This window comes from Macrosteles quadrilineatus, unplaced genomic scaffold (genome assembly GCF_028750875.1).
Source record: "Macrosteles quadrilineatus isolate MER2022 unplaced genomic scaffold, UCM_ALF_1.0 Scaffold_3__2_contigs__length_128488019, whole genome shotgun sequence".
NCBI lineage: Eukaryota > Metazoa > Arthropoda > Insecta > Hemiptera > Cicadellidae > Macrosteles > Macrosteles quadrilineatus.
This window is the reverse complement of record NW_026542596.1, coordinates 101,562,271-101,706,449: the sequence shown is the minus strand read 5'-3', so window position 1 is coordinate 101,706,449 and position 144,179 is coordinate 101,562,271. Positions and strand designations below refer to the sequence as shown.

The 144,179-nt window shown below is 33.8% G+C and overlaps 5 protein-coding genes across 5 annotated transcripts in view; 3 read left to right on the top strand and 2 right to left on the bottom strand.

Moving 5' to 3' along the window:
* Positions 1 to 33,527: 33,527 nt before the first annotated feature.
* On the top strand, positions 33,528 to 88,384 carry LOC128989830 (uncharacterized). The gene is made up of 5 exons (XM_054411899.1): positions 33,528 to 33,640; positions 59,564 to 59,719; positions 64,481 to 64,557; positions 76,088 to 76,184; positions 88,203 to 88,384. Exons 1-5 carry the CDS (start codon positions 33,630 to 33,632, stop codon positions 88,303 to 88,305), a joined length of 444 nt encoding a protein of 147 aa, XP_054267874.1. The 5' UTR covers positions 33,528 to 33,629; the 3' UTR covers positions 88,306 to 88,384.
* Positions 88,277 to 103,704, top strand: LOC128989829 (chorion peroxidase-like). Its single transcript, XM_054411898.1, has 14 exons — positions 88,277 to 88,524; positions 89,262 to 89,458; positions 91,436 to 91,609; positions 92,366 to 92,444; positions 93,539 to 93,684; positions 95,248 to 95,375; positions 95,815 to 95,928; positions 97,698 to 97,830; positions 98,257 to 98,384; positions 99,496 to 99,605; positions 100,487 to 100,579; positions 101,302 to 101,471; positions 102,047 to 102,155; positions 103,512 to 103,704. Exons 1-14 carry the CDS (start codon positions 88,316 to 88,318, stop codon positions 103,639 to 103,641), a joined length of 1,920 nt encoding a protein of 639 aa, XP_054267873.1. The 5' UTR covers positions 88,277 to 88,315; the 3' UTR covers positions 103,642 to 103,704.
* A 14,775-nt stretch (positions 103,705 to 118,479) lies between these two features.
* On the top strand, positions 118,480 to 121,416 carry LOC128991139 (eclosion hormone-like). The gene is made up of 2 exons (XM_054413901.1): positions 118,480 to 118,615; positions 120,892 to 121,416. Exons 1-2 carry the CDS (start codon positions 118,521 to 118,523, stop codon positions 121,034 to 121,036), a joined length of 240 nt encoding a protein of 79 aa, XP_054269876.1. The 5' UTR covers positions 118,480 to 118,520; the 3' UTR covers positions 121,037 to 121,416.
* Positions 121,417 to 123,662: 2,246 nt separating this feature from the next.
* LOC128989798 (eclosion hormone-like) lies at positions 123,663 to 132,810 on the bottom strand. The gene is made up of 2 exons (XM_054411850.1): positions 132,767 to 132,810; positions 123,663 to 125,377 (listed from the first exon to the last, which is right to left on the bottom strand). Exon 2 carries the CDS (start codon positions 125,364 to 125,366, stop codon positions 125,130 to 125,132), a length of 237 nt encoding a protein of 78 aa, XP_054267825.1. The 5' UTR covers positions 125,367 to 125,377; positions 132,767 to 132,810; the 3' UTR covers positions 123,663 to 125,129.
* Positions 132,811 to 142,466: 9,656 nt separating this feature from the next.
* LOC128989418 (WW domain-containing oxidoreductase) overlaps positions 142,467 to 144,179 on the bottom strand; it is a 17,684-nt gene continuing 15,971 nt past the window's right edge. Inside the window, exon 7 of the mRNA XM_054411308.1 lies at positions 142,467 to 144,179. This exon is cut by the window's right edge and continues 284 nt beyond it. The gene's annotated coding sequence lies outside the window, so the exon portion shown is untranslated.

The following is a 144,179-nucleotide window of genomic DNA, read 5'->3' as shown; positions in this document are numbered from 1 at the left end:
TGGCGCGCCTTTGCCTCCTCCTGCGGTTTTGGCGGGATTTTCGAGGTTTAATAACCTCTTATTAACCTCAACAACTGGGGTCACGAAATGAGCCCATAACTTCCTGAGGGTCAAGAAATTTTACGACTTGTTTTGGTAAAAACTGTTATTTCAGCCAGCGATTGATTTGAAATTGCTAAAACTAGCGTCAAGGATAAAGTAGTTGGTAAGTGAAATAAATATTAGTGATTTTTGATGAAGCACAAGGTGAGCTGAAAGTACTAATATGCTGTATTGCTTTTCAAATTCAGCATTTGTTTTTAACTTCAAATGTTTAAATAGTTTACGGCTCTGTTAAGACATTGATGCATAAATAGATATTCTAACACGTTTGCTAGTTGCGTGTAAATTGAAGTAAGTTGCATCGGTATCTTTGTTACCAAGTACGATGTGGAAGATTATTTCAACAGGGCTAGAAGTTAAAATCATTGTAAATACTGACAGTTGTACTAATGTACTGTATTGTTTACTGAAAAACTCTTTAGAAATTCTGTACTTCTAGTATCGTTAGTATTGTATAAAGATGATTCTCTTGAAAAACTAGCGGTATAGTCAGTGTTTTCATATCTGATAGCGCTTGAAAACGTGAGTGTCAATATCAAGTCAATATCTCGAATAAAATTTGAATAAAAAAATGCATGTGGTATCTCTTTTTAAAATTTGTTCAATGTTGGGAATTCCGCAATTTTTAATCGTTATTTTAGGTGGTTTCCTGTGGACCGATTTTTGAAAATTTTTAATATGTCATTCTGCATACCTAACACTACGAAATAAAACCATAAAACATTTTCTTGCAATTTTTTTGACGTTCCTTGTGTCCGTTTTTTAGCGAATTTCCCTATAGGGAATAAGCTATTACCGTAGGTCTCATGGTAAGACTTAGTCCCGGGATCGATTTACTTTTTCATTTTGATGTCTCTAGAAGCCAAAAACACCGTCCGTTCAAATTCATAAATTTACATATATGTATGTGTCCGTCAGCACGATAACTTTAGCAAAAATAATCTGATTTCGATGAAATTCGGTACAAAAGTGTAAACCTACGTTTGTTTGAACGAGTTCGCGAACCAGCATGATCGGACCATGGGAACGGGGTTTTATGGGGGGATTTATGGGGTAAAAATCGGGTTTTCTCATTTTTGACCCTCAAAACATACAATTTCCCAAATTTCCTCTAGACCATTTTGAAGAGCTTAAAAAAACAAATAATTCAGGATATTGAAGTGTTTTTGTATGGTTATTGGTTGCGGAGAAAACTGTAAATTAAAAATTTCCATGTTATGGAGAATACGTAAACTGTTGTAGTTTGATTGTTTATGCATATATTTGGATCAAACTTGGCCAATCTATTTATTTTATACTAAGCTATTAAGATTTTACAAAAAAAAAAACACTTTATTACCCTGTAGGCAGCAAACCTAGGTACTAGAAAAACCTAATGTTAATCGAATGGATTTAATTGAAAATCAAATCAGGCAAATGGAAATTCGCTTAGTCTGCAGGTTTGCTGCGGCGGGGTTTTTTTAGTTTGCTTAGACTATCATACCCAACAAGTACGAAAGAGCCAACCTCTTCCAACTGCATGTTCTGTATCCCAAACGTTTTCTGGCCCATTACACGCAGCAGAGACAGATCGGCTAGATCACAGATACGCCGTGTCATGTTCAGTGACAGTAACAGATAAATGATAACTATATCTAGTGGCTACTGTACGATGGCTATCAGTATTAATACCGATCAGCTGTGCAATGTGTCAGCTGTGACAGCGGAATGCATACACCCGTGTCTGGTAATTGGAACACAAGGTGATGTGGAGTCGCAGACAGTGTCATGGGTGTGGTACGAGCGGGGCTTGTCAAGAGTGTCCGTTTGAAGCTTTTTTGTTATTTTTCACTTCATTTACATGCGGTAAAATGTGAATCAGTAGCTCAGTCGGTCGGAATAATTCAAGTCGTGGATTTTCGTCCTGATGCTCGCCACTACACTTTAACTTTAGACTGTATTTATGCTGTTATAGTCTGAATACGTTATTAATGATCCTAAAGATAACATTTCTTTGACTCTAGTATCTAGCATACATCATGCTGTTTAACTTATCTAGATTGATTCACGTTATAGGCTTTCATTCACCGAAGAAACTGATTGTTTTCTTAGACAAAATTGAAAATAAGATGTAAGACACCTGTTCTGTTCCAATGTAGTGAATTTAATTTTAATCGTTCATCTAACTGTGTACTACATCTAACTTCAATAAGATATATAATACAATTAACATATTGATCGTGTATGGGCCCCTTAAATATAACGTTTGAATTAAAACTAATACTATTGCAGAAACACAAGTACATAAAACAACTGTAAAAATCTGAATCGGATCTCGAAAAATATTTGTATTTTCGTACACATCGTTCAAGGTAATTTTTGAACTTTTATTGTGTTTTTTTTTTATCCTAGTATGTACAAAACTTTGAATAATTACTGTTACGTAAGTGTTCTGTTAAATTGTGGTAGGCCTACTGCATTTTGTACAATGTTAGTCAACGGGGTTATTATGATTCAATGCGAAGTAGTAATAATTTACTTGTTATCTTTTGACACTGTAGGTACTTAATGATTATATATATTTTCTTAACTCTCGGTTCTTCCTTTCTTCCTTCCTTCATTATCTTGATTCATTTGTTTTTCTCGGCAGTCTAAATTATCATGCATAATAAGCTAGGGGTCTTTTATGACATATTATTGTGTACAAGAGAAAACAATATTTTTGATTATATTTGATATGGAGTGTGCAATAATTACGTCGCATATTAACAAACCATGATACACCAAGGAAAGAAATCACTGCTACACGCTCTAAATGCCGATTAAACAAAAACTGAATCTTGAAGTTATCGGATATGCGAATAATGGTGCGAACGTGCTTCAGCGGTCTCCTATCGGTTACTTCTTGTAACACATTATCCTGGGACCAGCCTCAGTGGGCTTTCACATAGATTGGTAAACCTGAGTTGTTCTATCTAAAAAACCTCAGTGTTTCCGAGAATATACAAAACTATGTTTTAGAAGACGAGACACTTATGATTGAACATTGAAGATCCACTCATCACCATTCATACTTGCCTAAAATACCTACTTTCAATGGTCGCCTACTTGCAGTATGGTTGCCATTTCAAGTAAAGTATTAAAGTATATTAAGTATTAAAGTATTAACTTTCTGATTTTCAAGAACAATGCCAACCGTTCACGTGAATTCCCTTCCAACTCCAACTAGGACAAAAAAGTAAGTAAATCATAAACTAGAATCACAAATCGAAAAAAAATCAAGTTAACAAGTAACTTAGGTACAGTTATTTTATTTTTATTTTAAGGGAGAGGAGGTAAAAATGCTTTTACGCACACAGGTAGTGTGAGACTCCTGAGCTTGTCAGACTACTCACTAAAAAACCCCCTCTACTCTGTTGGACACAGACCTGGGATTGTTTGTCACATTACTTCAAGTCAGGTCAACATGTGACCTAAGTCCTCAACAACAATTACAGTTATTGCGTTAATCTAATTAATTATCTATTAAAATTCCACATTTGAATCATGATCTGCAGGAGATAACTGTATCACTGCATTTGCGAAAATACTGGATAAGGTTGCGGATACTACAGCAAATACATACACTTCAAGATCAACATTCATCGACATCTACCATATCTAATACGATCTTGGAATCCTAATTATTTTCAAAACATACTGCCATTCCTCATTTAGGAGCACTTTTGAAAAGTGAAGCATGCCAGTTTATGAGTAGGCTAACTTTATTTTATACTTGACACATTAGAAACCCCCATATTGTAAGAACGTTGTATCTAGAAACGGGGAACGTTAAATATGATTCCGGAAGTGTTTTCGACTGATCACGCAAACATTCCCCAGGCTGTGGCGCACTTCTGTAGGCAGTCAACCATGACCAACCTGTAGGGCGCAGGCTATAGTGTTGATAAGTTGGCAACGTTGCCAATATCTGCTTTTATCACTTCCTAATACATTCATCGTTACAAAGGTACATATACTTTCATATACCGTTGGTGATCTTTGGAAATTAATGTTATCTTTTTTACATGAGGTCTGTCTCAGGTGAGATGAGAAGCACTCAAGATAATTTTACAGTTTGTTGGTTGCTTGATCTTTACTAGAGGCCTTTAGAATACATAGTGGTTTATGGATGGTTTTTACAGGCAAAAATATCTAACTATAGTAAAAACGCGGTTGACGCTAGAAACCACTATGTATTCTCAAACCTTTCAAAAATTATCTTATCGCTTGGATCATAATTACACAGCAAATTGCCATCAGTCATTACTGGGATTCAATACCGCACCCTCAATCCATAGGTGCTGACGACTAAGAATAGAATACTACAATAGATAGAACAACCGGGTCTAATATTTATGTCTTCAGCTTACAGCAGTGGTTATAGCTATTGCCTTACAATCAGAAGGTCAGTAGTTCGATCCTGAGAAGTCCTTCATTTTGGATGGTTCTCAAATGAGCCTAGATTTTCTTTATTAATAAATTTAATAAATGACCTTTAAATGAAACAGCTGATCATTGACAGAAACAACGCAACAAGGCATCACTTTTCATTCATCTTTGGGTGAAATATACCTCAGTTGTAACACATCTCAACAAAATGATTGTGATAGGGATTGCTATAAGCACTTTGCATTTCCATCGATTGAAATTCTTTCGCGTCCTCAAACCTTCAATCACAGGTTTCTCCACAGGTCATTGTTGGTTATCCAGTGCAACAAGACGTTTACAAGCTGTTGACCGCTGTATCCCCTAATCTGACAAGAATTTGCGGGCGTAGCCCACTGACCACTGACATTGAACTACTTGGCAGTCGGTCCATGAGCCAATTCACGCTGCAACACCACTATCTGCCGATGTCATCTCCAACTTAACTCTATTTCCACCTCACAAATCAAACGGAATAAGGCAATAGGTTTCCTAGGGTGATTTTAAATCATGGCTTCGGTGTACGAATTGTATGAACGACATGGGAGATGTACAGAGGGTTCACAAATTAATGATGGGGCACTTAGTTTTGCATGGTTATAAGACATCGTCAAGCTTCAATGTATCACAATTGACAAAAACTACGTACACAGCTTTCATTTTCAAACAAAACTTTTTAAGCTGTTTTCGCTCATGAATGTACCTACTCTTATGTAGTAGCCTAGCTCGAAACCTTCACACGGTATACAATTTCTAGATCACGCAAGAAAATGAAAATTGCTTTGCAGAGTGCCCATCACCAAACAATTTTCTTAGAATAGCAAGTATTCTTGAAGTTTTTTTACAAAATTTTGAAACTATTTTATAATCCATCTATTTTTAATGTAAAGTATAAAAAAAATAGTAGTTTTGTTTGTAAGTACTTAACAAATTCCGAAACGTTATTCTCTTTCAAAAAAATATTGAAAAACTTTACATTTTTGCATCTCATAGTGTGTTCAATCCAAACATCTCAACAAAAAACGTAACTTATCGAAACTTAAATTGCATCGTACATTATTAAGAGAGTTCTGAATGTGCTACAAACCGCATGGCAATCACCTCTGAGGCGGGTCCCAATAAATGACAGTAATTTGACTCTTACACACCTCTTCAAATTTGATAGGTTGGTCTTGTTTGAGATTAATGTATGCATTGGGTGTTCCCAACCTGATTTAATAATAAGTGTGTGTTTCGATAATGTCTAGCATTTTTCATTAGTTGTCAATTTGAATGAATTAGGTGTACGTGATGGTTTTATTTAGTTGCGTGGATACATTGCAATGCTACTGTCTGTAACCTGTTACCTAGTATATGTGGTTAACTAATGTTCTGTTAATTAAGTTGACTATAATTACTTACCATAAAACATAACTGTAGATAACGCAATTACGTAGATTTTTTTGTCCTAGGCCGCTAGGCACGAGCCGGGATTATTTTCACATTAGTTCAGACTTGAACTAGGGGTTGCGGCATTATCACTTGGATAAAATCCATTGGTGACTTGGCGGGATTTGAACCCGGGACCTCAGGGACTGAAGTCCCGCGCTCTAACGACTACACCAGCTCGCCACCCCAACATAACGTAGAATAGCTTTGCATACTAATAAAAATTAGCCCTACAGGCAAAAAAATATTTACTATTTCTCTGTGTTAATGCTGTAAAGCTACAGCACAGCTGGTATACAGGTTAAAGCTTAGACCTTCTGCCCTGATGTCCCAAGTTTAAACACCGCCAACCACCAAAAGCTTTTAGCTACATGATTAAGCCGGGACCTAGCGGTTCGCAGTCTACATAATCATTGACATAATGATGTCAGTCATAATGATGTTTGTTGGTGTGAAATGACATAATGCTGTGCACCATCGCACCACTTATATAAACAAAGGATATATCTCTCAGGGAAGAAGTATTTTCACTGTATTAGAAAACTACCAACACTAAAAGTTTTGTATGGCGTAGTATTAGCGATGGATTGTATTTTTTAATTCAGTAAACTATAATGGTATTCTCTAAAGAAAGGTCTTGGTCTGTAGATGAGCCATCAAAAGAGGGAACGAGGTCAATTCCCTTGGGGCTCTGCCCCAGAAGCCTTTAAAGTTGCCTCCAGATTTGTTTACATTACGACCATATGCATAATTCTACACTACTTTTTAATGAAACAGCTGTTATAATTAAATCGTGATTTATTGAATTTGTCAAAATGAAGTACAGTATTTTCAATGGGTTTTTTCTGATTTTAAAATGATTTTCATCTGCATCGTGTCATGTTTTGCAATATAATATTCCATTACCAAATCAGTGGAAAATCCTATTATCACAGCAACTCTTTTCTTTTGGAGTTAACTTATATCTATTGTATGGGTTGGTTTCTGCCTTTTTTGACACTTCTTGGAGATTGTACGTAGGTGATATTCGTTGGCATATTGCATCTGTAGACGAAACTTGGGTTGGTGTATAGAATGGAAAAGAGTGGGAAATCCTGGACAATTTGACATAGGCTAAAAATTAAACTGAATTAACACTGTTCTACATTTCTTGAGCAATCATTGAAATAACTGATTGCAAACAATGGAAACATAGAAAAAGTCATAGAACACAACCAAGTAGAAGAAATAGAAATAATGTTTTTTTTTTTCATTTATAATCGTTATCATAGACAACCTAATGCGACTATGAGAGGGAAAAATTTGTAGAAAACACTAAAAAAACAAGATCAACTTTTTGAAAAAAAAGATAAGATATTTACAAAAGATTTTGATTATATCTAACTGTTGATTGTGAGTATTGCCATAATCTTTGAGTCGCCTGTAATGCAATTGCTCGAATTCGAGCAACAGGTACACTAGTTATAATTACTACGAATTGTTAAGACCATAACTGATTCGTCAAATCGGTATCCTAGGAAGGAGCAGATCCAACTTCTACCACATGTAAAAACCATCATAACCATCTTGTGTGCTGGGCATGACATATATTTTTCATATCTTGACTTCTAATTAACGTACTAATCAATAATTTTGGGTAAAAAGTAAAAGACTTCTAAACTAAAAAGAAAAACTCCTAGCCTATTAAACATAAAAGAATGCAAATTAAATTAAAGGAAAACAACAAATTTAATGAAATTTCAAATTAAATCTAGAATGAAAAAATTAAAGTTATAGAATACTACAGCTACCCTACAAACTGTCTACAGCTGTGAGTTTTTGTCTACAGCTAGAATGCTATAGGTAATAGTTGGCGGCTATAATAGGGCATGCGAACAAATTAGACGTTAAAGATAAAAAACTAAAAAAATTCAATTTTCTGTCATACACAATAATCAATTCCAATCAATAGTTACTGGATTGTGGAATTAATTTATCAACAGTGGCGACGATTGCATCATTTACGCCGAGTACAAGTATTAATTATTGCAGTTACGTAGATACATTTACTCATTGTTGACATAGTTTACTAATGAACCTGTACTATTAATTAAGCTACCCTGTTGAGTAAGGTCAGGTACATATTATAGGTGTAGGTGGTAGAGTAGGTCTAGGTGATTCAGGTTGCTAGTTGTTACTGCAGGACTAGGCTGTCTGTATAGCAACTTTAGGTGTACGATGGCGTTTTTAAATGTCTCTATACGTACCTAACATCAATTCTCAGCCTAGGTTAGGTTAGGTTAGGTTAGGTTTAGTTAGGCTAGGTTAGGTTAGGTTAGGTTAAGTTAGGTTAGGTTAAGTTAGGTTAAGTTAGGCTAGGTTGGGATAAGTTAGGTTAGGTTAGGTTTAGTTAGGTTAGGTTAGGTTAAGTTAGGCTAGGTTAAGTTAGGTTAGGTTGGGTTAAGTTAAGTTAGGTTAGGTTTAGTTAGGTTAGGTTAGGTTAAGTTAGGTTAGGTTAAGTTAGGCTAAGTTAAGTTAAGTTAGGTTAGTTAGATTAGGTTAGGTTAGGCTTGGACTAGACCATCCTGCACAACATTGTATACTGGTCGTAGGTGGCTACTATCACTCATACATTAATATCACACCTGTGCCTCACAAAGGCGAGTTAGAAACGCTGAATAAGAATAGTATTAGCTGTTGTAATTTAAATACAGTACCAGAGTAACATTGTTGACTTTTTTTATCATCTGAGTAAAATAACCTACACTCTGCTGGAGGTGATTTTAAACAACAAACTTACACAATAAGCCGATATAAATACAGTACTGCTACCAAAATTCAAATAAGAGTTTGTAAATTATTAACGAAAAGTATTAAAACCAATAACATTTTCATACTAATACTAAATTCTTGAAAGCTTTACATAATTTTAATCTATATGAGCTGTTGGCCCGTCCAACGTACGGGAATCGAGTAGTCCATTAAAACGGTATATAGTGTGACTATTACTAATTCAAGCATAGTTTAAGCAGTTCAAAATTTATAGTAAAGAAAAGGCTGCCAAGATGAATTAACAGACGAATAATTTGTATTAATTACAGCTGTTCATAGTAAACACACATGATACTCACAAGATCATTCGTTTTCAGAGTGAGTTTTTAGTTTCGATAACTGAAGTGGAGTGAGCGTTCGTTTTCAGAGTGAGTTCGTTTACAGTTTCGATAACTGGATGGGAGTGATTGATTACATTATCTTTAAGTTGACTCTTTTAAGTTATCTGTTGAGTTTAAGTTATTAAGTTGACTGTTATTTGTTTTGAAATAAAACGCCTGTAATACTTTGCAATTGCTCGAATTCGAGCAACAGGTGCACTAGTATATATATATTTCTCGTGAGAGTGTAATTTTGAAACTACTCTGGCGTATGGATTGTACTACTCTGCTTCAAAAGGCGAGACACGATTACAGATAATAGCTTCCCTCTATCAGTGTCCAGTAGGTGAATTACCTCGCTATATGTTCACAACAATGGACCAACGCCGGCGGCGCGTGGGTGTTGCAAGCCACTATAGACTTTATGGAGGCTATGACCCATTAATTGACAGCCTAAATTCGTACGTCGAGGTTACAGTGGTGTCGGCCTCATTGTATGAGCTTATGAAGTAAGTGTGAAGAGGTTTAAAATCCCCAAGAGCATAGTTATTTTTAAATAAAAAATGAATAAAAAGATATATAATAGCTCAAAACTTATTAACCTCAAACTAAAATGAATTTTAAATCTACCTAAATTTCTTGTCATTATATCTGCAACAGAGAAGCTCTTTTTAGCTAATTTCCCTATAGGGAAGTGTCTATTAAGAAATTTAATTAGTCGTGCCTGTTGTTTTGTCCGAGGCTACTGACAAAAAATAATTTTAACACTTTTTAAATTTAGAATTGGATGTCGAGACATTGAACGGAGGATAGAATGTTTTATTTATATTTGCTGTAACAAAATGGTTGCTCACCAGTTTTTTGGTAGTTTACTTTCATCTCCGTTGTTTCTTCTGGTTATTGGAATCCCTTCAGTTCCCAGAGTGGAGCGAGAACCGCTAGAACGCTCAAGCCTCATGGATCGTTGTCATATTTTCATGGACCATTAGACTAGTTTATGCTTGCTCCAGTTGAGTTGTCTCTGTATTTCCGCATGTCTCAATACTGCCAATGCTAATGTGATACTCTACAGTCTACAGTCTAACTCTAGTTCACAACACCCACGCCTCATTCCTTCGGGCTGTAGCTACAAACATTAAACTGTGTACCCTGGTTTTTGTTAGCATATTTAACATTGGGTGTGTCATGGGAAAATTAATACGGTACAGCACCAGGGCAATAGTCTTGGTACCCCAGAACCAGCGACCACAGAATTAAAATTTAAATTCTGTGGTCGCTGTCCAGAACGGTTACATCAACCTACTACACATCAACCTACTATTTACTTTATCCTATCCTAAACTCATACTTCAAACTATGTCTGTCTGTCTATCTGTATGTAATGTATATCTAGAAATCCAGCGGGAGGATTTAGACAAAATTTTTGGAATTAGGGACTTACAGCCCTCAAAACGTGATTGATGACACTACCTCAGGAAAATGTGTGCCTATTTCACTACAATACTCATTTGAAAATTAAAAAAATGTACATTGGCCTTATGGGTTGCCAAGTAACTCTGTCGGTTGAAAAAAATATTCCTATACTCAACATTACTTGCTAGCTTGAACTGGTACCATATTGTGTTGATTAACGTCCGCACTAGTGAGTACTGTGACTATCCGCAGTACTATCTTGAAAATTACACCAATTCGTATATACCCAGGCAAAAATGTGGTTCGAATTCCACTATAAACTGTAGGTCCCTTAGTTGCTATTAGCTATATGGGCTATTAATTAACAACTGTGTCTAAGGAATAAGTCGGCCTTAGTCACCAACAAGACTACGAGATCGCGCCACTCATCCTACACTCATCTCCATTCATACTTTGCTTAAAATACCTACTTTGTATGGTTGCCATTTCATTGTAAAGTATTGAAGTATGTTCTGGTGTGATAAAAGTAAATTAACTACTGAAAAATGATGTTTACTTTGTGTTAACCCGTTTAATACAGTCGATTAACTTAAAGTTCGGTTCCTAGTCTTAAGTTTTAGCTATTGAAGTCACTATAACAATATATTGTCCATCTCATAATAATACTAAAAATAAGTATTCACCAAACCGAATGGAATTAAATAAACTAATAAACAAACACATAATAATATAGCAACTTGTTATATCAGCACTACAATTTTGAAATACACTTTAAAGTGTTCCGCACAGTATACATATTGCCTTCCATGATGAACTTAATAAGAACACATCAATTAACTTAAAACTCATACTTAAGGGCCACTTTTCACTATCCTCCTATTGACCTAGAAACTCAGTTTTGTACTAGATTGTAGTAGATTGCCTTGGATAATGATAATTTTCAAGTATTTCACCAATAGTCGAGTACAGCGCATGAATCACAGAAGGTGTACGCCCTGTCGTGCTCGTGCAGTGCGCAAGGTCACTTGATTGTTATCAGCTGCCCACTACTGATAATGGGGTCTTGGCGCCATACTGGATGTGGAGCGCATAGTGTCCATCTACTAACATTTGACGTTGTAGGGTACGGGTGGCGTCGTCCTGTAATCCAGCTACTAGGAGGTCACGAATTGTGGATATTTATAGGCATGCACTGTGGATGCGGTACTCCCTGGTGTGGATTAACGTCCGCAGGGTGAATACTACGACTATCCGCAGTACTATCCTGATAATTAGACCAATTCGTATATACCAAAGGCAAAAATGTGGTTCGGATTCCACTATAAACTGTGGGTCCCTTGTGAAATGAAATGAAATGAAATGAAAAAGTGCTTTATTGTACAAATTACATAATAGTCTACCTCCATATTATGTACAACATATACAACACTAACTTGCACATAAAATAAAATACATAGGTACTGCTAAAATAAAAACCTAACACTTACTAAACAATGGTCAATGTTGACCGTCTGTTTGGTTGGCAACATACATACCTACTCCTTAACTAAAAAAAAAAAAAAAAAAACTGTGGGTCCCTTAGTCGCCATGGGCTATTGATTGATTAACAGCTGTGTCTAAGGAATATGTCAGCCTTAGTAACAAGACTACAAGATCACGCCACTCATCATACACTCATCTCCATGTATACTTGGCTTAAAATACCTACTTTGTATGGTCGCCATTTCAAAGAGAAGTATTAAAGTAAAGTATTGTTCTAGTTGGGTACCGATGCAGCCAAACGAGCATGAAACGAAAAGAGCTGATATTGTAAAAATTTTAGGAGGGGTTTGACGATCATGGCCAGTGCACGCACATGAATGCTGTGCAAGTAAAATTGTGGGATTTGTAATAATAATAAATTTGATCTAAAAGCCAAAAATTGACCAACGCACAGGTCTAACTAAATTTTCAACATATTTAGGAAATGGATACTTTCCACAAGGCAAGGATTTAACTCCTTTGAGGGCTGTAGCCTCATAAAATATGCAATGCCACCCATATAATACTAATCAAATTGATTGCATCATCACCCTAACACTTAGGAGTGATTCTATAGTTAACATCCTCACGTCTATATTACTTCCCTCCCCAATAAGGTCTATGTATATCTAGAAATTGTAAATCGAATTCAAGCAAAGTTGGGTTTATAAGTTCATAATAGAGATTAAAGTGGTGTGCGTACCTCAATCGCTTTCTAACAAGAATGCGATCATCAACTCAAGCGGATGCCATCTTTGTATTGATATGTCAGCACATATTTTACTTCTTGAATTAAACACGAGGTAGGTAAATATATACCACTTATGATTAATGACAAAACAACAAAGTGGAATTACAATATGAGTTAATTATAAACTATTTGACGTAATTTAATCTGTTTCACTATGTAACTCCAAAACTAGGAATGGGTTTAATGTATTGAGGTCAAAGGCTTGTTCACGATCTGTGGAAATCGGACATTTCATTAAAATAGCTCCCTGACTAATGAATAAACATTCATTGTCCGTTTAAGCACTTCTCAAGGTCTCCTACGTTAACAGTAAACTGATTAAACAGACTCGTCGTGACCAAGGCAAAGAGGTGAACATTGCTCCACAGACGAAATGAGAACCAATAAGGTTAAAACGAGAGCTCGCCCCGTGGTCGAAAACTCGACCAAAAGTATGTATTGTGCAAACTTCTCTATTTTCACCCCCCCCCCCCCCCCCCAATGTAAATAAGTAATGTGATTGGAATTTCTTCAAATTGTTTTAATTTTGTGTATATATTTTGTTGTTATTTCGTCACCAACTATGATGGGCTATGTAAGTTTTTTAATATTTTAAATTCGTTTTTCGTGCTTATTTTTGAACCTATTTTAATTTATAAAGGGATTTTGCACATCTACAGGCAAATATCTTTCTTACAGTATGTGTAGATTTTTCCCTGCGAAGCACAAGAGCTGAGAAAAAGGTTTTTAATGAACATGCTTGTCTATTATAGAATTAGCCCCATGTTATATCTACATAAGAAATGTTGAATTTCCATTTTCGGATCAATTAACATAAATATTTTCAAAATACAAATAAAAACCTGCAAATACAGGACTAATAACCTTTCTTTTGGTACAACCCGGGTGAAAATCGGTTCAGTAGTCAGTGTGGCTGTCGTAAGTTTAAAAATTTCGCAACATCTTTAATCTTCACAAGAAAAGATTAATTTCCATTTTTGATCCAATAACATAAATATTCTCAAACCACAAATAAAACCTGCACATACTAGGACCGATAACCTTTCTTTTGGTACGACCCGCGTGTAATTCAGTCCAGTAGTATGGTCAGGCTGTCATGCTGTCTAGCTATCATAAGTTTTGTAAAAGTGTTTGTATAAGAAAAACTTAGGGAATGACTTATGATGGGTTATAGCAAATGTTATGACCCATCAACCTGAGACAAAAAAATAGGTATTGCTATAACCATAGATGAAGTAATATTTCTGTTCCCATCAAATAGTATGGGAATCAAAATACAACTATATCATAAAGAGTACTTGAGATGAACAAGTACAACGTAAATTTAATTTTCAAAATTCAGTTTAAATGAATGATCTGTAACAAAGTGCTTAAGCTAAATTTAAGATCTTACCAAATACCTAATGTGGTTATCAAACACACATGATCTCATCTAAGCCCCGATTACCAGGACAGACGGTTCATCGACCGAATATACACAGCCTTCTGTTATTTGTTGATTCAATCCAACTTCTTTTATCAGTGTGATTATCAATTAATCTAATTTAATTACCGCTGCCTCCAGCTTCCTTTGTTCAGTGAAAGTCTTTTATACGCTAAGCTTGTCGCTAAAGGCGAGTTCTGCAACTTTTCTGTTCCGGAAATCTCATCAGATGCCTAATGTTAATGGTTGCTCCCGCTGTGAAAGTCTTAAGTCACGAAGTAGGTTCGACTCAACACACTGCCAAAATTATGGTTGTATAATGCAAGATATTTGCTTTCAGAAAATACATTATACGTCAAACGTTTCGGAGTTGGATTGGTAAAGATTTTAAAATATTTTCCTGTAGATGTGCAGAATCCCTGTATAAATTAAAATAGTCTATAAAATAAGCACAAACATTGAATTTACAATGTATATAAAATTACCATGGGCCTTATGGGTTGCCATGCTGGTGACGAAATAACAATAAAATATAAACAGAAAATCAAAACAAATGGATGAAATTCCTATCACATGTTTTATTTCCAGCGTGGGGTCAAAATAGAGAGGTCTATACCACGAATACTAGAAAAATACACATTACATATTTTTGCTCGAGTTTTCGACCACTGGAGGACCTCTAGTTAACCTAACCTAACTAACCAAACGATATATCGAATGAAACAATCGAATAATCAATATTTTCATTCGGTTGTTTGTGCCAACAGATACGGAAGTCTACCCCCTTATATTCAAACAAAACCATTACTGCCTTACTACCCTACCTCTCTAATGCAAGTGTGTGTCCTTTCCTAGGTCACGTGACTCCAGTGAAGTAACACGTTCCACGCTTGTCCCTGTCACTGTTACTTCCCGTTCCATTGTTACAACGGTGACCAGACTAGTCAATAGTTTGTTTAACAGAGCAACGTCATGTCTCCAGCGTTAGGAAATAACTGTTAATGTACCGTGTTGTAAGGGAATGTTTTGCGTTCATTAGGAATGAAGCAATAGATAATAGATTGTCATCAGTTTGAGTAACCTTCTTTAGTAAATGTTAAGTTATTAATTATAAGCCGATATTTTTTGTATTATATAGGTTGATAGGGCTTTGTGTGTGCATTACTTGCAATCAAGAAACAGTATTTTATTTAAAAGCCCTTTCAAATATGGTAATTATTTTCAGACAGAAATCTTCAGACAGTATCATAAAATCTGCTACTATCCAGAATAGTTTATCGATCGATTTTATTGACTAATAAAAAAAACAATGGAACTTTTTGACTATTTTTTTAAAATATATTGATGTTAATTGTATTTCAGAGCTATTCAGGGTTCAGTTGATCTATTGAGGAATGCTTTGGGTTCTATGGATATTTAAAATCAATGATCACCATTCCCAACTTAACTTTAGCCATGATATAATTATTTAACCAAGTGGTTCTGAGACCACTATAATTTATTGGTTTTCTACATTCAAAACCAAAATGGATTGTATTTTAGTTTGGTAAATCGATGTATTTCAAACTCCACTTACAAATATACTATACTCTTTGTAAATTACATTTGAATTAACTCTTAAATAAATATCTTAAATAAACCCTCTTAAATTATATTTGGGATTGTAACAATGATCATGACTGAAGAATCAGCTGATCTTGTTCAGAAGCTGTCACCTGATCATTCATCACTCATCTTCACCTTCAAAACGCACTCTGGTATTTACTTGATGTATACTTTTTATAAAACCTTGAAAGTTTTAAAGGATTAAATTAAAAAAAAACTCCTTCTTATATTGTATTTTTCTATAATCTGTCTCCAATAGTAATTGACAATCAAGTTATTTTAATAACTTAAGTTATTTTAATATTTTCATAACAGTTGAAAAACAACCAAGAGTATCTTCTCATTACATATTCTCGATTGACTCGAAAAGGTAAGATAGTAATTATTCCATTAAACTTAATTACACGATCATAGCTACACGATATAATAAGCATGGTGTACTTCGACCTTGTATTGACGTGAGGTAGGGCAGGGGCGGGTTCAACTAAACAATAACCCATTACCCCAGTTATCGAACTTAACCAGAAGGATACGCACGACCAAACACCGGACTACAGGTGTAGTAAGAGGAAAGGGGATTCAATAAGTTTATAAAGCTGTTATAAGAATAATAATTACTTTCAGGGTTTATTTTGTTTATCTTTTTCCAAGTTTAAGTTTCTCTTGAGAACAGCATACTTTGAACATAGAGCATTGAATTTCGTATACTAAATGTCATAACAATGGCTGGTGTTTGTTAAATTACCCAAAAGATGAAAACAGTGGGTGTTATATTTTGAATATTTAGTGTGTTAAGTTGAGAGTCTAGAGTGGATGAAAGGTTACGAGTGTGGAATTTTAAAATAAAGCAGGAATCAGTTATTTTGTGTTATTGCAAAAGTAGTGTGATTGTTAGGTAAATGTAGACCGGGGTTTTAGTATATTTGACCTCAGCTCCCTTTAGCTTCTTAGCCTCTACATATTTGATATTATATCAATATTTGTTATTTATTCGTACTTCCTTTTCATTATAGGTATTAACTTTTTTTACTGTGCCACCATTAGGATCTTGTAAACGATCCGTCTTACAGTAAACTTTAAATGTGGAACATTCATTTGTTTTAAGAGGTTTAAAAATAAGTAAATAACATTTTTTTCTAATGGAATACCCTGTATTTTGTGGTGTTTTCAGATTGTAAATGGAAATTTATGACTTCTTTATTATAGAGTTAATTTTTATATACTCAACCATTTACGAACTACAGAGAGATAATGTTTTAATTCGGTCTCTTTTAACAGCTGTTATTAAATCTATTGACAATTTCAATTGCCAGCTGTTTAGTAGCATTGTTGTAATTTATTCATACCGTGCGATTTATTTATAATTTCTTGTGGTTTTTAAGTTGTCCTGTTTAATTGTTTTCTTTTAATAATAACAACTGGAAAAAACCCTGTAAATGAAGTACATGGTTTATTTTGAGCTAGAAGGCAGATAGAGATAGTATGCACTTCAGCTTAGATAAAAGAATTAAACCCAGTACAGTCTGGATGTGAGCTGGAATGCTTCGCACGGCACGATCACAACGCAGTTGTGCAACCATGGCAAATGTAGTTATCAAGTTGAAAGTCTTTTCAATATGATTGTTCAACTCTTTACCATGCCTGTTCTGTATTTCTTGTGTATACGGGGTTTCCCACAAGGGGGCTTTGACGTTCTATTTTATATTAACCTGTTTAGGTGCCAAACGTTTTGAATCTTTACACAATTTATAAAGCAAGCTCTGGAAATATCACCATTTTGCTTCTTCCTAACAATTACTTTCATAAATTATTTCGTGATTTGTTTACAGCGTCTAGCTTTGACACTTATTGTTGAACAGCTGTTTGATAAACAAATTAGCCATAATAACATAGCCTAACCCACTCAAGTGCAGGGTTACTAAAACTTAAGTTTGAGATATGACTTGTAAAGTTAAACAAACAAGTCAACAAGTGTAGTGTTACGTTGGGAATGTTGCTTTTAGTAATGTTACAAAATCAGTTAGAACATTTCAGCCTGTTTAGAAGATGAACTACCTAAAAATCCAATTAATAACTATGTTGACAAATATTTTGTTAGAAGCTGGTGGTGTTTTGTAAGGAAAAAGTAATTTTTCTAGGAAGTGAATTAATAACATTTTCAATATGTCGCCATTTAGTTTCTACAAATATTTGGAAGCTGAATTTTAGTAAAATATTTCCAAACACTACTTTATAAATTGTGTATAATTCAACTTTTTTTATGCATGAATAGGCTAGTCATATAAAGTGGATCATCTAAACCCTTTGTGGGCCACCTTAAGTTGCCAAGCCATGTATGTATATGGCACCCTATATGCATTTGCTAAGATGCAAATTGTGTAATTTTATGTTAACTAATTGATTGTTGTTCAGGTTTTACTGGTGGTAGACATGTTCTGTGTTATGATCAGGCCTCGATATGGCCCGTTGGTGGACTAGCTAAATCGATCGACATAATTAACATTCTTTATGAATATATAGTCTTTAAATGGTTCCAGTATAAGACAGGTAGACAGGAATCATCGAACAATGTCAGTGGACGTATTTTCTTACATCCGTGTAAAATGCTGAACAAGAACTGTATTATTCATATTGTAACGTTTTCTAGATAAGTAACCCCGTAACCCACAGCTTAAGGTGAGCTCCTAACCACTACCAAAATTACCGCGTAGCTGAAAGCCATCATTGGTTTACGTTGAGGATTGAACATGAAACTCCTGTACAGAAGCATCGAGCTCTCACACCAGCCTGCCTGATTATAATGGGCATTAACGTCGCGTCGTCCACTCGCCTCACACAATCTACTATTTATGACCTTTCTCTCCGCGACCTTTGACCCGTTATCACGGTCGGCGAGGTGTGGCTGAGATCTCTGATAACTGCACAAAACGCACGTAACATGTAAATGAATGGTTGCCGAGTAACAAAACAGATATGAGTTAAGTAACATCACGTGTCATCGAACACGTTTCGTCATGTCTAAAATGGTAGGGTTAGTTTCCAATGAAGTGGACATGTTGGTAGGATTATTGTGAGATATTACTCCGTTGGATTCATAGAAATTCATGAAACTGGAAATGTAATATTGGTTGGAAATTCCAATATTGTGTTTCACTTCATTTACAAGTAAATAGTCTTGTAAGCCACTCTTCATGAATTGAATTACACAGTTATCTAAGGGGATAGTCTTCAGAATTCATCATTAAGTAAAAAAAAAAGTGCATGGTTTATTGGATTAAAACTTAATAAAGACAGGGCAGCGTATTACTTCGTGAGCGCACTTAATGATACTAAATGAAGGATGAGTGTAGAATGGTGTGAGAAAAGCTGTGTAGCTTTTTCAATGAATAAGCTGTCTCTGTGAGACCCTGTATACATGAGATGGAGCGTTGCAACGCGCGTCGTAGACACAGCAATCAAATGGTTGCGTACACATGCAGCGCCAGTGCTTCGGTCACAGCGCGTTGCAACGCGCGCTTCGAGTTACGAAGGTTCTAATGGGACCGTACACATGTGAGCGTTGGAACGCGCGTTTTGGAGTAGAGGGTAACCAGTATCAAAGCATAAAAACTTCTAACTTTTCTCAGGATCGGACTGGCGTCCTTAATACCTCTGATTCCTCTTCCCTGAGGTGCCACTATAGCCACTCAGGTACTCAGTACCCTTCTCATCCGAGCGAGAAGTAATGTAACAGAATAAGAGTAGCCACTCACTGTTCTGTAATAATCATAAGTAAACAAAGCACTCAACAGCAGGATTCATTGAACACTCCCGCAGTTCCATTACAAAGGCAATATCGCAGTGCACGCATGAGCGTGGTCATTCAGAAATGTAAACCTCGTTTAGGCGACCATCGTGATGGGTCCCTCGGTAGCGAATGTTCCAAGGTCTGCACGAATAGTTGAGTTGTGACTTCTACACACACGAACACTGTATATCATAACACCCATACTGGTGGTGAAAGCAAAATCCACAGTGTGTTTTGTATCATTGGAGTATGAGTTTAATATTGATAGAAGTTAACAACAAATTACTTTGATGGGCAACAATCCCATTCTGAATGATTCCGTATGAATGATAGGCTTTTATGATCATAGTATAAAAGTTACTTTATACTTTAGTATAAAGCTACTTTGTCGGCCCCTAGTTTAGTTCATTCAAAGATGCGGCCATCACCCGAATACCTAGGGATGACAATCATATTGGAGCCTTAATCAGTCTGTGAATGAAATTAATTATCATACTTGAATAGAGCCAACGACCTGATGTCCATTTCTGATTTTGTTGGAATGCACATCAGCGAGCGCATAATACAATTTTGTTATGCGTTCGCTGATGCACACATGTTTTTTAACCCACTCAAACTGAAGGGACAACTTTTTGTAAACAATGTTACAAAAAGGTATCATTAGTGTCAAATCAACTATCAAAACTAGTAGAAAATAGCGGAGAAAAAGTAATGTCCACAGTATAACAGTTTGTGAGAGGCTTATTCAACGATCCATTTTCCAAATTAGCTACAGCTTCCCATTTACTGAAGATGGGGTGTCAATTTAAGTACCACAAAGTCAATGGTTTTACTTGTTTTCTAAACTGAAACTACAAACTAGTTGATGGAATCGTTTTGATTTACTAAGCCCTTGGACAAAGGATGGATGGTTGAAGAGGGATACAATAGTAATATTCTTGATCGCAGCACAATCACTTAAAACAGGTTGGCGATAGCTCTTCTCACAACACATTTAAAGATTTAAGTTTTGATGAAATAAATATTTGAAGAAAAACAATTATATGGGTTAAGTTACCCTCCTAGTAACCAAATTGTCGCCAGTTTAGGAATCAGATTGGTTCTTGGAACAAGCTTCATGTGATTATTGGGGTTTTAAACTTTCCAAGCCAAAGTAAGAGTAACAGCTGGTTTATCTAACTCCAGTATAAACTAACTCTGCATTTAAATAGTACAAAAAGTACTTCTACCATTGACTATAACAGAAAATTCTGTGTATAGTCAATGCTTCTACTAATAAAGTGATTAGGTTAGATTCGTTTGTTTACCAATAAACTTTCCAACTCCACCACGGCTATTGTAAACATTACATTTCACGGACACTTGTACTAATGCCAGGGTCTTGTAGACATCTCATCATCGTTGTGGGTTGTGGTCTAGCCTGCAGCTCTGACCTTAGCATTGAGTAAAGGCTGACTCTACAATCCTTCAGACGTAGCATTGCGAGAAACCCCAACTAGTGAACATTTTAGAGACGAGGATGACGGAAAAATACTCATTAACACTTTTAAGATTACCCTCCAGTTACTAGAATACGGAGACATTTCCCTCTCAAGGTTTGGGAATGTACCTTAATGTCGAAAAAGTTTCGCTTTACCTGGCCCATAATCCTATGGAATTAAATGAAAGCTATATCAGTTTGCAGGAAATATACTCCTTAATACTTTTAAGTTTACCCTCCAGTTACTAGGATACGGAGACTGTATTTCCCTCTCAAGGTTTGGCCTTTATCCGGAATGTCCTTTTAAATGTCGAAAAGGTTTCGCTTTGCCTGGTCCATAATCCTATGGGATTAGATGGAACTGATCTCAGCACTAATGGAACTAATTGCAGCAGACATGTATGCTAGCAGTAGACACCGATCAATTAGTTTCGCACATAAGTAAATAAAATACTTAAATAATTTGAAATTGGAAATGACAGACGTTTCATTAGGTGGCTGTGGTGTGGAATTTCGAACTAAGGCAGTCTTAATGGTCTTAATAGCACAAGTTAAACTGAAATTCAATACTTTAGCAGCTAAAGGAGGTATTTCCCTTTATTCTTGTGCTTGATTTTATTTCAGACTGAATAAATATATACAACTTCAGTTATCTTTATTGGTTGGTTAAAATATATTTACGAAATACGTAGCCTCAAGTTTAGGTATTGTACACTTGAGGTGGTCCATTCCAAAACTCACATTGTCCTTATCTTTAAAATTTCAGGAAATGAAAAAAAACTTTTCATTAATTATCCTGACAGTGAATTATTATGTTTTGTTTCATCCAAAGTGAAAGATATGTGTCTTTGTGTATTATTGCATGCCTTTTCGTCCATATGTGTAGTTTTTGAGAAAAATAAGTTTTAAGTTTGGATAAATTAAGTTTTGTCCTGACACAAATGGACAAAGTAGGCTTTGTCCTGACACAAATGGATAAAGTTAGGTTTGTCCTGACACAAATGGATAAAGTTAGTTTTGCTCTGACGGAAAGACAGTATAAACTAGGAGTGCGTAACACTAATCAGTTTGGTTATTGGTTTTAAACAATAAAACAAAATATTAAGATAATAGACCTAATAATATGGCTTGTATTAACCTTAATATGTTCTTTTGTATTTTTTTAAGTTTGGTGGTACTTTATGGAAAAGTTATATAATTATAAAAAACAGTTGCATGATTTGTTTATATTTTACAGTAAAAGAATTACCATACAGAAGTACAGGTCATTAGACGTTCTCTGGACTAATGTTAAAATGAAAAGTGAGAAAATTACTTATGTTAACATCTTTCAAATTAATTGATTGGTACTTTAAGAGCATGAATACCCTTCTAAACTACAAAACTGTCTTCTTGAGCATTATTGCACTGAAAGAATGAAGATCTCAGCCACTAGTCAGACGACAGAGGCAAAATGACAACAAAGTCACATGACCGAATTCAGGCCACCGATTGGGTAAGAGGATAAAGATGGTTTTGGAAAAACCAAAAATACAGGCTATGGTGGAATATGTGAGTTTTCGAATGATACAACCGAAAAAAGTGAGTTTTTGAAATGACACACACCTTTTAACATTAAATATTAGTAGGATTACACAAGTTTTGACACGGTATTTTATAACGATTAAATGCGCCTCTTTCTTCTGAATGCAATGATACCAATAACTCAATTTCGAACAAAAATTGATAAAGTGAGTTTTGGAATGGACCGCCTCATTTGTACTGGTTTATTTTACCTTGAAAACATGCGAAAGTAATTAATATTAAAGTAGTAACATTCAATATTATTGCAATATAAACTAGTTTTGCTAAACTCTGACTTTTTTCAAACCAGTCACTATGAAGTATAGTACCAATTATAGTAAATGTATCAATTGTTATCACAGTAGTAATAGTTATTCGAAGCAGCATAGCAGCATTATGCATGGCGTAGTATGTGTACGCAATATAAAAACCTACTCACCACCATAATAAAGGTAATATTATTATATTTACCCTAAGGTAAATGTATACGGAAATAATGTCTCCAGCTTTCCAATGTATCCAGTTAGGCAATGCTCCGCCTCCAAAGCTAGTCTAATCAGGGGCATTTCACCACCTGTTTATTATACATCATTATACAGTTCAATAGGGCTTGATTGACTCTACAATCTACACGCAGAAATAATACGCTTGTCGTATTGGAGTGGGTGGATATTGAATTGAGTCTTACTATCCCTATAATAATTGTATAACATGAATAGTAAATATGCCCGAAGTAACAAGTCTATAACTAACAAATAACTAACAAAGTCATTTGGACCTGGCACTGTTTGATGGTAATATTATATTAGGTTACAGTGTGGGTAGTATTTGCTACGTGATGACGTAGAGAGAAAGGTATATTAATGAATGGTAAGTAGTAGCTTGATGTGGCGTAAAGATTTATTAGAGAAAAAAAATTACCTCAAATGAACTATACAAACTGATAAGATTCTTTCATGTATAGAGTTTATTTTTGCCTCTTTGTAAAAAATTATAGCTGTGTATGGACTATCAAAGATTTTTCAAAGTAATTTGTAGGATTATGTTTTGAGTGCATTAAAATGCATTCTTGTTCTTTAAAGTTAGCTCCCACACCCCTTTAACCATATAAACACAATCATAATTTAATTTAAATCCTAATGTAAATTATATTCTTATTATTTTACCAATTTTATAATAAACGATGAATATGTTTCATTGAGTCATCAAAATAGTGTGTTGCTATAAAACTTTGCTTTCATGTGCACCACCCTTCCATCCAGACTAAAAAGTTAACTTATTGTGCAAGAAAACAATTGTAATGTTTACAAGGATGGTGGCGACGTCCTGTAATCCAGCTCCAGCTACTAGGATGTCACGAATTGTGGGTATTTTTAGACATGCACTGAGGATGCAATACTCCCTGGTGTGGATTAACGTCCGCACTAGTGAGTACTACGATTATCCGCAGTACTATCCTGATAATTAGACCAATTCGTAATTACCAAGGCAAAAATGTGGTTCGGATTCCACTATAAACTGTGGGTTCCTTAGTTGCCATTAGCTGTATGGGCTATTAATTAACAGCTGTGTCTAAGGAATATGTCGGCCTTAGTCACTAACAAGACTACAAGATCGCGCTACTCATCCTACACTCATCTCCATTCATACTTGGCTTAAAATACCTACTTTGTATGGTCACCATTTCATTGAAAAGTATTAATTAATAAGACAACCTAAAACAGAAAACAAAACATAAATATTAGCCAATTTATAAGAGACTCGTTCAATTTTGTTCTCTTCGAGTAAAACCTTTACTACAGCAAATTCTCATCTAATTAACAGAATGATTACTTCAGTACTCATTGTTAACTTAAGTGAACACTAGTACTAAATATTAAGGAAGACAATGTTTTGCTACTCGAGCGTGGTCACCATCGTCTCCACCTGTGCTTCTGACCATGAACTTGAGGCGTGTCGAGAGTGATCTTTCACCACGCACAATAGTCAGTCATGCACGCCGAAATATTCAGGCTAATAGGTTATTGTCCAAAGTCACTCCAAATTCTCGTTCCCCGCCAAGGCTACGTCATGATGACAAAATTAGGCTAATGAGCAGATGCCAATACCTTGTGGATCCTTCAGTTAAAGTGCCGTCGTGAGCTTCGTGTCTGGGTGCCTCAGATATTCCAGAAGAACTGGCTAAACTGTTGCACTGTGGAGGGAACTGTCGGCTAAGAGGTAGGGTTTTATGATTTTATGTGAAGAAGTTATTGTATGATTGTGCATATTTTGTATTGAAAGACACCCCTTGCTTCTTTTTTAAGTAAGAAACAACAGATATGTGACAGCATCAAACCCCACAAAATAAGATGTACCTCTTTTAGTATTAATCGATATAAGTATAGGATCAAACTTGTACGACCAATTAGTATAAACAGTCCATTCAAAATATATAAATTATTGACCCAACCTCTGAAAAAAATCAGAAAGTTTTAAAACTTTGCACACATGTTTCTAGGTACATAAAGAGAAATACTAAAAGTCCCCATAAGTATGAGGCGAGGTCTAGTGGCAATTAGCGAAAGAAAATACTGATTTGGTTTTTGTGCTAAAATATTCAGAACCGTCGGTCGGAGTTAATAGTGACTTTATACCAAATAGAAGATCATTAAATTTTCAACAAAAATGATCGTTACACTTTTATTTTATTCCTAATGGTTACCGAGTTATATGGCGCTAAAATATGGCAAGTTTTCTCAACGAAATACCTACTTTAGTTTGCACCGTTGTTCGCACCCCGACAGTTTGAGAAATGCATTTAATATTTTAGCGCCCAATAACTCGGTAATTTTTGTAAGAGTGATGGGGGTGGGGGGTTATTTTAACCTTTGTCACCAGGACAGATGTCTCTAGTTCTAACCATTCATTCACTGCTCCCCTATGGTATTAATATAACATTTTATATTTTTATATTTACTCCATACGACATAAAATTCCCTACAATATTTTGGGCAGCTGGTTATAGATAGAGCATGCCTTCATTTCATGCTTTATCAAAAATACACTGCTTGAATTGTACTTTATTGGTGTACAATTGTTGATTATTCTTGAATCTTGCTGGTACAACCACAAACGGGTAAGATCCAAGTTATCATTCGGCCACTAAAAATATCAACATTAGATAGTACCAGAACTGGGATTTAGAATAGATCCCTTGCAAAAAATACTTAGGTAATTTTACTAACGCATAAACAAATGTTTAAAAGAAAATAAGCTATATCAATTCTGGTTTGAACTAAACTTTTTGTTATGACAAGTTTACAAAATCTAACAAATTATCACGGATACGGATATTTTCCATCAATATTAGTGAAAGACAAGATGGTCACGACGTCTGGAGTCCCGTTTCCAGGTGAGGAGGTATCAAAACATTACAAAAATAATACACAAACCAGCAGAAAAGTTAAGTCTAAGAAAGGGCCATGTGGCCCTAACTTTGCCTGAAAAAATGATCGATTTTTCATTTCATTTTCAACAACAATTAAAACCACTTACAGAACTTTAGTGAATTATGATGAAGCTATATCGGTTTGCAAAGGAAGGTCAGCAAACCATCCTTCAAAGAATTGCCTTTCACAGGTACTAGGAGTTTAAGGGTTGACCAGCAGCAAGGATTTATCGTGGGAGTCTGTGGCCCTCATGACGTCACTATCAGCTGGTGTACAATGTCCGCCCCTGGTGTCATAGGTCCTTGACCATATCGTGCTGAAGTACCTAGCATGCCTTAGGGTGGGCTGTAATAATATGCATTATAATGAGGTAACTGTTGTGATGGCATATATGTTATGTTATTACCTGCATATTTTGTATGCAAGTGAACGCTGAGAGATGTTTTAGAATTGTGTAAAATCTGTAATATTTTTTCTTGTAACAGGACCAAATTTTCAGATCTTGTAGTAGTTAATACTACTTAATGCCATAGTAAATATACTATAACCCATAGCAATACATAATCCGAACAATTAATCGTTGCTTTAATTAACTCAAAATTTGATACTTAAAATAAAAAAAAAAAATACTAGTTGAAAAAGTCAACGGTATACAGAAATGGGGTTGCATAATGTATTTCATGTCTAAATTAGTTAGTCTTAGTCTAATAATGATAGCTACAGGTCGTCCAGTGGTCGAAAACTCGACCAAAAATATCTAATATACAGACTTGTCTATTTTCACCCCACGCTGTAAATAAAACATGTAATTGGAATTTCTTCCAATTTTTTTGATTTTCCGTATATATTTCGTTGTTATTTCGTCACCAGCATGAAAACCCCATAAGGCCCATGTTATTTTTTTTAATTTTGAACTCATTTGTTGTGCTTCTTTTTGAGCCAATTCTTTAACAGTATGCATAGATTTTCCCTACGATGCACACGAGCTGAGGAACAGGTTTTAAAGAAACATGCTTGCCTATTAATATATCCTAGAGGTCGTCCAATGGTCAAAAACGAAAACTCGACCAAAGGAATGTAATGTACATACTTATCTTTTTTCACCCTATGCTGTAAATAAAACATGTGATTGGAATTTCTTTATTTGTTTTTATTTTCTGTTTATATTTCGTTTTTATTTCGTTACCAGCGTGGCAAACCATAAGCCCGTGTTAATTTTTTGCAAATTTAAAATGAATTTTTTTGCTTATTCTTGAGCCTATTTTAATTTATAAAGGGATTCTGCACATCTACAGGCAAATATATTTCTAACAGTTTGCGTAGATTTTCCCTGCGAGGTGAGAAAAAAGGTTTTAAAGAAACATGCTTGCCAATTATTCCTATTAATATTCAGATAGATATAGATATTAGGAATTTTGTTTAAACTCCAAACATCTTACACTTTTGACTATTGAACGTCCCGATAACAACTCCAAACAATTAATCTATTATGTTAAATATAATAGATTAAAATTATTATTATATAATTATTATTCATACATATGTGGTTTCGTATCTCATAAGTTTTAATAAGTGTCAAATTTGTACACCTCGCTTGACAAATAATATATTTCTTCGAAAGTACAAACATTAATAGACAGCATTTATTTTCAAATGTATTGCTTCTTCTGATCGACGCGTGCTTTCAAACGTTTAAGTGTATACGCTCTACTGCATCACAAGAAAACAGCTGTTTATATTGTTGATGTTTCGTCAAATAACAAGTGTTGGTTATATTTAAACTTACATGAACGCCTTACTAAATAATTTACTTTGAAAAACAATATTACTTTTCTCTATCATTAAAATCTATAATTTATACTTACTCTTTCACTCCTCCTCAATATTGCAAGCTACAATATTAACCTGTGTAAACTAGATCAACTACAACGAGTTATTTGGAGTAGGTTGCTGCACTTAGCCTACTTATAGTAACATATGTTATATATTGCTTGAGGCACTGTATGGCATTTGTGCTATGGATTAAACATATTTAAATATTAACATAGACTTTATACTATTAGTTCGACAGGAAACAAATATCAAGTATTTCTGTCCAGTTTATGAAACAGTAAATTTTATTACAAGAGTCGAAAGTGAGTCATTACATATTTCAGAGCATGTTTTGTAGTGTGAGATTTATCGAGCTCTTTAAATGGTCGAGAATATGTATAGACCCACTTTCACTCGAGTTTTGAACGTTACTTTTTGCCACACTCCGAAGAATATTATTATTTGTTTAACTAATAACGGCTGAACGCATTTCAGCCAAACTTAACAAAATTACTTAGACTAATAGTGAGATGGTTTAAAAAAAAAAAAATTTCAATTAGATAATGCTAATGCAATTTAAAACGAACTTAAAATTTCAAATTTTTAACATTAGGCTTATGAGACTAAAGTAACCATGATAGTTTTTTGAATTAACTAGAAAAATGTAAACAAGAGAACCATAAGGTATTTCTGAACTTTCTAGACTTTTCTTTTAAACGTTTTTAAGCCATTCCTATGATTTTAATAAACAAGGAAATGCCGTTAAAACATTTTTAAGGCGCGGAATTCACTAAAAATTGAGGAAATATACGAAACTACTTTCTCAATGCGCGGATCATAAACAAGGAGCGGATTGATACTTTCTTGGGAACCTATTTGTGTTGCCAGCTGATTAGAAACAGCCAATGTTAGAAATCAGGATTTAATAAGTGATATATCGAACAGCATCGAAATCGATATTTAATCCGATAATACCTCACAGGTTATATTATGTTGAATTACATCGACGGCACGTTACACTTATTAATAAAACGCAGATAGAACACTGATCTAATTTAGGCATGTGGGGAAGGTAGGTCGGGATTTATGAGTATTCGTGACTACATTAAGTGTTGAAGTAAGGTTAGATTAGGAAGGCAAAGTGTAGGTTATAGGTAGATGATCGAGTCGTTTATTTGTGTTGCACCATATAATAGTTTGTATTGTGTAGTAGTTTGCATTGGAATAGTTTGTTAAACGGTGAAACGATTTCAAAAATGCTTGCATGTGGTCTTAACAAACCATCTACAGTATTCTAGCATTGACTTTATATAAAGTCAATGATTCTAGCAAATTACTACACAAAACCCAGAACATTTGGATTTGGACTTTTGACCATAGCAAAACTAACATAATTTATGAAATGTTAAAAGTTGTAAATCATTAAATACTATTCTGTAATATTAATAATTGTTCGGCAAATCCTCATTTTAATGGCTCGGCTGGAATGGAATCTGCATTTTGTGAAACAGTAATTTGGTAACAATTCAGTAATTTCAAATGTTGATAACAGTAGCCTATCTATTCTATATATAATTCAGTTTTAAAAATCTTTGTACAACTAAATCTAGAGTTCTACTGGACCAATTTTAATAATTAATAGGTCTTTGTAAAGCTTAATTTATGAAGATTTGCAAATAATCACGATAGTTTGTATTCGTTATGATTCATCTATTCTATATATAATTCAGTTTTAAAAATCTTTGTACAACTAAATCTAGAGTTCTACTGGACCAATTTTAATAATTAATAGGTCTTTGGAAAGCTTAATTTATGAAGATTTGCAAATAATCATGAAAGTTTGTTTTCGTTATGATTTATGGTGAAAATTAAAAAAAAATTTATTCTATATATAATTCAGTTTTAAAAATCTTTGTACAACTAAATCTAGAGTTCTACTGGACCGATTTTAATAATTAATAGGTCTTTGGAAAGCTTAATTTATGTAGATTTGCAAATAATTATGAAAGTTGGTTTTTGTTATGATTTATGGTGAAAAATTAAAAAAATATATGTTTTCCATAAGAAATACATTGAAAACGGTGTTTTTCACACTTTTTATTTGGGTGAGCCTTTCGGCTGCCTTTTTTGAGTGTTTCCAAGAAGTGTATGGTATCAATTTGTAGGAAATTTTATCCTCTTTCAGAATATCACCTTCCACTTTAGTCGATTTCCTCACCATTTAAAAGCTGTTTGTAAAAATAACTAAGCAACCTCCGAATTTATAGTAATGAGAAAATACTGAGTTAGGGATATTTTTGTTAAACTTTGTACAACTAAATCTAGACTTCTACTGGACCGATTTTGTTAATTAATGGGTCATTGTAAAGCCCAACTAATGTAGATTTGCAAATAATTATAAAAGTGTGATTTTGTTAAATATTTGTGAAAAAAGTAAAAATGACAAAAATACATTAAAAACGGGTGTTTTTAGGTTTCTGTTTTCAAGTTTCTATTTGTAGCCAGCTTTTGGATGCCTTTATTAATAATTTTCTAGAAATGCATAGTACTATAGTTATTTGTAGTAAATTTTATTCTCTTTCAGAATATCCTCCGTTAAAAAGTTATTGGCAATAATCTAAGTGATCTCCAAATTTATAGTGGTGAGAAAATACTGAATTAGATATATTTTTGTTAAACTTTGTACAACTAAATCTCAGACTTCTAACGGACCAATTTTGTTACTAAATGGGTCGTTGGAAAGCCTAATTTGTGCAGATTTGCAAATAATTATGAAAGTTTGATTTTATTACATATTTTAGGTAAAACAATAACAGTAAACAATATTACATTTAAAACGCCTTTTTTCCATGTTTACATTTCCACGTTTATATTTGTAGCCAACTTTTAGCTGCCTTTATTGAGTATTTTTCCAGAATTACATAATAGTAATTTGTAGGAAATTTAATCCTCCATCAGAATATCGCCTTCCACTTTAGTTGATTTCCTCACCATTTCAAAGTTATTTGCAAGAACGTTAAGCAACCTCCAAATTTATAATGGTGAGAAAATACTGAACTAAATATTTTGTTGTTAAACTTTGTACAACTAAATCCACAGTTCTACTGAACCGATTTTATTAATTAATAGGTCATTGGAAAGCCTAATTAGAGTAGATTTGCAAATAATTATGAAAGTTAGATATCCAACACACATCCAACACTACAAAATAAAACCATACAACGTTCTCTTGCAATTTTCTTGCAACGATCCCTGTGTCAAATTTTTAGTTTGCCTGGACTATTACAGCATTTTTTGTTAATGATTTTGAGACATGAGTGGTGGTGTAGACCTGAAGTATTACAACTCAACGTGTAAATCTAGCCAAACCTGTTACAAATGATAACTTAAACTGCATCCTAATAATCGAGGCTGTATACAAATGTAACCTGTGCAATGCATTGTTGAATATGTATACAGTGGATTGTTCTATGAAAACTAGTCCAGTCGCAGTATGTAATTTCAAGTAGTTGTCGCAGCCAACCTACTTACAGACACTTCATATATTACGAGTATCTACTCGCTAATAACCGGTTTTTGCTTCACCTTGGATCCCCAGATGAACTGATGGCTTTAATGAAAACTATATTTCATCATGTAAGCAGAATGGATACAAAAGTATCCAAAATGGTTTAAATGTTTCGTACAAGGAATATATTATAGTTTACAAAGTACTTAATTGAAATGTAAATTTCTACCATCGGAAATTTTACAATATAACTGAAGCATTGCATCCTATACAACACTTGACATGTTCTTAATAATAGTTTAATAGCCAGAGTGGAGTGATATGAATTAGATATTTTTAAATAACTACCCGCTTCGAACAATTACCATTTACAATAAAGTTATGTGATTCAATAAAAACTATTAACAGTTTATCTACATACCGTAATAATATACATAATCTACCTGAATACGTAGAATTAAAAGTTATGACATTCGTATAATAATCATTATGTATCATCTTCGAATTATTATTGGTGGCACTCTTTTTTTCCCCTAGGACGCTCGGCACGAGCCCGGGAATGTTTTCCCATTACTTCAGGGTATACCTAGGGGTTGCGGCATTACCAATTAGATAAAATCCATTGGTGATTTGGTGGGATTTGAATCTAGGACTTCAGGGACCGAAGTCCCGCGCTATAACCACCACCAGCTCGCTCCCCCGCAGTTGTGCACACTAGTGACATTGTTAATCAAAGAATCACATGTTTTGCCGTCCAACTCCCGTCACAATTGTCTGAATGTTGTCGGGGATCAAACTTGTTACACTCAAGTCCGAGATGTTGGTTACTAGGACACCAACAAAAACCCCATAAAATTATGATCATATGCGCATAAGAAATCTTCAGAGGAGTAATCGACATAATTACAATGATTTAGTTCATTAACTAATTGGTTCTGTTCAGATTAAATTAAATGGGCTTCAAAAAACTCAAATACTTATACAGTTCATATAGTATGATTGCGATTTTTAAAACTAACTTGTTACATTCGAATAATAATATCTATTGACTCAGAGACTTGAGTGGTAGGTTAGCACAGAAGTATCGAAAAATAGGTTTTATGTACTTCAAAGTGCAACATATCCAACGTTAAAAAAAGGTAAATTACTTTACAGATGGTTAAATGTAGTTATGGTACTTTTTTACACTATGTAAAAAAAACATTTATTGTATGGGAATCAATTTCCTCTCCGTGTAATTTTAAAAACTAGTAAGTCAATGGAAATAGGTATATAGTTTGACGTATCATTTTGTATCACTTTCATAAATTTTATGTTAATCGCTATATATGCTGGAAAATTGATATACTAGTATTCTTTAAATTATCCAAAGTAGTTTAAAATAGTTTTTAAGATGTATTTTATTTTTCTCAAATATTTTTTATGTACCCCTATGTATGAATATAAATTAAGAACCCTGTAGATTAATTATCTATACAAACCAAGTAGGCAGCAATAGTATTATGGGTTGTGGTCGTATTACGAATTTATGACATTGCAAGTTTTATCCTATCCTTTTAACACTCACGTTTCGATATGTTCATAGGAAAGTTTTTAGAGAATACTATTTATATTTTCGTTTCTATTTTGTTTATATCCTCTAAACATGACTGTTGTATTAATTTATAAACTATTGAACAGCTTTCAGATTAATAAGTTTTTCAGAGTTACTTACTCGAGGAGTACCATAGTTTTATTTCTAACTAACTTAATCTATTCTAACTAATCTAATGTTAAGTTAGGCTGGTAACCACTCGTCTAAATATATCTGCAAGACGTAGGTAATTGCAGACAGCGTATTGGACCCGAAGCTTATAAGCCCCACTTTATAATTACAAAACCAACTAAATCGCATCAGTGCTATTTCATTTACTAAAACTTTCGAACAATACAAATCAATAGTTTTTACTAGGGAGCAACTGTTAATATTTGCATTCTGATCTCTCTGCCACACTCACCCTTAGTCATTCAAGTCCAATTGTTTTGTAAGCTACGGGAGACATAGGATGTTAGATCATCTCCAACCAGGGACTCTGCTAGGGATGCTGTGGCGGTGGCGGGGGCGAGGTCCTGGCCAGAGGGGCAGAGCCCCGGCCCGCCAGTGTCAGTAACGCTGCGATAGTCCGCGAGTGAGTAAGTGAGTGGGAGATACTTTCACTGCATGTGCGAGAACTACTCACGATAAACTAATGATTTCAAGGTATAGTAGAAACTGGGAATATTGTCTTGTGAATCAATGTTTTTATTAGAATAACAGTTTTAATCACTAGAAAACGTTTTATAGTTTTCCCTATTTATTTATTTAATTTTATTTCGAAATCAACAATTAAGTTGCATTACAAATAATAAAATTAATTTGAGCCTAACATCATACATTGTTACATTTATTTGTGAGTGTGTTGTAGCATTGTGTAAATGTTTTTTTGTTGTTAAATATATAATAAACTTTATTATTTACTTTGAATAAGTTTATGCAAAAAATCTGTATCTCAACCTGTGATTTTCAGTAAGGTTGTATTTATAACTAAAGCACGATTTTTTTCTATGTTTCGGCTTGAAATGTATTACAAAATTAAAAATGTTTAGATTTTGTAACTTTGTTGGGTGTAAAGCATTTTTTTAATCACGAATAAGTCCAAAAACTTTGGGAAAATACCAAAGCCTTCCAAAACCAGCTACTAAAATTATTTAGACTTTGTACCTCCTTTTAAAATAACAGTAAAGTTCGTTAAGACTTTAAATTGTCAATGTAAAACACATGAAATTAAATTGTAAAATTTAATGTCCATTGCAGTAGCAGATACAAATACTAGTCAACATAATAGTACTTTAAATAAACAAAGCGTACTTAACCAACCAATTGCGATACAGTAAACATTACCAATAGCATTAAAAACTGTAGTAACACAACGGGAAAATCTGACTTTTAAGAGTACGCCACTTCTTTCAACTCCTGATTTACAATTTAAGGATGGTAATGATCAGGTGATGATTATGTGATCATTCTTCTACTCAGAGACCGGTTTTGCATTGGACCGTCGTTGCTGATTGTTATTGATGATAAATTTTACTCTTTTAGTCGGTCGCACTTCCATAAACGTCAAAACGAATACGTCATTGTGACGCATTGCTAACTTCGTATCCACTATGTGTTCGCCGCTCAAATGGAATGTTGGTTTCATAATTTAAGGTTCATAATTATTTAATAAACCTAATAGATGAATTAAAATAATCGACTTTATCCTTAGATGTCAGAATTTTAGTTTTAAACGTATAGATTTATAGCATAACATTTCTAAATTGATCTCGAAATTACTGTATTAGTTTATAAATGTAATAACTTAATTTTAAAATAATAGAGAACAATTTGACATTGTTCAGACAGTATAAACATGAATTTTTAATTTTGCTTCTTACTCATAGATAAAGGGACCCTAGATAATTTTAACTACAACAGGCTGTCGTTGCATTTGGGGTAGGTTCTGGGACCAATGTACATTACTGTACAAATATTTAAATCTACGCTTGCTCTTTTAGCAAATTTCCCTATAGGGAAGATGCTATTACCGTAGGTGGCGCGGGAAGACCTAGGCCCGGGACCGATTTGCTTTTTCATTTTGATGTCCCCAGAAGCCAAAAACACCATTCAAGGAGCTTAAAAAACAAATAATTTAGTATGTCAAAGTGTTTTGTACGGTTATTATTAACGAAGAAAATTCCAAAAATTGTAAATTTAAAATTCCCATGCTATTCTTGGAGATAATATTGTAAAATGATGTAGTTTGCTTGTTGATGGACATATTTTGATCAAACTTGGCAAATTGATTGATTTTATTCCAAGCTATTAATATTTTACTAAAAAATACACTTTATTAGTTTCTTTGTAACAGCAAACCTGGGTACTCATTAAACCTAATGTTATTTAAATAGGTTTAATTGAAAATCAATTCTGATAAATGGAAATTTGTAGTCGACAGGTTTGCTGCGGCGGGGTATTTTATTTCACGGTAGGTCGACCGTTACTCAGGTTTCTGTATTTCATAACTGCAAATCTTAGTGCTCTCCCAGGTGGGTCACGGTGACTTAGAACCTATTAAAAAAAAAACACTAACAACAGACAAGAGAACAAGTTTATTTGTTCTTTAATTCATACTAGACAAAACAGTTACTCCGTAAACTAAAAATATATTTCCAACAAACTAAACTACCTACCGATGTTGTTTCAAAATTTATGAATGCATGCCGCACTTATTCACAAAACAATCTAAAACTCCAACATTTGACGCAAACGGAACCGTAATATTGTTGCTGCAATCAAACAAAAGAAATCTTATATACTCAAAAACTTTTGCAAATCTTATGACTGATAGCCTGACCATACTACTGGACTGAATAACACGCGGCTAGTACCAAGTGAAAGATATTTTCCTGTATATGTGCAGAATCCCTTTATAAATTAAAATAGGCTAAAAAATTAGCACAAAAAATGAGTTTAAAATTTAAAAAAAAATTAACTTGGGTCTTATGGGTGTCTAGCGCTGGTAACAAAATGACAACAAAATCTAAACAGAAAATCAAAACAAATGGAAGAAATTCCAATCACATGTTCTATTCACAGCGTGGGATGAAAATAGAGAAGTTTGCACAAAACATACTTTTGGTCGAGTTTTTCACCACGGGGCGAGCTTTTGTCATACCTAACAATCTTTCAATAGGAATAGTACTCTCTTAGTTTCGTTTAAGAATTTTACCCTTGAAGACCCTCATACGTGCAAGTACTACTGTATAAGGACCAACTATCCTCTAAGAGACAGCTCCATATCCTTCAGGATTCTCCATTTTGGATACAAATCAGATAGACCTCGATGGATCCTGGTTCGCAGACGGTAGTTTGGAATTGAGATTCATATCCGAGGATGTCTGGGAGGAATATGGATGAGAATTTGAGTCACGACAAGCGGGGACAGAATATATAAGACTTCTGTGAGAATGTCCTTGGGTCGTAGCATGGACTTTGCGACTATCTAAGTTAACAATTTGTTAATGGTCTTGTAATAGAATTTTTATATCTATCCATCTACTTATTTCTATCTATCTATATCTATCAATCTATCTATCTATATTATTAATACGCTACACGAAACTTAGTGAACAATAAGGATTTTTTGTTTTAAGATTTAACCCCACATATTATATACCAAAATGTCTGTCTAAATCATTATTATGGACAACTAAATGTGGCTATGAGTGGGAAACATTTGTAGAAAATGCGAAAAAAACAAGATCAGCTTTTGAAAAATGATAAGATATTACAAGGAACGTTGATTATATCGAACTGTAATGTACATCGTGAGTATATCCATAATCTTAAATATTAAAATGGTATTAATGAAAACCATATTAAAACGTTTTTAAAAAACGTTTGCCGTTTTTTAAAAACGTTTGCCCGTGCCGCGTCGTGTGTGGAACTAGTTCCCGAATTTATGTTAATCGTCTTCGTCTGTCAATGTCTCGTGTTTATTTATTTAAATGTTAGTGTTTTTGTGTGTTTGTAAAACTCGACGATCTCGCAAGAGTGACAACAAGAGCCTGAAGATGAGGTTATAACCTTGAAACCGGTTGCTCTATACAACAAATATATGATCACAGACGGAAACAGGTAATATACACCATTTTAATATTCAAGAAGTGATCCTGGACCAAATAACATCAATATAATCTTTAAGTCGATTGTTTTAAAGTCATCGGAAATTATGACTGCTATTCGTTTTAAAATAACACCTGTAATACTTCGCAAATTGCTCGAATTCGAGCAACAGGTACACTAGTTGTTATTAAATCAGGAAAACTTCATTAAACTTTCAAAATTAAACACTTTGTTGGTTTCTTCTATCAGCAAACCTTAGTAGTGCAATACTAGAGATCGTTATTTAGGAATTTAAGACTAAATGTGATTCCGTTGAGTCCTGATTTAAAACTATTATAAAACCTAAAAAGTGCGTAAACGATTATTTATAACTGGTTTCGGCTTAAAAACTTTAATTTTTGGTGTCGTGTTTTTGTAACATTAGCCTACGCTTTTAGTAAGCTGGGGGATTTAATATTAAACGATAGAATATACTGTAAGAAGTTCAAATGTGCAATAACAATAACCATTACTTAATATGTTTTACCTTTTACCTTTTTCATTACGAGAATTCTACTCTTGAAAAAAGAGTATGCCTTTCTTAATAATATAATGGGTGTCCACTAACATGATTAAATAAATTTAAATAAGAAATTGTTAACATTTTTATGTTAATCTATATAAATAAAATTAGAGTTTTGTCTGTACATTGCTTAGAATAATGAACTTTTTGGTTATTTTTACATTTCATAGGTCAGAGAAACCGAATCAAACCTTATCTCAATTTCTGTCTGTCTGTCTGTCTGTCTGTCTGTCTGTCTATCTGTCATTCTCTTGGTAACGCTAAAATACGCACTTTATTACAACTACTCCTCAATAACTATAGCACTGTCCCGCCTGAAACTTATTTTCCAAATACTATACATATATGAGATGGTTTTAGACGTATTTCATAAAATATGAGACAGTTAGATATTTAACAGTAAACCCTTGAAAATCAAGTTTTTGTCGATTTTTGACGTGGAATTTCTGGAAGCCCATGTTAACCTTATGAGAAATGAAATTATTGAATCTTAACAGCTGTTTCAATTAAACAAGTTGGTTCTGTTCTGTGATGTTCAATAGCATTAAAGTTACAAGGATTACCAACAGGGTGCAGCACTAGCACTATTATTTCTTTTACATTTATGACAACAGCTAATTTGCAACCTGGAGGCGAGTGAGCGTAGCGAACGAGCTAACCTGAAGGCAAGTGAGCGTAGCGAACGAGCTAACCTGAAGGAAAGTGAGCGCAGCGAACGAGCTCCAACATACAGGTGAGTGAGCGTAGCGAACGAACTTCAACCAGGACGTGATTGAGCCATGCAAACGAGATCAGATAGTAAAAATAAAAGTAAGCCTACCGTTATAGGATCGACCGGCAGACACAGAGGTAATTTAACCTTTTATTGATTGTCATACCGATCCGGAACAACAAAAAACAACATAAAATGAAGCTATGTATAATAGTTTGGCCAGCATATCTTAAAATATGCAAACCAACTGCTGTTCGTTATATAAGAAGGTTTCAACTGAATATTATAAGATCCCCGTGCGTAGAACGGGTACACAGCTAGTCTTGAATAAAAACATTACATTTGACTTAAATAAGAATACTTTATGTTGAAATATATTCATGTGAAGATTTACACTCATACAAATTATTTAAAATCATTATTTTAAAATTATTTTAAAATGATTGGAGTGTCCAATCGAAATCGATCACCACTTACCATATTTTGTGTATATTTACCGTCTTGTGAGTAACAGTATAAGCGTAAACATATTTTTTAAGTGTTGTAAGACGTTTCTTTTATTTACTTTCTGTAAAAATAATACAAATAATTTTAAACTTTGCTTTCCTTTATTCAACGAGGTTCCAAAAATATTATTCACAAGGTATGGTTTAACGATTATAACTCGTTAAGCTTTTCAATGTAGGCTACATCAGCAATTGCCAAACCCTGCCCCAGATGGATCGGGTGGTTTTAAAATACTTGTCAAACTGTCAATTTTTGAAGGTATTGGATTGAAATAAAGTGCAAAACGTGTAGTTACAATGGAAGTTTATTGACAAAAAATTAGTTAAGTTAGTTTTTAAAAATTACATTCATCAAATACCTTCCTTCTCGAGCGACGCATTCTTGGAGTCGGTCCTTGAGGTTCCGCATTGCTCGCTCAAGCACATCACCAGAAATTGATGTGATTTCGTTGTGAATTGCAGCCTTCAACTCCTGAATGGTCCGAGGTTTGTTCATGTAGACCCTTGCTTCAGGAGTTGAAGGTTGCAATTCACAACGAAATCACATCAATTCCTGGTGATGTGCTTGAGCGAGCAATGCAGAACCTCAAGGACCGACTCCAAGAATGCGTCGCTCGAGAAGGAAGGTATTTGATGAATGTAATTTTTAAAAACTAACTTAACTAATTTTTTGTCAATAAACTTCCATTGTAACTACACGTTTTGCACTTTATTTCAATCCAATACCTTTAAAATTGACAGTTTGACAAGTATTTTAAAACCACCCGATCCATCTGCGCCACCCTGTATATTAAGAAAATTGTAATTGTAATTATTTTCTAGAAATAAATTGAACTGAATCACCATTCACACGGTTGTGGTTGGCAGCAATGCGTGTTGTACGTCTCACGCTTCACACCCACTCTCTCATGTTGTGTTAACAAGTTCGCTTCGGGCGTAACATTTCGCACGATGTAGCTGCTAAATCTCCCAACAGTGTTGCCATCATAATCATTATGATGATAACTGATCATTATGACGCCGTATACCGCACGTTCTTATAACGGACGAACTGTTTAACACGCTAATATACCACTGAGTAATCGAACAAATCGGGCACTTAATTGTTAATATAGTTGAGGTTGCACGGTAGACCTCTTGTTAAGTAAGCATTACCGTAAACGTTAGTTTACTTATTGTATCATGTGAGTAGTAACGCGTGTGTAGTGGTTGAATAACCATTGGTTCCTAGTGATATGGGTTTTAGGGAATTAACTTTATTTGATTCTGAATAATAAATCAACGAGAAACATACCAACGTACATTTAAAGTATTATTAAGGTAATGTATTATTTACATGTAGGTACATTTATAGTGATTATAACTTTTTACGCCACCAAAAGCTGGACATTTTGTAAAATTATTAATCAAAAAGTAAATATCAAATTTATCAATTGATAAATCCCAACAAGTAACAGCAATTTCCCCGTGTATTTCAGTAAAATATTTTGATCTATCAGGACATATTGAATTTAATTATATTTGCTTCCAGGTTCGACGCATTGATTAAAATAAAATAGTTCCAACCTCTAATCAATGGTTTGATAATAAGATTTTAATTAATAATCAATAAGCCATTATTTATTTATTTATTTATTCATTACATGTCATTACATCATTTGACAGGACATAAAGTCGTATACGGGATAATACTAAAACTAAGAAATAACAAAAATGTCTTAATAAAAATGTCCATCAGATAAAAGTGAATTTATCATGACAAGTAATCTATTTTATGGTATCCCGTGGTCGAAAAATCTACCAAAAGTATGTATTGTGCAAACTTCTCTATTTTTACCCCACGCTGTAAATAAAACATGTTATTGGAACTACTTCCATTTTTTTCTGTTTATATTTTGTCGTTGTTTCGTCACTAACATAGCATAAGGCCCATGATAATTTTTTTTTTATTTTAAAATCATTTTTGTGCTTATTTTTGAGCCTATTTTAATTTATAAAGGGGTTCTGCACATCTACAGGCAAATATTATTCCACAGTATGCTTAAATGTTTCCTGCGATGCACAGGAGCTGAAAAAAGCGTTCAATAAACAAGCTAGTCTATTAATATATAGAATTAGTCCCATGTTAAATCTCCAGAAGAAAAGTTGAATTTCCATTTTTGACCCAATTAACACATATTCAAAATACAAATGAAACCTCCACATATAGAACCGATAACCTTTCTTTTGGTACAACCTGCGTGTAAATCGGTCCAGTAGTATGGTCAGGTTGGCTGTCGTAAGCTAAAAAATTTGGCCTCATGAAAAAACTCTATAAGAAAAGTATTTCCATTTTTGACCCAATTAACATATTTTTTTTTATAAAATAAAACCTGCACATATAGGACCAATAACCTTTCTTTTGGTACAACCCGCGTGTAATTCGGTCCAATAGTATGGTCAGGGTAGCTGTCATAAGTTTTTTTTTTTTTATATATATTGTAGACAAGATGTGCTTCATTCGATCACACATCGCAAGTCCCAGCTTGTAACGCATTTGTGTTTTCCATTCTTACATAATGAGAGTGTAGTCGTGAGTCCAATAAACAGAAAGTTGCCTCCTGGATTTAGTTTTTGGAGGAACAACGCTTATCTCCTTCGTCTGACGCTGGTAGCCGGAAGTCAATGGCTCGATCACGATACGGAAGTGTTCTCAAATTATCTAAGCACCACTTGAACCAAACAACCACCCAACTACTTAAAAGTATGAACTCTAGCAGGTTGCGTAAGGTACGTTAGCATGCAAATATGATAGACTGATATGTAAAGCGATATAGTAACTCGTAAGACTTAAGAAAAATTGTTTATTTTGTCAAACACTTACAATTCAAGGTAATAACAAATTTAAAGTAATTTATAGAAGGTTATTCGCAACAAGAGGCTCTTATTGTATTGAGGATTTTGGTTTTCAGTTGTGGTATTAACGTTCTTGTAATTTTGTAGAACAAACTAATTAACTAGCCCTAATAAACCTATAAGAATACTAAAATGGTTTGGACGAGCCTGTACATACACTGCATCTTCAAAAACACTTTCAATTAATTTAAAAATATTTTACTTATTAACACCAATGCTAAACCTTGAGCAAGACCACTGAAAAATCCTCTAAACTTATGTTAAGACGAAAGCCGTTTACTTTACAAGGATGACGCGATTGTTATGTTGTTGGAATTGCAATACGAATACATTGAATCGAAGGTCTATCTCTCAACACTAAGTGACGGGCAAATACGTGAATGCCAATACAGAAATTCAGCATTAAACAAATCCCTCGTGTCCTTCGTCTGAATACTCTATGCGTGTTGATCGTGAGATGACACTGACTTTAGACCCTTCTAATACGCGGACCACGGGCTGTGTCCAACCTTGTTTTTTGGGGGAGCGAGCTGGTCTAGTGGTTAGAGCGTGGTACTCCGGATCCTAGGGGCCCGGGTTCAAATCCCGCCAAATCATCAATGGATTTTATCGAAGTGATAATTCCGTAATCCCTAGGTCTAGCCTGTAGTAATGTGAAAAACAATTCCGGCCTAGCGTACTAGGACGAAATAACCTTTTTTTATGATGGGATATTAGTGATAAGTTACGCAGTTTTACTCGTATATTACTTCAAGATTCTCTGAAAGCCCACAATTAATAAACTGTTCAGCTCAAGCGGATTTTTATTATATTTACACAGTTTTAGTGTACATTTTATTGTACGCACGACATATACTTTACTGGAATATATTTAGTATTCAGATTATTTAATTCTTCACAAAATCAAACCTCAGTTATGTGTTTAACTTTTGAAGTTTAAATGTCACCTTGTGTTATGGTTGCTCCTGTTAAGTGTTAACTTTGTGTGAATATGTTTTAATATATAAAAATCTGCTGTAAATTTAACTAATTTACCAACGGCCGATTTTTAAAGTAGCATAGTTTTACTCATAACAACACGGGTAACGGACCAATGAGGTTCATGGATTGAGAGAGGAGAAGTAAAATTGTAATGTTTCGAACTTCAACTAATCAGGTGTTCAGACCAATTTAATTGTTGAATGGTGCAATTAGTGTTTGGTACAATGTTTCGTTGCATCTCTGTCAGTGGCAATGAGAGGTTATAAACGAAAACATAATCTCTCTTAGAAGATATGAGTAGTGGTTTTTAGTAATTAAAACACTGTAATAGGTAAAGTAGTGTATGATCAAAACAATGAAGGCAATAAAAGATTAATTAGAATATTGTAATCTAATTATTACAATAATAATTAATAGAATCTGCATTTTAACAAATGGTTTGATTTTAGAACATAAGCAGTAGTATACAAAATTTGTGTATATTCTAAAAAGATGTAAGTTGATTTTGTTAACAAAAACTGGTCACAACTTTAACATAGAAATAGAATAGAATGTTAGGTCCATAGTCCAAAGGAATCTATGTTTGAGTTCGTAATAGTTTTTTCTTAATTCGTTTTCAGTAATTTACCATTACAATTACCAATTGAGATAGGGACGCCATCTAAAGAGCGTATTTTAACAAATATGAGTGTAGGATGAGTATAGAATGGTGTGAGACACCGTGTTTAGCTTTCTTACTCAAGACCAGCTGTTTCATTAACCAGTATAATTAAATATTAAATGTACACTTTTTAGGTTATTGAATCATATTCTTCAAGCCTTAATTTTAACAAGATTCGCGCAATTTATGTTTGTCAAGCAGTATACGTATTGTATCTCCCTCTCGTCCAGTAGCCGTAGCCAGACTACGTTGTAGGCGTGTTGCGTAGTCTGGTAGACGATCTGAATCACGACTTCTTAATAACTGCTATTGACCAACGGAGCCCTTCTATATCAGATGTTTATTTAATCCCGTTATATAACGTGTAGCCCGTTTCCGCATTGAGAAATCGCATTCGCAAATCCGAATAAGCTGAGTGAAAATCTCAAATCAACATTGTCTGACCCCAATAGACTTTGTAAATACGGAAAATCGATGTCGGATTAACAAAACGATTATGTTCAGTTACCCGACAACAATTGATATCAACAATCTGTTTGTGATCTTTGTTGCTCAAGCTGTGACTAGCGAGATGGAAATTGGCGATTAACTGTTCCCGTTTTATGTTTGAAAGTGCATGGAAGCGTTTATAATGTACCGTAGGTAGAAAGTGCAGTTTTGTAACCACATTGCCTTGCATAAACCCTTCTAAAACCCCTATAAAGTTTACTGAAGCTATAAAATGCTCTATCTGACGTAAGAGATGTTGGAACACTTAATTAGATTTTGCAGTAGATTTTATATGTGATATATCATTAGGCCTAATAGGTTGTTTATATTTTGCTATAAATTTAGCTTTGTAGTACAAACAAGTAATGTTACCTGACATTGAGCATAGTACCTTAGCTTAATTATAATCAAATTATCATGTTTTTGGTTATAGAATTGTTTAGACAAATTTTCGTACATATATTTAAAACACTAATTCTGAATTAGATTATTCAGTCCTATTGTGCCTTTTAACTAGTAAAAAATACAAAAGGTATGAGGCTGAAATTTTTGTAGTGCAGATTTTTCAAACGATGAATATGACAAAAGAAATTAACGAACCTTAGTTAGGCAGATGTGTTAAATTGTTGTTTAGTAAAGTATTGTTGAGTAAGGAAAAAGTAGCTCGACAGTTCCGAAGTCCTCAAAATGCATAATCCCACATATTGCAGAATGACCATTGCAGCTGCCTTTTTACATTTTCACGGCAAGCGAGGCGAATTTTGAATAGCCGCTTTCAGCCGCTGTATGTAATATCGTAGCTGCATGGGCCACTTCTAGTTGTACATCCAATCGGAGGAAAGAGAAAGAAGGGAATATAAGTAAGTGAAGAGAAAAATAAATTATGTTGGTGAATATTTGGAAACAGTATACTGAATTCGAATGGAACCAGAAATAGATGTTAAATGTTAGAAAACGAAACATCGAGGAAGAAGCAAAGACAAGATGTTCTTTACAACCAGAACAGCAAGCGAGATAATATAAATGATTGATTCTAACTGTAAAGTTCTTATGCTTTTCAATTAAAGCGCAATGGTTTGGTGTACAAATAAATTCTAATTCTTCATAGTTACACCATTAAACGGCTATTTCACTAAAGTAACCCGACTAAATAACTCAACTGTCGAGAGATTGTCGCTGCTTCAAGTGGAAAAACAAGAACAAACAACTTAGTACAATCGCAGCTCCGACAAAAAGAAGATTGCGGCGTTTTGTCTGGCGACTGGAATGTTCCGGTGAGATTTGTCTTCTCGCACAATTAGACATGAAACTGGGACAAGCAGACAGCAGACAGTAGCCAGCAAACAGTAAACAGTGAGAAATTGCGTTCATGAGAGCCGTTGATGCGAAAGTCAGCCATTTGATTGTCTAATGTGACATTTGCGTGCCTTGTGAACTTTTTGTCCTGACAATGTTTCTTTGTACAAACGTACAGGTTTATAGACACGTCTACCAGATAAATTGTCGGTTGAGGTATCTTATTGCCCATATAATGTTATAATTTGAACTAAGTGCATTCCTTTGGAAAGGAAGCAACGTTGCAGAGTTTTATTGTTGACAATGTAAAGAAGAACATACAAATTATGACGTAGAACTACCTTATGAATTTGTGCAAATAAAAACTAAACGGAAAATTAATAAAACGTAGCTTCAACCTTGTTGAAAACAGACTACCAATTTATTAGTTCCAATGATATCCTTAAACCAGTATATAAATCTCAAATTATGTTTTAAGTTACATATCATCATCGTTTAATTCAAAGTTTTGCAGATTTCATACACTTGTATTATGAAAGGTCCTTATTTAAGTATATGGTAATCTTGCAAATACACTCCATATGTACTTGTAGATAGGTCTATCAATTTATCAGTGATCTATTTATAGACCAGTAGGTATCTTGATCAGATGATCAGTGAACTATGATCAGCTGATCAGACTTGGTACACATTGGGGACGTGGCCCTGAGAGACACCGAGACGTTTGGGAAACAGCTACACTTGCGACACAGAGCAAGGATCAGCTTACACAGAGTAATGCTCGAGAAGACTGCCAAGTCTGGCTATAGAATGTCTTTGCTTCCGCTCTTGGTACAAAGACTTGCAGACTGTGGCTATGACCAAGTAAATTGAGTTGTCACAGACAGACTTTCTGGTGGGACGGATACATGAATGATTTTAGAGTTTAGTAAATTATGATTTATATGTAGGCCTACCAATAATTTACGGTGCTTTGAGAAACCTCCTAAGGTTCGATTGTAGGGAGGTAATAATTAAAGAAAATAAGAATCCTTAAATTGGGGATTCGGCATTCGGGGACTGTGAACAGCTTCCTTAACAAATTATTTATTACCTAGTTAAATTTGAAATTCTTTCTGAAAAATTCCAGTTTGTTTAACTTTGTCTACAAAAATTAACTTTTTGATTTAATGTGATCAGCTGTCCTAATATGCACAATTTTGAAGTATTTCTTCAATTAAGACGTTTTGCCCTGAAGACTATTAATTTTAGGCGTCTCACAAGGCAGTCCTTAAAGTATAATACAGTTTTATATTTTGTTAATAATAGCACAACTATTTTAAACTAATCATTCACATTGGTCAAATACAGTAAGGATATTGCTGATCTATTAGTCAGGGCGTACTGGACTTTAGTTATGTGATCATGTTGTGTCTGATGGTCTAGACCCCACAAGCTACAGGTCGCCATCTATGAAAGTTGTATACGCCTCTCGAGAGGAAAACCTTCTGTTGGATATTTCCCGCCTTTAACTGCCATAAAACTTTTTAGCGTTAGTACGTAACATTCCGAATAATCAGATAAACAAGTACGAAGATAAACCACTACTCGTATTATTGAAATAGTTTTTTCAGCAGAGTTTAAATGATAACAGTCAACCTGTGAGTATTACGTAGTATACCAGACGACCTTGACCCGACGTCTGATAACCTTGACAGTGGGAACGTAGAATGTAGACTAGCCACAGGTTATGTCACTCCACACTTCAGTCCTCACCTCAGGCATGGGAACAGCTGACCAGTATTTCCGGTTTTAGCCTCTCATTAGGTTAAACTTGATCCAATTCTGACCAGAATGAAATTAGACTATTTGTAAAACTCGCTATCGTTTATTGGGATTTTAGAATGTGATTCGACAAAAATCGATTGGACCCCTTTCCCCAAAAAGCGTTTTTGTACCTTTGATTCTCCATTCTTTAAAAATGCCATTGGAGTAGTAGTAAGAAAAAAAACAATGAAGTTTCCAATAAAATACCCATGAGGCAATTTAGATATTAAATCTTCCTTATATTTTTTGCAAACCCATTTTCTGTAAATAATAGCTAAATGAAAAACATTTATACAGTATCTAAAAATAAATATCAAAAATGCTTACAAAGTTTCTAAGAGCTGATAGCTTTTTGTAGCGAGGGATAACTAGTTAAACTAAATTTCATTTCCCAAGAAAGATAACCTTTATGAATATTATGCCTCAATATTATGCGCTTTGGCATAATGTTAATACTATTAAACAATAAAGAATTTTTAGATCCAAACGTTCACGTGAAATGATGGGTTTCCTTTCATGCAGGATGAGTTCATATTAATATTTAGCTCCAATTTAATTCCATACTAATTTAATTGCACAGGCCATATTTAAAACCGGGAGTTGTGTGAATTAACAATAATTAAAAGGGGAAAACAGAATTGAATAGCTTTAAGAACGCTGGATTAGTTGGAATGCTTCTTTTGTTTGTCTAGACTAGATATACAAGAATTCATCAAATACTATTTATTTGTGCCGTGACTGTTCACTTCCTGCAATTCACCATTTTATAACATTGTATCTTCTCCAGTCGGAACATTTTCGTGCCTCCTCTTCCCCATGATGTAGACGTTACGCAGAACTGCCAATCAATATTCCTGAAGATATCCATCTTCATCTCCGTCGTTCCCCATCCCAGCCTTGAGTAGCTCGTGTCGTGACGTCACAGTTCAGTTCCGTCATTTCTCGTCCAGATGCTCCAACCTTGGATATATGGGTTATACTGTACCTTACGTCACTCATTGTCTTATGGGACGGGTGTGTCTGGGCCAAAGGAACTGGTTGGGTCTCGTAGGAGCATGCAAGACATACATAACTTTACTGAGTATCTAGATCTACATTTGAGATACCGAGTAGATGCATCACATGTGGGGGCCGCCACCATATTATAGTGCGCTGAGTTAGGCTGGGACATGTTAATTTAGTTTCATAATGACAAACAAGATAACATCGACAAAACCTTCCTTTTATACCTAAAATGTAAAAGAAGATTGCATAAACACATATTTTGTATCTATGCAAAATTTTATATTTCACAAACTACACAAGATCACAACTTTTGTTTTTGTAAATTTTACTAGATTTTTCAAATAAGCAAGACTTAAGCAAACCCTAATCTAACTTATACTAATCTAAGCGCCGCAGCACACACTATATAAGTGGTGTTCCTCTTCTTAAATAGGCCCCATTTGGCGCACTTTTTAATAGACAGGTTGCTGTTGTTAGAATTGCCATCTAATAAATGACACCATCAGCAAAGAAATACGCATCACTGTTTATTAAGGAAGTAAAGTAATTATTGTTTTATAACTAGTACTCAATGGCATTTTCAAAAGCTGTGTTTTGATGTGCTATTTATATGTATATGGTAAATAGTATTGAATTTGTAATATGTATAAATGGAGGCACTTTCATTGCCTCACCCTGTACTAGTTCTTGCTATAGGATAATCAACCAGTCACTAAGCGGAGATCTATATTATACAATTCTAGACTCAGCTTGTCCACACTCCACATGCAGTTAGTGTAATTATTAACTTGGCCCCGATCAAGTTTTCAAGTTGACACGGTCATTTGCTTTTTTCTTATCCTTGAAACATGTTATGTCGCATTTGTTAACATTGACCTGTTTAGAACGTTGAACCGATGTCCTTATTTGTTCCAGAGAGGTAAAGTAGTCCGAGTGGAGAAATTGTTGTGGTAGGTTTACCGGGAAACAGGTACAAAATGTGTATTAAATTGTAAAAAGTTTGTTGTAAAAAGGATTGTATTGTTTTTTACAAATGGAATTGTTTGCGGGTTTCCATTGATAACGTCAAGAATGATTTGATTATTTATTTGGTTAACGGTGGTAATTAAATTAGAGATATCTTGAATACGATTAAGACTCAACGATTAATTCTTGAAATGTCTACTGAATCACTCATCTGCTTTGGTTTATTCCTAAGTAATGTTTTGCCCTGTTAAAACGTGGTCAACATTCTAGTCTGCCTATATAATAAAAAAGGAAATGCTGCTACACATTAGTATCAATTGAAAGTACTGTATAGAGTAAAAACTCACATGATATAGATACAGTTTTTTATTATACACCTAAAAAAATATCAGGGCTGAAGCCAAGAGCCAGTACCATAAGTACTTGACGTGATCTTGACGTTCCAGAGAGCTGAAACCTTACCGTGTCTGTTTAGGACTATGTCCTCAGCCAAGTATCAAGTAAAAATCTGCGACATTAACAGGCTAATCACCGTAATCTTAGTTTTTTTCGGATTATCATAGAAAGTATAACATGCAATAGCAACATTAACATCGATAAAAAATAAAGGTTCAAAAGTAGCATTGACTGCAGAGGCTTATAACAGCTTTGAGAGCAGCTACTAATTTAAAAGCAAAATTAATCCTAAGAGACAGCAGAATCAAAAGAGACTAAGTTACATTGACACCAACCAGAAAATAAAAAAGTGACTACAATCGCTACAGCAGAATAAAATAATCACCAAATTAAAAACAGCATCCGGACCAATGATCTCATAAGACCAAGCACAGAAGACCAGCATCACACTGGTCTTATGTGATCGTTGGTCCAGACCTACGGCATTACCACAACAGCCACATTAAAAGGTAGACAACATCATCATCGTCCGACAACAGCTGTCTGACACGCGCTTATAATTATTTAATCAAAGTCTAGAAGCTTTACCAAGTTCACCTTTGCGCTGACATTTCAACCCAGTGGCCTGGGGAAGAGGTGACGATATTGTTGACTTGCAGATTTGAGATTGCTCCAATGGATCGGCCTCTTTCAACCTGTTTATTTCAGATTTCAAAGTCCTTGTGGTGTCTGATGAAGTTGTCAGATAAGACTACGTCATGTAACAAACATTACGTCCCATGGAATGAAGTTAGAATCAGATTTTACCAGAGGCCTACCAACATAGTCTCGTAATGGTTAGTTTTTAATTTTGGAAAGTTGGTTGTTGACAGATGATGCATTGTAATAACGTAAATGGTGTAACCATATAACTGAATTCCGTGAAAATTAATGCTTACAAGACAATTGAGAGCAAAAGTGTATAATAACGAAGGTGTATAATGAATCTAAGGAATAATTAGAGATAGTTTGTAAGTAATACAAAATAAGACATTGTACTTCGATAACAAATAAGTAAGAATTTTAATTGTAACAAATAGAATACTCCCTTAAAATAGAATGTACAGTGAATTTACTCCAGAGGGATTGTCGTTGCTAACAAACGTAGTCCTCAGAATAGGTTACGATATCTATCAGTTCGGTAAGGATATGTAAAGTGAAAATTGATGTTGAATTGTATATTTGCGGACTGACATAGAATGCAGTAAAAATGGCTGTGAATTTAATTTATTTTTTCTTTATGAAAAAATCCAGCACAAATTTGTTTAATAGTAATTTATGTATAATTTTACTTTTACGGCACTTTATTTTCACATTTAGTAAAATAACTGCCGAAAATATGAAAAAAACAGTGGCACTCTGGTATCTTAAATAAATAAAAACATAATTGCAAAAAAACTATAAATCAAGATCATTGAAAAAAATAAATACCCCCACCACAGCAAACCTGCTGACTAAGCTGATTAACATGTCAGATTTACTTCCTCATAAAATAACATTAGATTTAATGACTATCTAGGTTTGCTGCAACAGGGAAGGAAAAAAGTATATTTTATGAAATGTTAATATAGTATAGGATGAAGTTAATACATTTGCCAAATTTTATCAAAATGTATCCATAAACAAGCTAGTAGGAACATTTAGTTTTTACTCAATAAGAAGTTTAAACAATTGTATAAACATTAACAAATAACTTCACTGGCACGAATGCCTATCTGTAACTGTAGCTGGTTTAACGTTTCCATTTTACTTGAATATTTAAAAATCGTGTTTAATTTTGGATCAGTATTCTGTTTTAATATTTGACGCTTCTGTATATTGGTAGCTGTAGGAGATGGCTGCACGGAAATAAGGCCTTATCACATACATAGTGATGGAAATATAACTACAGCGGAAACGCACTCTACAAGAAATATAGCAAACAAACTTAGTGAAAGTTTGATAACCTTTAGTGTCACATGATGGGTGCCTCATGAAGCTAATAGAGGCACCAGGACGACCTCGCGAGGCAGGGGCCTCTGGCGAGGGCGTGGTTCTTCAAAGTCAGCAGAATTTATACTTCAATTTGTGTCCAAGAGAGAAGCATTACACAATCACGTACCACTTTTAGGCGTTTAAAGGTCAATTTTAAATGACAACAGTAAATTCTAGGACTGGATCATTTGCTATTACTACGTTCTAGGTGGTTGAGAATGATATTGCAAAACATGTTTGTATTCCAAAGAAGGTATAAATCTTATTGTTTGCTGTATATAACAAATTAAGCTACGTTTTTAGATTTATTTAAGTTGATTCGAATGTAAGTCCATACAAAACTAATGAAGCTGTTTGTCAAGAATTAGGTTTGGATATTTCTCGGTATCTTAATTATTTTATGTGCTAAACTCAAGCTGTGCGAAAAAGACTCGTAAATTGTATTCAGATAGGAGCTTTGTAAAATGGGAACCTCACTAGTTTCTCTGTTAACAGAAATTTTAAACCTTTGAGTCGGTGGATGGTAGTAACCATAGAGTTTTCTAATAAAGGTGAAAACAGGAACTGTAATCAAATATACAAAAAAATATAAAATTTAAATTAAAATAGTAATGTGTTTTGTAAAACCGCTAAAAAAGTCAACATTGACATCAGCTCAACAATAGAAACATGATTTATTTTTATTCAAATCAAATCTTTATTCATCATTAAATAACATGAGTTACAATAGATTTCGTCAAAAATGTATAATGTAAAAAAGACACCTCAAAAACATGACTAGGCCTACAGCATGAAAGACAATTGGTTTAAAGGTTTCCAGACAATAAAAATAAGTAAAGAATAAGCAGTTCAGACAAATGCACCTCGTAAAAAATAATTTGGTAACTAAGTTAACTTATTAAATAAATAAATACATAAAAACTTGTGTATAATTTAAAAAGCAGGTACATAAATAATTAAGTTAATCACAGTGGCTCAGGCAAAAGACTAACTTAATATAAATATTTGAGTGATAAAACAAGCAAATTAGGCTACTTAAAGAAACTAATAAAAGAAAGATGCAACAAGCAATTGACTAGGTGAAACTTAAAAACTAGATAACAATTTCATTAGGCCTGTTATACTCTTCAAAAAAATCATCCAAGCTGTAAAATGGGTGTTCAATAAGCCAAGAAGTCAAACTTTGTTTAAGGCGATTAACAGGAAGGTCTAAGATTTGACATGCAAAGCAATTAACAATTTGTATATAGTACCAATCTAAAAAAACAGTCATATAGCCTACACCACTGAACTAAGACTGTACTTGCTTTCAGACTACATTTACTATTTAAAAATGTCTCAAATCAAACGCTGAGACCTTCAATCCCATTTTTACCATCCAAAACTTCACCGCCTAGCTAGACACTATTCAACAATGGAAGCTGAATGAGAAAGTAGTCATTGACCACTGGAGTACGAGTATTTATCCAGCAATAACATCAATTCAACTTTCCCAATACTTTCATCAAGAGTCCTCTGTGAAAGGCCAGTCATGCCGGGAAGGACGTCCTCAGCACGTGACAGAGTAGGGAAAGCACCAAAGCAACCAGGTGGACGATGGTAATTGTAGGCTGTCACTTTGCAAACAGAACTGAGTGCAATTGGAGTAACAGGTCCAGGTCCGGGAGAACAGAGCAGGTGCGAATGTGGGAAGAAAGGCGGGAAAATGTGGAAGAACGGTGGGAAAATGACTGAATGATATGCAGTTGTCTTTGTGTTTGTTCGACGGTAAATAGACAAAATTCAACAGATGAGTGCAATTGTAGTAACAGGTTCAGGTCCGGGAGCACAGAGCAGGTGCAACTGTGGAGAAAAGCGGGGAAATGCTAAAAACGGCGGGGAAATCACTTGAAGATGCGTAGTTTTTATTGTTTGATGCTTACATAGTTGTTGTACGGTATAAATGTAGTTTCAGGGATTAATCAATACATGTGGCCAATTTTTTATATGAGGGCCTTTTGATTTGGGCTCAAAAATGGATGAATGTTCAAAAACTTCCTATACATCAAAAAACAACACAATACTTGATAACAAGTTTAATTTTTAAATACCCTTGATTTTGAATTGCCCCTAACCACATGTTATTGCAAACCTCGATAAGAAGTCAAATTGATGACAATTTAGCCTTATTTATAATTCCCAAGAGGGAGTTGTTATTGAGGTTGCATTGTACAGATGTTGATGATCCAGATATAAAGTTTAAATAGATGTTCAAAAACTTCATAAGCTTTCAGAGGACACCTAGATGTGAAAGGTTGGGATGGATATTTAATGACTTGGTAAATTTATAAACTCTGTATAAAAGTTCAAAAGTTCGGAAGATTCTGAAAGCTGGATACAAATTGAAGTTTGAACAGATCTTAAACTCATGGTTGGATGTTCATAAGCTGGATAGGTATAACTAGAGTATACAGTCGGACATACTGATAGGGTATTAAATTTGTTTGAAAAATATATATAGCAGGAAAATGAAGAAAGAGGGTAATTCTAATGATAAAGTATGTTTTTATAAAAGTTTTATTGGAAGATTTTTTAAATCTGATAAATCCCCAATTTTATATTGTTTTCCTATATACTCCTGGCTTTTTCCCATTTCATATTTGTGTTTTATTTTTTTATCTCCTTTAATATCAGGCAAGCATTCCCTTTTTCGAAGTTACTTCTCCTTCTAGGATTTTTTTATTTTTCTGCCTCCTCTTTTTTACCTCAGATTTTTGCCCGTTTTTTACTGATCTGCTGTGTTCACAGATCCACTCTGTATTGTGTGTTTTGTTAGTTTTTTACAAGTGAACCTAGCACATTTTTAATGATACACTAATTTATATTTACCATTACAAAAATTAAATTGGGTTTCTCTAATATAGCCTCCTTACATTGATCTCAACTCATCTCGTAAGAACAGACAAACAACAACAAAATTGAACAACAATCTCACAGAGACAAGAAATACTTTTGTTTCTGCTATTGATCGTACTAGATGTTCTGCAAATTTATAGAGCCTTAAAAACTGAAAGCCTTGTGTCCTGGGGGATGAAATGAAATACAACAAATACTTCTTATTTAATCGTGACGAAATATATATGCATCCACCATGTAAATACACATATAAATTAGATACACAAAAATACTAAATAATGTAACTTAAATTACATAACTGTTATTCCAAACGACAAATGTTACCTGGAATACGTTGACGAGATGCATTAGCCTAAGTCAAAAGACTAGCATACTGTATCTTACAACACAATGAGTGGTGCACTCTGGGCCGGTTGTGATTTTGCTGATAGGTTAACTGCTAAAGTATAATTAACTAGAAAGCGTCCTCTACATAATTATGGTGATATAGGCGTTATTGGCCTCATCTGATCTCATTAAGGTCGATATATTGAGATTACAATGGTATCCCGACGCAGAATATCATCTCAGTATTACGTCATATGCTATGGATAATCCCAAATCCCAAAGTAGATAATCTCATATCAACCCATATTTTACTAACAAATGGTAATAGTATATTTCATCACTAGGGTCTAAAGTGACTCTTTTTGACCATAGGTCAAGTTTTACGATCGAGGCAAAGCCGATCATATGACTATTAATTTCAATAGTCACTTTTTGCCCGTGTGGTGAACCATATTTTTCGTCATATTGCATCACTAATTAACAAACAAAACTAGAAAACGAAAGAATTCATGTAAAGATAACCCTTCAAAACGAGTTCCAGCTTATTTTCAATTCTGCTAATGCAAAAATGTTCAATAATTTCGTCTATTACGATTGTATTATATATACAGTACATTATACCATCGATATGTCGAGCAATCGACAACGATGGGCTAAATCCTAACCTAATAAATCAATCGATAAATAATTTCGATCGATTTCCACAATCGAAATTTACATCTGTTTACAACAGCTGATTTTTGTAGACCCCCAACGGTCGCTTTAAAAACGGCTGTTTTAGCTGCAGTATGATGAAAAATTATTATTATATGGCATAAAGTATTTAATAAATAATGTTACTACATTATTTTACAGGTTTTTGTATATTAAATTTTAAAGTTGTTTTACAACATTCGGAATCCAACCATCTGTGCATTAATTGCTTCTCGCGAGAAAAATGTTCACGTTTGACTTGGTTCGCACTGCATCGCATGCCAATATAAATAGTCTTTAATGGAGGGATTTTTGTTCTAGTTTTGAGATTTTTAGTGAGTAAAGAAGCACATAATTGCGTTAAAACTTAAAAAAATTTAGCTACTGTACCGAGGTGTGTCATTGGTATGTTGCTGTTTTGGTTCTTTTACCTTGGCCTTCGTTATAGGACCTTCACAGGTTGTAGGTGGGGCTTTTGAAAGTAAATATTTATTTGTCTCCCTGACAACAAAAGGAAAACACACATTGTAATTCTTTTTGAATTAACTAGGTATAGTTAATTGTGAGCAATTCCTTCATTATCATACGAGAGTCCAATGCTCCTACGCATCCACACATTGTAAGACCTCATGTTATTTATGTACGTTTTCACACACGTACACTTATTTACGAGACGTTTACGCATTTAACCCTGACCTCTAAAGTAACCTTTACCTGGCGAAAGTTAATGAAAGCACAGCTTTTACTAATTCCTCCTGTTAAATAATGTAGGTAACTTTAAAATAAATGTATTTGTAATCGGTTTTATACTTTTCCAATGAATGAATGAATAGAGAAATTGAATATTAACGATTGACAATTGACAATTTTGTATTTTTCACCAAAGGAATTATGTTTTGATAATGCCAACAAGTTTTCAGCTTATTATTACAGTGCATATTATTTTTAAAGTAAAAAACGTGTAGAACTTCTCGCCCCAAAATTCAAAAGGCCAACACGGAAACCTACGAAAATTCTGAAATTAATTTTACGATAAGTCAGAATTATCTAATCTTACTAATATTATAAATCTAAAAGTTTGTGAGTTTGTGTGTGTGTTTGTGTGTTGCTCAATAACGCATAAACTACTGGACGGATTGGGCTGAAATTTGGCATGATGATAGCTTACATTCCCTATTAACATATAGGCATATTCTTATCTCAAAAATCCGTTCGGGCTCCGCTCCAGTGGGTCGGTACTGTCGGTAGTTCCCCATGTTAACCTTATGAGTCTTCATATTTAAAGGGAATTAAAGAATTTAGTCAGCTGTTTCAACTTTACAAGTTGGTTCTATAATATGCAATAGCATTAAAAGGTTATACGGTTTCCCAACAGGGTGCAGCACTATTATTATTTTGTTTGTGCATATATGACAACAGCTAATTTGAACTAAGCAGCAACAAAAAGCTGTGATACACAATGAGAACTGTCAAAGTAGGATTGTTTACAGTTAGGTTTGAGTTTTTAATTTAATGAATAATTTGTGATATTGTGGGAATGTTTGATAATTATTTTTTTTATTGTTTAGGTGCAATGGTAGAACATTATGGCAATGGTAGATGTGTTATACTATATCATACCGTAAATTTATGAACCAAATTTTATCAAACTGTGTCCTCCCCCCATTGCAAACGCAAAGCTTGAGTATAACTGCAATAAGCATTTTATACTTATATGCCAACCCCGTACGAAGGACGGGTGCTCTGCTAGTTGATCATATACTAATGCGATGAATAAAAAAAACAACGAAATTTAAAACTGTCATTCAATCCATACACAATTAAATAACAAAGTTATAACTATACAAGTTCGAAATGAATTTATATAAAAGTTGCAAAATGAAAAAAAACGCAGAACCACTCTCGTCCACAAGGCTCAGTCAATGTTTACAGCAAGCGAATAGATATCTCAATTACCAAACATTACCAATTCAGATGTTGGAAACACAAAGGAGTCATAAAATCTGATAGAGCGGCTGGTAAAAGGCGAGAGTCGACGGAAACAATGCTGATTGATTGTGTTTGATTTCACCTCCTAAGATTTCTATAAATTCTATTCATTTGTGTCGTTCAAAGATTGTGTACTATAGTCCGACATCTACATAAACTAAAAGTGAATAAAAAATACCCTCGATTTATTGAGAGTGCCTCTTGTAATTAATTCACTATTAGTTTTATTAGCACACCAACATACAGGATGATTGATATAAGTGTGCCAGCTGTTTTATTCGAAAGTTATAATGAAAAGGGATTTCAAAAAATGTTAAATTGTTACTGCCTGGGATTTTTTATTTAAAAAACTTTGGTCAAGTTGAAAAAATAATTTTAGCCACCAACTTTGTTTTTTCTTATGGAATCCCCATATTTTGTGATTGTTTTATAAAGTGGTTAAAAAACGTCTTTATTCTTGGCATTTTTTCTCTAAAGCTACTCATTTACGAGTTACAGCTAAGTTAAAAATAAGAAAAATGACTTGCCATGTGCATTCTGCGCCATGTAGCTCCTAAATGAGTAAGTTTAGAGGGTAAATGCTAAGAGAAAATAAGTCTTAAAATTGCATCTACATTCTAAAAATACTAACTACATAACCTTCTTATTTTCAAATCTGCTGACATATTGGAAAATTGCGGCCACTTTTAATAATGGAATCGATATTAAATGGGTTTTTTTTTAATGTAGATGCAATTTTAAGACTTATTTACTCCTAGCATTTTCTCTCTAAACTTACTCGTTTAGGAGCTACATGACGCAGAATGTACACCTCAAGTCATTTTTCCTTAGTTTTAACACGTTGTAACTCCTACACGAGTAGCTTTAGAGAAAGAAATTAAAAAAAAAACTTTTTTAACTGAATTTACTTTCTAAAAAATTATATAATATAGGGGTTTCCATAAGGAAAAACAAAGTTGGCGGCCGTATTGAAAAAACGGTGGCTAAAATTATTTTTTCAACTTTACCAAAATTTTTTAAATAAAAAGTCCCAGGCAGTAACAATTTAAAAATTTTTGATATCCCTTATAACTTTTGAATAAATCAGCTGGCACACTTATATCAATCACCCTGTATATAAGTACTTTGAACTGTAAGCTGCTAGACATTCGAACCTGTCCATGCTCTATGAAAGTTATACGACGTTGAGTAAAGTGAGGAGTGTATCGCTTCCCACACGATAAACATTTAACAACATTGAAAGCGAATGGGTTTGTAATAGTCAAATCACGTACGAGAAGATCGGCGAGCTTCCTAACAAGGCAATCTTGCCAATCGTTCACGGTCTCCTGGAATGTGACGGTATTCCCTGTGGAAGGTCTACAATGGAGGGTAACGTGAGGTCACCATTCCATCCTCTGGCGCTGACGCTGGGTAATCATCTGCCTTCTCTGCATTATCAGTGAAGAGTGTCTATGGGAAGGTCGTGGAAACGTCTAGTGTTTCTGATAATGTCTGGTAATTTCTGATGATATCTGGTGCTGTCTGATGATGGAATATGATGTTTGGTGATAAGTTATGATATCTGGTAATGCATGATTATGTCTGGTGATATCTGGTGATGCCTGGTGAGGTCTGGAAATGTCTGGAAATATTTGGGAATGTCTGATTATGTCTAGTAATGTCTGATGATGTCTGGTAATACATCTGGCGATGTGTGACAAGTTCTGGAAATGGCTAGTAATGCCTGGTAATGTCTGATTATGTCTAGTAATAGCTGCCGATGTCCGGCAAGGTCTTAAAATGTCTGGTAATGCCTCGTGATATCTGGTAATGTTTGATGAACTTTGGTAATGGCCTATAGTTTCTAGTAATTTATATTGATATCTAGGGATTTCCCGTAATGTCTGGCTATGTCTGATTACGTTTGGTGATTCCTGGTGTTCTTATCATTATCAATATGAGATGGGGACGCCACCTAGGTGCATATTTTACCAGTGTCGACTGTAGAATGTTATGAGATTGACTAAGATTCAGCTGTCATTAGTCAGGATAAACTATTTTAAGTCCAAAGATTGAAGACGTCTCTTGTGACTATACGGAACAACACCGCCTATAAAAATGTTCTATTGGTGACATACGTCCCAGGCAACTTTGCCACAGAAAACATTGTTATGGTCAGTGTTGTTCCATATAGTCACAAAAGTCTTTAATCTTGACGTGGCCAACCCACACCAAAGACTGAAGGGGGTGAGTTTTATTATTGAATTACATTATTATATTCTGATTGATTCTCTATTTGCAGAAGTGCCGTGTGGGGTCTGCTGCTATGCTGGTGTGGACTGGTCCAGGTAGGACATCCCATCCAGTACACCCCTGGGGCTGGGGACTGCGCCCTCCTCCTCGGCAACGACCGCAGCTCACTGTACGACTACGGCACCAACCTCCTCAGAGGCACTCTGTAAGTACCTTCCTTCTATGTCAAATCCTAGCGTTTCCCTTCAGAGATCAAACTTAGGTTTCTAGTCCAATGAGCACACGATTTGAAATAGGCATTGCACATAATGAACATGTCATGTAACACATGCCATTGGATTATATCATGGATAAAAGTCATTGTTGATTGGTAGGATTCGAACCCGTGGCTCTTAAACAGAAGTTCCAGCTTTGATTGCTAAATCAGTAACCCCTCTTTTGTCTAGTAATTTGTAAGTTATAGGTGTTCCTGGTATTTGTTAATAGTACAAGTAACTATATACATATTAAAGTAATTAGATTTCCTAGATAAAGGATTTCACTATTACTGAGACTAACCAGATAAATTGCTAGTACAAACATGTTATAATGATAAAAGGAATAATATTTATTCATGAAACCCTACTCTGATTTCCTTTTCAGTCTGTCAGTAGTTACTGTTGTGTAAACTGTCAACAATGGTTAGTGAAAGTAAGTTGTCCACCTGAGTCACTGACTCGTGGTCCAAGTGTATGCTCTGTCTAATGATTACTGAATAAGCAGAGTAAGTGAGTAATCTTCACTACCTAATCTGCATGTTAAAGCCCACAGTTGAGTAAGCACTTCCGTGTTACGAAACCCTACATGACGTTAGTCTTATGCAAATCTTTTGTCAATGTACACCGATGTAGGTGTAGTGTTTTTAAGGTGGCATATTATTCATTCAGATTTTCTAGCTCGTCAATAATTTTACGAGATATTTGTTTAAGGGGCAAATCATAAAATTAACTCTAAAATAATAGGAAAAAACTTCATCAACACGAGTGCCTAGTGCCATCGACATAAACCAATCGTAAAAGACACTCTTCAGAATTTAAAATGAGATGAGAAGTCCACTTTGGTTGGTTAGTCTATAAGTTATACCTAACAAACAGTGCCTAAGCACGAAGTTATGGTTTATTCACAATTTGGGTCTGATGGTCATGAACATGATCAATCTAAATTAATCACTATTTAACATTATATTATTAAATGTATCTATCTGGGACTGGGACGGTGGCGTCGGCCTGTAATCCATCTACTAGGAGGTCACGAATTGTGTATATTTTATAGGGATGCACTGTGGATGCGATACTCCCTGGTGTGGATTAACGTCCGCACTAGTGAGTGAGTACCTTCTATGACTATCCGCAGTACTATCCTGATAATTCGACCAATTCGTTAATACTAAGGCAAAAATGTGGTTCGGATTCCACTATAAACTGTAAGTCCCTTAGTTGCCATTAGCTGTATGGGCTATCAATTTACAGCTGTGTCTAGGGAATATGTCGGCCTTAGTCACTAACAAGACTACAAGATCGCGCCACTCATCCTACACTCATTTCCATTCATACTTGGCCTTAAAATATCTACTTTGTAATGGTCGCCATTTCAATGAAAAGTATAAAAGTAAAGTATAAAGTATCATTCAGTGTGTGAATACAGAATAAGTGTAAATACATTGTCAATGTACTAATAGACGTATGTATTTACAATTGGTTCCGTTTTGTAGCTGAAAGTTAATAGGCATACTTTTAGCAACCAACATCGCTTGAATACGATGTACGGATTTTCTAGCGAAAGGATTTATGTTCGTTCAGGCAATAAACCAATCTGATTAGCGTGATCCTTGCTGAAGTAACGCTCATGACGTCATTTGATGATCTCAGCAGACGACGGTTGGATCAGCTGTTTGACCTACGTGAAGTGCTTTCAAAGTAAGGCCAGAGATCAAACGTGTATAAGAGGTCTCATTATTACAAGTGCTTTTAGTTGGGTTTGTTAATTAAATTGTATTTCGATTGTAAATTATATATCAATATTGAGTTTCTTAATGATGGCAATGATATAAGCTAGCTGCGTAAGCGTGAATACAAATTTGCTGTAAAATTGATTTCGGTACATTACTTTTTTCTTATAATTTTTTTACTTATAAACACACAACCTTTTAAATTAATCATCCTCAATAATGAGTAGAAGAAACTATTAATGTTGGTTTCCAGCCGATTTTGTCGAGTAATTTTTAATACTGCTACTTTCCTTATTGTCTTCAAATTTAAAACGAAACAAATTAAAGCAAAATAAATTTGTTTTATAAACTATTACTTGCCCTCTGATGCAGTAATCAGTAAAGCGCAACTGGAAAATATAACCTAATAAGAAAAACTATACTGGCGAGATATGCGAACTCAAAAGTATCCATATTGAGACGAAACCCAAAAACTGAATTCAGAAAAGTATGAGAGGTCAACTTACAGCAATCAAAGTCTATAGTCAATGATCACACTGTTAAACCACTTTGTAATCCTAACTTCAAAGACAAATGCATTAAAATTGCTGCCATTGTATTAAGAAACCACAATGTTTGAAACACGCATAACTTTTTTAAGAAGTTAATCGCAGAATCACCTTCATGCAGGGTGAAAATTAGTTTTGTGAAGCAACGCCCATGTTTAACTACAGGGAGTCCTGTAGCTGTCAGATACAAGGATTTTATTGTTCCCGACCACTCATAATCGTAACACAACATTGTTACAGTTGTGTTGTCCAAATGACAGGAGCAAACTAGCTGGTGTGTTTTCGTCTTCACATCTGGTATAATATAGTTGCCAAGTTAAAATGTTGGAATTTATTTCTCCTTCAATGTGTCATTTCGTTCAAACATAAATTTCATTTTAACCTAAGAAATTTTGGCAGTTCGTTATGCTTATGAGTGTAACTACGTTATTGGTTAAGGTAAAAAAATCACATTCAATTTATTATTACGTATACTAAATATGCTAGTGAAATATGCCGTTTTCACTTCTTTCGTATTGCACTACATTGGCATCTTTGGATAAAAACTGAAATTATATATAAACGCAATTACCTTTAGGATAAACAATTCTCTCTTAAAAAGATATGTTAAAATCTGTAGCTCTTTATCAATATGAACAGAAATTTTAAATAAGTTATTTGAACCACATTTTACCACATATAGTAAAAAGTTCATATTAGTCATATAGTTGCAACAACCATTTAAGTTGCGTCATATAGTTTATCATACTTTGTAAACTTCTTCCACAAACACATTAACATCTCAGAGTAGCAATTTGTATATCTTTAGAAAAAAAAATCGAATTATTGAAGGAACATTGGGATTCTGAAGAAACACTGCATGATTTAGTAAAAACTATTGCCTGAACCACGATTTGCCTCTGTCGCAAAACACTCTAAAAATGTACGAAAAACTGTATCACGTTCAGGAAAACTTTGCTGTGTCTAAAATACAAATTTACAAAATTTATTTTGGCATGCTTGGAGAATATTTGATCCCTTGTTGCTTTTTTATACATTTTACCAAACCTTTCCCTACTTTAAGCAACCTTATTAGGCTTATTTAAGCAGTTCTACAGACAAAAGAATCCATCTAAACTATTAACACATCTGTAATTTTATCTGAGGAAATAGTTCAAATACTTATACCCTTAGCAATATGGGAGCCCCTTTGAAATACAATCCCCTATTTAACCCTCATTTAAAATACATATGTTCAGGGGCACAGACAACACCTCGAAAGATGTCAGTTTACATAATTATCTTTACTTTAAACAGCACTATTTTGCAATGCAACTGTTCGTCGTATTCAGAAACGATCATTAGTTATAGGACGCAATACATGCTGCAATCTGTGTGTGAAAATTTCATAAATTCGAAAAATAATTTAAGAACCCTAGAATATTTATACAACACTTTTCCACATGGAACACTTAAATCCTCAGCGCCTTCTAGATCGCCAGGCCCAGATCACGGTGGCAGTGGCTTCAAGGCTTCTAATTGTTTGTCTGCAAGGTGCACTCCAAGGTGATCTAGGAAGTCAATGTGATCAGGTTGCTGACTGAACCCAATACTTGAGACTCTGGGGTCAAGAGCGCCGCCAGCTGTATCTTCTGACCTCTGGTGGCAGAATTGTAAACTAGCTTGATCACCTCCGATACCGCTCGTACTTTGGAGCTGGGTGTTACCATAGCCAAAAAGAATTAAATGTGGACCGTCATCCATGATGTGGTTATCATGGTTTCCATAGGTTCTGGCGCACACCGCTGGGAGCGCCTTGTAGTTACGTAGCGCGTAGGCCGTAGCTACATGGCGCTCCCAGTGGTGTGGGCCAGAACCTATGGAAACCGCAGCACAGCTGACGGTCTATATTTTTAGTTCTTTTTGCCAATGGTGTTCCATGTTAAGCAATGCGATGCAGTAAAGATAAGACTCGAGGGACCGTTGACGTATTCCTACAGATGTCTTTAGGGTACCGCACCCGAAATTGCAAAATCGAGCTGGATTACTTTCTTTATAGAACATTTTTGTATCTTAATACTGAAATCAATTTCTGTAGGCCCTGGCAAAAATTCTATTCTGGATTTTTATAGCATTCTAATTTGAAATGTTGTGTGTTCTTTTGTCAAGTGATCATAATATACTCAACTCAAAGAAAAAAAAAACTCACATCTATTATACTCACCCAAATTATTTAATGTGACAAGGGTGTAGAAATTGACAAAAGCTAAAAATATCTAGGTTCAAAGTTAATGCCTACTTGATGCAGTTCACTTAAAATATTTTTATGAATTTAGACTTGTAAAATTATAAGAATCACATTACTACTTTCCTTTAAAGCTCTATTTTATACAAACCCTACTTATGAAGATGGATAATTCAGGTTTACCAACAAGAATTTGTTTTTTTCCAGTGACTATGAGGGAATGCCGCCGTGTATAACGTACGACGCCATCAATCAGGCTTACATTGAGGCCAGGAAAAGAATACGTGAGTATTCAAAAGTATTAGTTAGGATTATTGATATTTTAAGATTTAAAACATTTTAGCGTCTATGTGGTGTAGCTATGAAATGGATTAATTGCAATGAAATTAAAGCTGCTAATTTGATGAAGCAATGCAAACACTCTCGTGCCTATGTTTACCAACCCAAATGGAGTGGTTTATTCCTATAAATTAATTCTTGACAAACTAATAACATGGGGAGATTTGACTTATGTTGGCCTTTAATGTGAGTTAAATAACAAGTGTATAAGGGCATATTCTACCCTCAATGGAAACCATTCGAAATTGGAAAGTACTTTTTCCTACCCGACAAAGTGGGCTTCCTTACAGAAAGCCTTATTTGGTGCATAATTTTACTTTGGCGCACGGTTTTTACTTTGGTGCACACCAGTATTGCAACCAAACAACACAAAACAGCGTGCTTTTAATATGCACGTAAACGCTTGAAAATAGTTGGCCACACTTTACTTAAAAGATATTATGACTACGATCAGCTGGTGTAGCATTTCCCATTTCGTTCAATGTTTGGATTTAATCTAACCTAAAAACGTGTTGTACAGTGTTTGAAAGACTAATTATTTATATGATTTATAGTAACTGTAGGAAAAATATAATGTGTAACACGAGTGCAAACTGCCTTTGCTGCTTCGTCCACTAGTTACACAAATAACTGTTGCATACCAAAATCAACCAAGTAGGCTTGGTCTGTGATTAAACTTTCCATTAAATATAACAATGCCAACCATATCTAACCCCATCTAACATTCCTAAACGTTTTCATTAGTTGACAATGGTTATTTTGGAATATTCTCTTAAAGCCCCGTTCACACGGGGCGAGTTTACAAGCTACACGCCGGCTTCTTACACGCTGGCGTGTAGCTTGTAAACTCGCCCCGTGTGAACGGGCCTTTATTGTGTTTTCATCATACTATATTTATCAAAATGATATAGTACAGATATAATATAAACAAAAGCATGATAGATTGTCCACGACGACTTCAAAGCTTGATGTGTTACGACTAGATTAGGTAAATTAGACGAAACCACCACGGTTAGTGGTTACTTAACACATATTTTTAACAATTGAAATTCGATACTTTGATTTCGTCACAATATAGGATATAAAATGACTTGATATACTTTCTCTTAACATTAAGACGAAGACGTTACTTCAGTGAGACCTTATGTCTAAAAAGTTCTTTTTGGTTTGCCTCAATTTATATGCAAATAATGAGTTATCATTTTCAATTTATAATTATTTAATTTTTTGTATGATAACTATTGAAATCAAAGGTAAATTCAAATAATAGAATAATAGAATAATTTTACAGTTCGTTCTTGTAATAAGATTTCGTGGACACTTTGAGATTGCTCAACAAACACTCTCCTTTTTTATTTCAACAGTTGCATTTAATTTTCCTCCTTTCAAACTTATCATACTGTCACCCTTCTCAAACATTCACCTCTTTTCAAACAGTTTCTTTTTTATTTAAAAAAACGGTTTCACTTATCAAATAGTCAATTCTTAAATTTGTCCCCTCTGCTTTAACGTCCCCCTCTTCTTAAACTGACTTCTTTCTAGAACTGGTAAATCATTCTCAACTAAAGATATCCCCAAAAGAGTTATATCATCTCAGGGTTATCTCCTTGAAGGTTTTCCCAATTCAACCTTATTTATTATCAGTTTCACAATCAATAAAATACTATCTATCTATGAAACCTAGGTGTAATTTACACAATCACAATCAACATTACTGCATCAGTTTCCTGAACACAATTGATCGTATTCGATCGCTGCAGTTTTCCCTCCAGTGTTCAAATTGGAGGATTAGTGAACGATTTCCGGATTCCCAGTTCCGTCTTTGCTATACTCCGTTCAAACATCCGTGGCACCTGACGGATTAGGAGACCCCATGGAAACCCTTGGGGCCTCCTAATCCCTCAGGTGCCACGGCTGTTTGAACGAATTATAGTGTCGAGAAAGGCTTTCTGCTTTCACCGACGCCTGCCTCCAATAACGCAATTAACGCAGTTTATTACGCGATGCGAGAACCGATACCACAATGCACCATTGCACGATAGGCTACATAGACTGCACTATAATGCCCGCCTACCTTTCGTAGTCACATATACCTTTACTGCCTGTAATAGGCTACAATTTAGTATCTACGTTTTTATTTGTTCTAAAATGATTTTAAAACACCAATACTTTCGCTGACGAGTATTTTTACCTATTTCAATATTTTTGTCACTTTTATTTTTATGTTATTCTTAGTATGTTGGCTACTCATCATTAAATTAAAATTATACACAGTTTCCAAAAAAAAGTGGAGGTATATTTAGAGTTTTCATCAAAACCCATCTTCAGCCTTTAGTCACAACAAATCAGATAAATAATACATGTATATATTATGTATATATCCAATTAAGATATGTTTGAATTATTTTTAAATTAAGTCAGTAGGAAAAAATGTTGATCTATATATGTATATATTATGTGGATGTCACTGTTAATTTATTATTGTTTTTCCAATTTTAATTTTCTTCTCAACCTGTTCTTGAATCAAAGGTATAAACATGGGGCTGATTGTAGCACTAGGTTGGGATATGCTTCTTTTATCAACCGCCATGCAAGCAGCTTCTTTAAGATTTCTGAGTTTCCAGTCTGCTTCCTTGTAGATCATAGTCGATTCAGTCCAATGTATTCTATGTTCTTCAGAGAAGACATGTTCACTAAGTTTGAATAATTCTCCAAATGGTTACTAATGCTCTTCTGGTGTTCTTGTAGTATCTTCTCCATAGGTCGTGGTGTTTGTCTGTAATAACTTCTTCCACATTCACAGGGTATTTTATAAACAATATTGTTTGTGTCTTGATCCTTGTTTTTGGGCTACACTATGGTCAGGGAACTTCTCAATGTAGGTCTGGAAGAGAATACTGTTCTTATATTGTAGTATATTGTAGTAGCGAACAATCTAAGAATAATATTAATAATTCCATCACGAAAAACATACCGGAATGAATTTTATTTTTATAAAACTTATTAAGTACAAAATCTTCAGTTGGACTTTTTCAGATTTGAAAATATGATTACCCTACACTTATTAAATTTTGTAGGTCTCTAGTAATTTGTTTAGTTCAAAAAATAGATTTGTTCCCTGTGCCAGGTTGCACACTGCATAGTGTTTTTTGGAATGCATTGTATGTATTGCAGTATTCTCATTACACATTTTCAAAACGTAAAAGTATTCTTGAGAATAGCAATAGTATAAATCCATTTATGATTTTAAAAGAGTGTTTGTCACTTAAGACAACCATAAATAGTTTTATTCTTACAGTAAGTGGTTTTCATTTGGGTTTGGTAACGCATAAAGGACAAACATACATACGACAGACATACGTTGCATTATATATACAGTACAAATGTTTACAAACCAAGTAACAAAAGACCCGAACGTTATTGATGGAATGTTGTAAAATGTCTCGTGTCCACTAGGAACACACTGGTGTTGTAGTCATCTGTTACAATTAATTTAGTATCTGACCATTTTCGTGTAATTTACTTTTCAATGTGAGTGTAGAATTAATGGGTCCGCGGAATTGGCTAACTCTGGAACTCGCTAACCCCATGTTAAATGCCCTATCTTCAAATTTGGTCGATGAGAGGAACTCGCTAACTTGTTCGGTTTCGGAATTGGCTAACTCCGGAACCCGCTAACCCGCTCTAAAGCCGGGTTAGCGAATTCCGTCCTCGTACGGAAGTCGCTAACTCGGTCCCTCGGCGGAACTCGCTAACTCCCAATCAGAAGCCTCGCGGGCCGTCCAATGGGAGCCAAGCACGAATATTTTTGGCCAGTGTTGCCGAAAGTGTACTACCTATATCGTATCGGTACCATAATGTCGTATCCTACGATTAATTAGGAGTAAGAACAACGTAGTCGATAAAATAAATATATTTGGAAGTATGTTTAACATTATTCTTATGGTTATTAGGGTGGAAAATGCATTATAGTCTTACCATAGACTAACCAACACAAGTAAACTTTACATCCCTTTGTAAACTTTGAAGCTCGTTTTTCGTGTCTAGTTCATGTCCGGTGACACTGATCGCTAGTGTCGACAAAATTGTGTTTCTATCATTTTATAGTTAACTTCATGATTTGTTCCTTACTGTTTGGTTATATAACTAGGGGACGTGTTATTAGTTGTGATTAGAACGTTTTATTTGGTTAAACGAGGTTTTAAATTACTGAAAACAAGAAACAATTGTAAACAAAACACGACCTCTAAAGACAGTGCACCGGACAGAACTAACAATACAACTGTCTTCAGATGATCCATAAGGATTAGAAATGTACTAATATAAGGGAGTATGTTTTATATGTGGGTTTCTTACTTAAATAGTAGCTTATTGGTATGAAAAAGATAAAAATGCACATTTAATTTGGATCTATTACATGTTATGAAATATCTATTTTCGTAGTCTGCCATTTGTTTCTTTTATTCAAATAAATACCATTTTGTGAACTTCTGCAAATAAAATGTTTGAGTTCGTATTTTATATACTGGGCTTGTAGTAACCTTAAATCATAAATCATAATAAAATTTACACGTTAAACGTCATTACAGAATTACATTGTAGTGGTTACGCATTTTTAAATAGAGCTATTGAATTTAAATAAATATTTATCAATACATTATAAAGTGGTAGGCCTAATGTATTCATGGATTGCATTAAAAGTTGGTCTATGCATAAACACAACTTGTAAATTTCTTTTATCGTAGGCTATTAGTGTAGAACCCGGGTCATCCTCTTAATTTTGTTGAATTAATATTAATTTTACGTCTTTCAGTAGGCTTACTTTTTAAAAGTCTGGAGTTTTTTTCCAGGCTGGTTCTATCTTATCCAAAAACAAAGCTATTGTCTATTGTGTAGCTCAGTACTGGGGAACAGTGAACCGAGCAATGGCTTGCTATAGTTTATATCGTTTGTGAAAGCAATATAAAGGAAACCCAACACTCAAATCAGGAAAATCCGTCAATTAGTTTATTAAAAATCGTGAATTAAAATAACCCTGTCACGTTTTATTATATGAATATTATATCTTCTCCTATTTTTTACTAGTGGTACTTAGGTGTACAATCTAAAAACTGTTTTAAAACATGTAACATTATTGCTAAAAAAATCAACACATTTTAGAATTAGGCAACTATTTACTAGTAGGCCTACAATGCTTTGGTTCAAACTATTAGGCCTAGATAATAACTTAGTCTATGTCATCATATGTGTACACGTAAGTTGGACGGTTCAAAGACGAACATTAAATTTAAAATCTATGAACTAATTATGAAAGTTACGATGGTTGATGACTGTATTAATTAATGGTTTTGGTTTATTACGACATTACAATTAAATCTGTTTTCCGTGTTTAAGAACTTGCGTGTATTTTAGCTTAATTTCGTAGAGGTTTAATTATTTATTACCAATACCAATTAAACTAAATTTTGAATATTTTTCATATTCTATTATTTTCTTTTATACTGATGGCATTTGTATTTAAGATCGAAATCATAAACATTTAACTGGCCATTGTACAGTTTAATAAAAAACATTTTTTCATGATTTTTTAATTGTCTTTTAATTACTTTGGGCTAGTTATCTGTTAAAAGTGGAATTGATAACAAAAAACAATAACATTTACTGTATCTTTATAGACACTGACATTTTGAAATACGGCAGTGTACGATTATTTTGTCGTACAAGGTTGGCACCGCTCCGAGCAGTGGGCGCGGCCGGGTTAGCGACTTCCAGAGTTAGCGAATTCCGCCGCGAGACAAAATCGAGTTAGCGGGTTCCGGAGTTAGCCAATTCCTGACTGAGACGGTTAGCCAGTTCCAGAGTTAGCCAGTTCCGCCACACGACCGAGTTAGCGAGTTCCTGAGTTAGCCAATTCCTACGTCTCGAATTAATTTAATAAAATAAATATTGCATGTGACTTTTTATCCGATTGGCAGATCAGAATACTGTTTTGGTGTGTGCTTTATGTTACGTACGTAATTGTAAAGATTTTCACCTTATTTAAGGCTTGATTTTATAGCGATTCGTTTGCTATTTTATTATAACACCAAAGGACAAACAATGGTTTGTAATCAAATTGTTTTGTTTGGTTAAAAAAGTTTTGAAACTGTTAAAACAACAAGAAACAACAAATCCGTAATGCAGGGTGTTTAATGGTAATATTTTGTATAGTTTTGTAATAAGGTGCACTGCCTGTTTTTTATCTGCTAATTTCAGCCGGTGTCTTAGCCCAGAATGTTAAATATAAACCCAAAAGTTTGGGTGTCCTTCTCGAATCATGTATATTAAATATCGTTGCAGAAACCACAGAGTAACAATATCTTTTATCCAAACCGAACGATTTGGAGTTTAAAATTTCTCTCGAACCTAAGACCACGACCCTAATTGACAAAACCACTGAATCAAGTCAAACGGAAGACCAAACCACAGCGAATGTATCGCTCGACAACCATATATGGGTTACTAAACCACAAAACTTTGGACACCATAGAAGTAATACATCAATGCACGTTAATTAAATGCAAGGAAATGTTAACAATTAAACAGCTGGTTGTAAATAAGACATTCAATCAACATTACAAGCGGACTAAACCACAACACTTTGGACACCATAGAAGTAATATATCAATACACGTTAATTAAATGCAAGGAAATGTTAACAATTAAACAGCTGATTGTAAATAAGACATTCAATCAACATTACAAGCGGACTAAACCACAACACTTTGGACACCATAGAAGTAATATATTAATACACGTTGATTAAATGCAAGGAAATGTTAACAATTAAACAGCTGATTGTAAATAAGACATTCAATCAACATTACAAGTGGACTAAACTACAACACTTTGGACACCTTAGAAGTAATATATCAATGCACGTTAATTAAATGCATGGAAATGTTAACAATTAAACAGCTGATTGTAAATAAGACATTCAATCAACATTACAAGTGGACTAAACTACAACACTTTGGACACCTTAGAAGTAATATATCAATGCACGTTAATTAAATGCAATTAAACAGCTGATTGTAAATAAGACATTCAATCAACATTACAAGCTGACTAAACCACAACACTTTGGACACCATAGAAGGAATATATCAATGCACGTTAATTAAATGCAAGGAAATGTTAACAATTAAACAGCTGATTGTAAATAAGACATTCAATCAACATTACAAGCAGGTCATGCCTCGTTATCTAATGAGGAATGGAGCCAGGCGAGGTTGCAGAGCTGTAATTGATTCGTGAGCTGCAGCATATGCATTGCAGCGAGGCAAACGTCGATGCAATGTCTTAATGGATCTCATAATGGGCTTGATAATACGAGTAATTAGTGCCCTTGAATTTATGTTGGTTTTATCACTGATTCGAGGTCGGTATTGTGCATTATAATAAAAAATGCTGCCTTGAAGTCGACGTAAGATACAGGGAAAGAATAGTCTAAGAACATTTGGTTTTCTAAAATCCGTTAGTCATTTTGCAATTATGTTAAATTTTCACCTCCTATATAATTTGTGCAGAGAGCCAATGAGACATTTTCCTCAAGAAAGCAAATGAAAGAAAACCTAAAACTAAATTAGGGAATTCAAATTTTCTAATTAAAAAAAAGGTTCTAGTATAAGATTTTGTAACACTCCTCTTTTCCAGTACCCTTTCAACAACTCCCTATTGGCTGTAAAATTCCAATTAAAATTTAGTATCAAATTAGCTCAGTTTAACAGAAATATTACAAACAGGACCAACCTGGATTAACAATTTTACTGATAATCAATAGTTAACATCACTTGGTTGATTTTGAGGAAATGTATTGTACTTTAAATTCTTCCCTCCATTATTTCAATGCTGCTGAATGTAGTTCAAGTTTTAAAACAGGCTCAAAGTGAAAGAAATCCTACTCGAAGGTCGACCTTGATTGATGGTTAGAAAAAATGAATCATGCGTCTTCACCGTTACAGCTAAGTTGATTTACTTTTCTTACCCAAAGTTCCAGTTGAATGTCCTACCCAACGATATAAACGTTCTACCATACATTCAGGGTCTTTCAAGAAGTGGTCCGCCACAATTTGAATTTACCTTATGCAAATGCAGTTGATGCAAACTAACCTTAACTTAACCTAACCTAGCCTAACCTAACCTAGCCTAGCCTAACCTAACCTAACCTAACCTAACCTAACCTAATCTAACCTAACCTAACCTAACCTAACCTATCCTAAACTAACTTTCATAGTGCAAGTTCTACCAGTAGCGGCCCTCTTCTTGAAAAGACCCTATAGTCAAACAGTGCAATACACCCAACAGTAACCATGCGGGATCATGCGAGGCTGCACTTTAGATTAGTCCTATACTCATTCGAATGAATATATCGATCGATACATCGATTATTTAATTCGATATATCAAGTTTAAGGTTTAAAGGTTACGGTTAAAACCTAACCTAACTAACCGAATGAAATAATCGATATATCGAATAATCAACATATCGATAGTTTTTATTCGAATGAGTGTAAGACGTAAACTAGTGCAGCCTGTGATTTGATTCTGAGACACAAGTAGTCGATACGTGATGGTGATACGTTGAACGTGCGGCGCAGTCGTGACGCTCACATGGTAATTAGCACGTTATGTGACGTAACGCGTCTGTCACGCACCTGCCTTCACTCTTCCTCGCACTCTAATCGATCACTCCGCAGATGGCCAAGAACGGAGGATTAAACGTTACGCAACGAGAAACGGAGACAAAGTTTGGGAGGGATTGCTGTAACGGGAGTGATATTTTGAAATCAGAATACTGAATAAGGGATTTCCTCCTCTAAAATCAGCCAAAAGTTCGTTCACGTGAAATATTTTAGTCAAAAAAGTACCATTACGGGTGCTTTTGTATTACTCAATAAGAAATAACGAATATTTTGCTTATTCGTTAGTTTGAAGAAACGTTTTTAACCTATTTATTAATTGAAAATGCTCACACGATAACGTAAATAAACCAGCGCAAACTCTAAATACAGTACCGTAAAGTTTAGATGCCGTAAAGTAGATATTCCGTGCTAATACTAGATTTGTAGAGTCTTAGGAACTGAAATTCAGTTCAGTCAAGCCTCTGTGTGTTGTAAATATTGTTTAATTTCTACACCATTTATTAGATTCATCAAGCAAAAGTAAAAGACAAACTATCTCACATGTTTGACTATTGCTATCGAATAGTTAATGATCATACTATAAAACTATTACATCTCTGTTATGATCCCAACTAATATAGCTTGATTTACTTAGATGTTTGTGAAATATTTTTTTATATGGTATGCTGAAACCGATATAATCTTACCACTCTTCGTATGATAATCTTACAACTCAAATAATTATCCTTAGTAGGTCTTACATTCTATATCCAATAGTCAAGGGTGTTAGTTAACTTGAAGCATCCCCTTGCTGTATTATCACTCAAGAGTACTCTACCCTACTGTGGCATAAAAATGTGATAAAAACTATTTTTTTTGACCGCAGTCACTGGACGGGCACGAGGAAAAACCTCAGCTGCTCTCATAAATTGTGGTCTGTAGTAGCAACTTTCATCTGCACATTTTGGGACCCGATTATTTTTGCACTAGCTGTCACTGATATGTTGTTAAGGCTGTAACAACCGACTAAATTTTAAAAGCAGATTGTTTCCCGTTGTTAATAATTAACATTTAACACAAAATAATGACTGTCATCATATTATTATCATATTTCTCATTCTAACGAGCCAATCAGTAATAATAAACATTGTACCAAACACTAATTGCACCACTCAACAATTAAATTGGCCTGAACAGCTGATTAGTTGAATTTCAAATCATTACAATTTTACTTTTCCTCCCTCAATCCTTGAACCTCATTGGTCCGTTACCAGTGGTGATATGAGTAAAACTATGCTGTTGAAAGTAAACAATGCTGTTATGAGAAACTTTTCAATTCTAAGAACTGTACTGAAATGGCTACTTTAAAAAACGGCCGCAGGTTAATATTTTTAAAATAAATTGAAATTTTGTTATTGAAAAGTATCTTATAACATCATTGTTTACTTTCATAATATCATAGTTTTCCTCATAACAACACCGGTAACGGACCAATGAGGTTCAAGGATTGAGAGAGGAAAAGTAAAATTGTAATGATTTGAAATTCAACTAATCAGCTGTTCAGGCCAATTTGATTGTTGATTGGTGCAATTAGTGTGTTTCGTTGCATCACTATCAGTGGCAATGAAAGGTTATAAACGAAAACGTAACCTCTATTATAAGTTATGAGTAGTGATTTTTAGTGTAATTAAGACACTATCGTAGGTAAAATAGTGTACGCAACTCGCGTAAATAGTGTTATGACACGGGTAGAAAATTTAAGGTACGAGCCTTCTAATAAACGTTTCCCATCAACAAGTCTAATTCCCGCTATTTTAACGGAGACCATCTTCAATTTTAAAGGGTCAAACTACAAAACAGGGTTAGAATAAATTAACCTTTTACACAAGTAGTGATATAGTGTAATTTACAGCTTATGAACAACGTGGACAAAGCATGTAGAAGTACACGACTTGACCTCCCAATCTACGTCCACACCTTATAACACCACCAGCACTAGGGAAACGTTGCTTAACATACGCCAATAGTGATGATAAAGCTAGTTTTGCAGAATAGTTTTGAAGGGAGGGAGATATACGGTACCTATGTAGGATCGGCAAATTAAACAGAAACAAAGTAATGATATACAAAGTCCAATATTATTTATTCTGACCTATCGACATGAAATATATGAGTTTTCGAAGTTGTGGGCCTATTTAAATTGTTTGTTAACATTGTTGTGAACTTACATCAAAATAATTTGTAATATAATTACTAACCATATGAAAACAATTTTGAATTTTTTTTAAAACTTAGGCCTATATTACGATTGTTTTGTAACAAAACTTATTTAAACATTTTTGTGAACTCTTTTAAAATTGTTATAATATAAAAACGCTTGGGTTATTAACAATTTTTATTCTGACTGAGATACTATCAATCCAAATAAATGATAAGATTAGATTTATTCCCTGCATTTTAACATTGCAACCTGACATATTAGATGCCCTTGGATTTTAGTTGGTGTTTGGTTGGTTAGTATTGATGATTTCCAGATTGTAGAATATAGAAGAGTTGACTATATCGATATAATTCAACACCATTGTGCTTAGATAAATTGAATGCTATCGTAATTTAATTTCAGAACATATCAATTATATTTTTCAACTAATAATCCTTGATAGTTGCTTAATTAATTTCCAGATTTCCTTCCCACAATTGTAAAATTAGGTAGAATTTAAGTAAGTAATCTTAACCCTACATTAGCCATGTTGTAGGTAGTAAGTAGTTGACTGGTTAATCTGATCCTATATTTTGTTTGTTGTCTGTCTCAGATGTTCAAGTTCCCCCAGTGGAACGTATGTGGAGCACGGACGAGATTGCCAAAGTCGGTGAACTTTTGCTGGACATCACAGCACAGCTCACCAAAACGTGAGTTAATCATAACATCCACTCACATAAGCAGTAGAAAGTATTTTACTTTTTGAGTTTTTTTCTTAGTAGCTAAGATTATTCATTTTTCTTTTTGTCAATACATTTTTCCTAACTAATTTTTAAAGGCTGCAATCCATCCAATGGCTTGTACGAATGTCGAACAGTTTCAATAGAGACGATCAAGTTTAAACAAAAGATGGTTAAACACTGCACGGTCCCCCTACCCCTTCTAGAAAAAACAACAATTACATGTACCCATACGCTGGTTATTTTTACCTAAGTATATTTTCTATCGATTTACCGTGTACACAAACATTGAAAACGACTTCCTAAATGACCCCAAATCGTGAATCATGAATTATATCAAAATTCCCCCTCCCCATCCCTTACGGAACTCTTCGGATCATGACTTTATTGGTAAATCGAAGTTAAAACTAAAGTTTCATCTCTGAACTTTTTTTTCTTTTGTTGGTGAATTTTAATCTATATTTCTACATGGTTTTGATCGAGGTGGAAGAGGTTTAGATGGATTGGACAAAACACACAGTCACAAACTGCATGGTTTTAAAAAATGCAACAATCTCTAGACAAAAGAGCACACAAATTTTCACACTGTCTACATCAATGCTGCAGGGTTCGAACAAAGTTCCTATTTCTAATGGTGTAGGTAAACGAAAACGAGATTGCTATTTCGGAAGGTTTATACAAATGCGCGGTTTAGACAAAGACCATGCAATTCAGAAAAATTGCATGCATATTATATAGCACACGGTTATTATTTTAACCATACTGCTAGGATAGAGACCGTGCGGAAAGTGACGGTTTGCCCGGAAACCGTTTGGCAAGATAATCTCTACACGCTGCAGGAGGCGGATCAACAGATACCGCCCGAGACTGAGCATTACCGAGTATGCAGAGCCAATTAATTATTTGCACGGTTATCCATCATAGAACGACTAACACGTGGCGCGGCTGAGGATGTTAGTCAGAAAACATTTTGACCCAAATTATATATGTTGTGAAGATCGAGTAGACAGTTTGGTGCTACTAATATTATTAAAGGATGATTTAGTAGGATGACTCCTCAATCAACAAAATACCTTGGTGAAATGACTTATTAGAGCAAATAGTTCTGTTTACTACATTCGCATTAGAATATTTATCTTCAATTAATAGATGAGTGATCACTTTCAAAACAGAGGTTCGATGGTTTGATTCCAAACGAGTTTTTTATACCCAAATGTTTTTTATATTATTTGTCATTCTGTTATAAATTGTCAAAAGATCTATGTTAAACAAAACAAAACATGAAAAATACTGTACCTACCCGAGTAAATTATACGATATAAAAAAAATATATGATACGAGTAAATTAATAAAAACCATTAATATCGTAGATAAAAAAAAATGGATATTGCGTAAATTAACAACCATATGAGAGTCTAAAATGCGAAATTTTTTAACTAACTAACTGTACATATGGCATTCAACTATGGGGGACCTCGAGCAAATCCAACATCGAAATTCTTGAACGATTTCAGGCTAAGACGCTGAGAAGAATTATTAGCGCACCCTGGTTCGTATCTAACACTACAATTAGGAATGACTTCAAAATTAAATCAGTGAAAGAACAAATTATGGACCATTCCAAAAAGTACCAAGAAAAATTAGGATATCATCCAAACAGTCTTGCTGTTAATCTGCTGGACAATGGTCAGTGTATTACGTGACTAAAAAGTGTTGTTCATGTGTTGGACCTGTAACGATTAAATTCAAATCAAAAAGAACGCGCACAAAAGCAAGGATGCAACAACGGCCAATCACGTGAGCGCGGAGTGATATTAACTTGTAACGTCGAAGAAGTTTTCCAACGGTCGGGGGCCAGGCTTCTATCGGTGATGTTCGGAAATCTTTAATTATCTTTTCAATTCGCAAAAACCCACTTTTGGAAAATCATAACGTGTATATCGGGCATTGTTTGGTCTCCGGAGTGTATAGAAATCTGAATCGCGAAACAACGATTGCTAAATAATACGAATTGAATTAAAAAAAATCGAGTCTTAGCGTCCGACATCGACCGGCAAAATTCGTCAAAATTGACCGTTTTACGTAGTCACCCCCAAGTAAGTTTTTGTAACTATATGTTTAAGTGTCGTCAATTGTCTTCAATGTATGTAAGTAAATGTATTGTGTAAATTGTATTTATATTAAGTAGAAGAGCCAATCTGTCCACATTGCATATTTAATCATGTTTCTTGCAGCTTTCATGTCTTAGTACGTAAACTAGTAACATTGTTTAAAAGTTAGTGTCATTTATATATTTTAAATATATACTGTAAAGCAATTGTAGATTTTACTAGATAAATAATTTGGGGAAAGTTTCACATCAATCGAATTTATATTGTAATGTTTATATTTAACTTCATCCACTTCTTGTAAAGAAAAATAAATGAGTCTTTGCTTCCGGCCTACATTTATTCAGCGCTATTTCTATGACGTCGTTTTCAGACAAGTTCGTTTTGAGAGCAAAATCAGTAGATAACAAATGTTCACAATAATCTGAGAAGGTTTCTTCGATGCGTTGTGGACGATCTAACTCTATTGACTCTATCTCTCTTCGTCGCAGGTGTTAAATGATTTTGTATTTGATGGGATGATCAATGAAGTAAGGAAATAAACTAGTAGTAATATTTCCTTACAAAAGAAATAAATAAAGACTCATTTATTTTTCTTTACAGACCTGAGCTACAGATTTCTTTAAATCGTTAAATGATTGATCAAATTTTTGGCAAGACTTGTTGATGAACAAGTGCGCCACTTTTTTGTCAAATATATTACTTATTGTTATCATATTCTTATGAACAGATTGTAAAATAAATTCTGAAAAAAATTTATGGGAATTAAAATTCGCTACAATATACTTTTAAACCTACTCTGCTTTCACCTATTTTCATTATGTTTTCTTATTGTGTCTATTTACGCAAGAGGAATTTATTGAGGTTTTTTTGTAAGGGAACGATGCAATCCATTCCGTTATATATTATGTTGTGGGAGGAGTTGCAATCAATTAAAATGGACCAAATGATCGTACTCTGTAAATATTTTATTTTTGCAAATCGTTTTCTTAAGCATAATATTAGCATAGCTGACAATCCTCAACATATCAATCGCCATGAGTGTATCGACATCGTCGATTGCTCTGAGTGCGGATGACACCTTCACATTCCTGTACAGTCTCAGTCTGCCCTCCTTTCACCAGATCAATGAGTCTTTGTGATCACGTGAGGCAGACGGCAGAAGCTGCGCACAGATTGCATCGCCAATGTTACTGTAACACCTGAATACCATCCAGACAGTATGCAGGGTGTAAAGTCCGCACGGGCTTAATATGTTCTAAACGATGACAGATAAATAAATAAGATTTGATACATCAACACGACACCTCATATCAGGTGGACGTCCCGCAAGGAGTCAATGGAATCTTAAATAGAAGCATGTGTTGATAGTACATAGAATTAAAGGCCTTCACTACAAAAATACAATGCCACAAATTTGAACTCAAACGTAAAACATTTGACTATATAGTCAATAGTAATGGTACAACCGAGTCAAAAAATGGCAGCCGTTGAAAGATTTCTTGGATCTGCCATTTTGAACATTTGAACGGCTGCCGTTTTTTACTCAGCTGTTATTTTGAGCTTGTAATCTACTAATAAAAGGATAGTATTGACAACAAGTTGTTGTGTATGCTTATAGACGTAAAGCTCCACACTAAATGATCGTACTATGTAAGTATTTATTTTTTTCAAATCGTTTTCTTAAGTAAGATGTGAACGCAATGCTTTTTTCAACCTGCTGTAAATATAAATGAACAATCAGTGTTCTTCATTGCTCGCAATGAGTAAGATGAGCTGTTTGCTACTGACCAAGACCAGATATTTTAGCCAGTAACATTTATTGAAAGCTACATTTTTAAGTACAGCTAGATACAGTATCGATTCATCAGAAAGACTCTATTTTCTTGGATCGGATCGGTGACCCAATTATTAGACGAGCGTTGTGACCACCCAGTTTACATTCGGTATATCAAGAAACATCATTAGAGACAGTCTAGATGGTTGCATAATCCAAGGTTACAGAGGTATTAGAAAGGGTTAAGAAATGCAAGAGTGTGTGTGGTACGGGAGACATCAGCCTCCGAAAGGCGATATTAAGGTTGCAGTGAGTGTGTGTGCGTGTGTATGTGTGTTCTTGGTTAACTGCTGTGAATTGCATAGTGGTAATGGCGGGTTCGAAGGTTACAATTGTTTATTTTATAATTTTACGCAAACAGTTATAACTGTAATCAACCACAAGTGAGTGGCTAATAAAACTCGCCGGTTCACCTTCGGTTTGCAGATGAGTATATTGAAGGTTGATTTGATATTCTTGCGTCGTCTTTTGGAACGTTCATTTCATTTCATTCATTTTTCATTTCATTTTCATTTTTCTACCCGGTACCTAGTTGCCCTTATCCCGGGCCCCATGGCGTAGGCTGGAGCTTACGCACCAACCCTGTACACACCATGGGTGGATGGCTTAAGGCCATCAAGCTCACCGGCTTTCAAACGGCACATAACCCATCGGAAAGAGGGTTGCCCCTCAGTCCTAACCAGGGATACCGGCTACTTGGTCCGGCGTCCACTCCACCTGGATTCCACCAGGTACGACACCCTGAAGGACCATAGTGGAATGCCCTGAACGCACCTAGTGCAAGCAACACTCGGGACCTATCTAATCCCTGACAGGCAGAACCCGCCATCAAAGCCAGGAGGAAGGGGAAACCACCTATTTGCACCACTACCCGATCGAGGCCATCCCATTGCTGGGAAACTAGAGATAACCAGGGCGATAGATCCCCAGATACCCCTAGCGGGCTTGATCCCAGCACCCGATCTACTTCGTTTGCCCAACATCACTGCCAGGCCATCAGGGTTTCCGCGTCTTTTGGAACGCGGAGAATCATTGAAGTATAATGGTAATTGATAGATATGGTTGAGTTGAAATTGTTGTAAAGTCTTGGGTTCCCGTTCCGGGGCCGCCACTCGTTTTACCAATACAGTTAGTTCTTGTATTGTGGCTCACCTCTTGTTAATTTGCTTGGTATTACAATGTACTTGATTTCCTAGATGCACATAACTTTGATGGGCAAATTTTAGGTTAAAAGATGTATGTACCTCTAACACAATAGTAACGAATAGATATTGAAATCATTTTCATACAAAACATGCGGAATTTTTAGTAATAGCTTTAACTATTAATACAACTTCTGTATCCAATAGTCAATGGTAATAGTTACACAATCTCGTTACCTATTTTGAAAATCAAATTAGATTTAGGGTTTCCTTAAATTCCCGTCAAGCAAATGAAACATCTTCCGTACTAGCATAGATGAAGTGGTGTTTATTTATTCTATGGTACTAGTATTCAGAAAACACACATTGGCAATGGTTAGAATTTTAAAATCGGTGGTTAAAATACATTACTGAGTGAAGGCCTGTACTGGAGGGGCGATTTGAGTCTGCACTTTTCCTTAGCTATTTTATATTAAGATCCATGTTACATGAGGGAGGAAGATTTTAATGTTGATAAAGTAGAAACGAAACGATTTGTAAATGTAAATGTGAATGTGAACACGGAACTTCTTTGTAACAATCGTGCCTCTGGGTCTCTGATTCTTATCTTTGGCCGAGTTAAAGGTTTGTTGTTGGATAAGTAACTGATTCGCATCTGTTAAGCCTTGCTTTATTATTTAACAATCTTGATACCAATACTGTAATGTAACAGGAAACCTTCAACATGTTTTTAAAAATGTTTTTGAAAAGAGTGATTTTACATTTTGAAATGGTTTTTGCAACCATTCATACTTTAATGCCATCGTGAATGCACTTTTCATGGAACATTTCTTTAACTAGCTACAAATTTTCCTTGGGTGAAGAATCAAATTCTCTTTACACCAAATATATTAGTTATTGGAAATTATTCAGTTCTTGAAACTAGACCGACCCAATCGTTTTGTTGTTTTCGTTGCTTCGGGGGGGTTGACTTGTATTGTTACTTGACCAATTACCCACACCACGTGACTCCGCGGATGCCACACTCCACGGCTTGGTGGTGACCCGGTAACACCCGGGCGTGGGCCCAGCAGGAGGCGGTGATCTGGAGCGAGGTTGTGGCATCCAATTAAATCCTCATATGCAAACAAAACGCCACCGCGGCCAGTCGTCCTCCGTGGCCGCACCCATGCTGCGAGTCTACCGTGGTTATCCGAATATATGCATCGTGTACAATACCTGAGCTCATGAATATATGCCTTAATCGGTGCAAGAACAGTCCACGTGAGGATAACTATCCAAATACCTGGACACAATGCCGTCTGCCCTTCCTGGGATTATGGTGCCTCTTGTCCGTCTTCATTTTGTTCTATGGTTCTAAAGTGATTTAAATGCACGCCGCTTCCATGTAGAATTACAAAAGGCACGATTAAACATTCAAGAAGCCTCAATTCACTCAGGATGTTGCTATTGACTCTGGATACTACAAGAGGACTTCTCGTGGTATATTACAATCTGTGGATTAAAGTGTGTTTCATCTTAGGTTGCGTTTTCATTACGTCGTGTTTGATACTCTTGTTTTGGGATAATTTTGCAGTAACTTATCTCTTCATTAATACCAAGGGCTATGCGATGGTTAAGTCGTTTATTTCTTTAAAATAGTTTATTCGGATAACTTCGTTTAATTGCTTTCATAAATAGTAAGCAATAAGCATAAATCTTTATAAATAATATAATTTTTCTGACAAGTATTCCACATTTATGCTACTGCACTGGTAAGAAACATACTCAACAATAATGTTTACTAGGCCAGAAAAAAGTTTATGAATTAAGAAGTAGCCTATATGTATTCAGGCTTTGTCATCTATGGATTTACGTAAACTAAATTAATTAATAGTAAGGTAGTTGAGCTAAGGCTCACCAATGCTGAACTTGACTAAATGATTTCAAACGGACCTAACCTACGGACTACGATAATGGAAAGTAAACTCACACTATCAGTTTTCACGGTTGTACTTCAGGTCTCGTGTCAATTATTCATTCTACGTTTACGTTCTATTTCGTATAATCTAGGTGCTGAACCCGTGTGCTCCCACTATGTCCGCGTTCCACCACCTCCGAACCCAAATCTGTCCCGCCACCTCCGAAGCCTTGAGTGACCCTTATAATCCCGTCACTGCCTGCGTTGTTAGCTGTCATTGCATCCACGGCTGCGAAGCCCCGTGGATGGAAGGTTTAATGAAAATTTAACCCGTGGGTTAGGTTAGGTTAGGTCAGGTTAGGTTAGGTTAGGTTAGGTTAGGTTAGGTTAGATTAGGTTATGTTAGGTTAGGTTAGGTTAGGACGGAAAGCCTTAACGCAGGAAGTAACCGAGGATTATAGGGGTCACTCTGAAATTCGGAGGTAGCGGTACACGGAGGTGGCGGGACGTGGAGAGATAGCGGGAGGTAACCGCTGAACCTATACCTTTATAAGCTTCTAACCTTGAGGGCATTCCGACATGTCAGTCTCCTTGTTCAAGTTTCGACACTCCGGAGTGATTGACGGTCTTCATCAACAGCCCAAACAAACACTCCTGTGATTTATCTCTCTAACTAGCCGCGTTGGTTCTGCCTCATAGATCACTCTACTTTGGCCCTAGTTTGTTGCGATCACTCAATGTTACAAGATCGCTTTTTCGAATCTTTAAAATAGGATATGCCACACAATTCAATTAAAGTAGCACTCATTTTACATCGTAATGCGAAGGATATCATTCGCACTTTCCTTGGTACTTCAAAAAGTGATTTTTATTTGGAACAATTGATTGGTTTGATGAAAGGACACTTAAAAAATAGATTAATCTTCAAATTACTTACTGAAGAGGTTTTTTAGCTTTGGAAATTGTTTGCAATTTTAAGTAGCTTACTTACATCTGAATTAGATTTATTTATATTTTTCTTTGGATTAGTGCTATACATTCTAGTACGAAGTACGCATTTACTGTTCTGCCATTTACATTTCGTTTGTTGTTGTTCTACAAGTAATAAGATCTCTTAGGTCGCTATTGATTTAGATCTTATCTTTTTTCTGATCATTCGTGAGTAATCTGAAACTATATTATTGTGCAAGAGTTTCTTTGTAGAATTTACTGTTTTATTTGTACATTACCTCTCAAAAAATTAGTACATTAAAATAAATTAGCTCAGTCAATTAATGGCTGGCCTTGTACCATTGGAAATCAATTCGCTTAAAAATGAAGGCCATTATACTTCTCTTACGGTTGATCGTAATCGTCCCAACGAGGTAGTCTGCATATCTCTATACGTTACTGGCAGCTTTGACTCGGCCGCGACCGGTGCGTCCCCGCATTCAAGTCTCCAGCTCTTATAGATAATCGTAGTCTATTGTAGGCCTACTTCTGCACCTTATAAGGGCAGTTGGAATGGATTGTCCGTTTGTCTACAATTCTGTTTAAATCTGTCACTGCGTCTATGTATGTCTGCTTCCGGTTTTCGCTTGAGTATTTATGTGTGCTGCTATGTTTTGCCAATAAAAATTATATATGTATTAACTATAGAACCACCTGGAAGGCTTTCTTGAGTAGAAATGTGGTATTGGGAAGAGTTGCGTAGACACTTTTTATTAAAATCTAGCTAAAGAAAAAAAATATATATATAGTTTATCTTCTTGCACTGACAGCAGTCAACGTTGGAAAGACCTAGTTTAATTATTTTCTTTCTTTTCTCGTGGCTTAATTTCTGCTAACTACTATGTTATCATCAAAATTTCTATTAAATGATTAAACAATGCAACATATTATTATGTAAATTTGAAATAAAAACTTACCATACAATTTTAATTTCATGAGGCCTTTCGCCAGCTATGCTGGTGGCATCATCAGACACATCACAAACGTGATGTGTCTGATGATGCCACCAGCATACCTGGCGAAAGGCCTGACGAAATTAAAAATTCTAAAAATATTGGTGATTTTTTATTTCAAATTTATATTAATTCCAATATTACCAGTTCTTCTTGAAGATATTATAATATATTGTTTATGGTTTTCACAATTTGTAGCTCGTAACATCTCAGTTTTAAATCAAGTTTTGAAGATTGGATGTTTTTTTTTACAAAACGACTTTTGTTAGGCATTATATTATGTTCAATGCCAATGTGAAAGAACAAAAATATAAACAGGTGAAATAGTTACGTGGTAGAACAAAAAGTAGATCTGGGAGCTTTTGTACCATTTTTCTAGAATTTTTACTTCATTTAGGCCAAGAAAAAATTGCCAAAGACATTGCTATATCGTTCCAAAGCATCAATTTAATTATTAATTTACAGTTATTACCTCTAGTAGGGCCTACATAAAATTTTTAAGAATTAGATTAAAACCGATTAGTTACTACCAATCACCAATCAACAAAAAATAACTTTGATTAATGTTAAGAGCTTGTTGTCTTCAATTTCAAATAGGCCTTTAGCATACGAAATATAAGTATTTAAAAAATAATACCTATAAATTTAGAATCCATAACTAATGACAAATATTGGATCCGAAATAACGAATTTTTAGAAAATCTAATCAACCAACCACACACTTTTAAATTACAGTTTGCGATGAACAGAAGTAAATTCCCGACAACACCCAATAGCATCTGTCCTCACATAATACAAAAACCATAACATCATTAGGGTGAAAGGTGAATCCCTTGATCGCCTGCAGTGGGTCAAGGTGAATGGGTGGACTAGAAACATAAAGTGGCTGGGACATTCCGGGGATGATACAAGTTCAAGACCCTCGACACGTCTCACTTTCATTTTTCATTCATGGATAACCTCCGCAACGGCCATCCTCCTTACAACTGTGTAATAGCGTAGAGATCGTTTCGGATTTAGGTGACATTAGCAACTTGTAGCATCTTTTATGTCACATTGCCTATCACGGTGGCAGAAACTTAGGGGGGAAATTAGTTTGGTCAGTTGCACACTCTACTCTAAAGCGAGACTTATTCAATGTTGTATTGATATAGATATGGTTGACAACTGGTTCTCATGTGCAACGTTTTCTTCAGTTTCAGTATCCAAAGTCATAGCTATTTCTCAGCCAAACCTCCTTTGCCCGACGGATGATCTGAGGCTGACAATGACGCGACGGGAAAGTGACCTCAATGTCCGTCTTTTTGTCGATCACTCAAGGGGAACAGGTTTTTGCCTAACGTTGAAAGGGAAATGGTTTCTCCCACAACATAAGATTGTACTTTTTGGCTGGAAGACGCCGCTCCTCTTTCCGGGATAAAAGAGCGGAACAGATAAAGAAGATGCGTTTTTGCTAATCGTTTCGTAATTGCAGACTTCCAGAGTTACTACTGGAGATGCCACTACAGAATTGTCTTACTGTTTTACACTAATTTGGAACTATAAAGTATCTCCAGTTTTGGGGAGCGAGCTGGCGTAGTGGTTAGAGCGCGGGACTCCAGTCCCTGAGGTCCCGGGTTCGATCCCCACCAAGTCACCAATGGATTTCATCTAAGTGATAATGCCGCAACCCCTAGGTCTAGCCTGAAGTAATGTGAAAAGCAATCCCAGGCTCGTGCCTAGCGCCCTTAGGAAAAAAAATCTCCAGTTTTGTAAAAACGGTATTACTTCTACAAAGTTGTCTAGCTTCAAGATCATATGTATTTTTGCAACACATTACGCCTACAGTGAACTGCAATATTACACCAGGCTGCATTTACAACTAGTTATTTTTTAATTGTGCTTTACAGGATTGTGTATTTCGGCATTACAAACAGTCGCGAGATTGGATATTTTAGTATTACATCGGATGGCAGTATAAACTTTGAAGACAGATAGCCTACTCTAGTCTGAATATACAGATGTGGGAATTTCACGTCAATATTATGAGTTATGGGAAACTCACGATACTAATGAATGCGTGTTACGCATTAAAGAAATCTACAGTTTTATAGACTGACAAACGCACGTCCGTTTCAATTAGGAATTTCACAAAACCAACAGAAAATAACACATATTGCATGACTAGCAAAAATTGCAGTCGCAAAAATCAGAACCGTGTAAGACTAGACACCACTTTCCCGCCTAATAAAGACTCTTCGCTGCAGACGGTCAAGGCTATTGGATCAGCTGGTCAAGTCCGAACAGCTGATTGAACCTTTGTCATTGGCCAATCAGGACGCAATACACATGTACTGTTGTACCATGAGAGGAGCGAAGAGTTGAATGTACACAATGATCTCCACTGTTGTAGAACTACAGAGGTGTGTGCCAACAGCGGCAATGGCCTACATGTCTAGCAAATAAAGGCGTCTGGTAGTAACATGACTGGTGTTTTGTCTGATAGCCTAATTCCAAACAAGGAGAGAGAAAATCTAAATGTCTATTGATGAATATTCCAAACTGTAGGTGTTGGTTGAACACTACAATTATATCCAAAGGAGTTTGGCAATTCGTACACATTATGGGAATATGGCTTACAAATCACTAACAGTCATGGGTACTCCATCAATCAATTTTAAAATATATTTAAACAATTTTATTGACTCTCTAAATGATTTAATGGCCTAGTCAATCTCCAAAGGTAAATAAACATAGGCCTATTAAGAATCTGATTCCCTTAGAAGTCTTATGTTTAGTAAAAATGGTCTTTATCTTTAGGTATGGTCTGAGTGTGGAGGAGATGGAGACAGGACTGCCACAGATTGCAAATCGAAGACCTTGATGCAGGAGGTCTTTCCTCCCTACCCATCCAACATGTAGTATTGTAATCATGATCTTTGTCTCTAGGTATGGTCTGAGTGTGGAGGAGATAGAGACAGGACTACCACAGATTGACACATCTAAGACCCTGATACAGGAGGTCTGCCCTCCCTACCCATCTAACATGTAGTAGTGTAATCATGATCTTTGCCTCTAGGTATGGTCTGAGTTTGGAGGAGATAGAGACAGGACTGCCACAGATTGACACATCTAAGACCCTGATACAGGAGGTCTGCCCTCCCTACCCATCTAACATGTAGTAGTGTAATCATGATCTTTGCCTCTAGGTATGGTCTGAGTTTGGAGGAGATAGAGACAGGACTGCCACAGATTGACACATCTAAGACCCTGATACAGGAGGTCTGCCCTCCCTACCTGTCAAATGTAGAGTGTCATGCAGGCAAATACAGACGGTTGGATGGACTTTGCAACAACATCAACAATCCATCTTGGGGTGCCACCATGACTCCCTTCACTAGGTTAGTTGCTAAAATACGCTTACTGCTCTTATTAGGTTTTTTTAGCTTGGCTGTAAATTTAATGTCGTCACAATTTGTAATTTGAAAAAGGCTACAGGAAATAGCTGCCTTTTACGTACACAGGGTCTTGATTACTCTACCTTTGGCTGCCCGGCTCTGCCTGAGGAGGATGAATATAGATTGAAATTGAACGTTATTTCTGTGCTTTATGGCTATACAGCTGTAGGCTGTAGGGTACATAGAAACAACCCCTTTTGCCACCACCCTGCCTCAATACTATAAAGAGGGCGAGACTTAAAAGACCTCCAGTGCCAACAGATTTAAGTTTTTGTACTTGACTGCACTACTGCACATTCTGGTAGTTGTAACTTGCAGGGTACCTAGTAATCCTTATACTTGAATACCTCCCTGTTCCCAGTTAGCCCTTCAATACTAGCATGCACAAAAAGAATTAAATGCCACAGTTCCAACTAAGTCTGTTGGCTAAGAGGATAATTATTTCTCTAACAATTAACAATCTTAACAAAAGCCCTGATATTTATAAATTTCTATAGAAATATAAAATTTAGTACCTATGTGACGAATTCTATTCAAGAAGTTTTTAATATTTTATATGATAGGTGAACTTTCAGCTTATCCGCCACTTGCAGTCAGTTTATGTTGTATACTCAAGACTATACAGTACTTTTGTTTAATAACCTTGGACTTTCATTCACTATTTATTCTTTGCTCCGTAGACTGGTGCCCCCGCAGTTTGCTGATGGTCTCAATGCCCCCCGCGGCTCAGTGCTGGGCCATGACCTCCCTCTGCCCCGGATAGTATCCCGGACCATGCATCCAGACGATGGATATCACGACCACGCAGGCACTGTGATGGTGGTGGCCTGGGGACAGTTTATGGACCATGACTTCACTCTCACTGCCACACCATTAGGTACATACCTTAGGGAGATCATTGTCAAATAAAAATGTGCTAAAGTCAAAGGGGTATGTTAGATGTGATCATGTTGAACAAAAGCGAAGGATGCAATGAATTCTACATGAGACCATCTCTGAATTGCCTCAAATGTTACTGTAGACGTATTGTAAATAAGTATACTGGATTGGATGCAGGAGTTTATGAGACAAAATCAACAAAGAGTGTAAAAAGTCAACAACAAGTCTTTAGACAGTGTTATGAGCTGCTATTAGATTTATAAAAAGCAGAAGATTTTAACTTTGTTTTTAGCCCGTCCTCAATTGAAGATGTATTCGCTATTGTTTGAACTCAGCAATTGAGTTCAGGTAATACCTTATATTTTCTTTTTGACAATTCAATATGTTTCTTCTCAGGTTACTCATGGACAAACCTTGTATGGATTTTTTTTTTATTTGTTGTAAAATATAGAAAGAAAATTAATTCTCCTTTATTGCATTCATATGTTACAAACTTTACTACATGTTAGTGTATTTTCTAATCATGTAATACAATGAAACAGTTTTATCGCTGATGTTAGGGTGATCAATTTGTCAATGATATCTTATTGAAAAAAAAACTCCTAAGTTTATGAAAAAATTAACTTGCTTTTCAAAATGTGTTTATTAAAACATAAAAACATAAAGAACACCTTTTCCCGTATAGTAAATGTTAAAAAACATTCATAAAATGTAAAAGACATTTTTTCTTAAGCATTTTGAAATACAAACAAGTTAGTTTAATGATTTAGTGGATTTAATGTAATTTTTCCTTACCAAAATACTTTATCAATTCATTTTATTTGTCATTTTTAATCTTAAGCTCCAGCCAAATATTCAATAAATTTCATAATCTTGACTTTGGAAGTATAAAAAGCACATCTTATGTAGGATGTTTTTAATGAGATTTTTATCTTTCAAGCCCTGTCACTTACAGGCAAAGATTAATTCACCTTCAATATCGTTTCATTTTTAGCACTTAAAATACTGTTGACCTTACAATATCAGTTAAATTTTTTAAATATTTTTTGCTTAATGTCGTTTGCAAACAAATTTTATTTTAGAAACAAGTTTATAAAAATCAAATTATTCAATTTAATTTATCAACTTGTTAAGTCAGCCCTTTTTGTGATATCCAATGTGTTATTTCTTCTGGTGCTGTATGTGTGCACTGTGCATGCCTTGCCTGATTTAGAAGCTTATTTGTATCATACTAGATGACCCGTGCTGCAGCGTTAAAATAAATATCATATCTGAGAAATAATCAAATTTATGATTTTTCATTGAGTAATACAGTATCTTGAACTTAACTTATTCAAACAATCAATAGCTCGAATTAAAGCATATAATTTACTAATTATTTTGAGCCTAAGACATATAGAAAAAAATATACTGGAGCTAGTTATTTTTTATCGTAGAAAAACTTTATAAAAATAATTTTTATGTTGGTTGTTCACCTTGCAACTCGCTCGTTGCTTGAAACTCGTTCAAAATTTAAATAACTAATAGCTTAAATGAAAGCCGGTATTTTACTGATGGTTCTTAGGCCAAGATATATAGGAGTATAATTATAACTGGTGAAATGCACCTTAAATTGAGGTAAGAATTTGAAAATAATTCAAATTTATTTTTTCGGTCGAGTAGTGCTTGATTTTTTATAAATGCTGATGCTTGATGTAAAATCGATGGCATTTGAGACCTCCAATCATGAAAATCGGTCGGGTAAAATAGCCAAACGAACTTGGATAAGAATTTTTTTTTTAATATATAATATGTAGATTAAGTTGAAGAAAATGTAAAGGTAAAAAAAACCTGTGAATTTCAAGGAATATTAAAAAGGTTTACAATGACAGTTCTAGCTATCTTTTGTAGTAGCTTTCAAAGCTTTTATTATTCTAGTGACATACATTGTTGATAAGCAAATTTACTATTTTACTTATAAATTCATTTCTCTCAGACCCTGTCAACAAGAATGACCCAGAAGAGTGCTGTGATCGTCCTCCTCACCTCAAACACCCCTACTGTCTGGAGATCATTATTCCTGATGACGACTACTTCTTCAAGGGATACAAAGTCAAGTGTATGGATTTTGTGAGGTCATTCCCTTCTGTTCGACCTGGTTGTCGACTTGGTATGTTAATTTTTTAGCCAGAACCTACTGGTTTTGTAGACTGGGTTAGTTTCATACGTGTCATGATTACAAGCAAAATCTTTGGTCATAGTGAATATTAGAGACTCGTCTGGTGGATCAGTTGTAGCCAGCTTTGAATGTATGCATTTTGTAACCCTTCGATGTCTCAATGTCTTTGTTGTTACTTTTGTTTTTTGTTAACTACAGTGGTTATTCTTTTATGTTACAACCATAACTGTAAAGTTCTTCCATTAAAATTAACCTTGAAATTAAAGAGAAAAATTTATTTATGACACAAACAGGACATCAAAACAAGGCTTTGGATTTTACAAGGGTGAGAAGTTTATGTTCAGTAATTTATAGTCAATGATTAAAGTGTTTATCAATCAAGCATTAAACAACTTCCCAAATGTCAGTATATGACATTTTACTTTATTACATTACAATCATGAAATGTTTTTTAGAAGTTTTAAATAACAGTTTTAGTGTAATTCCTTTTAAGCTCTATGTTATTTTAATGCTAGAATTGTTATTTTACTTATATTTAATCTAATGAGTTAGTAGTGTGCTAAGGAACCTTAACTTCAACAGTGTTTTTCCATTTTAGGAATCAATAGATAGGTAATTTAACATATTTTCAAACCTTTCCCAAACCACTACTTATTTTTTAACAAAATGTCAATTTTTCAAACTACTATTCATATCTTATATGTTTATGGCTATGCATGTTAAGTAAACAATAAAACATTTTTACAGGTTCAAAGACACCATACAACACCTTAACTGGAGTTATTGATGGAAACACTGTGTATGGAGTCAGCGATGAGTTCGGAAGGTTTGTATACTTTCAGTACTTTCATAAAATTTCTGCCCTCTTGGTAGGTAGCCACAATACCATATTTCCCTAATGTACATGTACTGTTCAATTAGTCTTTTGAATGTATCCAACCGGTTTTACCAAACTCTGGAAATTTTGCATACTAATCATTTTCAGGATTTCTATAAAAAAATTGCAAGTAAAAAAATAAAATGATTTCTAATTGTGAATCTCTATAAAATGTGTTGACACCTATTTTACAATAAAATTAAATAAACTCAAAATTATGATTATCATTGAATTTTAAGAACTGGACAAGCTGTTACGGTACTATTTTTTTACCCAAGTAGTTTATCCACCTTCATATAGTGTACCTAACTCCATATGAGCACTTTAGGAAGGTCCTTAAGTATCTTCTTTTAGCACAATGTTATATATGAAAACCATTTGATTTGTTACTGTGAAATTAATTTTTTTTTTTACAGTTTCCTCTATTACTTTAGAAAAACTACTATTCCATAAAAATTCACATATAATTTCATTACAATTATTGTTCAGAAATCGTTAAAGCTGTTATAATGAGACCATATTTTGAGTGCATACAAACATTTGTGGACTATGAAATTTCGTGTTGTAGTTATATTTATTTGTGTGATTAATTAGTGTGCAAAGTGGCACTTGCTGCACACGAGAGAAATGTTGACGCACGATTCTGGAAAGTTTATCGAGTGCAGCAAAGGCAATTTGTACTCATGTTACACATTATATTTTTTCTACAGTAAAGCATAGAAATAATTAGTCTTTCAAACACCAAACAACACGTTTTGGGTTAAGTTAAATCCATGTGTTAATCGAAATGGGAAACACTGTAACAGCTGATCATAGTCATAGTATCTTTAAGTGTTGCCAGCTTATTTTCAAGCGTACACGTATTACACGTGCCTAATAAAAGCACGCTGTTTTGTGTTGTCTGATTGGAATACTAGGGTGCGGCAAAAAAAGAGAGCAGAAAAAAGAGTGCGGCAAAAGTAAATAAATGCAGGAACTTTTTTTTTCAAGTGACTGTAGGAAAAATAACTTGTTTGATTGATGGAAATATTTAACCATTTCAGACACCTGAGGTCCGGCTATGGTGGAGAGTTGAGGATGAACCCTGTGTTCTCGGAGTACGGACTGAAGGATCTGCTGCCTCTCAAACTGGACGTTCCTGACGAGGGCTGCACCAGGACCAACAGTTCACAGTTCTGCTTTGAAGCTGGTTAGTAAACAACCAAGCCCTCGGGGGGAGCGAGCTGGCGTAGTGGTTAGAGCACGGGACTTCAGTCCCTGAGGTCCCGGGTTCAATCCCCGTCAAGTCACCACTAGGTTTTTATCTAAGTGATAATGCCGCAACCCCTAGGTCTAGTCTGAACTAACGCGAAAAACAATCCCAGGCCCTTAGTCATGCATATGAGAGCTAATTGCTACACATAAACTAACTTGAATTGGAAATATCTTTATCCATATGGTATAAAATGGTACTCATGGAGTGGCATGATAGTGCTTCGGTTCTATTAAATACCCCCGCCGCAGCAAACCTGCAGACTAAGCGAATTTCAACTTGTCTGATTTCATTTTTACTAAAATATTTCCATAAATAAGACATATTTATTCCCAATTTAAATAACATTCGATTTTACCAGTGCTTAGGTTTGCTGCTACGGGGAAGGTAAAAAGTGTTTTTTGACCATATGTCAATACTATAGAATGAAATAAATAAATTTGCCAAATTTTATCAACATACATCCATAAACAAGTAAACTACAACAGTTTTCATTTTCTCCATAAGAATAACATGGGAATTTTAAATTACACTTTTTTTTAATTTTCTCCGTGACCGTTAGGCATAAAACAGCGCTTCAATATACTAAATTATTTCTTTTTTTAAGCTCTACAAAATGGTTGAGAAAGAAATTGCAAAAATTTTTATTTTTAGGGTTAAAAATGGGAAAACCCCATTTTTACCCCATAAAACCCCCCATAAACCCCTGTTCCCATCGTCCGATTATGCTGGTTTGCAAACTCGTTTGAATAAACGTAAGTTTACACGTTTGTACCAAATTTCATCAAAATCGGATCATATTTGCTCAAGTTATCGCGCTAACGGACACATATATAAATATATATATATATATATATATATAATGAATTTATATATATATATATATATATTTGAATTTGAACGGATGGTGTTTTTGGCCTCTGGGGACCTCAAAACGAAAAAGTAAATCGGTCCCGGGTCTAGGTCTTACCATGAGACCTACGGTAATAGCTTATTCCCTATATGGGAAATTCGCTAAAAGTAGAAAATCACTGAAAATGTTCAAGCTTTTCAAATGAAGTAGCAAATATTCTGTTCTGTTGAGTAAGGGTATTGAGGCACAGGAATTATTCATTGATTTCATCATAAAAAGTTTTAGCGAGTTTCCCTTATCTAAAAATCGTTATGACAGAGCTAACAAAAGAAATTTATTAATTAGTATGATTTTGTGCAACATGCAAATAAACTACCAATCCCACTATCCAAGACATCAACAGTTAAAAATTCCGTCCCATCAAGTTTTCTCCTGGTTGAAAGGACTATGCTTTTAAGCCTTTGTTCAAATCTAGAAAAAAGAGTCCATAACAATACTGGTAAGTACTAAATTCTCTATAGTGTTTCCATAAATAGTGCCCAGTTGTTTTTTTTTTTTTTTTTTTTTTTTTGTGTCATGAGATAAAAACCCATATTTCATAACCCAAGCGACTATATAAAATTTTAACATTCATACATGTTATACAGGTGAGATCCGAGTGAATGAGCAGTTAGTCCTGACATGCATGCACACATTGATGGCTAGAGAGCACAACAGAATTGCCAAGGCATTGGCTGAGATCAACCCTCATTGGGACGACGAGACTCTCTACCAGGTGAACCAACACTTAGCATTCATGAAATAAATAACTTATTGGTTGCACTTCATTGTATCTTCTTGATTGAACTTATTATAAACTTACTTGATGATGCTGTTCTACAGATATGATCAAATACATCTTCCAACACTATTCCATACATTTACTGTAAATACCCATAAGAAGAAAAGATTATATAAAAGATTGGCTATAGATTTTGATCGCCCAATTTCTAAAAAGGTGCTTTCGACTCTCATAAGCAAGTAAGTAGCCTATCTTGACTTTGTGTAGGCACTCTTGGTCAGCCTCATTGATTCACGATAAATATATGTCTATCTCTATCAATTTGGATCTTTATGCAATAGAACAATCGTGGACAATTACTGTTTGGAGAATTCAGTTCAGCACTGAACTCTTAAATTCATTTTGTATAACCTTCTCTATTGATCACCAACAGGAGGCCCGTCGCATTGTGATTGCCGAGATTCAGCACATTACGTACAACGAGTTCCTTCCCATCATCCTTGGTAAAGACGTCATGGAGAAGTTTGGTCTCATGCCACAAAAGGAGGTAAGGATACACAGAACACAACCCAATGTACCAAACACCTTAAAACGTTCATTATAACCCTCTTTAGTAAAATTTTCCACTTAAATGAAGCACAGGTATTATATTTACAGTGCAATTATATCTTTATCATATTATAATTTTCAATAAGGGAGTTGATAGAGTGTGTCAATACTATTACTACTACAATATACCTCCCACGAAGGGGTTTAAACGTTTGATTTTATATTACGCGCCCATTCATGCACCGAACTTTTTCAAACTTTACACAGTTTACAAAGTAGGCTCGAAAAATATTCTGGAAAAATTTCAACTCCCTAACCTTAGTAGAAAGAAAATGGTGGCATATTGACAAACTTACCTATGTGCTTTCTATAAAAACTACTTTCATAATTATTATTAGTTATTTATTTATTATTATTATTTATTAGATATTTGATTTATTTATAGTTTTCCATTAGGCTATGTTCTATTTTTTTTTTATTTAAAAGTCATATTGCCCTGGAAAGTAACAATAAAAATATTTTATAAAACCAAAAATACCTTTTTAATGTTTTTAAAGTATTGTTTTTCAATATGCCGCCATTTTGTTTCTACTAAGGTTAGGGAGTTGAAATTTTTCCAGAATATTTTTAGAACCTACTTTGTAAACTGTGTAAAGTTTAAAAAAGTTCGGTGCATGAATGGGCGCGTAATATAAAATCAAACGTTTAAACCCCTTCGTGGGACACCCTATATATCAGTATACTAACTAATAAGAATAATATCCCTGTAAAAAAATGTGATAAATCTACTTAAAATAAAAGAAGAAATGTTTCTCATTAGACTGTTAGTTTTGCATGGTGAGACTATGAGGTATCTACAAACAGTGTGGCTTATTATCAGATCCTGTTGTTAATTAGAGGAAACAATCAACAATAGCTTCAGGGGGTTGCTTCTGAGACAAGAGGGTAGATTTATGAAGTTATGTAACTATACCATACAATAAAACAACTTTACACAAACGTTTTAAAATAACAAAATGATAGTGTAGAGTAAAACAAATAATGAATACAGTATTGAGAACATTATAAATTTTCATTTAAAGTTCCTCTATTTTAAACTAAACAAACCTGTTTACAGCCAAACTATTTACTAACGAGTTTTAAAATATTTGAAATGGCTGAATTATTCATAATTATTTTTTAATGGTACATAATTCAAAAGTTTGTAAAAGAGCCAGAATGCACAACATTTTTTTTAATTTTTGTTAAATAATAATTACTAATGCAAAAATCAGGGATACCATGAACTCTTCCTTCAGGAACTATATTCCTATTAAAAGGGACATAGAATATGGTCAATGTCAGTATGATTCCTTCCATAACTTTACAGCTAGCTACATCTGATTATCTAGATGAGGTGTACCTAAATTCAAGATCCCTTTAATAAAAATGGGCTCCGTTGGATGGGCCTTGGCCCAGGGGAGCCTGAGATTTTAGGTTTGTTGATGGCACAATGAAGAGAAAAATCCCCCCACAATGCTGGCGGAGAGGGACACAATTATCTTTAGAGGCCCATGATGCATCACGTGCAAACTGTAGGCCTGTGACTATTTCAGCATCAATTACACTTATCAATTACAATCAGCATTATTACAAATTACAATAAATTCTCCATGTAGATTATGAACAAGATTTAAAACTTTTTCATTGTTTTAATTTTAAGCTTCTTAAATCTCAAATTAACTTTTTTTGCCTTAAAAAGTCACTTTATCTAATGATCTTACATAGGGCTACTGGGATGGTTACGACCCCAATGTCAATCCTAACATCATCGCAGCATTCTCCGCAGCTGCCTTTAGATTTGGACACTCACTGCTGCCAACCGCGGTTGAGAGATGGAGCAAGGCACACAAGTTTATCTGTGAGTTAAAAAATTGATAAACTAATTAGCTTCTAGCTTTTAAGCAATCGTAATGATGGACTGGTTAGAATAAATTAACTATTTCAGAGCATGGGAGTACTAATATTGTTTGTTATTTTAATAAGCACCAAATATTTTTGTATTGTAATGATTTTATCCTTTGTCCTATATATTAGTCTAGCTTGCTTTTGTCAAATGATGGTGTGACAGCAAAACCCACTGCAATTTCACTGCAAAAAAGGCCATGTCTTGACGCATATATAGTGCTGGCTCACCTGCAATGCCTGATACAATTCACATTCATATTCAGGTGAAGGGGGGGGGGGTTCAGAGGAATCTTTTAAGGTTGTAGCATCCAAAATACTCAGAAACTCGCACAAGCTTCATATTCTTAGTTATATTTGCTTAATTTGATTGTGTTGACAGCCTCCAAGAGACTGTCAGATCTGATCAGGCGACCCTACGACCTCTACAGAGCTGGTGTGATGGATGAGTACCTCATGGGTCTGATGAACCAGGTTGCCCAGGCCATGGACGACTCTATCACACAGGAGGTAGGCCAAGATACTCAATTAGACAAAATCAAAGTGATGAGATATTTTAATGTTAAGTTTGGCTGAGGAGTCAGGCACCAAGGACAATTTTATTTGTAAAATTGTTTGTGTACAAAGCTGGACCTTCTAAATTATGTATGATCGAAACTATCACCTTACCCTGGAGTTCTCCTCTCCGCACATCTAGATCCATGTTATTAAAGTCCATTTTTTCATACCCTGAATTGACAATCCGTCATGAGGTATAAAAGGGCTACGACTATGTGGTTCATAGTATATGACATTCCCCCTCCATCTACAAGAAGAATTATCTGTCTTGCTTGATAAATTTAAAACCATAGTCCAGCATCTGGGGTTGAGTATGCACTGAAAGTGTAACACTTTTTTACTTTTGATTGTTGTTGGGGGCATCTTGGAGATTACAAAAACCGACTTTGTCACCCTCTGAGTAGGTGACAACTTTGGTGGTAGGAGGGAAGTAGCGCGGAGGTGCGTTCTACAACAATGCTCGTATCTCGTAAACATGACACGACAAAAACATGCTTTGAACAGCATTGTATTACAAAATTAATCTGCTTGGAAAAATGTTGTTACAAAAATCTTGCATCTATGATATTATTGTAGTTATTTAAAATTTTATTTTAAAATGTATATTTAACACTACAAAAAAGTTAAAAACCCGTTAAAAACACTTCAAACTTGTGATGACACTAAAATCACATTATGTGGTAATTATAACACAATATTACAAGTATTGGTGGGCGTTATACTGTATAACGTAATAGGGTAAATAACACTATTACTGAAGATTCACCTATTACCTTGGTAACAGGTTACTGAGAATACCCTATTATTTTTGTATCGTTTTCTGAACCGTCCGAGTGAGCTAGTGAGACGAGACGTGACGTCACAAAATCCCACCCTGCTTGAGTGGGTAATATTCTGGGGGGCAGTCTTCTAGCGACTCAAAATTTTTATGGAAATATTTGAGTCAATATCCAATCAGACAAATTGAAATTCACATAGTCTGCAGGTGTGCTGTGGTAGGGATAGATCCATTACAGATCTAATAACTTTTTTAATAAATTAATAAATCTAATAAATTTTTAAGGTAACAAACCACTTGCTGAAGAAACCTGGAAACAGATTTGGACTGGATCTTGTAGCCTTTAACATGCAGAGAGGGCGAGAGTTTGGGGTTCCTGGCTACATGCAATACAGGTAATGTACACGAGTGAAAACTTTGTATATAAACTAGACAAAAACATAAAATAAAAATACTGTTTGGACAAAAAAGTAATACTGATACCTGGTACCGTTGATAACAATAATGAAAATTGATAAAAACTGTTTTGGAAATTATAGGATTCTCATCAGTTTTAATTTTACATTTATTAAGACATTTTTGTCTTGTGATTTTTTTTATAAAAAAGGTTTGAATACAAACATTTTCTTATTTTTCACTTGTTTTATTATTGTAAATTCCCCTTTAACTTTTGTATATAAATAAGCTAAGGAACAAGTATTTCTCTTAGCTTCCTTTGCATGCTTCTTTGCATGTTGCAATCAGTTGATACTAGTTTGATATGGACATTCAGGTTGACTAAACGTTGTCCAGATTGTAAATGTGAAGATTCCCCCATTGCTCACTTATCAACTCAAATGTAAAAAATTAAAAACATTAAAAAAAACGGAATAATCAAACATTCACATTTGTATCTGCCAGAGATAGACTCAAACTTGAAACTTATAAGTAATCTGTCTGTAGTCTAGGATCTATAGTTATCTTTTTTAGAATTTGTTAAACTAGATATGTTTGTTGAGGTATTTGCAGAGTTTACTTCCTAGTTATTGTAAACTGTATTGTTAAATTGTAAAGGGTAACAACAAAATTAAGCTATTTATATCACAGTGTGTATGGTACTATGCTTATCCTAAGCCTTTTACAAGTGCAACACAAACAGAAACAAAAATTGAATTTACCCTATGGACCATTTGTTTCCTAATAAAAAGACTTTAAGTATTTTAAGTTAACTTTGTTACTTAGATAAAGCGTTTACTTTGTTTTGTTGAGTTTGTCAACCAAATCTTTCTTTTTACAGGAAATTCTGTGGACTGCCCACAGCAGATTCATTTGAAGAACTTTTTGGCAGCATGCCGAACTCCACTGTCTACAGATATGCATCTATATTTGAGTAAGCTTCTCTTGAAATTTCAAACATATATTTTTTTAACATTGATTTTTCTTTGTCTTAAGACAATATTATTGATCTACGTCTACAAGTCTTGTAATTATTTTAGTTATCAATCAGACTCAATCATTTTCAATTCTAAACAAGTAGAATCAAATGTGTATCCAGGTTTAATTTCATTGTTACAACAAGACTATTTTAAATAAGTTATTGTTCAATTCTTGGTTAAAGATAAGCTTATGCAACTTAATGACGTAGGTGTTTACTGAAAGTACGAAATGATCAACTTGACTCAAAGATTTGTCTAATGTCTTCCTTGATGACAGCCACCCCAACGACATAGACCTCTGGTAAGATTTGTCTAATGTCTTCCTTGATGACAGCCACCCCAACGACATAGACCTCTGGTAAGATTTGTCTAATGTCTTCCTTGACGACAGCCACCCCAACGACATAGACCTCTGATAAGATTTGTCTAATGTCTTCCTTGATGACAGCCACCCCAACGACATAGACCTCTGGTAAGATTTGTCTAATGTCTTCCTTGATGACAGCCACCCCAACGACATAGACCTCTGATAAGATTTGTCTAATGTCTTCCTTGATGACAGCCACCCCAACGACATAGACCTCTGGTAAGATTTGTCTAATGTCTTCCTTGATGACAGCCACCCCAACGACATAGACCTCTGGTAAGATTTGTCTAATGTCTTCCTTGATGACAGTCACCCCAACGACATAGACCTCTGGTCCGGTGGAGTATCTGAGAGACCTCTGCCTGGGTCTATGCTTGGTCCTACATTCGCTTGCATCATCGCTACTCAACTCAGCTTCATTAGACGAGGAGATCGCTTCTGGTACGAACTACCCAACCAGCCTTCATCCTTCACACCTGGTGAGTAAAACAATGATGTCTAATTCATCAACACAAATAAAATTGAATACGATATTGTGTGATAGTGTCAATAATACAAAACAAATATTAAATTCATTTCTAATCTACAAATTAAAATAAATGAATAACTTTTTTGGTTGGGATATAAGGAATAATCAGCTGATCTTCTAGATTGTTTATATTAAAATCAGCTGTTTTTATTGTAAATGTTTTATTTATCTCTGTGCTATCGAGTGCTCGAAATTTATTAGTACACTACTATGGTTCCGGACTTCTAAGAGTCAATCATGACATGAACATCGTACAAATTGTGTTTATAAAAACATTCAATAACAATTTTTCACGATTAAAAAGTCATCAAGGAATTAAACCAGTTCACATAAGAGGAAACATTCAGTGAAGTCGGAAGATGAGTCATAATTGCTGTTTTTTAGTTTAAATTTTGTGGACGAGCAAAATATGCAAACTATGTTCATTAACTTGATGGGTTAGTCAATGTAATTCTCTCTGGAAAATTTTGATTTGTGTTTCAACTAAAAGTTACTATCAGCTTAAATATCTTTTTCTGGTTCCAGAACAACTTCAGGAGATCCGCAAGATCAAGTTATCCCGCGTTCTATGTGACAACACAGATCTGATAGACACAATCCAGATATACCCCATGGTGCTTCCTGATCATCAAATGTGAGTAATTAGTCTACAAGGATCTAATCTATAGTGGGAAGGGTTCTGTGGGTCTGGGTTCAAATCCTAGCAATCACCAATGAATTTTAGCAATGTACTCTGGGGTTTCAGAACAAAACTAAGCTGTTGGTTGTATTGTACAATAAAATGCAATACAATTCCATACAATACAATGCAATACAATACAATACAAGCTGTGTGTCCACTTAACCAGTTTAAAATGTTTCTCCTTCTTGAGGATAACTGCCTTTGTAGTAGATCCCCACTCCTAAAAGCCATAACATAATATAATCAATAAAACAAGAGGTAGAAATTCATGATAACAATAGATAGGGTGGTAAGCTTTTAGTTCATAACTTTACTGCAACTGTCCAGCTTTTATGATTGCGTAAGAATAAAGATTCAGTCTCAGATCGAGATGCATATGCTGCAACATTTGTTTATGATTGGAATACATGTTATCACCGTTTATTCTAAAGTTTAGTTTAGAGCTGTTTCTTTCTGCTAAATTTATAATATAAAGATATACTTCTTTGGAGTTATACCAAGTTCAAGAGTTTGAATTGTTAACAGTAGGTATTTATTGCCTTTTTTCTTGCCTCTGTTCTTCAGTTTTAGTTGTATGTTACCTATGTACATTTCACCAGCTTGTGTGTTATCTTCAGATGATCTTTTCTATCGTTAGTATGATTAACACTACAGAAATCACTATACAAAATAATTTGTAATTTGTATAGACTATAGTGTTAGAGGTGTGATAGTTTAAGAGGAACTCCCGAAGCTGGCAAAATTTACGTAGAGTAATATAAATTACAACTCAAGAATAGATGCAACAAAAAAGGTGATAACTAAATTCATACAAAATATATTTTTTACAAAAATTCATAAAACAAACTACTACACTTAGCACATTTCCTCAACATAACATCATCCAATAAAATGTTTGACAAAAGAGTTGCAAAAAGCAAAAATAGTGTTACACAATACAAACAATGCATTTATCTGATGTGGGATTAAAAAAACACAATTCGTTATCAAAACAAAGCCTACTTGTTAGTGAAACATCAAAATAGGTATGTTAACGTAACATCATATTGTTGTTTAACCACAAACATTTCATAATGTTTAGTTAATAATTTGTTTTCAAAATATAATAATTGCTGGAGGAATTAGAAAATACTTATGTGCATCTAAATGTTATTTTTTTAATAATAGTCTAAATAAGTTACATGCTTTTGACACAAAAGATCGAAAGCTCTGGTAGGACAATATTAATGAAATTGGACATCTATGAATCTATGAATTGGAATATTTTTGTATTTTATTTGTCCAACTACTAACTACTTTCACCCTCAGCAACCCCCGAGTGCCCTGCAAGGCTGGTATCATCCCCTCCATAGACCTCACCAAGTGGGCAGAGTTCCCCAACCCTGCACATTACGTGAGTAACTTTGCGGAAGACTTCGCCCCCCTGCTCAACAAATGATGTACATACACCTGTAGACGCTAGACATGTCCAGCCTGTCTGAAGGAAAATCTGATTTGTCAATCAAAACAACGTAGTCTTTCAGTTTGTGTTAGTGATTTGAGTAGGGTATTCAGATTTGTTTTCCTTTGACTGGTAATTCAATCTTCAACTGTTCTTGCTAATCTTTCATATTACTATGAAAAGATTTTGGGAGGGCAAATTATTTGTAAAACAATGGTAAATGTAAAAAGTCAACTGATTACAACACATTAGTGTTTTGGCAAAATAAGTAGGCTAAGGCCTAGGTAAAACAATTACATTAAACTGAAAAAAGGTCAACGCTGAGAAAGATTGCTTGAACTAAAAAAAAATTATGTTAAACATAATGATTTAAAGCATAAACATGCAAAATCAATTAAAATAACATTTGAAAATTGTCTGCAGTTCACTTTACTGTACATAAAATATTTAAAAAAAACACTAGTTTTTGTAAAGTCTTTATAACCATGTAGTTTCACTTACCATACAAACAGTTCATAATTGAATCAAAATTGACAAAAAAAGTCCTGAGCACATACCTAACAGTGTGTAAGATCAAGTGAGTTATGTATACAGAAAACAAAATCCGACTTTTCTTCAGACACCCTGGTATGATTTAGACACACCGCCATCATGTATATTGATCATTGCCTCATACAAGTCAAGTAGTTACCAAGGAGCAAACATTCAAAACATTTTCAGGCTTTGATCAAAGCTTCTTTGAAAATTGTTACCTAAATTGTATTTATGTTTCATTTAGTTTAATTTTAAGATATTAGTTTACAAAGCATACTTTGTATTATAAAATAATATTTGTACTGTGTACAGCAATGTTTTATTACATTTTATTGAGTTTGATCATTTTTTTTCACAAATCTGTAGAAAGATTGTATGGATTTGTACAAATATTACCATTTGCTATCATGGATTGCCAATGTTAGATTAAGTACCCAAAAAGGTTTGTTTATTTTTTTTTATTGCGCATAATATATTATATGTATTTATCAATTGATGATATAATAATCAGTTACCACAACTAAAGTAATCAAAAATAGTGGCATAATAATTTTAATTTACCTCTAATTTGTATACATTAAAAATTATTTGATTTATTTATAAAAAAACTTGCCAAGTAGCCAATACCAATTATTAACAATTGCCCTACTAATGAAAATATCCAATAAACTTTAATACTCAACAGACTTAAAAATCTTAAAATCTTTGAGATAATGAGTGTAATGCTCTACAATCATACTGTTACATTATTTTAAACTGATTTAACAACTAATAAAGGACTAATCGTTAAAATATCAAAGGACCTATAGTTAATTTCATAGTTTATTTTCATAAATAATCCGCCATTTCTGCACATTCACTTTTAAAATATTTCTTTATGTAAAAATGGATAGTTAATCATTCAATCAATTTTTGACTTCTTGTTCAAATATTTTCTAATTCACAAAGTATACGTTTTCATTGATTGCTCTTGGAGTAACAGCCATTAAACAAGAATAATTTATAAGACTAGGTAATAATCATACAAAAATACGAAGTACAAAAACAAATGCAATATTAATTTGGTCTCGCCATCAATTCAAATGTCGTGCCAAAAGTAGACTAAGATTGTATACATATTTCTTGACCTCGATATTTTATAAGCTCATATTGATATGTAATTTAATTTTAGTTAGTTGTAAAAAAGTATGCAGTATTAACGATGTTATATTTTATTTTAGTTGTAAAAATTAATATCTACTGGTAAATTTCTATTAGTTACCCAAAATAATACTAAATTACATTTTTGTGTTTTCCGTACCATTTTATTTAACCAAAAATTAAGTTATTCTAAAAACATTTTACAAATTCCAAAACTGTTTCTTAAAACATAAACCCCTTAGAAGAATGTTACTTTATCACTTTTTCAAAAACACATTTGTAATATTTCATTTACAAAATAAAAATAGTTTTATAAAAAATATATTTTATATTTTAAGTTGTATAAGTGTATATTTTAGGTTAGTATTGAGAAAATAATGTAGTTTAGATTGTATTGTATGGTTGGAGAGGTTATACTTGTGATTAATAAAATATCCTGCAGCTTTGTCTTTGTGTAGTTTGTTTGCACCTTTGGCTTGTCTAGAAAGTAAGACTTTTATGAAGCACAGTAGTTTATGCTAAATTGATTTTAGTCCAAGATAAGTTGTGTAAATATTATCTCTGAGAAATAAGTATCACCATTCATTTTACTTTACTATTGCTTTGCCTGACCTCTATAAGAGAAGCAAACACAGAAGAGAAAAAATATGGATCTTTAAAACTACCGTAATAAGAAGATACTTATCTACCATTTATTTAAGAAACAAAACCCAATAGTAACTGTTAGGAAAATGTCATATAAATAATTATTTACAGACATGTTTTACTTTATCTCTCAAATATTGCCACTCCATTCACTTTTTTTAATTGCTTTCTGTTAGGATATCAGAAGTGGAAAACCATGTTTTCATTTTATGACAAGCTATGACATGATATGTGTTTACTGTTGTGTAAGGGTAACTACAGAGTATTTGTATATATGAAGCATTACAATATTTACAATAATTGAAGGTTTTTTTTGTGGCTCTGATGTAGTAATTAATCTAAATAGTTTAAGATTATATTTCATACAATTTCCAATGAATATTGGTCATTTATTTTCATATATTTTTGCTTACCCCAAAAATATTTAGAACCGTAGAACTGTTAGATTAAACTATTAAACTCTCATACTTATGTATCAGCTGAAGACAAATAAACTATGTAATGTTTATGGTAATTAATTTAAGTTGTTGCTGTAAAATTGTACACGATATTGCTTATGCTTTGACTTTGATATTATAGCAAAATAGTAGCACACACTATAAAATATTCCTCTCAAAAATAAAGATACATTATTATAAATTTATATCAGCTCTGTCAAACCTAACAACCAGAATCACACCAAAATAGCCTTCAGATTCTACAATAGGACGAGAAGTTCACTTGCACTGTCAAAATTTAGCACTGTAGCAATTCATAAATTCAGTGTCCATGCTGCATAATGTAGAAAAGTAGTTCTTTACTGTACATTTATGACTGGTTTTGTACAGAATTGAGGTAAATATATGTTATTTGATTAATACTGTTATTAAAAAGTATTATTATTTCAATCAAATATCAATGACAGAATTTCAAATGATTTTTTAGTTGAGTAGGTAACTCACACACTTAAAACAAACATTATTTTTGAAAATAGAAATTGTAAAAATTACAAAATGTAAATTAAATCTTGGTCGCATTTCAAATATTTCTTACTTGTTTAAAACATATTTTTTCATTTATAGAACTTTCTGAACATTTTCATTCTCATGATTATGTATTAAATTGTTTGTAGAATGTTTCAAAGCCAGGGCAGACTACAGTATCACTGGAGGAGATTGTTGTCGTCTGCAACGGGACGTCAGGGTGTTCTGTGCCAGGATTGGACCACCTGGTCGACCAAACCATCAGTGACCTAAACAAGCTCGGCAAAAGCTCAGTGAAGAAACCAGGAACCAGCAAGATCATCGACATAGCCGCAGAATCTCCTGTGTTGTACATCCAGCGTCTCAAGAGATGGTTCCAGGATCAAGGGTTGCTAGGTAACCAAACAAGGGGGAGGAGGAAGAAGAGGAATACTGACATAAACACCTCAGCTCTCCAGCAATTGAAGACTAAGGATAAAGCTGTAGGAGATCAGGTATTAGTTCAAGAGTTGAAAATGCCTAATCTTTCAATACCACAAAATGTTAGTGGATTGAATTTCAAGCATGAACTCATGAGAAAGAAGAGGAATTACTTTATAGAATCACCTATTGATGTTAATATGGGAAGAATGGGGCTTTCGAATAGTTATACCCCAATTGAAATAAGGTCTATTTTCAATAACTCTGATCAAATAAATTCTAGATTGGGGGTTGATGTTGAAGTTCAATCTGAACATTCTAAAAAGAAAAGGAAAGAGCAAAATAGATTTTCAAATTTCAAAGGTCCTGTGATTCCTCCAAGTCAACGTAGATGGGGCAACGATCAAGGTTTTAACCAGCAAATACTTCTGGGTGGATCAGTTCGGGATTATAGTTCAGGCAATCCAAACGACCCTACAAGCAACTTTCAGATTCTTGATAAAGATCATGATTACGACTCTGATTATGAGTACGTGAAGAGTAGACAGGAAGACAAAGGGTCCGATGAAGAAGAACGAGATACTTCAAGGGGGAGTAATGAATCGAGACAAACTCATGAGGAAGAAAGCAGTGTGGATAGTGGAGAAGATGTTCCACCAGAAGGCCATTCAGAAGAGGAAGATGTCAGGGAAGAAGAACAAGAGGACGACAGAGAAAAGGAAAATAGTGGTGATGACGTCATTGAAAAAACCAAGATTGTTGTTTTACAGCCAACATCGTCTAACGTTCCACACAATTTACCTATTGGTCTAAGTGATGAGGACATCCAAGCTAGGTACATTACGAAGGACCCTCTAGCTGGACCAGGAGCTACAAGAGGTTTCAATCATGACTTCAAGGCTGGAAGAGGAATCCCTTTACGAGGAGGAGTAATGGTTCTTCCCCACACTCGGTACCCCATTGTCCCAGGGTTCAACACGAATCAACTACACAATATACTCACGACAGGCAAACTTCCCGGAGCTCCGGGGTTGGGTCCCAATGGAAGCACTGTAGGAATTATCCCAATAGAACCAGCCCGTAACGCAAGGCCTAACAATTTGGGACAATACCTAGAAGAAATACATCCTCCTATGATGGCTGCAGGAAGGGCAGTTTATCCAAGAAGACCCATGGGAAGAATTAGGATTAAGTCGCAAGTATACAAAGGTAGGCCTAGACGACCAGTTTACATGACACCAATGAGAAGTCAACAGCTGATGTATGCTCACAGACCCTCCAGATATAGACAGCCAGTAAGAGGAGGGACACATTTGTCATATCCAGGAAAAGGAATACCGTCAAACATGTATAGACCAAGAGCCCAAGGACAGCCACTAATGAGCATAAATATTTTGGAGAAGAGAGTTTTTAGAGAACCTGAAGATCATGGTGATTCTGTTTTCATTAAACCTGAAACTGTTAACAGTCATAACGCACCTGAACTTAAAATCGAAAGTCAAAGTAATCATGATACAGTAGGTTTTAAAAAACTGTCCACACTCGTTGGCAATTCCCAGTCGAAACGCAATATCAGTTCCAAACGTAAACTAAGTAGAAATAGGAAGAAGTTGAGTCGTACTGCAAACATATTACCCAGAAAAGAGGAGTTCGACGAAGAAAAAAGTGATAGTAACCTTAATTCAGATCATGTATCAAAGCAGTTTTTGACAACCAAAAGCAAAGAAAGATCAACTGAAAATCATAAGGAGAAGTCCGATAAGGATAACTTCCAAGAGGACAATATTGAAAGGTATTCAGTTGAAGGACACTCTCCATCGAGACCAGAGGAAAATGTAAATGAATCTACAGACGATGATAACGACCTTCCAAAGACTGCAGCGAAAATCATGCAAAGAACGAAAGAAAATATGGATAACGAGGAAATTACATCATACGGGGAAGAGCCAGTATCCTACAACAAGTATTGGTCACTGGAATATTCTTACCCAACATAAAAATCAGACTCTAGATTGGTAAATGCTATTTATTTGAATCAAAACGTATTTTTTTTAGGAAATAAAAAAGTGTTGAACTAAATTAATTGTTATTGTTATGTGTATTTATTACGAAGATGTGTAAATTATCTTTGTATTGGTTTTTTGTTCCCATATTTTCTTGCTTTGATAAATCGATGGCATAGACTGTTTAATAATTATAGAAGGAAATGAATTAATCGATAGATTTGGTATTACACAGTAAATATTAGTCACTGGAATGTTCTCTCCCAACTGAACAACAAATATTTTTGATTGGAAATTATTTTTTTTTTTTTCATTTAAATTAAAACACATTAAAAGTATGAAATAAAAACAGGTGAATTTAAATGAGTTGTTATGTTATTTTTTTTATTAAAGTTTGTAATTGTTTCTGTGTGTTGGTTTAATTGCCTCCATCCTTTTTGCTCTATCGCCGATGTTATACTGTTATGACAATACTACTATTGAAATTATCATACATTTTTTATTTAATTTTAATTTTTAAAAATTTAAAATTTTATAAATTGTTGCTACACGTTACAATACCACAAAAACCATTATGTATGTAAAAACTCATACATAGGCCTAATTAAAATAAATGTTCAACTTCATCAAGGAAACTTAAACTTCAGGCTGAAAACAAACCATACATAATCAGATTACACTTTTCCATCTGTACTAAGGTTCTTCTTCCCAGATTTTTAACTGGACCCATATTTATCAAACAAATTAATTCCATTTGTTCTTGAAGTTTATTGGCCGCAGACTATAACTTTTAGGCGGCCTATTTTGCACTAGATTATTAGTTTTACAGGCCAGGGAAAATAAGGCAAAGCAGTTTAGTTGTTTGTTTCATATAGCGCCTAAACGTTGTGATTACTCAGCTATTGATCATTTGATTTTTATGAACTTGGTGTCGTTTGATAGTGATTAATGATCGTTAAATGTTAAACGTCTATAATAAAAGTATTTTTGAATTTTTCAAATATCTGCCTTTTTTAAATTTAAGTTATAAAAACTAAATTGGCCACCATTTTGAGACAAAACAATGATTTTAATTGTTATTTTTTCTGAAACAGTTGTGACATGATATAATAGTGATACCAAATTGTATAAAGATATGTTATAGTAGTTTTGATCAATAGGAGTGAAAGTGGCTCTTTTTGGTACGCAATCGTGTTTTACAAGTGAGGTGCAGCCGAGTTTTTTTAGATATCAATTCAAAACACAATCATATAATGGCGGATATCTCGCTGACGCGTCATTTTTGGAAAAATATGATTCTTGTTTTATTTAGAGCCATTAAACCTATTCCAGAATCGGTTGTACTTACTTACGGGACACCTGACACCGTGTATGGTAACTTTTAAAATTATTCATGCAATTTAATGATTTCCAAAGACACTTAAACACAAGATTTCCATACTTGAAGAAAAATAGGTTTTACTTTACCACTGTTAAATGGTCCAACTCTTATTCAGTTGAATAAGCTTACCCTGCATGTTTTTTGTAAAGACAACATTATCAGAGCACTATTTAAATGTTCTATATACGTTCAATTTTCAAGATTGTTTTGTCCGTTAATTATGTGTTTGAAGAAGCTGCATTTTTTTGATAATGATTTGTAAAAATGTAATTATTTAGTAACCTTGAGAAAACAAAATAAAATGACATCTAAATGCCACAGTGGAGCTATTAGAACTACAAAAACAATTGAAATGCCTTGAAGACATAATGAAATGCAAGCTGAATGCTGTGTTACGACTCATTATTAACACAAGATGTTGGTGACGGGTGTACAGAGTTACCCTTGCGTAACACGGTGGTGTGGGGGAGGTGACGTATAAGGGAGGATATGGCGCTCCCGCAGTCAACTTCCAACATCCCTACGGTAAGTACAAACTGAGGGGTTAGGGTAGGTAACTAACTGTTAGTTACCTATGTTGAAAATACCATACATGACAATTTAGTACAAATAAAATTTATTGTACTATTTAATAGGCCAACTTTTTATAAATAATTGATTAATGGTACTAAGTTAAATTAGTTTAAAAAAAATTAATCTCTCGGTGTGGAAACCTTTCCGGACTTGACATTAGCAAAGACAGAAAAATTAAAAATGTTAAAACCTATATACAGAATGATCCGTAACTCTCTAGGCACATGTATATAGCGTTATTGCTTAGATCAAGAGAAACACATTTCACCGTAGGAACAAGGGTCTGTAGTACCTAGTTTACCGTCTGTCTGTATTTATGTGTTTTTACAAAGAAATTAATAACTCCTAAACTGTTTGAGATTTTCGCTTAAAATTAAGAAATCATAAACCGTTTTAAAATGGCGGTAATTTAAAATATTTAATGCAAAATTTCAATAAAACTAAATAATTTCAAGACACAACAAAGTTAGTAAATCTTATGCAGTTTTCAATGATACCTTATTTGCTAAAAATGGATAAATAATAATAGAGATGTGTGTTCTTTTCGTAATCCATTACAACCTTTCTCCATTTAAACAATGATAATACTACTTTTACATTGTCTAAGTATCTTTACAATCATCTGTTATAATCAGGAGTTTTAAAACATAACAGCTGATTGAATCATTTGTTTTTGTTATTTATAAAAGTATTGTTGTCTGAACACCGAATGTCTCATGGTTAGGACATGGCCTGTTCTGATAGTGTTCTGTATACAATCTCGCCGCTCCTCTTGCACTGCCACGAGCCATTCCAAAAAAGTAGACCATATCACAGTACTCCTCTGATGTGTTTGCTCACATTCAGTACTAAACAGCCAACTTAATGACGCAATAACACAATAAATAATGACTGTAACTAGATTGTAAGAATCATAAGCAACTGGTAAAGACTTGCAGTAATGTTCAGTCAACAATATTTTTATAAATAACAAAAACAAATGATTCAATCAGCTGTTATGTTTTACAACTCCTGATTGACGTATAACAGATGATTGTTAAGATATTTAGACAGTGTAAAAGGAGTTTTAGCATTGTTTAAATGGAGAAAAGTGGCCATGCATTACGAAAAGAACACATTTCTCTGTTATTATTTATCCATTCTTAACAAATAAGGTATTATTGAAAACTGCATACAATTACTAACTTTTTTGTTACTTTTAATTATTTAGTTAAGCTTACAGTTTTCGTGAAGTTAATTTATTAAAAACACCATAAATACAGAAAGACGTTAACCTAGGCGCCACAGACCCATGTTCCTATGGTGAAATGTGTTTGTCTTTACCTAAGCAATAGCACTACCTATATAAATGTGTCCAGAGAGTTACGGGACACCCTGTATAGGCTATATCACAGTTTAGAACAAGTAAATTAACTATTTTAAACATAGTAGATCCCTTAAACCATACAAATTCAACTTGATCATTAGTATTAGAAAACAAAAGCTAACCAAACCATAAAATAAATTCGTTATTCGACAAAAATAAACATATTATAGATTTATCTATGAAACAAAATACATGAATAAAATATGAATGGTACTATGTTTATTTATAATAGTTAATTATTTACTATCGTTCATTAGTGTACCTTGATCAGAGCAGGCCTTTTTTGGTGTAGGGCTCAGTGCAAACGTTCACAGCCCTTACTACCGAAAAAGTAGTATCCAACAACTAACATAAGTCTAAATGTGCAATGTTTGCATACTCCCCCGTTTTTTTTCTTTGTAATTTACATAAAATTCACTGAACTTTTAATTATTTTTTTTTCACCAAGCGCGGGCCCTCTGCAGCCGCACCTTTGTACGTGCCTAAGGCCGGCTCTGACCTTGATTAACGCGAAAATATTATTTCATTTAAGAGTATTTGTATTTGTAATAATGTTCTATTTTTGTACTAATTATGGGGGAAATTGTCCTTTTAATGTATTATTTGTACATAAAACAAATTAAAATCAAAATACATTAACCCTGTTAAATATTTTGTTTATGCTATTATTCAACAAATCAATATTGTAATATTTTATTTCACACTATTATCATAAATGCTAATCTACAGGGTGTCCCGGAACTCTCTACCAATATTTTAGGGCATTGTTCCTGGGTAAGAAACATATCTAAATATCATATTTAAATTGTCCGGAAGTCCTCAGTTACTCAGATAGCCGCCATTTTGTTTTTTTCACTTATTAATTTTTTCTGAAAATTGGTTAAACATACGAAGTTGAAACTTTGCACAAACATTTATGACAACTAGACAAAGCTACAAAAAAATTATGAAGATTTTTCAAATTCATAACAAAATGGCGGCTGTTTAAAATTTTGTTTCTTAAATTACTCGAAAACCGTTGATTTTACAAAAATTTTACACGGATAACTTCTTTAAGGCGATTACATTACAAATCGATCGACACCTTAATCTTTAAGATCGGACTAGTATTAACTGAGATATGGCAGTTTTAGTGATACGTGACCGCCGGATATTAGTTGCAGCGCATGCTGAACTTACAGGTTCAGTCTAATCTCTGAGTATATACGAGTATGTTAGCGGCAAAGTACAAAATCTTGACATTCTGCACAGTTCCTAAAGCTTTCAGGTAAAGTATGAAATATAGTAACAATAATAGGAATTCCGTAAACAAACTTCCATTTTATTATTTATTTGTCGGTATTAGCCTATACAGGGTGTTTTTTTACGCAAGCCGAATTACAATTTCTAATAAGACACTGTTTAACAACAAAACAAGCTCACATTTTGCTTTCCCTGTATTTTGGTGTATATTTATATATGAGTTTTAAAATGGTTTTAGGGTTATTGGGAATCTAAAGTGAATAAGTCTCAACTTGGCGTTTTCACAAACTATGTTTTAGCATGCAAAAAAGTTAACGTCTTATTTTACATACCTCATACATAACTTGAACTATGCATATTAGCTGATCTGCAACGAAGTGAAGGAAACAGGGAAACCAACTGGTATTGTTGATAGAGGAGTCTCACGGTAGTGGTAATTATTTGGGTCGTGTTAAACACCCTGTATATAATGCTAGGCTAGAGTACCTATAAAGAAGACTTTTCATTACACTGTCTCAAAAACAGCTGTATTACGGATCGTTATGAGTCCCTAAAGATAGCTTTTTGCGGTCTAGTCCGTAAAATGTTATGCACTCGAATCATATGGTTGTGTCAAAGCTTATCTCAAAAACAAATCAGCTGTTCTGTTCCGTTAAAATGCTTCAACAATAAACAAACTTTGTTTTTTTCTTACATAACCTAATTCATTCAGTGTTACTGTATTTTGGAGTAGTATGTTGTATATTGGACAATGTAATGAAAACTATTGTTCGTAACTCGTCCTAAAATGTTTTTTTGTGACTTAATTGAATTTCCGGACGAGGCTTCCCAAAAAGCCTACTTTAGGGACTAGTAACGAAAACTACTATTTCTTCATACTTTGCCCAAATCAATTTTCTTTTGCAATTCACAGAAATTCTATGGAATGTCTGATTATGGCTTTGCTGGGAAACATGTTTACGGAAATGTATTTATTACGGACATTCTATTTTCTGACGAAGGAAATTAAATAAAAACACGATTAAAGTATGCTCATTGTTGTCAGTGGAAAATTTAGAATATATATTTTTTGCGTGGTGGTAAGTAGACACCCACACTTTATATCAGTAGGGTAATTTGCGCTAAATGCCACTTTTTCTCTAGGTACCGTTATCACGCTTAACCATTGATGACCATAAAATATATATCTATTATGGTACTCAGTCCTTCATATTCATTAGTTTGGGGGCGGAGCCCTGGGTCTCCTTATATTTGCCCCAGAGTCTAATTTGTATGCTTATCTTTAATTTGTAAGTATCTTATTTATTTGTCTTTCTTATAGATCAGCTCTTAATAATTTTAAGACTTTTCTGTATGTTTTGTGTATTCAGATGCATCCTATTTATTTATTACTGTTCCACCGTCTTTAAAACTATTTTAGTAACGAAAAACAGTATTAGTAACATATATTGAAACAAAAAACTGTAGCCACAGATAATTTTGTAAACTAGAATTTTTTCCCTGGAATAAAATAAAAAAACACTTGTACATTTGATGAAAACGAGAAGAAATAATTGGTTTCTCACGTAGCCGCTAACCGGACATAAAACAGAAATGAAAACAGAGTTATATGTTACAGTATAAAAGGTCTACTTGTAGTCTCCATAGATAGTGGTGTACCATTATAATACGTTTTGTTATGTCACATTATGGTTTGTAAAAGGCGTTCTGGATTATTCCAGAACATATCACATGATATCGTTGAGATCCAGAAAAATAACCAAGGGAAAGTGAGAGGTTGATGTAGTATCAAATGTCTTTACATATATCAAGAAAGATTTTCTTTACAAGAAATAAACGTCAATAGCTTCTAAATGAATGTAAATATACACGATGTGGTTTAAATGAGCGAGAAAATAATATTATTTTGGAACTCCTACATAATCTTATTCTATCGTCATAAAAACTTTAGTTTGACACGGAAGAAGAACAGCTACAGCTACCATTAAAAATTCACTTGCGACGAAATAAGGTTCCTACATTCCTAAATTTGTTGGCAAATATGTAAAAGGCAATAAAAATGTGCATAGAGATTAATGAAGACAAACCATCTTCACTGGATCTTAAAAATAATAATTCTTGCTTAACTTACACGTTTTCGTATATATTTTTTTTAAGGTTATTTATTGTGTTACTGTATATTGAGCATGATCTATAAGACTATTTTCTGTACTATGTGTATATACATAAAGAAATTTCATTAAAATACCTTAAGCCTAATGTTTAGTTTAATTATGTAATTTTGTAAGCCATAAATCAAATATTTTTTATTTAAGTATGTTGTACTTTTATTCTATGAGGAAAATGGACTGCCTCATTCTTTAATATTCTTGGAACGCTTATTTTAAGCTTTCTCATTCGTTCGCCCTAGAAGTAAAGTTATGATCTCGTCCATGGAACTCGTAAATATCCACTTTTAAGAGTAATAGCATTCCATTTTTTTAAAGAGTGGTTGTTCTATCTTTTGTAGTGGCTCGATTTTCAGTATTCCTTAAATGAAAAGTGCATTCGCTCTTATGCTTTTATAAAGAACATAAGGTTTGCATTTTTAATATTTTATCAAAGCAAATACAAATACAATTAAAATATGGTTAAAGTGAAGCTTTACTTGTTACTTTATGGTTAGCAAGTTACTCGGTACAACAATGTTATTCGAGTAACTTTAACCTTTCATTGACATTGACCAAGTTTATACCTGATATAAACTTATAATATTTATAGATGCATTACCTTTATAGATCGTTCAAGTTGTTTTATTACCTAAAGAAGGTACGGGAAACTAATCTTACTTTTTAGCTACCTCACTCATTTTCATATTTTTATCTTCCCTCTGTTTCTGATACATTATGTAAAAGGTAATTTTTTACCAATATTGTATATTTTATTTGGGTTTCTTTTATACTGCTGTTGGGGTTTTCCTTAGCGAAGTCACAACTTCAGTCGGTTCGTAGTAGTAGGAAAACCCAAAAGTATATCGGGCGAAGCCGACGGGCAACAGCTAGTAGTTTATAAATATATTAGTGTCCCTGTTGCTTGAATTCGAGCAATTGCAATTGTAATACTTAGTATTACAGGCGTTATCATTTTTCAAAAGCTGATCTTGTTTTTTGTGTTTTCTACAAATATCCTTACTCATAGCCGCATTAGGTTGTCCATAATAACGATTATAAATTCTAAAAAAAAAACACATTATTTCTATTTCTTCTCCTTGGTGGTGTTCTATGACTTTCCTATTTTTTCATCGTTTTCAAATCGGCTCTTTCAATGATTACTAAGAAATGCAGCACAGTGTTAATTCAGCTTTCTTTTTAGTATATCAAATTATCCAGGCTCTCTCGCTTTTTTCCATTGTAATATTTACGCCAACCCAAACTTAACTAGTAAATATTTCATTTCAACCAAGTCAGTAAATGTTTGTAGCAAACTGTTAAATTAGCAAACTTATTGACTGTTAACAATTAACATATCTTCCCACTTATAATTTCTGACAACAGCTAGAGTTTCATGACAATGTTTCCCATGTTAGACTTCTTTCACATCAGTGCGGTGCGGGCCTGGAGAAATACGAAACTTTAAAAGGGCCCCACGGTCTCACTCTCTATTTATTTCCCTAAAAAGAAAGTTTCCTGCACAACTTAACGTTCGCTCTTTCCAATGGCACCAAAAACATGTCAATCGGTTCAGTAGTTTCGGAGGAGTAATTGTCACAAAAAACCTGCTTGCGTATGAAATAAGTAGAGATTTGGTTAAAATAATGTCTAAATCTAAACCGATCACAGGTTCCCTACCGGCCGTCACACTGCTCTGTATGTTTAGTCTACTGCCACCTGGTGGGGAGGTTTCGTAATTTTCAGCTGCTTAAGGGGAGTCAAAGTCGAAATTTTTATTTTTTTTTTACTTTTTACTTTTTATGCCCTTTTTATAGCACAGAATTTCTTCTTTAAAATGGTATACTTACTTTTTTAATTACTAACCTAGAAATGTATAAAAAAATATATTTTCAAAAACATTGCAGTGACGTTTTAAAGGTAAAACTCGTGGACCCTTGGTAGACCCTTGGACGCTTTAATTACAGATTTCTACTTTACTTTTTAGAACTTTAATCGTCATTTTTCAGGACTGGTAAACCATACAGTTGTGAAATTTTTACCATGTAGTCATAGTGACTTATTCTTAACACAGGCATAAGGATTTCATCATAATATGATGATCTTCTACTAAATATATTATCTTTAGTATAAGCCTGTAAAAAAAGTTCAATTTATTTTTGAAATAAATATTTTTTAAATCTATAAAAACCCATAAAATAATTTTTTTTTATTTTAAATTAAAAATATTGTGTCTGTTAATAGTTAATTAGTTAATATAAAAGTATACCAAGTTTCACTATCCTACCTGTTCTAACTCCTGAGAAAAGTGACATTTAGTTGACATTACTAATGATAGGACCTCGGGCTCCCCTTAAGTTTCTTCTTAAATCTCCAAAACTATACAAATTGTATTGATTTCTGAATACTTTTCTCAGTCTGTTTCGTTCCACTGCAGTGTTGTCACCCCGGCCTGTGACCGGTATGGGGTTGAGGAAGCATCATTATGTCACTGTTCTCCTAGCCATTGCTTGTCTTGTCAACTTCGTCACCTCTGGCAGTGTGTCCGTCTGCTTCACGTGAGTAGCCTACTGAGTATGAAACCTATTATCATAGGTGAAATCTTAAGCCTAGAGATTAGAGCGTATCATAGGGCTTGTCTGTATATCGTCACTGGCTTTATGCCTCTTATTCTCTAAATTGATAATAACTACAGGAAACCGTTTTGTTGGACAATTTCATGCAAAATACTATAAATTTTCACGTGACCAAGTAAAAATAAACAATATAAGTGGTACTCTATGATACCATTATATTTATAAAATAGTTATTAATTCATTAGTATTGTTTGTTCATACGTGGACTTAGATTCAAACGAATGTATTCTCTCATAACTTGATAGTATTTGTAATAATATGCAACTATGGAATATTTAATGCACAAATGAATTGTGAATTACGAATTAGTTAACTAACTAGTTATATGAACTAGGTCTGTAAATTATTTCTTGCTTAAAAAAAATTACAAGAGTTTTTTTTTTAATTTGTGCATTGAATTTATGTTGGAAAAAACTTCTCAGAGAAGATAAATAAAAAAAAATTATTTTGTCATAAGCATTTTTAATAGAACAGAATTAAATATAATGAAGATTAATTAGAAATGTATGAATGTCCCTATTTTCATTCGATATTTAGAGTGTTGAATGTTTGGAAATTTTCATGCTACTTATATGCATTAACTTGTTATTACATACGAAGTACTGAGTCTCACGGACGTCCATCAATATGGGCAAAGGGACCCCTCCCACCTTTGAGGAACTACGTCAACCAAATATTTACATCTTTAAAAAATGATACAAAAAACTATAAATTTAAAATACATACAGTAAAACAAATTTAGCTACGAAAATTTGTAAAATAAACTACTGTGTATATTTATTTTAAACATTTTCCGTTGGAGGACTCCTGAACCCCCCTTTTATTGGGGGTTATTCTCTACACGGCAGTCCCACAGTCTCCATCTTATGGAATAGTTTGTTGGTTCATGTTAAGCCCTGTAGTATGTATAAAAATGTGTTCACATATTATGAGTTAAGTCAATATAAAATTATGCACTGTTATATTTTGTATTCCTTAAACAATAACATTCTAAATTGCATATATTGTATTTTTGTTCTATCGTTTCACAACGGATTTTCATGGGAAGCCAAGTAGAGTATTCCCTTTCACCTAACATACCGAGTTATTAATGAGAAATATGCACGAATAGTTCTACAGTTTTCAAGCCTTAAATATTTTTTTGAGCTGACACTAAGCTAATATTTAAATTCGTTGCCAATCAAATTTGTCTAAATAAACTTATCGTTTGGTATTGTAGGCTACTTGTGTTTCATTTACTAGAGTACATCAAGTTCTAGACGGGTATTGCCACTCGTCAAGCCCATGATTAAAGAGTACTGGAATTGAGTAAATTGTTGCAATAGTCTTATGCTGCTAACTATTTACTATAGCTTTGTTGTCTTTGAGAATTACGTTATATTCTATTCTCAAGAGGTATAGTTAGTACCATTGCTTGGGTAATTAATCGTTCGGCTTGCTACAAGCGTACGGCGACGTATTTCACTTCTATTCATCTCAATCGCATTAGAGCGTGAACTCAGGCATATACCGTAAATTACAATCTACTTCATGTGAGTATGATTACTATAACTTTCCAATCTTGAAAAGTCGTGCTTGCAGGATCAAAAAGGTAAATTCTATACAGGTCACATAGTTAGACATATTCTAAATTATAAGAAGAATCTATATAAATGTAACTCAACATAATGTGTAACCTAGATTAAGACACTCTGCATATGCTAGAGTGCGAATGCAAGGTTTTATGAAACACGTTTTATGACTTTCCAGAGAGCTTTGAATCATAAAGCTGAGCACCTGTAAAATTTCATACGTTTTGTGCTTAAGTTTTTTTTTAAACAGTAACAGTCTCTCTTGGTTACTCACGTAATTTTGAAAGTCATAAAATATTTTTATGTTCTATTTCACCTCAATGAACCGAAAATGTACGGCTGAAATTAATTAATTTTGTTATTTACTTGTGTACTATGTATATCATCAAAGCTATCATCATGCCAAATTTCAGCCCAATCCGTACAGTAGTTTGTGCGTGATTGAACTTCAAACACACAACCAAACACACAAACTTTCACATTTATAATATTAGTAAGATTTCACCTCAATGAACCGAAAATGTACGGCTGAAATTAATTAATTTTGTTCTTTACTTGTGTACTATGAGTATAACATGAATGAAAATATGTTTGGTTATTTTAAGCTTTTCCTTGTCATGTTTGTAGGAATTGTGGCCAATGCAAGCAGATGTTCGGTAACTACTTCCACGGCCAAGCATGTGCAGAGTTCTGCCTGGCGACCAACGGTTTCGTCTACCCTGACTGCAACAACCCTGTGACTGTCAAGAACTTCCTCAAAAGACTTCACTAGTCTTCCTTATCAATTATCCTATAAATGTAAAAAAAAACTTCCTCGAAACATTTTACTACCAAGAGACCACTAACAAAACCTATCACTTGAAAAAAGCGTCCTCAAAAGATTGCACAATTTCCCTCGTCAATTATTATATGACTGATATGGGGAATTTTTCAAGAAACTGTAAAACTCGAGACTTCACTGTATACAAATAAGTTTGTCACAAACGTGCACTCGCCAATCTTACCAACCATAGTAACAGCTGAAAAATAATAACCTTGAAGGGACTGAACCAGTTTTCCTCATCAACTATCCTATTACTATCACCTTTCACTTACAAAAGAAAAACTGCACTAATCCCTATCACCATTAGCTTTGAATAGTTTTAGTCTTCACTAGCACTACTATAAACCATTCCTTCGCTGCCAAGAATTTTCTCAAAGTACTTGACCCACCAATGGCATCAACTATCCTAAAGATAGACCAGACACACTCAGCCATTATCCTAAAACTGTTTAAGAACTTCCTAAAAAATCCCGACTATTACCTTTCACCCTTCTGTAAGTAATAAAACTATTTTCAACAATCTCTTCTAGTCTATCGCACCAACATGCTGTAGGCTGATGTCAAAAGTTCGCAAGAAACTATCTCCCCTCACATGTCCTTTAACTCAAGCTGTAATAACCACTTTCACCAAATTCCTTGTAACTCTCAACCATCTCGTCAAGAGACTGTAAATGCATACTCTTAAAATCCAGGAAACTCTCAAGTTGTGCTTGGGAATCTGCACGGGTTAATTTTACTTTCCTATAACTTAGATTTCATAAAGTGATATATTCTCCATCAACCACTCTGACAGCACTCATCACCATTCTGAACTGAAAAGATTGGAAATCCTGAAACTATGACGTAATCCCTCAAAATGCTGCACTAGATCTAGTCAACATTTCAAAACCGTCAAAACTTATACTTGTCGAGACTGTAGTAACTGTTTGCCTATTTATTAATCATTATTTAAGCCTTGAACCATAAAAATACTATTGAAAGGGTGTAGGCCTATCATCTTTTTCAATCTTGCTGTTTAATGATTTTTGTGATAATCTTTATGTAATATCTTTATGTAAAACGGTTTCTGCCCTTAAAGATGTTGCTTTATTAAAAGCAGAACGTTAACAAAATTATTATTGCAATAGGATATAAATTTAACGATTTTGGTTATAGCTTACATTTTAAACATATTCCCTTGGTTATAGTTATTGCTAAGATAACCTCCTGCAAAAATAACTATCTGGTGACGTCATAATCTATTTTGCTCTTTGGTAAACATCAAATAGATGTAATCAAATAACATATTGTAAACGCCTGTGTACAACTATTGAGTGACTTTTGTAACTTAATTTCCAGCAAACCTCATGTAAAGTCTCAATGTATATGGTTTTAAACTTAAACATGGATTTTCAAAGGCTGAATCGATATTGTGAACGTGATCTAAAATTATATTTCCCTTATTTTAACGTCATTTTGGTAATTGGCAAATGATGTTGAGATAAGCAGTAAGGCAAAAGTGTTTTTCAAATGTAAATACAATTTTTAAGTACTAATTAAATCATCAAATGAAGGAATTACATTTTATAATGAACTGTTTAAAAGGATTAAGAACTTATCACCAAGGTGATTTATAGCCATGTTCTAGCTCTGACTATTAATACAACGGTTCTAGTCACTAACACAAGTAAAATAAGCTATGTTTGTATTATTAAAACGATAAAATCTATTTATTAGAATATTTTAGATAGACATTTTTGCCAAACTAAGTTGTACTTTGACTATTAAATCCAATAGTCAATGGTAGTACATGCAACGTACAGCTCGTTTTCATGGTACAACATGTTGTATGGATTTGCAGGTGTAAGAATGCACCATGTGGCCCTAACATATTCATTACACACATACTTGAGACCATACTTGCGAGATTTATAGCGTTTTAAATATGGTCGAGAATATATAATGACTCTATCACTCGTGTTTCGAAAAAGATTATCGCTACACTACAAAGAATAATTATATTTTTAATAAAAATAGACTTGAGAATATTTTTTATGGTTAGGATCATTTCAATACTAATAACATTTTTAGGTAAGACCTTCTATTTTAAGTTCAAATTTACATTGTTGGTTGTTGCAAATTGAAACAGTTGATGAAACAATAACAAAAGTTTGTTTGTGTCGGCAAAATCATTACTTTTGCATCGTAAACATTCTTTTTGCGTAATAACAATGTAATGAGGAATTTTCGCAGGTGATATAACGAAAACGGGTGATTTCACAGTAGTGTAGCGAAAATATATTTTCACTTCATATCATTTTTTGATAAATGAAAAACAAAAGCTAAAAACAGAAGCTATATTTTTTATTTGCAATCATGATATTCGTTTTATATGTGACTAATTTTCCTGACTATTTTACAGGATTTTATAAGGAAGTTAAATATGGACTTTCCAGAAATGTCATTAACATTGAATATTTTTTGTAAATTGATAAAATCATAATAAAACTGTATTCAACTGTGGTGTTTGTGTATAATTTAAATCACTTTTGGTTTGTGTCTGGTTGTGGGGGAAATAATCAACACATACTATATCTACACAATAACAGTTAGGTTTACTGTCACAAAGTTGGTACATTAAGGCAAAATGAATGCTCGTTTAAAGCGTGAACCCTAGTTAAAATAATTATTGTCCTGTGGGCCTGTGGGAAATAAATAAGAAAATAATAGGCTGAGATGGGTATGATAAGGGTAAAAGTTAGGCATATGGGGTTAATGTATACCCTGATATATGGGTGATGTAACCCCATACAACCCCATAAAAAGATTACCAGATCATTTAGGTATGGTACTTTTACACATTTATTCATTTATTGCACATGAAAAGTAATTGACTATAGTAGATGTATCATTAATGATTATGAATAGTTTTATTTAAATGATTGTAATAAAAAAGAATTATGCCATGGCCTATTTTGCGTTATAAATAAATTTTTCATAATCGGTTTGGTCTCATTTTTACTTCTTAACACGACATTTACAGTATTTTAACATTCACTGTTTTTGAATTTTTGTCTACAAGAAACCACATATTGGACAAAAGTATATTAAATATTATTACAATAATTTTAAAACAATATACAACACACAAAATTCACAGTTAAATGGAATTATATAAATAATTTAAAACTAATGAGAAACATTTCATGATTTTTATCAGTCTTGCAGCATAACATTTTTTATAATAATATGCCACATTTGGTATAACTTAAACATTTTTACACAAAAATTTCATAGATTAGGTATATCTTTCCATTGTACATCTTTGTGGAGGAAAAGAAGCTAATAAAATAAATAAATAAATAAATGTAAATATTACATCAGTTTTAGGATATTTACAAATCTGTTTCCTTTTTAGACTACTAAGCACGTACCTATAGTAAGACATACTAAAACCCCCAAGGTTCTCATCCTTCGAAGATCTTTTCGCGATATGGCACCCAAGCAGTGTTGCCATTTTTACATTTACGTCTTGGTAAAATTACATTTCTACTATATCTACATAGACAAAAATATCGGAATTCGTGGTCCTTGACAACACTCTCTCGAACGTAATTGTACAATTTTGTTTGTTTACTCTAGATGCAGAATTTCTAAACGTTAGAGAGAATTGCAAAGTATACGAAAGGAATTTGAAAGGAATCTTCACAAACTGCCTAAATGATAATAAAAGTTGTACCGATCAATAAACAAACTGAAGGTTTGTCAATCAATACTCACAGGGAAGGACATGTTTAATCAGATTGTCTGATTTCCTTCATTTGGTTCCTGCAATTGTAAGGAACCCAATCCATTCTTTGCGTAGAGTACTCCCAAATGATATCAAAGGCTGATTTGAACAGCAAAACATGTTAAGATTCACCTTCTCCTCTCTCTTTCACACAATGTGTCACGAAATACTAAAGACAGTGGACAACTCAGCGAAGCGTGGGAACGAAAACGACTCAGACATCCACAAAGACTAAGCTCTCAAGCATCTGAAGGTTGGGCGGGTTTCCTCATCTCACTCAAACTTGTTAAGGAAGGGAGCGATGGATGCGACGTCCTCACAGTCCGGTACCAGTTTACCCTTGAACTTGACACAAGCGTCCGCGCAAAGCTGGCCCTCGAAGTAGACTCCGAACATCTTCTTGCACTGTGCACAGTTGCGTATGCACGTGCCGATGTCTACAGGGTTGGCCGAAGTGGAGAGGAGCAGAGCGGCCATCAGCAACAGGCACACTAGGGACTTGGGCGCCATCTTGGAGCGGTCTGGAAATTTATAGTGAATTGATTGAACAAGTTGAGTAAAGTGGTTTGGTCTGATGAAAAATTAGTAATTGAAATCAGTTCACCCTGATTGTGGCTCAAACCAACAATTCTAAGTTTTACTCTAAAATTGGATACAGCGGTTAACATTAATACCCCCGCCGCAGCAAACCTGCCGTCTAAGCGAATTTCCATTTGGCCGAATTGATTTTCAATTGATCTATTTAAATAACATTAGGTTTAACGAGTACCTAGGTTTGCTGCTACAAGGAAACTAATAAAGTAGTGTGTTTTTAGTAAAATATTGATAGCTTACTATAAAATAAATAAATTTGCCAAGTTTGATCAAAATATATCCATAAACAAGCAAACTACAACATTTTACAATATTCTCCATAAGAATAACATGGGAATTTTAAATTTACAATTTTTTTTAGTTTTCTCCGTAACCAATAACCGTACAAAAACACTTTGATATACTGAATTGTTTGTTTCTTTAAGCTCTTTAAGAAGGTTTGGAGAAAAATTGGGAAATTTTGTGTTTTGAGGGTAAAAAGTGAGAAAAACCAATTTTTACCCCATAAAACCCCCCATAAAACCCTGTTCCCATGGTCTGATCATGCTGGATCGCGAACTCATTCAAGTTTATCCCGCCTTACACCTTCAAACCAAATTTCATCAAAATCGGATAAAAATTACTCAAGTTATCGTGTTCACGGACACATATATATATATATATATATAAATCTATATATACATCTATATATATATATATATATATATATATATATATACATATATAAAAATTTTAACGAATGGTGTTTTTGGCCTCTGGGGACATTAAAATGAAAAAGTAAATCGGTCCCGGGCCTAAGTCTTACCATGAGACCTACGGTAATAGCTACTTCCCTATAGGGAAATTCGCTAAAAATGAAGGTATTGTTCTATCCATAGAGAATGGGGGTTTCCCCATAGTTAGTACTCTATTGTTGTTTAATCTAAGCCTAAATATTTGATGGACGGGCTTATAAAAACTCCGCGAGGTGGTCACTTCGAGCCCTTCGCGGCAATTGTCCAACTCCGTGTGGTTTTTATGTTCCAACGGCTTAGTTTATACATAATCACCTAACCTAACCTGACTTGTGACATGAATAAGTAGCTATGAACAAATTAAATTGTAATTTTACTTATGGGAGTTTGACTATACAATAAATGTAACCACCGCACGGATTATACAATGTTTAAAGACATTCCATCCCCATGTTAAATTTGTAGCCAGCTTTTTTATCAAAATCGTCCTAGTTGATGTGAGCCACCTACAGATTGCGCTGATCTAAACTACTAAATTCTGCCGAATACACAATATTTTTAACCAAGTCAAACTTAGGAAATGACTTATGATGAGTTATAGCATAGATAAAACTTACTCCAGCAACAAAAAATAAGGTATGAAATAGAATTTTAGACACTAGTGCATTCTGTGATAGCTCACACAACTACATTCTTTTTTAGTAAAAAATTGGCTACAGCTGGTCCATATAGATAAGAAGTCGGTTTAAACGGTTTAAACTAACAAGTGAGCATAAATAGGAATATTATATTTATTCATACAATAAGTTTTTCGCAGTAGTTTTTATGATCTAATTTTATGGGATTCTAAATCAATCAAATGAAAAATGTTGCGTAATTTGTTAGTCATGCGTATTTTGAATTGTTTTATGCTGTTGTATTTATTTGTTTTGCTGTCATTTTTATGCCTATGCCTATGCAACCCTACAGAACAATGTCTACTGTAAAAGAATAGATACGTAATAAAGATATAATGATTTGTTTAACAATTTATAAGGATTCTGAAAATTGAATTTAAAATATTAGGATAAAATATGTTACTATTAAAAAAATTGATATTTCATTAGATTATTAATCGTTGAAATAAACTAATTAAATTTTTTGTTGCATCAACCGCTTGAATAAGTTATGTAAAATGCCATATAAATGTAATTCATTAATTTATAAACAAAGTGAGAAATCGGCAAAACAAAAAATGAGTTTTTAATTAACAATACTGTACTCTTCTATAACTTATACATGGATAGTTCAATACAAACGTTCGAAATACAATCCAATTAAAACATGTTGATAAGCAGAAATTTCTGGACTAATTCTTTTTCCCAAGTCGTTAAGATTTCTATTGTAAAAATAACGCAGTTGAAAACTTTGATGAGATATAATAGGTTTTAATTAAGTTTTATAACAGTTCTGTGACAGAAGCCTTGTTGGTTTATTAGCCATGATTATTAAGACTTCTCTCGTAACTTTAATTTCAACAAGGTTGTACTTGAAATCGTATAAAATCAGTATTATATAAAACTGAGTAACGGTAGGTTTTATAGATATTTTACAAATTTGGTGTTTTTTCTGGTAAGAAGTTTAATTTTATTTTATTTATTTTTTCAATAACTTCAGGAAGTATTTTTCCTATTTTTTGAATTACAGAATTTTTCAAATATCGAGAATAGTTGAAAAATGTTCTGTTCGAATAAATTATATAATCTGATAATTCTTATTTCAAAGCTTTAGTCTTGAATTGCGCGAAATTTAATTGTCTTTTTTTTGCTTAGCAGGCGCAGAGTTATCAATCATTGAGATGGGGACGCCACCTAGGTGCGTATTTAAACCCAAATATAAGTGAAGGATGAGTGTAGAATGTTGTGAGAAGATCTTTGTAGCTTTGTTACTGACAAAGATCATGTATTTCACATAGTATAGTATTTTATACAGGGTGTTTCCGAATTGTCTGGACATATTTTGTGGACTTGTTCTCTGTGCTAAAACAAACATGAAACACCTTATAAGTATGGGTCTAAAGTGCCTAGATTTATGTCTGTCTGTTTGTGATTATTATAAGTTATTTTATATCTTGGGCAGTTTTCAAGATAGACATTTAAAACTTGGTATGCATGTGTAGTTCTGAAAGTAAAAAGAATACTTTTTACCATACTTGAGAACATGGTAATCCTATTAAATTGCGTAACCGAATGTAGGAAAAAACTGATAACTCAGTTATTTTTCTTTTGATTTTAACAAACAAGGACTCATTTGATTTGTATTAAAATCCTCTATCCTTTTGGTAATGTAAAGAGTTTTCTTAATATTTACGGTTTTCGTGGAATTTGGCATTAAAGATTTTAAATGGCCGCCATATTGAAACGGCTTAAGATATTGGAACGAAATTTTCACAGTTCTTTTTTACTTTCAGAACTACACAGTCATACCAAGTTTTAAATCTCTATCTTGAAAAATGCCCAAGATATAAAATTATTTATAAAATTCACAAACAGACCGACAGACAGAAATCTAGGCACTTTAGTTATTTTACGGTTGTCTTAGCCCAGGGAACAAGTCCACAAAATATGCCAGAATCCGGAAACACCCTGTAGAATAAACCCATTGTAATGCCATGTACTGAAAACTGTTCTGAAAACTAATCCAAATAACGATTTAAAAAAAATACAATTTTACTTAATTGCGTTACAAACAAAACACATCTACAAAGTGACAATTTCCCCAATTCCTTTCGAAGCTCTATATGCTAATCTATTATTCAGTCACTGTTTATTCCTCGTTTTATTTTCCAGACTTCTCACATTCTTTCACCTTCCCTTTCCTCATTGCCCGTCTTGACGCGCGTCTTTTGCTGTTCACCTTCAAAATACGTTAATCTGAGGAGAAACACCGTTATCGACTATACTCTTTGTTTGCTTACGTTTGCATCATGTTGGAGGAAGATCTTTGGGATCTACTTTGTTGATTCCTACAGGTACTTTTAAATGTCCTGTGTAGGTCGTGAAAAGTGATTAAATGGTTCTTTGGTTATATTTTTAATTGTGCGCTTTGCTTTTTGCATATTACAATTATTAATAGTTTACAAATATTCTATGGTCAAAATGAGTAACGAGTGAAGTGTTGAATGCATGATTTTTATCTTTGTAATAGACCATAGAGAAGTAAGGTGAGGAAACTAAAATAGGCTTGTTCATTTTGCTAGAAACATAATTTATCTGGGTACAAACTGTGAACAATGGAAGGAAATACTGTGTACTTTGAAGACTGTATAACTTAATCAATTAAGCTAAAATAATTTAATAATAATAATTAAATAATAATTTAATTTAGCTGGTTAATAATGTCACTCATCTGTTTCTCTTTCTGTTTTTACTGTTAAATGTTCTATTTATTTTGTTTTTGTTGTTAAATAGTCTATTTTATAATGTTTTTGTTGTAAAAATGATCTATATTGTCTTGTTCAAAATGATTTGTTATGTATTTTTCGTTGTTGATAGTCTATTTAAAATTGTTTTTGTTGTTAAATTGTCTATTTATATTGTTTTTCGCGCATCATGCCTGTATAGCTGTTACGTCCAGTAAATCATGCATATTATTAATCAAAATTGTGTTGTTATCGTATTTCATATTATTTATTATAATTTCATATTTGTTAATATTTAATTATTGATCGCACTATAACTATTAATTTTAATAATTTTTTTTAAATAATTATTTTAATTTTAATAAATCGCACTTAAGTCACATTTAATTTTTATCAATCTCAAATCAACTCTCTTGTAAAATGGCGCTTGCCGTGCATGTAATAAATGAAAATAATAAATAAAATTGCTTAAAAATCTGAAGTCAGGTTTTTTATGTGTTTAATTTCCTGTTATAAATTATTGTACACATGATTAAATACCTAAACAACCAAGCAACTTAGAAACATGGTATTCGTTTCATCAAATAGCAAATTTTAACTGGTTTTATACAGTAACTACTAAATATAATTATAACAATGTCAGCAATTGTAAAAGGTTATTAATGTCTGTAAAAATCGCCTCAATTGTGAGTGTAAGTTATGTTTTCTTCTTGATGACATGTGTTGTGGCATAGTCAGCTGACCAACAATGGACCTTTCTACACCATATGTGTAAAGCATTTGACGAATCAAACATTAAATTGACCTCAGTATCAAAATGACTATTGCGAAAAAAGCAAAGTGTGTTCTTTGGATTCATGAAACAGATTTGTAACAGCCTAACTGTGCGAAGAAGGCTTCGTTTAGAGTATGGCCGAAATTCCAACATGTTTAAAAGATCCTCATATCAGAAGAAAATTTAACTTACAATAAAAGGTTAGGGGATTGTTACATACATTTTATAAATACTTTTTACGATTACTGACATTTTTATAATTATTTGTTTTGCAATTACTGTATGAAACTGATTTCAATTTGTTATTTAATTATATAATTTCCATGTTTCTAAGTTGCTTGGTTATTTATTTAATCTTAAAATATGACCAATTATTTATGACCACCCTATTTTATTGTCCTAGTGTTACTTAAATGTTACTCTCTCGTTTTGACATATTTTTACAATTTCTGCTTCATCCTTTGATTATAATACCGAAAGAATATGCTACAGATACGTAAATAGGTATACAATCTATATAGGTTACATATACTGTAGATCTTTGCTTTTTTGTACTGATTGTTGGTAAAATCTAAAAATAAATAGAAAATTTCAAATGCAACTAAAACGTTGAGTACCATAATGTAAACGTAAATTAATGTAACGTACCAATTTTAACGTAACTTCAGTCTCGTTAGAAGCATTATTGCGTACTTTATTGTATGAGTAAGGATAGATACGCCATATTATTAAATCTTACTGAATGCTATAGTGGCCTATAGAGACTGATCATGGAGTAGAGGCCTATTGGTTTCGTGAATGATGAAGACGCATTTGTCCTCTATTGAGAAGATAATGTGTCAATCAGACAAGAACGAAGTTGAGAGGCCACTGTTGGACTATTTTATGGATTAGTTTCTGGAGTTGTGACAAAGTAGAATCCTTTCCCGAGTGATTAACTATTATGACTTACAACATCCTTGCTATATCTTATTACCTTTAATCTCTGGCTTAACCTACCGATAAATAAATCAATTTCAACTCTATTTCTGTCACAGTAAAAAATGAATTTAAAACTTTTCATGCAGTTATTTTGAAACCTATATTACTTTTTCAAAAACCATATAATGATAATACCTCCCAGAATGTGTTATATGTTGATAATAAATATAACTGGTTTTTCGATGTTGACCTTGCATGCCATAGTAACTCCATAGGTAAAACATACTATGTTTTATCTATGGTAATTCATAACAATATAATAACTTATTAAATCAGTTACATGATTTTCAAAATATTACTGCTCATGGCTTAGCTCTATCATAGATTAAACACTCGTAAAAAATAATAACCATTCATTTTGATTTGCTAGGTATCATCATGATGATGGGGATGTCCTTAAGACGTTTTAAGGATCCCTTGAGACTTATGTGGAGAGTTTATTTTTTGTGTACTATTAATTTTTGGTTATTTTGCCAACTAAAACAAGATTTTAACTAAATAAAATAATATAGTTGCAAATTTTAGCTTTTTCTCTATTATTGTTATTGAAATTGAAGGGTGTTGCACATTAGGAGAAAATTCAACCTAAAAGGAGCTAAATTGTTTATTTGGATTCAGTACATTCGAATTAATACTTTACTTTAAAGTAAAGTATATATTAAACAAAACAACCAGAAACTCACGTCAAAACAGGCTTTAAATTCAACAATAGAATTCTACTTTCAGTTCCCAAAGTTAATGATACACTAAAATATACTTTAGAGAGATGGCGAAGTATTTACAATGAATAAGTATTTATTTGTTTAACAAACTGTTTTACTACAACTGCCAACTTCTTTTATCAATTAACTTAATTTAACTATAGGGTTATTTACAATATAATTAAAAGCAACTATGGATATAAAATAACTTTATAGGTACCGTTACGTAGGTTTTTTTATTTTTTTTTTATTCTGAATTCAAGGATGTTTAGGTAAGAAATGCATTAACCTTAGAAGAATATTTATATTTCATTAGTTATTTACAATCAAGGTGTAACGCTTGAGTTACTATAGCTTTGTCATAGAGTTACAGCTGGAAAGAAACTTCCCTAAGATCATTGTTTCAATAAAGCTGATTGGACCCATAATAAAAAGTCCTATATGTTCACATAATCGCTAATAAACCATATAGAATTAATTACAGACATAACTATAATTGTTGTAATTAACGAAAAGTTTATTTACTTTGTACACACAAACTGTAATCAGGTACGATTTATAGTAACATGTTGTGTGGCACTTGTACTAATGTAGCATTTATTCAAGAAAACGTTATAAAAAATATTCACTTTTTGTGGAGCTTCTTATGAGCTACTTTCAGAAACTTAATTAGCAAACACATATTGAGCAACCTGACTACGGACTAGTGTACAAGCTAGAGTTACCTTGGTAGTGTGCCCGAGTCGTGTGAGATGTAGGAATGCTGGGCTCCGCTGGTGCTTGGCTATATACTAGCCAGTAACCACGTTAACATTACCACACGGCAGGATTCCACTCGTCCACTCAGCACAGCTAACTACGTCAGCTGAGTCTGGAGGATGTTCGGACGAGGGTCAATGAACAAGAGTAGTTATGGTAGGAGAGGATTTTATGGAGAATTGAAATGAAATTGAAAATTTTCATATATGAGTGAGTGTGATTGTTGGTGTACATGTGAATGAAAGTTTAGGGTTGGTGTTTGTTATTATAAGAGAATGAGAGATTGGAAGAGAGATTGATAAGAAAGAGAGAGAGAGAATGAAAGAGAATATGGGGAAGGAAGAGGGTAATGAAAGAGAGAGGGATAGAGAATGTGTGGCTGTGGGAGTGAGAGAGAGAATCCCATTCTAGAATTCGTTACAGTAAGAAGTAAAACATACGGGTACAGGACATTGAAAGATACCATACCACGACTAAAGAATTTACCCAAATCTTTTAATTTTACAAACTATAAAAACATACTACTATCCATTAATACCCCCGCCGCAGCAAACCTGCAGACTTAGCGAATTTCCATCTGCCTGATTGGATTTAAACTAAAATGTCTCCTTAAAAATATCACATTTATTCCCTATTTAAACAGAATTAGTTTAATGAGTACTTAGGTTTGCTGCAACAGGGAGGGTAAACAAGTTTTTTTTATGTAAAATATTAAAAGGTACTGTGGTTTAGTAAGAAATTAATGTATTTTCCAAATTTGATCAAAATATGTTCATAAACAAGCAAACTACAACAGTTGACTTATTCTCCATAAGAATAACAAGGGAATTTTAAAATTACAATTTTTTTAAATTTTCTCCGTAACAATTAGGCGCATAATAACGCTTCAATATACTAAATTATTTGTTTTTTTAAGCTCTACAAAATGGTTTAAAAAGAAATTGTGAAATTTTGTGTTTTTAGGGTCAAAAATGGGAAAAACCTATTTTCACCCCATAAAACCCCCCATAAACCCCCATTCCCATAGTCCGATCATGCTGGTTCGCGAACTCATTCAAGTTTATCCCGCCTTACACCTTCAATCCAAATTTTATCAAAATCGGACAAAAATTACTCAAGTTATCGTGCGGATGGACACACATATATATATATATATATATATATATATATATATATATATATATATATATATATATATATATATATATCTCTATATATAGATATATAAAAATTTGAACGAATGGTGTTTTTGGCCTCTGGTGACATCAAAATGAAAAAGTAAATCGGTCCCGGGCTTAGGTCTTACCATGAGACCTACGGTAATAGCTACTTCCCTATAGGGAAATTCGCTAAAATGTACAACACCTGTAACAGAGTAATTGATAATATACTATACCAAGTAATACAGAATAAAGCAGTAATAAAAACACACACTCACACACCCAATCACACACAAATATACACACACACACACACAAACACACACTCACATGAACCAATAACAATAACAGGAACCCCCACAAAGACATCATCATCATGAACATTCACCCTCTCTCTCTCACTCTCTCTCTCTCACTCACTATCACTCCTCTATCTCCCCTCTCTCTCTCTCTCTTTCAATACCCCTCTTCCTCCCCCATTTTCTCTTTCACTCTCTCTCTCTCTCTCTTTCACTCCCACCCCCACACATTCTCTATCCCTCTCTCTTTCATTACCCTCTTCCTTCCCCATATTCTCTTTCATTCTCTCTCTCTCTTTCATTATCAATCTCTCTTTCAATCTCTCATTCTCTTATAATAACAAACACCAACCCTAAACTTTCATTCACATGTACACCAACAATCACACTCACACATACATGAAAATTGTCAAATTCATATCAATTCTCCATAAAATCCTCTCCTACCATAACTACTAACAAGAGTTAAGCATTTGGGGAACTTAATTAGAATTTGCTATTGGAAACTGAGTTCGAATACCTTAAACAGGTATAGCTGGAACAATAAAAAACATAATTGCAACTAATACTAATACACCATTCGTTCAACTTTATTTATTTATGACATGCACGGGAAACACCATTTTACAATAGTGTTGAGTTGACATTGGTAAGAACTGGTAACTTAATTTTGAAATAGATAAAGTAAGTAATAATAAATAAGTAATAATTGAGTAAGTAATAATTAATATCAGTGTGAAATACAATAGTGTTTCACGGGAACCCTGACAAACTTCAGGAAATGGTTCCTGGGGTCAAAACACGTAAAAAATTTCCTATAAGCATATGTCCTAAACTCACTCGTTTTCTAGTTATATTAAATGTTGTGTCCCTTGACCATTTTCTTCAATTTTATTCAAGCCTCTTCACATGTAGATTACCATATAAGTTAAAAAATGAAACTTTGAGCAATACTCTATAAAACGTATACAACCTCACTTTAAGGGGAGTCAAAGTCGAAATTTTTATTTTTTTTTTTTAATTTTTACTTTTTATGTTCTTTTTATATCACAGAATTTCTTCTTAAAAAGGGTATACTTACATTTTTGATTACTAACCTAGAAATGTATAAAAAAATATATTTTCCATAACATTGCAGTAACGTTTTAAAGGTAAAACTAGTAGGCCCTTGATTGACCCTTGGAGGCTTTTCTTGCCGATTTCCGCAACTTTACTTTTTAAACTTTAATGTCATTTTTTTCAGGACTGGTAATACATACAGTTGTGAAATTTTTACCATGTGGTCTTAGTGACTTATTCTAAACACAGACATAAGGAATTCATCATATCTTTAGTAGGAGCAAGTAAAAAAATAATAAATTTTATTTTTGAAACAAATTTTTTTAAATCTATAAAAACCCATAAAATAGTTATTTTTTATTTTAAATGAAAATTCTTGTGTCTGTGACTAGTTAATTAGTTAATATAAAAGTATACCAAGTTTCACTATCCTACCTGTTCTAACTCCTGAGAAAAGTGACATTTAGTTAACATTACTAAAGATAGGACCTCGGACTCCCCTTAAAACTAAACACAACCCTCCTCGATCTACATAACATCTTATTCGAGTAAATAAACAAACACCAATTCATTGTACTGACCAGCTGTTTCATTAACTAAATTAAATTAAATCATGTAAACATTGGAAGCATGCCATGCGTAGCCTGTGGGGCAGAGCCCTTAGGAAATTTGTCCATATCAATACTTTTCGGGATATCTACACACTCTAAGCTTAATTTTGATGTGCCATATGCCTATAATTTTATTTGGTAAATGACCTTAACAGTTTACATAAAATTTGATTGTATCACTTTAATAATATAATAGATTTGTAATATAAAATTACCCCAAACCACATGTTTCCTGTTTTGTACTGCAGAATCTTCTAAAAACTGTAGGTATTATGGTAATCGTTCAAGAAAGTTAATATTTTTTCATATACAGTACTGGTATATATTGTTTGAAATATAATAATTTACACATATTCTTAAATACTATGATGAATTTAAGTAAACAAATACATTGAATTTCTTTGGTACTTTGATCTTTTCCAAATAATTGTGTAAATAGTTTTTATTATAATAATATACATTAATATACATTTTGTAACAACAACATACAAACTAAACATTCTTTAAATATTTAAGTTATGAATGTGTTGGTTTTAAGATACAACAAAAGCTGACATCAAAATGTAATTAATTAGATCCATCTTATTAGCCTAATTAATGGAACCGTTTTGATGGATTTTAATTTGTTAAGTGCAGTATAAGAGATATGGGGATGAAATCACCTGATTTTATCGCCTCAGGTAATAAATTAATCAGTCAATTACCAAGTCACAAGAAATATTTCACTCAGTGTACAGATATGTTGGTCTTACTTAGGGTACTTTCGTTTCCAATGATTCTATTGGGTGTTGGGATTATTCCTATTTTTTGGAACCCGCTGAAAAAGGGTATTTTTCAAAAAATAAGCTTCCTCTGCTGCACATCTGTCTTGGTAGGGTGTGTCTGGATTGATAGAGATGTTATTTTTACTACCACCTTCTCCAACTTCTTTGTTCTAAGAATTGGACGTTTTTTGATTATGTATTTTGTTCTATGGTGGAACCACAATCTGTTCTATACTTTGACTTTAAAACTGCTAAATCTCTCGAAATGCTATGACTCATGTGTTCCAAGAAAGCAATGGCCATTGTTACTATCAATTATAGTATTAGCCCTTTCAACACTTTCTCCCGTGTTTAACATAAGCCAAAACAAGTTCATCAAAGATTGGAAACAAGTAACTTTTGGGTTGGTTTTTTACATCATCTTAGCAAAGTTTATCTGTTTTCTTATACCAGCGTTGTATATCATCTACACCGGTGAGTTTACTTACTTGTTTCAACAGGCAGAGTATATGTGGAAGATGGAACTACAGTCGGTCCTCGATGGAAAATTGCAAAGCAATCTGCAATCAATCAGAATCTTTCATAGTGAAATTTCTTCTGTGATTTCTATATTTGAAAATGCTTTCGGTATAAATGTTTTGTTATACCACGCATATGTGTTTATTGACATACTGGTAACTTTCCAATATTTCTCTGATAGTTATGAAAATTACTTGCAATTTGTTACTAGAGTGTTTTCAGGTTCTGTTTCCATTTTGTTGATGATAAAGTTCACTCAGGATATGACAGAAGCTGTAAGTATTTATATACATAACTTATTATAACTTTGACATACAAATTGTCGAGCTATGTTTAAAAATTGATGTAATGCTAGATTCAATTTACTTAGTGGTTCAATTTTCAATTGATGTCTACTTAAACATGCACATAGCACATGCATATAGTATAGGCTGTGTGTATTGCGTAGTATTAATTTATATAATAGAATTGTTATAAATAGTGGCTAAATGTTTGTCTACTGATACAAATTGTGTGAAAACTTTTATTGGGGTTTCTAAGATTAAAGTATATTAACCAAGAAGTTATTCTATTTTCAAAAAAATGTAGTTGTATAACATACTTTTACTTACTGTAACTATACTTTCAAGAAAATGATAAATACACTTTTATTCTTTGTATTCGTAACGATGAATTATTAATATGTCTTATTTTACATCATAGAGATCATTTATGCTTATTTTATTATTTTTTTTACCAGCCTGGTTTAAGTAATGTGCTTCCTGGTGCATCAGCCTACCCATTATTTCCTTGCCTTTTCCATTCCCATAACTACGCAGCTGTTCACAATTTCAGCATAATCAAGACTGTCCTAATTAATTAAACTTGTTTATTAATTGATAAAGATTTGTTAATTTTACTATACTTTCTTGGGATTCTAAATGTTGATTAAATATCTTTTCAGTCAGAAGAAATTGTAAGTAATCTCAAAAGTGTCGAGTTGGAAAATCTACCAAATATAGACCAACTTCAGGTATGATCAAGTATCCTAATTCTAAATCAAATCAAAATCTCCTTTATTCATAAATGTACAAGTACAATATGGATAGAGTCTGTGAGAAATCTAACTTAAAGTCTATTCACAATATCTCAAATTGTTAAATTCCTCTAAAAGGAGAGAAATGCTTTTTGTAATAATAATTTCTTTAATTTAGAGTAACATTTTCTGCATTTACTTTCATTTTGGTATCTTTAGAATGATATCTAAGCATAGACAAAAAGAATCAAATATAGACCGTCAGCTGTGCTGTGGTTACCATAGGTTCTGGCGCACACCGCTGGGAGCGCCATGTAGCTACAGCGGTAGGGCTACGTAACTACTCCTAGCGGTGTGCGCTAGAACCTATGGTAACCGCAGCACAGCTGACGGTCTAATTCTTTTTGTCTATGATGTAAGGCCTCTATTAACAGTGTTTTTTTAATTCCAAATTATGTCTGTTTTGTATAACATATTGTGCATTATTTCTGGTATTATATCTATTACTGGCAGTACTGTAGTCCTGTATTTCTGGTAAATTATGCTACTTTGTATATTTTACTGTCTCATATATATATATGAATTCCAAAAACTGTTAGGAAATCCAAGATAGAAAAAATATATTTTACTTTTTCAATCCAATTTAAATTTAGCATTAATCTAATGGCTTTCTTTTGTAACAAAAGTATTTGATCAAGATTTGATTTTGAGGTCCCTCCGTACACACTACTTCCGTATGATATAAAAGAATGTACAAAAGCATAATACACTAGTTTTAGACTGTGATCACAGACATAGAACATCGTTCGAAGAGCATACAAACCTTATAAAATTTCGCCTACAAACATGTTGGACGAGAGTCCCAACTTAAATTATTATCAATAGGCCCTAATAATTCATAAAAATTTTAAATCATTGAGGCCCCACTTTATTAATTTTAGAATTAGTTTTTAAAGTTATTGTTGCATTGGTTTTATTTTTATTTGTACAAAAAGAAATGTAACTACTTTTTTTTCATTCAAAAGTACCAGATAACAGGGACGGTGATTGACATATCACAAGCAATTTACTTAATGGTCGTAAAGTCGTTTTGTACAAATTGATTTAACGTTTTCTAAAATGTTGTATTTTGTACGTATGTAACCAGAGATACAACAGAGCAAGCCAACAAATATTACAACTAGACAACTTAATAAAGTTTCTATTTCTTATAAGGAATGTTATGTGTAAACTTTACATGCTTGAATATATTTTAAAACTTCTACTGTATATTTATATTTTCTGGTTAAAGGTAGAGCTGATGTTGAAGAAAGTCCAATGTTGTCCTGTAACCATCAATGTATGTGGGATGTTTGAGATCAATAGACAACTACTAGCTGAGGTAAAATAACATTAAAAATGCGGATAAAAAACATATTTTCATTTATTTATTTTATATTATTTTATTTATTTATTATTTATCAAACAACAACAATATTTATTAAGACAAACAAGACAAAAGAGAATTTGTCGGAGTATGTAAATGGGTTTATAAAACTATCTTTCAGCCATTACATTTTTACTTTCTCCCTCTCTTCATGGTAGATGGAGAAAGTATTTTTATCACCAAAACTTTCAAGTTCTAGATTTGTATGGAAGTATTCATTTTGGGTCTCCCTGAGCCCAGAAAAGTGGTATTCTGAGTAATTTCTGTGTATGTGGTCGTGTGTGAGTATGTTTCAATTTACTGATAAGCTATGCACAGCTATGCCTGCCTGCCAGCATAGGAAGTAATTTTCAACACCAATGTTGAATCAGCAATGTCTGACTTAAGAGACCAAGAGGGAGCTGTTCAATAAATCATTATAATGTAAACACAAACTGTAATCCTTTATAATAACATCAATCACTATAGAGCTCTTAATTCTTAACTATTGTGTTTTAGCCAATTTCCCATTTAGGGAATAAGCTACTACCGTAGGTCTCATGGTGAGACCTGGGCCAGGGACCTGTTTACTTTTTTTGTTTTGAGGTGCTAGTCCCAGAGGCCAAAAACACCATTCTTCAAATGAGCAAAGATTACCAGATTTTGATGAAATTTTGTATAAACGTGTACACCTACATTTATTTGAACGAGTTTGCGAACCAGCATGATCTGACTATGGGAACAGGGGGTAATGGGGGTAAAAACTGTGTTTTCCCATTTATTGCCTAAAAACATAAGATTTTGCATTTTCTTTTCAAACGATTTTGTAGAGTATAAAAAAAAAAAACAATTTAGTACCTATGTTGAAGCATTGTTGTGTGTCTGACAGCTACGGAGAAAATTCTATAAAAGCGTTAGTTAAAATTCCCAAATTATTCTTATGGAGCAAAAATAAACTGCTTTAATTTTCTTGTTTATGGATATATTTTAATTGATTTTGGCAAATTTTTCTATTTCATACTAAGCTATCAAAATTTCAATTAAAAAACACACCTTTTTATCTTCCCTGTAGCAGCGAACCTAAGTATTAGTATACTCATTAAAATTAATGTTAAATAAAATTGTCATTTTAAAGGGAATGTTTTAGTGAAAATCCAGCCAGGTAAATGGAAATTCGCTTAGTCTGCAGGCTTGCTAAAGTGGGGTTATTTTTGCTATCCCTTGAGTATTTTGGTCTCTGAGTCAGTTACCAGTCAACTCAGATTTTATTGAGCACTCTACTATGCTTATCTTGTTCAAAGTTTGAAGAATACAAAAAGTTGTACAGTAGTACCAAGTACTTTATGCATCTGTCCTACTTAATCAATAAATTTCCAGATCATCATGGGGGCGACAACCTACTGCAATGCTATTGTTCAACTTCGACCCTACATCAGACTTATATATCCTGAGGATAACATGAACAATGTGACTGACAACAAACAGTGAATCTGTCCTTTGCTGTAATAAGATGCAAAATCCCAATGGGCATGTTGGTACAATACAATTAATACAATTTACTAATGTAAGAAGAGAAATAAACGTTTGGAAAGTAAATCAGCTTATATAATTACAAAAGTATTTATTTAATCATACATATTTAACTTTTTTTATGACAGTAAATATTCTAGAAATTAAGAATCTTCGTACACAATTGAAATCATCTCTTACAGCTTACTTGTTATGGAAACAGTTTAGAAATCACAAACATAGCTGTGATCATCGGTAGGATCAGAATATTTTACTTTCATATAAGTTAAGTCAATTCAACTTTAACCCTGGTGATTGGCTGAAAAGCCACACAATGTATTAATGAGAAATATATTGTAAAAAAGAGCAAGATTAGATGTAATTTAAATGGTCAGTACCTACTGGAAGAACAAGCCTTCCTCAGAAATGGTTGATCGGGTTCAATAGTTAAAACAATATGAAACAAAACACATTTTATAGATAACAAAAAAAGGTTTTTATTACAAACCGATAACATTTAATTACTGAAATAATAGCCAAATAAATTGATGTAAACATATTTCATAAAATAAAATTGAGATAAATATAGTTGTCCTACAATCACCTTGACAAAGTGGTCTTCCTTGCATTGATTACAGCACAGAAAGTTGCTAATTGCTGCATCTACTTTTACCGCATATATTTTTTTTTCTTTTTTTTTACATTTCTCTTTTTGCCCACTGGTTACACAAATAACTATTGATCTTACTTAAGTTTATGGTTAAAATGTCCGCTCTGAAATGGCCACCGGTGACGCACAAATGAAATTTCAGTCAAAAGTAAATTTGTGTACAAGTTGCCATAGACTTAAAAAACAACGAAAGTGTGTTTACAGGAATAATTAGATATAATTGCTTATAAACTGTAGACTACTTGTACAGTTTCAGGAACAAAATAAGATAATAATTTGTTCAAGAAAAGTAAATTCCATAAACTTACGAGCAGTAGCCTAAGGCAGACTTTTTAGTTCAGTTTTTGAAATTTAAAGACTTTTTTTATAAATAAAAATTAATTTTTTTGTAACTTTGTGTTTTCATAAATGTAGGTAGCCTGAATTTGGTTCATGTACCACCTGTGGACATGTTTCATGTGGCTTCTACAAACACGAATACATAGTAAAAACACTCACAAAGACTGATAAATGCCGTTTTGTTGCATACAATCACCATAGATACGGTATCCACCGGTGGCGCACATAAGAGTTTTGGGGGTCCGTGTACCATGGGTGGTACATGTTGGAGTTTTCTAAAACTTAATAACTCGGTATAACAATTATTGGAGAGAACTTGTTAAAGTGCTACTTGTGCAGCATTCACTTTTTTCAACTCCAGTCATTGAAATCTGTTGTGTAATCTTTACACTCATCAAACACACCCAAAAAAAGTTATAAAACAAACCAAATAATATTAATATTTAATTTTCTTCATGCAACCCAGAACCATATATCATCCGTATGTTTAGTGACCTCAATTTTCAATCTATTTCTTCTAAAGAGATTGAGCATCTGCTCTTTTATTGACTTTTGGCACATTTGAAGCCAATTGAAACCCCCAAAAATAGGCTAATTACTTTAATTTGATTTTTTTTTCATAATTTCAAATTGTAAATTCTGTTTGCTCCCATTTTTCTGATCTAAAATTCAATAAGTTCAATGCTAGGATTTTGAGTCAGCTATTAAGTTCTTTTTTCAGTGAAACCCAAAGTTCCCTGTTGTATTGGTCCAGAAATCATTTTGTTCGTTTCGAACTTCCCTATTCCTAAAATTCCAGCTTTTACTGGATTTTTAGGGAAATGTTGTTAGGAAATCTATCAAAGACATTAAAGGTTAGCTCTGTCCAGTATAATTAAAAAGGGTATTTTATTTTGTATACTATTAGATTATTACTAAACCAACTTTAAAACGGATTCAACCCAGGCCAGCAGTTTGCATGTGATGCGCTATGGGCCCGAGAGATTATTACAACTCTCTCCACTTACCTTTTAAAGAATTTTTCTCTACCATGCGCCCCCAAAATCCTAAATCCTCCAATGGTTTTTTGGTTGTCTGAAGACTAGAATAGGTACAGTAGTTTAAAGCATTTATTATTTACCATAAAAATAACCAGTTACTGCTTATTTAGAAAAAAGCTTGGAAAAACTACAGAAACTATGAAAAACTCACTCATCAAAAGAGATTAACACCCATTTCACTCAGAATCAAAAAAGGTTTGTGCCAATTAAGGAGTTCTGCTGTTCTTATCTTTATCTCCATTTTTAAAGAAAGAGGTCCCTCAAGCCACTCAAGCCAACTCCCCACTCTAAGCCACCTTGCAGGGTGGCAACATGACAACATTGAATTCAAAATGTTTCTTTTGAAATTACAACACAGAACAATTGAAGCTCATAAAGACAATACTACTAATATAGTATAACACATTGTATTTCTTTTATTTTTTTTCTGAATTTATATACTCAATACAGCAGAATGAAGGATAACAAAAATTTACTGCATATTTTAGAAAAAAGCAAAATCTTTTTAAAAGCACTTTCATGTCAACACACCTGAACCAGACATACATATCACAATCTTAATCACACATAAAGTATGTACATAAAAGAAAATAATTTCTAACTCAAACATAAGACAGGGCCTTTGCAGTAAATTCCTACTAATGATGTAAATACAGCAGAATGAAGGATAACAAAAATTTACTGCATATTTTAGAAAAAAGCAAAATCTTTTTAAAAGCACTTTCATGTCAACACACCTGTACCAGACATACATATCACAATCTTAATCACACATAAAGTATGTACATAAAAGAAAATAATTTCTAACTCAAACATAAGACAGGGCCTTTGCAGTAAATTCCTACTAATGATGTAAATACAGCAGAATGAAGGATAACAAAAATTTACTGCATATTTTAGAAAAAAGCAAAATCTTTTTAAAAGCACTTTCATGTCAACACACCTGTACCAGACATACATATCACAATCTTAATCACACATAAAGTATG

Coding starts and splice junctions, on each gene's coding strand:
- LOC128989798 (XM_054411850.1), bottom strand. CDS start 125,366: ATGGCGCCCAAGTCCCTAGTGTGCCTGTTGCTGATGGCCGCTCTGCTC.
- LOC128989829 (XM_054411898.1), top strand. CDS start 88,316: ATGATCTTTGCCTCTAGGTATGGTCTGAGTTTGGAGGAGATAGAGACA. Junction 91,610..92,365: donor TCGACCTGGTTGTCGACTTG/GTATGTTAATTT, acceptor ACATTTTTACAG/GTTCAAAGACACCATACAAC. Junction 98,385..99,495: donor ACGACTCTATCACACAGGAG/GTAGGCCAAGAT, acceptor TAAATTTTTAAG/GTAACAAACCACTTGCTGAA.
- LOC128991139 (XM_054413901.1), top strand. CDS start 118,521: ATGGGGTTGAGGAAGCATCATTATGTCACTGTTCTCCTAGCCATTGCT. Junction 118,616..120,891: donor AGTGTGTCCGTCTGCTTCAC/GTGAGTAGCCTA, acceptor TCATGTTTGTAG/GAATTGTGGCCAATGCAAGC.
- LOC128989830 (XM_054411899.1), top strand. Junction 64,558..76,087: donor TGAGGCCAGGAAAAGAATAC/GTGAGTATTCAA, acceptor TGTCTGTCTCAG/ATGTTCAAGTTCCCCCAGTG. Junction 76,185..88,202: donor ACAGCACAGCTCACCAAAAC/GTGAGTTAATCA, acceptor CTTTGCCTCTAG/GTATGGTCTGAGTTTGGAGG.